A 121,896-nucleotide genomic window follows, 5' to 3' on the forward strand; every position below is an offset into this window, starting at 1 on the left:
ATGTTGATACATTGCAGCTCTAGAGCCGGGTGCACTGCAGCTACTGAGAGAAGGTGGACACAAGGCACAAGAGAAAACACCCACGGTCTCCTGTTTGCAGAATCTTGAGTGTGACTCTCCAAAACCCTCACTTCTGATTTCCCCGTTCCTCTTACAAACGTAATAGGTAGGCTTTAGGAATCAAACAGGGGGAACTCTGACTTAATGTGAGCCCACATGAGTCAGCCACTGGGGCTTTATTTGAGTTCATGGAGGCATCAGGATGGTAGTAGGGCTTCTGGTCCTTTGGTTGGTCTTCTTTAGATTATAAATCCACATAATAGGCAGGGAGAGGAAGTACAAGAAGTCACAAATGTGCAGTTTGAGAACTTCCCAATAAAATGGCCCCTCATTCACTAGGAGTCTGAGAGGATGGTGACATGTCACAGGTAACTGTGACTGTATTTCCATAGCTAGACCATATTTAGTAAGAGCTGATTTATGACTATTTTCCTCACACTGTTGTGGACCATCCTACTCTTTACCTTTTGAAGAAAGGTGGGGTTTAGATGTCCTGTTGACGCAGCAGGGCCTAGTGTGCCCTCTGTGCTGGACAGGATTCTGGAAATATAGGTGAAGCAACGATATTATGCTTCGTCCTGCTCCTGGAGAACATTTTATAGCAAGAAAGAACATACTGTTCAGATTAACCATGGGTGGAAGTTACACTTTCTGCTGAACTCCTGGAGATGGCAAAGGTTTCAGTGTCCTGTATGTCATTTAGTTTAAGTTAGTCAACTTTCACAAACACTGGAGACTTCAATGTCAAACCATTGTCCAGGCCCTCTCTGCCTACAACCTTTTCGCTCTCCTGAAATTTCAAGCACCACAATCCCATTGGCACCCTTGAATGCTATTTTCTTTCTAACAATCTCCCATGCTTGTTTCTGTTGATTAACTACTTCATACTGAAGACTGCTTTTACAAACAGAAAGCTGTTCCCCTCCATAGGACTTTAAAATGTGCCAACATTTGGTGATCTACAATCTCTGCCCAAACAAGAGGAATGTATCACTAGTGAGGAGGGTATTCTACAGCTGATGATCAAATGTCAGAATGAAGACTTTCCTTTGCCCAGTTACCATATATTGAATTAACATCAAGGAACAAGTCGTAAGCTAAGCGTTCCATCCAATAAAAAAGAAACCACTGAAGTGTTTATACTGCTGGAAAAAGACAGAATCATGGCCTATTGCAGAAGTTGACACACAGCTGATATTTGATTTTATGATATGAATAGAAAGTCAGTGTTATATGTCTTAAAGTGGGTTTTTATCTCCTGGCTCTGGGGTGAAAGCCAATGCTAAATCCAATCCTGTCTTCCTCTGATTTCAGACATGGTTTGTCCATCGGAGAGCAGAAGAGAGGAAGAGTGAGAAGAGTGTAGTATTACAGAGCATCCCTTCTCGTATTGAAAAGGTCCTTATCCTTAGGGATAGGGACTCCTATCCCTAGAGTGCAATCTTTGTTGAGGAGCAAGAGCGAAATCTGGCGACGTATGTACTCAATGTACAGCTTCACTAAAATTCAGCACTCATGTTAACAATAAAATCATGAATTTCCAAGTTATTTAATTTCATATGCTTTCTGGGGTTTTGTAGTATATAGTTGTACACTCTTCAGGAAAGGCCATTTAAACAAAATGTCAACTTCTGTTTTTTGGGGGTGACATTTCGAAGTCATTAGTATTGCTTGCATAGATGACTATTCCCTACACATGTTAGTTGTGAAACAGTGGGTCTCTTAAGCCTTCTTGATTCAGGCTCACTTGATCTTTGAACAAGGGATTCAATAGCAACCCTGCAAATAAGGAATCTAAGGAGAAGGTGGGCACAGAAACTATTGATGGTGATGATTATTTTTTATTTGGGGAAGGGTCACAGCAATTCTTTCTTTTTTCTTTTAATGAAAATTGATGTTGAATAGGCGGGAGAGACAGAGGAGTGAAGTGGGCTTTTGTGTTTGCTTGGATGGTTGGTTAGTTGGGTGGTTGGTTTAGTTTGGTTTTTTTATTTTATTATTGGGGAGAGATGATGCAAGGGTGAAGGGAGGATAAGGAGGACTGGGAAATGAAAAGATTTAGGGTGCATGATGTGAAATTCACAAAGAATAAAGATTGTGTGTGTGTGTGTATGTGTGTGTGTGTGTTGAAAACATACAGGCATTTAAGGAATAATAATAAAATAAACAATAGCCAAGCTGTTATGGTACATGCCTTTAATCCCAGCCCTCAAGAGGCAGAAGCGGGCAGATCTCTATGAGTTCGAGGCCAGCCTGGTCTACAGTGTAAGTTCCAAGACCACCAGGACTACACATGAAACCCTGTCTTGAAAAACTCAAAATAAATAAATACATACATGCTTATATACATACATACATACATACATACATACATACATACATACATACATACATACATACATACATAGTGTCCCTGCATAGGCCCCAGGTTCCAAACAGCCAGCTCATGCACTGAGGACAGGTCCCAGTCCCACTGCCTGGGGACCTCCCAAATAGTTCAAGCTAAACAACTAACTATCTCACTTTTCTAGAGGGCCTGATCCAGTTGGGGGATCCTCAGCTATTGGTTCATAGTTCATGTGTTTCCACTAATTTGGCTCTTTGTCCCTGTGCTTTTTCCAATCTTGGTCTCAACAATTCTCACTCATACAATCCCTCCTCTTTCTCTCTGATTGGATTCCTGGACCTCCACCTGGGGCATGGCCATGGATCTCTGAATCTGCTTCCATCAGTCATTGGATGAGATTTTTAGCACAACACTTAGGGTGTTTGGCCATCCTATCACCAGAGTAGTTCCGTTCGTGCTTTCTCTCAACCATTGCCGGTAGTCTATTGTGAAGATATCTTTGTGGATTTCTGGGGACCGCTCTAGCACTTTACTTCTTCCTATTCCCATGGGGTTTTCATTTATCATGGTCCCTTTTTCCTTGTTCTCCCCTCTCTGTACTTGATACAGCTGGGATCTCCCGCTCCATAAGCTCTCTTTCCCTTGAACTTTGCCCTTCATTACACCCCCACGTTCAGTTTGCTCATGTAGATCTCATCCATTTCTCTGTCATTGGGTGACCCATGTATCTTTCTTGGGGTCCTGTTTTTGAGGGAGCCTCCCTTGAGTTGTGAGTAGCACTCTAGTCGTCCTTTGTTTTACATGTAGTATCCTCCTATGAGTTAGTACATACAATGTTTGTATTTCTGAGTCTGGGTTACCTCACTCAGGATGATTTTTTTCTAGATCCATCCATTTGCCTGCAAACCTCATGATGTCATTGATTTTCTCTGCTGAGTAGTACTCCATTGTGTATATGTACCACATTTTATTTATCCATTCTTTAGTTGAAGGGCATCTAGGTTGTTTCCACATTCTGTCTATTACAAACAATGCTGCTATAAACATAGCTGAGCATGTGCCGTTGTGGTATGATTGAGCATTCCTTGGGTATATGCCCAAGAGTGGTATAGCTGGGTCTTGGGGGAGATTGATTCCCAATTTTCTAAGAAAGCGCCATATTGTTTTCCAAAGTGGCTGTACAAGCTTGCATTCCCACCAATGGTGGAGGACAGTTCCCCTTGATCCATATCTTGTCCAGCATAAGCTGTCTTCCGTGTTTTTGATCTTAACCATTCTGACAGCTGATAGGTGGTATCTCAGAGTCATTTTAATTTGCATTTCCCTCATGATTAGGGATTTGAGAAATTCCTTATATGTCTCTCAGCTATTTGAGCTTCCTATGTTGAGAGTTCTATTTTTAGCTCTAGCGCATTTCTTAATTGGAATGTTGGGCATTTTGATGTCTAATTTCTTGAGTTCTTTATATATTCTGGATATCAGCCCTCTGTCAGATGTGGGATTGGAGAAGATGTTTTCCCACTCTCTAGGCTGTCGCTTTGTCTTGTTGACCATGTCTTTTGCTCTACAAAAACTTCTCAGTTTCAAGAGGTCCCGTTGATTGATTCTTTTTCTCAGTGTCTATGTTACTGGTGTTATTTAAGAAGTGATCTCCATGCCAATGTGTTCAAGAATACTTCCTACTTTCACTTCTATCAGGTTGAGAGTAACTGTATTTATTTTGAGGTCTTTGATCCACTTGGACTTAAGTTTTGTGCACAGTGACAGATATGGATCACATGGATCTATTTGTAGCCTTCTACATGTTGACATCCAGTCATGCCACCACCATTTGTTAAAGATGCTTTCGTTTTTCCATAGTACAGTTGTGGCGTCTTTGTCAAAAAAGTGTATGTTCATAGGTGTTCAGATAAATGTCAGGGTATTCAATTCGATTCCATTGTTCCACATGTCTGTTTTTATGCCAGGACTAAGCTGTTTTTATTACTGTAGCTCTATATTAGAGCTTGAGATCAGTGATCATGATGCCTCCAGAGTTATTTTATTGTACAGGATTCTTTTGGCTATCCTGGGGTTTTTGCTTTTCCCTCTGAAGTTGAGTATTATTGTTTCCAGGTCTGTGAAGATTTGTGTTGGTATTTTTAAGGGATTGTATTGAATCTGTAGATTGCTTTTGGTAAAATTGCCATATTTACTATGTTAATTCTGCCTATCCATGAACATAGGATATCTTTCCATTTTCTGACATCTTCAATTACTTTTTTCATGGACTTAAAGTTCTTGTAATATAGGTCCTTTACTTGCTTAGTTAGAATTACCGAAGGCATTTTATAATATTTGTAGCTATTGTAAAGGGGAATGTATCTCTGATTTCCTTCTCAGCCTTTTTGTCAATTGTATATAGGAGGGCTACTGATTATTTTAGTTGATCTTGTGTCCTGCTGTGTAACTGAAGGTGTTTATAAGTTCTATCAGTTCTTGGTTGAATTTTTGGGGTCACTCATGTATACTCTCATGTCGTTTGCAAATAGCAAAAGCTTGACTTCTTCCTTTCCAATTTGTATCCCCTTAATCTCCTTATGTTGTCTTATTGCTCTGGCTAGAACTTCAAGTACAATATTGAATAAGTATGGGGAGCACGGACAGCCTTGCCTCATTCCTGATTTTAGTGGAATCACTTTGAGTTTATCTCCATTTAATTTGATTTTGGCTGTTGGCTTGCTGTAAATTGACTTTATTATGTTTAGGTATGTTCCCTGTATTCCTGATCTCTCCAATACATTTATCATGAAGGGGTGTTGGATTTTGTCAAATGCCTTTTCCGCATCTAGTGAGAAGATCATGTGTTTTTTTCTTTCAGTTTGTTTATATGGTGTATTACATTGACAGACTGTTGTATATTGAACCAACCTTACATCCCTGGGATGAAGCCTACTTGATCATAGTGGGTAATTGTTTTAATGTATTTTTGGAGTCTGTTTACCAGTATTTTATTGAGTATTTTTGCATCAATGTTCATGAGGGAGATCAGTCTGTCGTTGTCTTTTTTTGTTGTTGGTGTATCTTTGTTTGGTTTAGGAATCAGGGTAATTGTAGCCTCATAGAAGGAGTTTGGTAATGTTCCTTCTGTTTCTATTGTGTGGAACCATTTAAAGAGTATTAGTATTAACTCTTCTTTGAAGATCTGGTAGAATTCTGTGTTGAAACCATGTGGTCCTGGACTTTTTTAGGTTGGCAGACTTTTAATTACTGATACTATTTCCTTAAGGATTACTGGATTATTTAAATAGTTTATCTGGTCTTGATTTAACATAGGTATATGGTACCAATCCAGAAAATTATCCATTTCTTTTAGATTTTCCAGTTTTAAAGAGTAGAGGTTTTGGAAGTATGACCTGATGATTCTCTGGATTTCCTCGTTGTCTGTTGTTATGTCCCCCTTTTCATTTCTGATTTTGTTTTCTTTTTTTTTGTTTTGTTTTTTGTTTTGTTTTTCATTTTTTTATTTTACAATACTATTCAGTTCTACATAACAACCACAGATTCCCTTGTTCTCCCCCTTCATGCCCCCCTCCCTTTCCCCCCAGCCCACCCCTCATTCCCACCACCTCCAGATCAAGGCCTCTGTCTGTCTTTGGGTTAATTTGGATTAGGTCTTGTCTATCTTGTTGACTTTCTCAAAAAAACAACTCTTTGTTTCATTAATTTTTTGTATACTTCTCTTTGTTTCTATTTTATAGTTTTCAGCTCTCAATTTGATTATTTCCTGGCATCTATTCTCCCTGGGTGACTTTGCTTCTTCTTGTTCTAGAGCTTTCAAGTGTGCTGTTAAGTCACTAGTGTGAGATTTATCCAACTTCTTTATGTGGGCATTTAGTGCTATGAATTTCCCTCTTAGCACTGCTTTCATGGTGTCCCATAAGTTTGGTTATGTGGTATATTCATTTTCATTGAACTCTAGGAAGTTTTTAATTTCTTTCTTTATTTCTTCTTTAACCGATTGGTGATTCAGTTGAATATTATTCAGTGTCCATGAGATTGTAGGTTTTCTATAGTTTTTGTTGTTGTGGAAATCTAACTTTAAACCATAGTGGTCTGATAGAACACAGGAGGTTATTCCAATTGTTTTGAATCTGTTGAGATTTGCTTTGTGGCCAAGTATGTGGTCGATTTTAGAGAAGGTTCCATGGGGTGCTGAGAAGAAGTTATATTCTTTTTTGTTAGGATAGAATGTTCTGTAGATATGGATTAAGTCCATTTGAGTCATAACATCAGTTAAGTCCTTTATTTCTCTGTTAAGTTTTGATTTGGCAGATCTGTCCAGTGGTAAAAGTGGGGTGTTGAAGACTCCCACTATTAATGTGTGGGGTTTTATATGTGATTTAAGCTTTAGTAATGTTTCTTTTACATATGTGGGTGCCCTTGTGTTTGGGGCATAAATGTTCAGAATTGAAACTTCATCTTGCTGGATCTTTCCTGTGATGAGTATGTAATGCCCTTCTTGATCTCTTTTGATTGATTTTAGTTTGAAGTCTATTTTGCTGGATATTAGGATGGCTACACCCTCTTGCTTCTTAAGACCATTTGATTGGAAGGTTTTTTCCCAGACTTTGATTCTTAGGTAGTGTCTGTCTTTGAATTTGAGATGTTTTTCTTGTATGCAGCAGAGAGATGGGATATATTAGTCTGCTTTCGTATCCATTCTGTTAGTCTGTGTCTTTTTGTAGTTGAATTAATTCCATTGATATTAAGGGATATTAATGACCAGTGATTGTTCATTCCTGTTATTGGTTTTTGTTTGTTGTTGTTGTTGTTGTTGTTGTTGTTGTTTTGGTGGTAGTGTGTGTACTTCTCTGCTTTGGTGTTTACTGCTGTGGGGTTATCTGTTGTCTGTGTTTTTGAGGGTGTATCTGACTTCCTTAGGTTGGAATTTTCCTTCTAGTGCTTTCTGTAGGGCTGGGTTTGTGAATAAGTAGTTTTAAACCTGGCTTTGTCTTAGAATGTCTTGTTCACTCTGTCTATGATGATGGAAAGTTTTGCTGAGTATATTACTCTAGGCTGGCATCCATGGACTCTTAGTGTCTTCATTACATCTGTCCAGGTCCTTCTGGCTTTCAAAGTCTCCATTGGGAAATCGGGTGTTATTCTGATGGGTTTGCCTTTATAAGTCACTTGGCCTTTTTCTTTGCTGCTCTTTATATTCTATCTTTATTCTGTGTGTTTAGTTGTTTAATGTGGCGAGGGGACTTTTTTGGGGGAGTCTAGTCTGGTGTTCTATAGGCTTCTTGTATCTTCATATGCATTTCCCTCGTTAAGTTGGGAAAGTTTTCTTCTATGATCTTGTTGAATATATTTTCTGTGCCTTTAAGTTGGTATTCTTCTCCTTCCTATATCCCTGTTATTCATAGGTTTGGTCTTTTCAAGGTGTCCCAAATTTCCTGGACAATTTGGGTCATGACTTTGTTCGCTTTAGTGTTTTCTTTGACTGATGAATCTATTTCTTCTACGCTGTCTTCAACGCCAGCGATTCTCTCTTCCATCTCTTACCTTCTGCTGATTATACTTGCATCTGTAGTTCCTGTTCATTTACTCAGATTTTCTATTTCCACATTCCCTCTGTTTACGTCTTCTTCATTTTTTCTATTTCCCTTTTCAGGTCTTGGACTGTTTCCTTTATTTGTTTCATTGCTTTTTCATGGTTTTCTGTCAGGAATTTATTGTTTTCCTCTGATTTATTTGTCTTTTCCCCTAGTTTTATATCGTTCTTCCCATTTTTTGTTTGTCTTTTCCTCAGTTTCATTTTTGATTTCTTCTTTAAAGGCCTCTAGCATCTTCATGATGTTATTCTTAAGGTTGCGTTCTTCTGTTTCTTCCATTTTGTGATGCTCAGGTCTTGCTGTTGGAGGAGGGCTAGGTTCTGGTGATGCTGTATTGCTCTTTATTTTGTTGTATGTTCTTCTGCCTGGATTTCTGCCCATCTCCTTGTAGATTCGTTCTTGGTCTTATCATCACTCTTGGTCCAGACAGAGCTCTCTGGCCTGGTTGGGAGCTCCAGGACAGATGGCAGCTGGGGGACTGGTCACCTAGTTTTACAAACTATTAAGGTGAAGGTATTATTAACGTATTATTGAGATAAAGTTGATATTTTTGCAAAAGTCTTAGAGAGTTCAATGAAACCAGTAGTCTATTTTTTTTGTCTGTTTTGCTTTGCCCTCTTTCCCCTGTCATAAAATCTGGTAGCTTCTCTGACTCAGGACAGAGAGGAAAGGTTGTTTGGTTTTAGACACATGCTTGGATTTGGGAAATGAGAGCCATAATCCAACTCCAGAGCCAGCTTTTTAATAAAGCATAACAGCATAAAACAATATTTCAGTATTATCCATATCTAAAAGATACCCAAATTCCTGTAAAACAGAATCCTTTAACAGGGAGATTCCTGGTTATCAAAGCAGCCAGGGCAGGCAAATGAGGCAGCAGCCACTGAGACAGTAGCCTCAATGATGGTCCTCCCTTGCTGGATCTGACAAAATGAATAAAACAGAAAACTCTTTAGAAAAAATATTCATGAATGAGTTAAGTGCTACAAAATATACTATTCAAACAGCTGTTTTCTTTATTAAATGCATTATGCATAGATGTTATTGTAGTTGAACAACTTTAACAAAGTGAAAACTTGAAATTTCTTTTAAATATTACCATTTTAGAACAGTCATTCATGTATGTATAAACTGCTCTATTTATCTTTGACTGATTATCTGAAATAAAAATGGTCATTGTAATTTAAATTGAGAAAGCTACTTTGTGCTGACATTAGAATTGCCAAGCTAATTCTCAAAAGTGTATGTTATCTGGATTGATATTCATATTTTCTGTCCATTTTACACTACACCAAATTTTTAATGCCTAGCGGCATTATGTTGATATGTAAATTCAATGTTTTCAAGGACATCAAAAGAAAAACAGGAAATTCAGATAAGAGAGGCAAAGGTATACCAGAGGTAAGATATATGCTAGTATTCAGATAAACACAGTGAGGTATAAAATTAGACAAGAAGTCAATTTATCCCAGATTGTAGGAAAGGAATGGGTTTCCTGGAGACAGATACATTTAAAATTGAAAGTAGTGACATAAATTGGGGCTAAACAACGGAAAGAATTGTGAAGTATTCAGAAATTCTAAGGAGAAAGCATGTGCCAAATCACTAAGGCAATGGCAGAGGGAGATAATTTGAGGACAGGAAAGTGCCCCAGTGCTTCTGAATGATGCAAGCCTGAGTGTCTGTGGAGGCAATGGGAAACAGAAGGCCTTCAGAAAAACAAATACAGCACTGGAATAAATAAACAAAAGCCTTTCATCCAGCAACAACAAAAACTGCTCAAAGGAAAACTGGTAAAAGGTGCAACAAGCAAACCAAGTTTCTCCTACAGTAAGATAACATCTTCATCTATATCCTTAAATTTACACTCTCTGAGTATGTCAGCAGCCATATAAACATGACCTTTCCAAGAATCAACTTGACTAAGGGTTTCAAAAAAATCATTCTGTTCAACTCTGCCACAACTGTGTCATTGGAATAAAAGTGAATGGCACATGGAGAGCTTCTAATATGAACCATTGGCCATATTGTTCCTTCAGGGGAAGTGTATGACCTACCAAAAGCAACCCAAATATGTAAATGTTATAGGACCCAACATATAAACCATGACAGACTGAGCAATTGTTTAAGGCCACAGGGGCTGCTGCATTCAGGAGTGCAACTGTGTGTGTGTGTGTGTGTGTGTTCTGAATCTGTGAACTTAAGCAAAAGCAGATAAGACTATTGGAAAAATAAATTGCATTTTACTGAAAGGAGATTATTTTTCTTGTCCTTCTTGTCTAACTATACACATACACACCTATGTGTATAATATATATATATATATATATATATATATATATATATATATATAATAGGTACTTCCATAATAATAACATTACAGTATTTTTAAGCAATCTAGATTTGTATTTCAGCCTACAGGAAGACGTTCACAGAAGTTGTCATATATTTATCTAAAAAATCCCAGGACAGGCCATGTGTAAAATGAAGAATACCATTTGTAATATCAATCTCAGGCATCCTATGTTCTATTCAAACGCTATTATTTGATATTTTTCTAGCACAATAAGCAGAGATTGGCTGGCCAGGACAGTCTCTGAGGAGGGAGGGTCAGGTCTGGAAAACCCTATCTCTGAGGATATCTTTCTGTATGCTGTGAATGTATTGCTCTGATTGATTGTTAATAAAATGCTGATTGGCCAGTAGCCAGGCAGGAAGTGAGAATTATGGGAAGTGGAAGGCTAAGTCAGGAGATGCCTGTAGCTGCTGCTGCCACTGCCATGAGAAGTAAAATGTAAAGATACCAGTAAGCCATGAGACATGTGGCAAAGTATAGATTTATAGAAATCAGTTAATTTAAAATATAAGAACTAGATAGCAAAAAGCCTGCCACAACCATACTATAGTGGTATTTTATTTGTTCTGAAATGTGATTTTCATTGTATGTTAATAAATAAAGTTGCCCAGGGGTCAGAGCTATTAGTGCCATAGCAAGAGCATGATGGTGGTAGTGCACACCTTTAATCCCAGCACTTGGTAGAATAGCTAGGTAGATCTCTGTGTGTTCAGGGATACAGCTAGCATTGGAGACATACGCCTTAAAGACTTGGAGGGCAGTACTTACAGGCAGTGACGAGGCATTCGTGTGTTTGGGTTTGCAACCAATGAGAAGGCAGAACAGAAAGACTATTTAAAGACAGACACACAGAAAGTAGCTCTCTTTCGGGGAAGCTAGGAGCACTGCAGGAGGTAAGATTTTAGCTCTGAGCTCTGACCTCTCGGCTTTCTCTTTTACATTGGTTCTGTGTTTCTTATTTTAATAAGATGGTTGGTTACATCTACACCATACAGTTTATAAGTAATATAAATGTCTGTGTGTTTACAAGGGTCTGAGCAGCTGCAGACCCTAGCAGAACTGGAGAAAACACCAACTACACACTTTCTCATTCAGTTAGGAGGTTTGAGCAGACCTCACTGCAACATTGATGGCCTCCTGACAGTGTGTACCATCCTAATGCAAGAAGAACCTGAGAGTACAGATTCCCAAGCACCCCTTGCCTTTCCCAATCATGGTGCCCCTTCAACAGTCCTTGTTACTAAGGGAGAGGAGAGGATACTCAGTGTCCCTCCTCATTCAGAAAACTTGGATGTTTGCCCTGCTAATGCATGCAGTGAGGCATCTTGGGACTGTCCAGTAGAGGCCCAAGGACAGCCATTCCAAGGGAACCTCTGGAGCATTGCTGGATTCCTGAGACTGTCACTAAGATTCTGTGTGCTTCTTCTGGACATGCCCGCAGATCTTGGGAAAGGAGAGCCTTTCTCAGAGGATACTACTTACATGCCGCTTGCCATGAGTCACCATTGGCAAGTACATTCACTGCCCCTTGAGAGGGGTAATTTCCCATTTCCCTTTTCCTTGTTCAACTACCTTATTGGCTAAATGGCCAGATATGTGGAGGGAGGCCAGCGAGCCTCAGCATGGACGTTACCCTCTGATCATAGACCACAGTTTTCCCAGCCTCCCCAACCTGACACCCCCTTAATTGTCCTCCAAAGGGATAAGGACACCTCACGTAAATGGGGAAGCACTTGACCAGCATCAAAGACCCAAGAGACATTAGATATCCAAGGGTGATTCGACTGACTGGGCCCAAGTTCAGGTGCGAGAATCCCTCTGAGGACAAAACAATCAAACTCCCTCACTCATGTACTACAGATAGACAACAGTCTTAGGGCTTCTATAAAGAGAAAATCCAATAAGAAGACCCTGGACCCTATAAAGAGGAACAAGGGAGGAAAAGTTACACTTTTGCAGGAGGTTGCTGAGTGCAGGAGTTACCTATTGAGCAGGGAACCCAGATCATCTGCCTTACAGTCTGTCACCAGGACCATACCTGAGAAGGTGAAAAGAAGGCTGGCAATGTCTACTGTGTTTGAAGAACCTATGGACATTGACCAATTGGACACCAGAGTAAGTGTAACATCTTCAGGACACTGTGCTGGAGATGCTAATGAAAAATTCAAAGATAACACAGTGCCTGGGCCATTTTCTGCTGACTCTCCCAGTGACCAACATGGACCAGTAATATCCCCACATATTCACTGAAGAGGCCCACAGAAATCCACAAAGCTACCCCCACAAAAGACTGCTGGCAATGGCCGAGAGACAGGGTGGTTTGGGGCGAGGGGAGGGGGGCAGGAAGTGGGAGAACAAGGGAATCTGTGGCTGTTATGTAGAACTGAATAGTATTGTAAAATAAAAGAAAAAATTGTAAGTAAAAAAAAATCCCCACATATTCAAGGGGCCCTGCAACCCTCCCCACCTACCCATGGAGCTCTGGAATCTTCCCCTTCTTCCCAAGATGCACAGGAACTATCTCTATCCACCCAAGAGTTTCTGGGAGGACCCCAATGTGACCAAGGGGCTATGGGCAATTCCTGTTTTGCCCAGGCATTTCAGAGACCTGCCACTCGTGTTGAAAAGAAAATCAAACATGTCTCCTCTTCCAGAAGGGGTTACAGAAGTTCATCTTCTACCCAAGGTTCACCAATTGTTAGAGGTCTCCCCCAAAGTGTTTTAGACAAGGCTCTTCTGATCAAAGGAGTCTCCAAAAAACCTCATCAGACAAAGGGGGTTTCAAACTTTCACCAAAGGGGTGACTCTCAGATTTCTCATTTTCCTGAAATGGATTGAGTCCCACCAGCTCTCCTCAGGGGACTTTAACACCTTTGACAGCCTCTCAACGTGGCTGTAGTGCTACTCCCTCTAATGAAGACAGTTGAGGACATCCCCCTCTCCTCACCAGGACCCTAAGCAATCTATTTCTGCTGAAGCGCCCTTGAGTCGTGCCTGCTCTGATTAAGGCAATTTCATTGCTTGCCCATTAAACCAAGAGGGATTTAAATGTCCTCCACTATTAAAAATGGGCTCAGATCTTCCCTTGTTGCCCAAAGTGAGCATCATACCACTTATACATGCCCAAGCAGAAACAAAACTATCCACATTTACACCGGGGACTCAAGGACATGTTCTCACTTCAGAAGGTGCCCTAGAGAATTCCACATATACATAAGAGGTGGTAGGAACTCCCAAGTCTGCCAAGTGGACGCTTGGGCCTTCTCAACACACACCAAGGGCTCTAGCACCTTCACCATCTTCCCCAGGGATTCTGAATGCTTCCATATCTGTCATGGGGACTCCAGGATTGTCCACATCTAGAGCAGAGGTCAAAGACCTATTCTCTCTCACAAAAAGAGCTTCAAACACTCTCCTGCTATGAAAAGGGACCCTGCATATTCCCACTGTGGCAAAAGGAGAGGGAGAGATCCTCCCTCTGCCCAAGGGGATTTCAAGGTGTCCCTATCAGACCAAGCGAGCTTCATACATCCACTGCTGGGCAAAAAGTCCCTCCTGTCTCATGACTGGTCTTTGGGCTTCAAATAGGCCCTGCTGGCCAAAATGGCCCTCCTGTCTTCTCATGGGGCCCAAAATAAACAAATATATTCCAAGACACTCCAAGTGTGACACACAAGTTCCCCATCTGCCCAAGGTGCTGACACAACACATCCTTCCCTACTTTCCCAGGGGTCTCTAAGACTTTCAACATCTGTAGGAGAGGCTCTTGGCGTTTTGCCATATACACCAGGGATATCAGGACATTCCCCACTTGCCCAGCTTTCTCAGGGTTCTACCTTATCTGATCAAGGTACTTTGGGAAGGGATACATCTACAAAAGGGGCTCCAGCCACATCCCCACCTTAAGAAATGGTTCTCTGATTCAACACATCTACAAAAGATGTTCCAGGACATAGTCCACCTGTACACAGAGTTCTGGATCCAACCACTATGTGATCAAGGGGCCATGGCATATGACAGGTGTACACAAGAGTCTGTAGCAACTTTCACATCTAGAGAAGGGGATTCCTTTGATTCCACCTGTACATGAGCACCCACAGGACCTCCACACACTTTACAGGAGGTTGTGAGATTGTTCCAATCCCTTCAAGAGTATCAGAAATCTGCCACAACTATGTAAGAGGCTATAGACCCTTCCTTCCCCATCTCACAAAGGGCCCTAGGATCTACCATATCCAACCAAGGTGCTTTACGATCTTCTGCATCCACACAAGAGGGTTTCAAGTATATCCCTTCTAAGGATGTTAATATTAGATAGTCTCCCTCTAACAAAGTGGACCAAGTGCATCTCATGTCTACCAAAAAGAGGTTGAGAGTTGATCCTTCCCATCAAGGGGGCGTCAGTATTATCTCCTCTGGGGAAGACAGTTTCAACCTTCTCCCTAATGCAAAAGGGGGACCTTGTATCATCTCCTGCTCCCAAAGAAACATCAATAGCTACAAGTACTCCTCAGGTGAGTCTCACTTCTTTATCTGACCAAAAGGCCCTGGAGTGTTCCGCATGTGACCACAAGCCTGTGGGAATTGACTTCCACATGTGACCACAAGACTGTGGGACTTGGCTTCCACATGTGACCACAAGACTGTGGGACTTGGCTAATCTGCTCAAGGGTTTCTTGCACATTCCACATCTTCTCAAGCAAATCAAAGGCCTTCTCTGTCTGTCCCAAAATGTCTATGGAAATTACATCTGTGACTGTTATGTAGAACTGAATAGTAATGTAAAATAAAATAAAATAAGATAAAATAAAATAAAAAAATACCAAAAAAAAGTAATTGGAGGATTAGATAGAGGGAATTCCTGTCAATTTTTTTGTCTTACATTTTGTACAAGGGCTAAAGAAATGGTGTGATGAATGAAATGCTCTACACAAGCATGAGGATCGAAGTTCAGATCCCTACCTATGTAAAATCTAGGGAATGTGACATACACGTCTGTGTTCTCAGGGCTGGGACAAGAGATGTGCAGACAGTCAGATACTGGAGCTCCCTGGCCAGGCAGCCAGCCAGCCTAAGTGAAACAGTGAGTTCCAGTGAGAGATTCTGTCTCACAAATGAGGAGGAGTGCAATCGAGATAGACATCCTAGGTCAACCTCTGGCCCCTACTTCTGCCTCTACAGTTACACATGTGCATATGCACATGCACACACATACACACGTGCACACACTACACATAAAACAATGTTTAATTCTCTGACAAGTAGCTGGGGTTTAACATTCTGTGTGAATGATCATTTAGAGTGCAGTAAACCTAGAAGCATGGAGAATGGAAATATTTTGTGGTAATGGAGACGATGAGTAACTTCAGAGTGAATTATGAACACCATAATAACATGGAAAAAGTAGATGAATTCACCCAGTATTTAGAAGGTAGGCTACATACACATTTGTGCTTGGGGTTGTAAGAGACCAGAGAGTCATCAATAACACCTAACTTTCCTGAACATAAAATAACCATTTAAAATTGGAGGTCCCCTAAGCAGTAACCAAAAGCAAATGAATTAGATTTTCTTTTTTTCTTTTTTCTTCATTAACAAATTTTCTACTCACTCTACATACCACCCACAAATGCCATCTCCTTCCTCCTCCTGACTGTGGATCCCTGCATCTGCTTCCATTGGTCACTGGATAAAGTCTCTATGATGACAGCTAGGCTATTCACTAGACTGGTCCCCAGAGTAGACCCGTCCAGGAACCCTCTTGACCACTGCCAGCAGTCCAAGGTGGGGTTATCCCTGTGGATTCCTGAGAGCTTCCTGGTACCCTGCCTCTTCCTATTCCCATGATGTCTTTATCTATCATGGTATATCCTTCCCTGCTCTCCCACTCTAGCCCCTCTCCAGCCCGACCCTCCCATTTCCCTATGTTCTCACCCTCCATTCCTTGCACTCTGCCAACTCCCCCACCCCCAGCCTGCTAATGCAGATCCCTTCCACTACTACTTCACTGGATGATTGCTGTGTCCAGGGTCCCTCCCTGTCAGCTAGCCTCTCTGGAGCCATGAGCTGCAGTCTGGCTATCCCTTGCCCTACATCCAGTATCCACTTATGAGGGAGTATATACCATCTTTGTCCTTCTGACTCTGGGTCACCTCACTCAGGATGATATTTTCTACTTCCATCCATTTGCCTGCAAATTTCATGATATCACTGCTTTTTTTTTTACTGCTGAGTAGTAATCCATTGTGTAAATGTGCCACATTTTTTTTATCCATTCTTCAGTTGAAGGGCATCCAGGGAGTTTCCAGGTTCTTGCTATTATGAGTAATGCTGATATGAACATAGTTGAGCCTGTGTCCTTGTGGTTAGATTGAGCATACCTTAGGTATATGCCCAAGAGTGGTATAGCTGGGTCTTGAGGAAGATTGATTCCAAATTTTCTGATAAACCACCATTCTGATTTCCAGAGTGGCTGTGCACGTTTGCATTCCCACTAACAGTGAAGTAGTGTTCTGCTTGCTCCACATCCTCTCCAATATAAGCTGTCTTGAGTGTTTTTAATCTTAGCCATTCGGACAGGTATAAGATGGTATTTCAGAGTCATTTTGATTTTCATTTGCCTGATGACTAAGGTTGTTGATCTATTCCTTAATGTCTTTCAGCCATTTGAGATTCTTCTGTTGAGAATTCCCTGTTAAACTCTGTAGCCCATTTTTTAATTGGATTGTTGAGTATTTTGAAGTCTAGATTTCTGAGTTTTTTACATATTTTGGAGTTCAGCCCTCGGTCAGATGTGGGGCTGGTGAAGACATTTTCCCATTCTGTAAGCTGTTGTTTTGTATTATTGACCATATCCTTTGCTCTAGAAAAGCTTTTAAGTTTCAGGAGGTCCTATTTATTAATTGTTGCTATCAATGTCTGTGCTACTGGTATTATATTTAGGAAGTGGTCTCCTCTGCCAATGCGTTCAAGACTACTTCCTACTTTCTCTTCTATCAAGTTCAGTGTAAGTGGATTTATGTTGAGGTCTTTGATCCACTTGGACTTGGGTTTGTGCATGGTGACAGATATAGATCTATTTGCAATCTTCTGCATGTTGGCATCCAGTTATGGCAGCTCTCTTTGTTGAAGATGCTTTCTTTTTTCCATGGTACAGTTTTGGCTTCTTTGTGAAAAATCATATGTTCATCGGAGAGCGGATTGGTGTCAGGTCTACAATCGATTCCATTGGTCCACATGTCAGTTTTTATGCCAGTACCAAGCTGTTTGTATTACTGTAGCTTTATAGTAGTCCTTGAAGTCAGGGATGGTGATGCTTCCAGAGGTTGCTTTATTGTACAGGATTCCTTTAGCTATCCTGGGTTTTTTTGTTTTTCCATTTGAAGTTGAGCATTTTTCTTTCCAGGTCTGTGAAGAATTGTGATCAGATTTGTTGGGGATTGCATTGAATCTGTAGATTGCTTTTGGTAAGATTGCCATTTTTACTGTTAATTCTACCATTCATGAGCATGGGAGATCTTTCAGTTTTCTGATATCTTCTTCAATTCCTTTCTTCCAAGATTTAAAGTTCTTACCACACAGGTCTTTCACTTGCTTAGTTAGAGTTACCCCAAGGTATTTTATATCATCTGAGGCTATTGTAAAAGGTGATGTTTCTCTGATTTCTTTCTCAGCCCATTTATCATTTGTATACAGGAGGGCTACTGATTTTTTGAATTAATCTTCTATCCTACCACATTACTGAAGGACTTTATCAGCTGTAGGAGTCTCTGGTTGAATTTTTGAGGTCATGTATCATGACTCTACATGAGCTAACTTTTAAGAGAGGGAGGTCCTCACACCTCATACTTTTATTGTCTTTCCACTCCATACATTGCTCATCCACATGTCTCTGTGTAGGGAAGACTTGCATGACACATAATTGTCTGAGTGTACAGTGGGAAGGGGCTGTAATCTGAACTGCAGACAATTCCTCTAGCCCATCAAATCTTGCTGACCTTTTTAATTTTATTATGTTTTGAATATCTTGTTCCTGTGTAAGTACAGGGACAGATGTTTCAAGAATGTCTCATAGCCTCATGAAGAGACCTCTGGCAGACTGCTATTATCTGGTAGCCAGCAAAATGCCCACCCCCTCAGGCTTGTGGAGAGGCCCAGGTAAACTGGAGTTGGCCCAGGTACATTGGTGGGCTGCATTCCCTCCTACATGGGAGCAGGCTACATGCTTAATTGCTTGTTTGTTCCCAGCATAAGTTTCTGATCACAGGAACACAGCCAACACTAGACAGGCCAATCCCCAGAGTCCCGCAGGGATGCCAACTCAGTAATAGGAGGTACTAGTGGCAGTACAGAACTGCTCACACACGTGTGAAGGCCAGGAAATGTGCACACGACAGGGCCTCGGAGTTAAATTAGATATAAAAACAGAAGGCACAAAGGTGGACCAAGGAACACTGATGGTGACAACTTCAAATGGAACATGAGGTCAGAGAAGGGCAGTGTTGGGCTCTGGCAAAGTCAGAAGGGCAGAGGTCAGCTGTGGGCAGTGTCTGAGCAGAGAAGCAGCAGAGTCAGGTTGGTGTTTTGGAAAGATCACCCTGACTGCACTTGTGAGAGCATGATGTTCATGCTCTGTAAAATCATGTATCCTCATGTAAGACTTTTGCTTCTGGAGTAAATTCTCCAATGAAGGATATCAAGGCCCTTCCCAGCGTTTTGTTTAGACATAATTCTGCAGTGAGTATCACAGCCAAATCAACACACACTAAGTCATTATAACCAATGTCTACTAGTAAGTGTTCTTCATTCTACATGGGTGTCACTGAAGAAGTTGAATGTTCTTACCACCCCACGAGAGGACTATCTGAGAGCTTGTCATTCCAGCCTAAACTTGCATCCAGGAAGAACAGGCCCCTCTCAGAGAGCACCAGGGGAGTTTATGTGGTCAACTATCTACACAGCAGAACCATTTTTACTGGTCTTTGAGCCCCACAAAGGCACATTTAGGGTCCTGGAGATTTTACAAAGGCCCAGGTTTCCTTCTGTACACTGGATCCTGGTTGACCAGGCTGACTTACATGAGAAATCCCCAGCACTGTCCTGTAGCCTGCCTCACTTCTGTACTGATGCACAGTCAGTCATGCTCACATCATCTCTCTTCCTGCTTCACAGTCTTCTGACTTCTCAGTGGCCTCTCTCCTTGGCACTGCTGGATAACCCCAGCTCCAACCTCCTTCTTGGGGTTCATAATTTTTTGGGGGGTGGGGGGGTTGAGACAGGGTTGCTCTGTGTAGTTTTGGTGCCTGTCATGGATCTCGATCTGTAGACCAGAATGGCCTCATACTCACAGAGATGTGCCTTGCTCTGCTTCTTGAGTGCTGGGATTAAAAGCATGTGCTACCACTGCCAGGCGAGGCTCATAATTGGTACATCTTTATGCCCAACCTTGACTCCTTTCCACTGGAAAATTTGCCCAGCCCAGCTTGTCTCCAGACCATCTCCTGGCCATACCTCTACCTTCTATATCAGAGCTACACTTCTCTGGAGATCACTTCAGCCACAGCACCCTCTCCTTCCTCAGGATACGATTCTTCTAAATGTCTTCCCAGGCTTCTCCCAGTCCTTGCCTCCCTCTATATCAACCCTTGTCTCTCTCAACCATGTTCCTCTTACAAACAGCAGGAAGAGACCTTATTGAGTCCATGTAGGATGAGACCTATGACCAGGGATAGGACCTATGGCCTGGATACAGCAAGAATGCTCCAGGGACTGTTGCTGGGATACAGCAAGAACACTCCAAAGTCATGTGGCTGGTTGAAAGACTGAAGGGAGGATCCCTGAACTGTCCACTCATTTCCTGGTTCAGTGAGGGGCTCACTCTTCATTATTTCTACACAAGACACCAGTATACACACAAAAAGAGAGAGGGAGAGGGGAAAGATAGAGAGAGGGAGAGACAGACAGAGAGAGCAGTTGTTGTTCAGATGAGCTAAGTGGCAGCCTCTGACTTTCCTGACAAAGACATGATTATCACTTGATGGCTTGAAAACTCAGGCCATGGAGCCCTGAACAGAGAAAAGACATAGTGAGCTGTGACTAAGTGGGCAGTGCAGGGGTCAGTGTATCCTGTCCTGTGAGCCACAAAGACCTCGTGGGAGAGCCAACCTGGGTACAGCTGGCTCACCGATTGTCAGGTGTCCCTAACAATGCTGACCATGGGTGTGTGGAGATGTCTCACCGATTGTCAGGTGTCCCTAACAATGCTGACCACGGGTGTGTGGAAGATGACTCAAATCTAAGAAAGCTTCCCCATTTATTATTCTTTCTGTATGTGATGTCATACACAGATAAAAGCTCACCAAAAATTCATTCTGTCAATTATGTTTCTTCTTTTTTCTTTAAGAAATTTTTTATTCATTTTACACACCAACCACAGATCCATGTCTCATCTCTCCTCACGCTTCCCCCAGCATTCCCCCCGCAAACCTACCTCCCTATCCCCACCTCCAAAAAGGTAAGGCTCCCATGGAGAGTCAGCAGAGCCTGGTACATTCAGTTGAGGAAGGTCCAAGACCCTCCCCTCTGTACCAAGGCTGTGCAAGGTGTCCCATCATAGGTAATGAGCTCCAAAAAGCCGCACAGGCACCAGGTATAGATACTGATCCCACAATTGTGTTTCTTCTTACAGCTGATAAATTGCTTCTAAAATTGCTCATTTGAATTATCTCAACACTCTTCAAGGTAAACTTAATATTGTCTTGGATTTCAGTTAAGAAGTGATCCATGGTTTTTTTTAAACTTGTGCCATCAAAAAAACAGACTTAGAATTCATTTGTGTTTCCTTTCCAGGCAGTAACTAGCTTTATGAAACGTTTTGGACTATTTTCCTTTTATGCTTTCCATATTTCTTAAACTACTCTTACATTCTGCATATTAGCCTCTCTCTAGGGGATGGGACAATGGGATGAGAGGGCTTTGGCTACAGATGTTTCTGCATGTGAATGTTGTGACTGTGAATGCACCTGTGTGTGGACGTGTGCATGCTGACCAAGAAATCCCTCAGGAAAATCTGTGTGCAGGTAGGTTTCCCATCTAATAACTATGATGAGCAGAGTCCCAGGGGAAAATGGTGTAGAAACTCCACAATCACATACCTTAACTTAAAGCAGTGGTTCTCTACTTGGGGGTTGCAGCCCCTTTAAGTTTGGGGTCTGCAGACCTATACTAAGACCATTGGGAAAAAAGATATTATATTATGACTCATAACAGTCGCAAAATTACAATTAGGAAGCAACAACAAAATGGTTGGGGTCACCACAGCATGGGCAACTACATTAAAGAGCCACAGCATTAGGAAGGTTGAGAAACATTGGCCTAAAGCATTGAGCATGTAACTAAACAAGAAGGAGGCACAAGATTTTATTAATGCATTTCAATCCTGGAGAGTCCCTCACAGAAGATAACTTATAAGAAATTCACCCAGAGCAGTAATTGGGCTCATGAAGCACTGCTGTTCTATAACAAAACCTCCTTAGGGTACATATTTCCTGTCATATCAAGGATATGTAAGATTGTGCTACTAGATAGCAGCTGGCTAGCAGCAGACATCCTAAGGAGTCAGCAGAGAGGAGTCCCTTCCCCAGGTCCAAGACGGGGACAGGAGATTCAAGAGGATCAAGGGTAAAGGCAGAGATGGGTGCTGGTTTCCAGACTCACATAGATAACAGATTGGAGCATTGCTGTTTACCTGTGTTATCTACTCCCTTAGTGAGCCCCACAGCTCCTCTGGGTTACACAGCAAGCATCCATCGTTTGGGGTGCTGAGTCACCCATCAGAGAGGGATATCACTCTGCATCAGTCTTTGCTAAGCCCTGGGAGCAAACTACCAGAAATAAAAGAATACACCCAGTGTCCTGTGAGCTCTGTAGAAAGGGGAGGAAATGAACAGTCTCTGAGGCACCCTGAATGCATGATTGCTTACCTGCTTCAAACCAACCGTGTGAACAGCATCTTGGGAAATTTATCTCAGAATCCGGGGTTGGTATGGATGCAGAAGCTAGGTATTTGTCCTTAGTGAGGAAAAAGCACTCACGTTCAAATTTCTAAGTTGCTCACATATGTTGCAGGGATGCTAGGGCTAAAAGGAGGGTTGGTTTGAAACAGCCAAGCCAGGAACACTGAAGATGAGACACAAAGAGTTTCTGCGATCAGTAGGACAGTCAAGCTGTCTCACACTGATAAAGACAGGGCTCCCAGCTAGTGTGGGCAGTCCAACCAGGCCACCAAGTCCTTCAGGAAAGCACACATGGCACTATTGTCTCCTTATATAGCCTGGCTTCTACAGCAGCTAATTGTGAGAGTGAGTAAAGTCTGTGTCTAAGAAAGCCTCCCATTTCAGTGTTTCAGGGAAGCCTTTCACAACGACCCAGGAGAAAAGGAGAAGAGGAAGGACAGTTGCAGCTGCTTCTTGGTGACTGAGAAGAAAGAGAGCTGAGGATAATTAAAAGCACCTGGGACAGCTGAAATGTCAGAGGACACATGACCACCCAGTGTCTAATGGTGACCAGACAGTCAAGGCTCACAACTCACAAAGACCTGGTCAGTTATGGACAAAGGGGCCTGTGGTGGGAGGGGGTTGAGCCACCCCTGACTAGGTGGGCAATAGGTGAACAGAGCATGATCATCTCCTTGGTGTGGGCTAGACCATGTGGACCGTGGGACCTCCAGTATCTCAGCCTATGCTAACACAGAGAACTAACCATCTTCTAACAATTACCTCAGCCATTGTCCAGACTCTGCCATGATCCTATTAAAAACAAAAACCACGAAATGACAGATCTCAGAGGTCTTTTAAATTTTGGGAATGTCACCTACTCTGGGGAGTCTCTCTAACTTTTCCTCAGTTCTGTCCTTTCCTGCAATGATTCTTTGTAGAGCTGAATCCAGAATTGCTTACTCCTCCTGTCTTTCACCTTCACAGCTGTGATACAGGTTTGGAGCAGTACCCAGGGTCAATCTTTGATGTCCTCAGGTATCTGGGTCACCCTAGGACCTTGGGCAAGCACAGCTATGTAGAGCAAGGTCTCCACCATCAGAATGAGCTTGTGAATACCAGTGGAATTCAGCTCTGTTGGGAGTACAGTCTCTCAGGGGGATCTTGCCCTGGCTTACCCACATATTTGTCATCATACAGGGCTCTTCAAGACAGCACATCCAAGATTTGGGCATTTTGTTTGAAGGACATTTGCATAATTTAATAAAATGATTTACCTGGGCTCAAGGGCCTGCTGAGTTTGAGAAGGTCTTTGTGTTACTCCCTGTGACTGAATTTGAACAGTCCATCCTTATCCAAAACTAGGGGTGTCAGCTAAGGAGCAACCCAGAGCCACAGGTTCCGCACCCCCACGACCACACTCACTGTGTTTTTTAAAGTACTCCCTGCTCTTTCAGCCCTAACGTGCTTCAGGCTAGGACCTCAGAGGACAAGCCGAAAGCCACTGAGTCTGTGCAGGCCAGAATGTGATTGGACACATTGTAATTACGTTGAGTGTCCAGAAGACAAGCCTTCCGGGTCAAGAGTCACAGCTGTACCTGTGGCTCCAGACAGTGAGGACGTGGCTATAAAGCTTCGGAATTCGGGTCTGATTGAAAGATTCCCCACAAGAGACTCGCCAGCGCTGCAGCCAGTGTTTCAACAGGATGCTGAGTCTAGGAGCTGATGAGCAACAGGAACAACAGCATGGTCAGTAAAATGGTTCTGATTGGACTAGGGCAAAATCCGGGGAGCAAATCTGTTGGAAAGGCCAGTGACCATGCACTTCGATTACCCAGCTCTGCCCGTGGCCCCTCTCCAGGCTTTCCAATGATCCATGGCCAAGATGCTCAGATCTTTATCTTTGTGTTTTTCTCTCTAGCAGGTGAGAATGCAGTGGTCCTGAAGGCTGGAGAGAAAGGAGGCAAGAGAGGGCTTGTACAGAGCGAGCTTGATCAGGGTGAGCTTGATCAGGGCGAACTTGCTCCAAGCACGCCTGCTCAAGAAGAGCTTGCTCAGTCCGGTCTTGTTCAGGAAGCCACAGGAGTGGTAGAGGAGGGAGAAAACAAAGAAGAAATGGAAGGAGCACATGCTGGCGATGGTAGTTCTGGCCCCATGGACAAGGGGATCCAGGCAGAAGGTGGCCATGGCAGCAGTGTTCAACAGCAGCCTCAGCAAGAGGCGGCAATGCCTGAGGGCACCAAGAGTCTCCAGGCTGGGGAGAGGCTGTCTTTCCAGAGCCACACCAGATTCACCAAGTCTCAGCTGCAGGTACCGGACCGTCTTTTCAAAGAGACTTGCTACCCCAGCTTTCAAGTAAGGTAAGCAGAATGCCCTGCTAGGCACCTGGTTTTCAGGCAGTGCATCCAGGCTGTCCTTTAGTGCTCCCTGAACCCCTGATTTTCTCTAGAAACAAAGCAAGCATGTCTGGACCCTCCAGCAGAAATTGGATTCTGGAGTAAGGCATGTGCCATAGTCCAACTGAAAAGATTGTGTTTTGTTGCCTGTTAAAGTGGCGTATGAGTTGTAAATTAAGACAGTGCTTGTTCTAAATGAGTCTCTGTAAGAATGAGTGAGGACTGTCAGCTGCCACCATGATAAGAAGCATGTGAAGACACCAGTAAGCCACGAGCCACATGGCAAGGTTTTTAGATTACAGGAGTTGTCTTTGAAGAAAGAATGGCTCCTTTTTTTCCCTGGCTCCTGTAAAGCCTTCAGGGAAAGCACCAGAGCTGGCTCTGCACCATGGGACTCACAACCATCAGAGAAGTTGTTTCTCATGATCCGCCGCCACAAGACCACCATCTTCACAGAAGCCAAGGAGTCAAGTACCGTGTTCCAGCTAAAGCATGTTGTCCAAGGCATCCTCCAGCGGCCTCCAGAAGAGCAGTGGCTGTACAAGGATGACCAGCTCCTTGATGACAGAAAAACTCTGGGCGACTGTGGGTTCACTAGCCAGACAGCTTGGATACAGGCCCCAGCCACAGTGGGCCTGGCCTTCCGAGCAGATGATGCCTTTGAAGCCCTGCACATTGAGCCCTTCTCCAGCTCTGTGGAGCTTCCAGATGTGATGAAGCCATAGGATTCTGGAGGCAGAGCCAATGAACAAGCTGTGCAGTGAGGGCCCCAGGCCTAGAGACCGATTCCCTCAATGAAGACGATTTGGCTGTCAAAAAAAAAAAAGGTTACTTAAATTACAAAATATTTAATAGATGGCTACATCGTTAGATTAGCAACATTCAATAACACACTATAACATTAAAAAAAATAACAAATTGTATCCTGTCTTTATTACTAAAACTTCAATTTTTAATTTTTATTTTTGTACAACATAACAAACTTAAAATAACAATGTAAACAGAATTAGGATGGATTAAAAATATAAAAATAAATTAAATTGAAAAGATTTTTAAAATATTTCTACTAAATGATACTAAGGCACAAAAATACAAATTTAATTATATACTTCTCAAATTACCTTAAATGCCATAGGAAATTAAAATATTTTAAAAAAAGAATGAGTGAGAAGCCTTAGGTGTGGCTGGAAAAATGCAGGAGGGATTCCAGCTCAGATTAAAATTTGGCTAACACTTTTCATCATGGAGGCTCTCTTAATGAAGGTTTACATGTTAAGTACATAGACGACATACTTGTGTTTGGAGGATTACCCTTAATTTTGGTCCCTAAAAGAAACCTGTTACTAAAGTAAGTCTCAAAGTATGTGTGAAGAATAGTGTGTGTGTGTGTGTGTGTGTGTGTGTGTGTGTGTGTGTGTGTACACCTGTGCGCACACACAAGTGTGGACACAAACATTTAAGCAAACAGGACATGTCCTTATACAGTTTATTTCCACCAAAAAGCCTAAATGTTGGAATCTTTTTACTTCAGGAAGGATCTTGCAAGATGGATGGATGTGTCAGAGGCAGATGTGCTGGTCAGTATTCTAAAAATAATATTATTTGGTGAGGGCTCCACGTCTTGTGACGTTGTCTAGAGGATAATTATAGCAGAAGAGTGGGACCCTGAAGTTGTATCCCAAGGACGCCAGATAAGTCCACAGCCGGGCTAGGCTCAAGATGATGAAAGACCTCCATTTTCTCAGGTAGGAAATGCAAACCTGGATACCTGAAAACATAAGTTGCCAAGGTGCTTTGTCTGACCCTCGGTGAACATAGTGTGTTCTCCATGACCTTCTGAAGGCTGTGCAGCTGCATGCCTCACTTAAGTGAAGAGACCATGTTCTTGCCCACCTTCAACTATTTCACTCTGCGTGTCTCAGAAAAACTTTTCTCAGACTTCTTTTGTTCTAGTCTGTAAATGTCACATGCCTGTCTTAGTTCTCAATCAATACTGGGACCAGGAACCTCAAACGTCCCAGTGCCCTTTTACCAGTCTTTTGTTGGTTATGAATGTGAACTGTGTTCACCATTACAATCAGCCCTGGCTTTTCCAGACCACGTGCCCATAAGGGAAAAGGCCTATAGACTGTATGCTTGGAGGCTAGGGAGGAAACATAGAGCAGGAAGAAGTGCCCTTTGACTCATAAAATGTGCATTCTGGGTACTCACAAAAGGCTATCACCATGGAGCATTTCACAGACAGCTTTGAGCCTTGAATAGTTCTCCGGGGTTTTTGATACTTTTCAACACACAGCAGGGACCAGGAACAACCCACCAGCTAGATCTGCATTCTCTCCTGAACAAATGCATTAAAAATATCAATTGATGCAGAGAAGGGGCAATATTCTACGTCTGTCCCATAGCTGAAGGACTGTGTGTGGTGGTACATGTCATAAGGTGCTTCATGAGGGTGTTTTGAATGTTTCAATGAGAATGAAACCTGTTGATTCCAACATTCTGAACAATCAGTACACACTTGAGGTAAGTCTTCAGTCTTTCTTGGGGTTAGATAGATAAACAGTTTCTGGGCAATCAGAAATGTGGTGCTTTTCTAGGGGAGTAGCTCTGTCTTGGAGCACATACCTAGCACACACTGGCCCAGGGATGGAATCCATATATGTTTTAAAATGTTAGTAAAATTGAGCCAGTATACATGGTTACAGCATGTGTTCTTCAGTGGTGGTACAGTTCAGTGTACTAAAGCAACCCTTTCTTCTGCTTGTAGGATTGGTTTGGGACTAGGAGAGGCAGTTTCAGAAGAAGCAATAGAATGGTGATGCTGATCAATGCACCACCTGGTCCCCAGAACAACGATCCCTGAAGATTTTAGAGCAGCACTTGACTGCCAAATCTGTCCAAGAACCAGATGTCATGGAACCTGGCCCTGCCCCCAATATCTGGACCACCCATGCTGGCCATGACATCCTTTTCTTCCCTGCAATTATCTCAGCAATCAAGAGGTGGATTCTCAGTATGTTGGTTCCATTGTTTTCAGGTTACACAAATGTGGGTATAAGTATTTGAACCATAGTAGCCTATTCCAGAAATGGAATTTATGGCAGGAGGAGACACTGGCAAGCTGTGGTCACTGTGCCATGACAAGTGAGGAAGATTTCCAGGTGCTATGCTACTTCTTGCTGACCCCACATGATTCTCCGCCCCCTCATCACGGCCTTGTCAAATCACCCAATCTATGTGGAACAATTATTTGTAATGTCAGGTGGAGCAAGTCCCCAGCACAGGACACTGTGTTTCTAGTCATGGCTGTTCACATCCACACTCCAGTAAGTCCCACCGTAGATCCAGGAGGAAACTTTGACAGTGGGAGGAAGGGGTACATGATGTGTGGTTTGCACCCTCTCTGTGGACATCCAGGGCACTAAGAGCCGCACTGGCCAGAGTCCTGATGCTTGAGGGAGAGAGAAGAATCCATCCATTCAGATCACATGGAGGTTTCTGACTCATTTCTTCCATTCCAGCTCAGGGAGCATATGGTCTCACCCTCACCTGCTCAGAGATCTTGAATAATATGCCTTCTCCCTGCATTTTGTCACCTGCCTTGGAGAACCCTCAGTAATCAAGATTTCAGAGACCTTTGCTTCATAGCAGCTCTAATTTGTAAACAAGGTTGAGCCTCTAGCAATGTTCTGGAACAGTCAGTCAGTGCATAGAAAAGTTGTACTTCTTCTTTGCATATGTGAAGCTGCAGGTCCAAATAAACAAAGTCCGTCTTAGTGAGATGGAGAGCTATGGCCTAGGTGTACGGCCTCAAACTTACTGCATGGTGTTGTCCCAATACCGGGTTCTCCTGCCATTGTAATCCATAGTCTATTTTCAGTCTCTGAGAATGTGAGTGCTCCAGGGACCTTGCCTGCTGCAGGTACTTGCGAGTTTGCATTTGAGTCTTTATGATATCTCCCAGCATGCTGATTTGAGAGCCCTTGCTGTAGTAACAGGTATCAGAATTTCACTAGGGCAGCATTTATGGCCCTGAACCTGAGGTCTCCCCTTTTCAGGTCTAGCAAAGAATATTTCAGTACAGATAACCAGTTCCCCTGGCTTTAAGAATCTTTCCCAGTCATCCTCATGGTCCCTATGCCTGTGAGCAAGGGGTCTGACAGAGATGTCCCATTAGACCTGAGTGCTCCACCTTCTCTTGTGTGCTGCTGCACATGGACCATCTGTGGGTCTCTGTACTAACCATCACCTACTGCAAAGAAAATCCACCCTGAGCTCTCCAGGAGATATGATGTACATGGTGATGTGCAAGCTGACAGGCCCAGCAGCCATGGATCCCCTGTTTGTCTTTGGTCAGGAAGAGGATGAAGGGACTCTAGAAGGAGGAATGAAGTCTGAGCACAGCCCCTGGCCCCAGGCTGTGTAGGCTGCATTGAGCTCAGTGCTTATTCTACAGTCCCATGGGTTTTGGAATAGTCTGAAAACTGTTCTCGGTCTTGTAAAGGTGGAGTGAAAGCAGTGGTTTCCAGGGGTCTCAGATTGCCTCCAGGGAGCCTGAGTCCCTGGCTGCTTCTGGCTTCCACTGTTTCTCTGTAGGAAGAAGAGTTCTGACACCAGTGAGGCCCCCTCCTCCTCCCTAATACCCCCATAGTCCTTCACATGTACACATGGCTGCAGCTGCCACTCCCACCACGGCCTCTGCTCCTAATTGACTTCTGGATGATATTTTGCAATCAGCTTTATCTAAGGATAATCACAAAGGGCTCATGGTTTGGACAAAACTTAGAGAAGCAGAGAGAAGGTGGGGGAGCAGGGAGAGAGAGAGAGAGATGGGTTCACTGGGGCACTGGAGGCATCAGGAGGAAGGGTCTGAGGCTCCACATTGGATGTTCCAGCAAGAGATGTGTTTCTTGAGTTCCATTCGGGCCCTTGCCACCAATCTTCCAGGTACAGAATGTTATCTGCTCACCTGCTCCAGTACCTGGCTGCCACATCTAGTGGCTTCAATCTTCTCATTGGTGCTGATGCTCCAAAAACTGAGATGTACTGTTGACCCTCTTCCTGGGGAGACAGGAGAAACTGGGAACAAACATCTACTAAGCCCAGTTGGAGCTATTCAGCCTTTTACTTCCTGTGTCTTAACCATCTCTCCCTTTTATGAAATGTTTCACCTCCATTTGGAATGTCTTGTGTCTTCAGAAGCTTTCCTCCAAATGGAATGTCTTATCTTGGAGGAAACTGCTACACAAAATGTGTATCCAGCTGCAGGGCCAGACCCTTTTGAGGCATCCTCTAGGTGACCACATGTCTGGCTCAGGTTCTGACTGGCCTTCCTATCAATTAGATGAGGCTCCACTTTTCTGAGTCTTACATCGCTGTGCAAGGGACCAGTTGTGTGTCTGTGAGAGGGCACCTTCATAAAACATGGACAGAGACTGTGGGGAGACCAGGTAAATATGTGTGAAAAGGCATCTGTGTTTCTGACAGCCGACTACACATGACTGGCTGGGATCTGTCTAAGAGAAAGAGCTTTCATCGACACTTTAGAAGTGAAGAGTTTCTACTGTTAATTGAGGGCATTTTGTAAACATCCCTTCCCTCAGAAATCCCAAATCCATACACAGCTTCTTCCTGAAATCATGAGGCTCAGTTTCTATGACTTCCCTTGTAACTTTGCCAAGGGTTGCACTGGCTTTTTTGCAGTGGTTCACAACACACTGTAAACATAGGACCAAAATGTCACTGCTGAAGGTGGAGGTCAGAGACTGGCCTGTGCTTTCAGAGTCCTTGACGACTCTTGAACAGACACGCACAGAGCTGAACCTGTCCACTCAATGTTCATCTCATGTGTCATAGAGACTAGGAAATGTGGGGTCTGGGATGTTGAGAAATTATCCAGTCTTCACTCACGCCTCATGTGGTCATTGTGAGTCCCCCCTTCCCCACTCTCCATGCTAAAATCAGCCTGCAATCTCCCATAGCAACATTCCCAAGGTGTTCTGTGAGGTCCAAGAGCATGGGCCAGGGCAGGCAGCCAGTTCTGAGCAAGTCTTCTAAAAATAAGATTCACTGTCCTTCCCCCATCCCATGCTTGGGCCATGCCCCAGCCAATCCTCACTTCAGAGACATACCCACTAATGTAGGAAGCACTCAGAAAGCCAATAGCAATCTTGAAAGAGGAGGGCCTGAACCTTTGTGACAGCAACCTACTGAAAGCCCCCAGGGTAAGGCTCCTTCCAAACACCTCAGGGAGAGTGCTGATGACTAGGCGTCTGAGGAGCAGCAGCCATGGAGAACCTCCACAATTACAACGACAACTTCTGCCATCATCTGGAGGAGTATGAGGACGACATTGGGCCCCACCCTGAACATGAGGGAGCATCTGAATCAGGTGGCAGGGACTATGAAGGAGCTCTAAGCCTGGACAACAGTGAGAACCAACAGGGCAACCTCAACCAGGGAGGCCACATGAGCCTGGGCCCTGAAGGTGACCACAGCAACCAAGTTGCCATGGAGGCAGACCCAGAGGAGCCAGCCATCTTCCTGGCTGAGGTTCCAAGGCGCCAGTCCAGCAGGCATCAAATCCAGTTCCACTTCACACAGTGGCAGGTGCAGGAAATGGAGACCATTTTCCAAGAAACCCAGTACCCGGATGTGCTCACAAGGTATGTGGCTGGCATTAGGAGGCACCCTGGCCTCCAGAGGCTAGTGTTCATATTGACCTGGCCTTTACCCCTTCTGGGGAGGCCCATCCTCCCCATTCATTTCCAAACCACAGGTAGCTTCTACCCCATGATGGGTGTGGGGATTTGCTTTGTGGCATCGAGCTCATGTTTGAATCAAGGTTAGTGTTTTCATGCAGTGGTGGCATGAGACAGGTGTGCTTACTGCTCATGTCCTTCTTTATCTCGGTTCTCAACCATGGTGCAACATGGATGAATGAAAATCGTGTAGGAACTCAAACTATTCTGATGCTTTAGAATTCTGCAATGTTATGATTTGTCTGACAGAGCTCTAGAAGTCCATTCCTCTTGACCAACTGTATCAAAATTCCCTTCTTCTTCCACCCCAGAACCTGATGTCTTTTCTCTTCCTGGTGTAAACAGTAGTGCTCTACAGGCCGCCTGTGATAGAGGTCAAAGTCATTTTTTTGAGTGGTTTGTCATAATTCTGGCGCTCCTCAGCTGTAGTTTCTGCTGCTGTTCAGATCTTTTTGGGTCTGAATCTCACACTACTGTATCAAAATATTCTGTCTTTGTTCAGAATCCCTCCTCTGAGGAGTTCAGGGTTGTTTTTGCCTTGTGGCTATGGGGGTGGGGTTTCTGTTACCTGGGATGACAAAACTCTCTTCAGCTCCAGGCTTCTGGTCTTGTCTATGTAAACTCTGAAATGGAGTACTGGATTGAATCTTTTCCTAAGCAATGCTTTTCCTCATGTAGTGCATGAGTAGATATTTCCATCCACAGTCTAGAAGCTCCTGTTTTCTCTGCATCCTCACCTCTTGATTGTGTTAGCTACCCCACTGGGTAAGAGATTGTTACAGTGTTCTTTCCAAACATTTTCCTACGCTGTGGTTGTCTTTGTCACTTTTGTGTGTCTGTGGTGAGGGTTGAAGGCAGGGAATGTGTACACTCCACAGGCAGTTCACTAAATCTATGGCCATAGCCACCATTTCTTGGTTGATACTAAAGGGGTGTTTGCTTTCTTTAAAAATGGACTTCCTTCGGAGTCCTTGCTGAAATGGACCTCCCAGTGTAAACCAAGCTAATCTTGTTCTTGAGGCTATCCTCTCTCTGGTGTTCAAGTACTGGGAATACAAATCTGAGACTACCTGCCTGGGCTACGAGCCTCCTCTTACTGATTGAGATAGGGTCTTTACCTTCCTTAGGGTGACCTTGAACTCAAACTAGAGCCCACTCAGGCCTTATATTGTGACCGTTCTGCCTTAGATTCCCAAGTAGCTGGACTTACAGGTCTCCACTATCAGTTCTGGCTACACACTATAGGTTGTGTCCTATGATACACTGAAGATTATATTTTTGATGTGCTCTATTTTATCTCATTTTCTCCCCACCCACCCCTCTACCCACCACCTGACTCCTTCCTGGTCTTCGCATTAGATTCTAAACAAAATTTACAGGAAATTGAATCAGGAGAATAAGATCCTGTCATCATGCAGCCTTTCACATGTTTCCTACCTATTCCTATGCTTAAATTTTACAAAATATCTCTATCATAGACTTCTGCCTTTGTACTCATTTATAAAATACTGCGTTGAAATTATTTGTGTAAGCTAATTAGAGTCATCCTGACCTTCAATCTACAACACAACACTTTAAATGTTGTGATGATATGAAACCTTTGAAAACTATGCTGCTTTGTCAATGACAAGTCCTTGAGGAGTTTAGCACGAAGACAAAGATTTTCACAAGTACACACTGTTTCCAGCCTGTGATGCTTCTCATAACCTTGACTACTGACCTCTGTGGCTTTCTCTACACAGACGGGTGCTTGCCAGAAGCATGAATGTGCCTGAAGCCAAAGTGCAGGTCAGTAAATCTGAGAAAGCATGGGGCGGGGCAGGCCATCTGGAGCACTTCAGGTCTTGGACCAGTTGTCCTGGGTCTTTTTCAGTAGGTGTATGATTCCTGTTTTCCTATGATGGCAGTCACTGGCTTCTTCATTGGAAGGTGGAAGAACTAAACTTCAGCTAGTGCTTCTTGCCTATTCCTGGAAGTAAAGTGACTTCCTGGTGGAAACAGAAACCCAAAGCAACCACTTGCTGCCCATGTTCTGTGTGCAAAGCTAAGGTCTTTAAACAGCAAGGGCTCTATAATTATATACATGTAGAACACATACCTGTGAGTGCATGGTTATTTACTCAGTACTCATGTTTAATTCCTTCACCACCATTGTCCTTTACAGGAAAATAATGTGTAGTCATTCGGGGCTGAGGATGCTGCTGTAGATACTCAAGTTGATGCAGGATCAAACAGGGCTATCAAAGGATTCAGTTGCATTAAATTACTCAAAATTAGTTGTGCACACTTAGCTAAAGGATAATCTAGTAGCTATCGGGGCAAGTTACCAATCTGCCCATGGAATCCACATGGACCAACTCATGAATAGTATGATGAGACTGATGTGGGAAGAGAGCTTCATAGTCCAAGTTGTTGCTCCTCCTCCTCTATGAATTTGCATAAGATAGCAGCACTAAATTTTAATCTGGGGGATTGTTTTCAATTCAGATGTTGCCTCCACTCTAACACATTTTCCAAACTGTCCCAAGGGTGGTGGAAGGGGGGGTGAGGATTAATGCTCTTGAAACCTTGTCTGGAGATGGGCTGTTGAAAATTATGTGTCTCTATATCGTTGGCATTGGAATAACAGTACCAATAAAGACAGATTTTCACAATATTTTCTTCTGCTTTGTAGAATGTAGATGCAAAAAGGTCTCTGTACACAAGATTCAAACAGATTGACAAAGAGGTCTTCTTTCATGAGGTGACATGCCTGTGTCACCTTCAGTAGCCCCTGAGCTTCACAGTTGTTTCTCTGGTCTCTCTGGATTTGCACAGAAAGTGGCTTGTTCTCTGTCTCTCACTCCTGACCCCCATTCTGAATGCGTAGGAGCAGAAACATGTCCAAGGATCCTCATTGTCCCCAGTAGGTGGTCAGTGCGTTTTCAGACAGCACAGCCTCCTGCCCACACTCATGAGTTCAGTACACACCTGAATCTTCCAAAGGCCAGTCACAGGACTCACTGGATCAGGCAGCACTCATCTTCACTGTGGGAATACAGGTCTCTGCTCACCTGACCCGTCTTCTGTGCAGCAAGCATGGCCCTAGGAGCCACAGTAGACAGAGGTCCTGCTGCTTCAAAAGAAACAAGAGACTCCAAACATTCCAGGTTGGAGGGAGGCTTAGGCTTCTCTCCTACCACCCAGCCCAGAGCATGCAAGATATTGCCCACCTTCCCCAGCTCAGAAGCTCACTTTAGATTTTTCTTTAAGTATATGTTTCTAGTAGTTTCAGAAACAGATGTAGGTATTTTATTTAATTAACTTTTGTAGCCTCATAAATAATTTCTTCCATATTTGGTCAGGACCCTAAAAGTGTTGAAAATGAGGACGGTCTGGCGTCTGATGAAGGAGAAAAGAGAGAACCACACATTTGGAGTATGAGTCTTAACAGGAGCTTCATTCAAAGAGCTCTGTTGTTTACTGGCAGTCTAGCAGAAGGAATAGTGAGGTGGTTCTCTGGCAGGGTATGTATAGTGTAACGGTTCTGGACATGCTGTGTTTCCTGGATGGGCCCTCAGCAACAGCATCTGGAAAGAGTGAATAGTAGAAAGAGGTAGAAGGTGGAAGGGCAATGACACAACACCAATTTAACAGTAGAAATGTAGAGTACCAGGCACCAAAGAAGCAAAATGCATATAACAGTGAAGGCATGGGGAGAAGTTATGAAGTTACATTGCTAAGGATGAAAAGATCTCCAACTGAATTTGAGCAGCAGAAATGGTTTGTGTGTTTGAACAGAAGAATGGTGACATATTTCATCATCCCAGCAAAATGTTAGCGATCTGGGAAATTTTAAGATTTTTGATGAAAAACATGGAAGATTTTTTAAAGATTTATTTATTATCTTTATTTTATGTGCATGTGTGTTTTGCCTACATGTATGTCTGTGTACCATGTGCATGCATTGCCCATGGAAGGCAGAAGAGGAGATCAGATCCTCTGGAATGGGAGTTATAGACCACTGTCAGTCACCATGTGGATTTTGGGAATCAAGCCCCAGTCCTCTGGAAGAGCAGCCAGTTCTCTTAAGCACTGAGCCATCTCTCAGGCCCTGATAGTGTGAAGTTTAAGCCTCCACTCCATCCAATTCTCTCTTGTGTTCCGAAGATAACAGCTATTATACAGATTTATTTGTGCTGATATTTCATGAATTCAATTCAAACAAAGAAAATGAAAGCACCCCAGGGCAGGCACCATGCCTCAGTCAGTGGGAGAAGGTACTTGTGCCAAAGCTGAGGATCTGAGTTTCATCCCCAGGAACCATATGGTGAAAGGACAGAACCTTCTGCAAGTTGCCCTCCACATGAGTGAGCTCACATGCACACACACACACACACACACACACACACACACACACACACACAAACATACACACACACACACACACTCACAAATTAAAATGTGGAACAAAACTATGTAATGCTGAAGTATGAAAGTGAGAATAAAATTGAAGTACTTGTACTCAATAAGAGGTGGCAGGTGCTGCTGGTGCATTTAACCATACCTAAACCTCCTCAGAAATGTGTGCTGACTGCTGGTGCCAAAGAAATGTTAGACTCCCACCTCGAAAGGGGGAGAGACAAACTTTTCTTAATTTTTTAAAAGATAAGAATTGCAGTGGGAACAATCAATTGCTTCAGATACACTCCTGGCCAGTCTCTCCCTTCATAAGAATCCATCCCTGGTAGCTGGGCAATGGTAGTGCATGTCTTTAATACCAGGCAGGTGGATCTCTGTGAGTTCGAGGCCAGCAAAGTCTACAAAGTGAGTTGCAGGATAGCCAAGGCTGTTACTGAGAAACCATGACTGGAAAAAAATCTGTTCATGGATACAATGCCAAAGAAAGAAAAGCAATGTGTAGAGTTTGTAAATATTTTCCTGCCCACACTGAAGCCTTATGTGAAAGAAGCGGGCACACCTCCTGATCGCCCAGGCAAACTGCTGAATCAAGGCTTCAAATAGAAGTTAAAAAAGACAATGAAACTGCTAATAAATTAGGAAGGGAATCTTGTAAGAAAGCCACCCCTATTGGGCTTGTGTCTTCCAACTGCAGAAAACCAGGGCCCACAGAAAGCCAGAGTATGGCTCTGCCTTATGGTGGAGCTTAGCTACCTTTCTCTTAATACAAAGGGTGCCACCTTGTGGAGTATGCAAATATACTCACTGTATACTGCCTGGCCTTCCCATGTCTTTAACCAACTATTCAAATTTTGTAGTGATTCTAACCTGGAAAATGTCTTAAGTGATCAACCGGTCTGCTTTCTGATGCTGTGATAAAACACAAATCAAAAGCAACTTGGAGAAGGAAAGGGTTGACTTATTTGGCTTACGGGTTACAGTCCATCCGTCCACTGGGGAATCTAAGGCAGGAAGCTGGAGGCAGGAGTTGATGCAGAGGCCGTGGGTGAGTGCTGCTTACTGCCTTGTTCCCCATGGTTTTCTCATTCTACTTTTCTTTCAAGACACGGTTTCTCTGGGAACATTTGGCTGGACACCCCCACTGACATACAATTGGGCTGGGCCCTCCCACAGCAATCATTGATGAGAAAATGCCCCATTGACATGTCCATGGGCCAATCTGATGGAGGCAATTCCTCTTTCCAGGTGACTTTTGGGGGGGGTTGGGGGTGCTGAGACAGAGTTACTCTGTGTACCCCCTGCTTTCCTGGATATCGTTCTGGAGAGGAGCCTGGCCTTGAACTCACAGGGATCCATCTGCCTATGACTCCAGAGCGCTGGGATTAAAGGTGTGTACCACCACCAGCTGCCTTTTTGTTGTTGTTTGTTTGTTTGTTTGTTTGTTTTGTTGTTTTCTTTTGTTTCCAAGACATGGTTTCTCTGTATAACAGCCTTGGCTGTCCTGAAACTAGCTCTGTAGACCAAGCTGCCCTCACACTCACAGAGTTCTGCCTATCACTGCCTCCCGAGTGCTATCAGCCAGTACCATGAAGATCCTGTACAGAACTTCAGTGAATGGTGGGATTTATAAATGAAATATGTTTGCTGCATTGGATCTGGGTTTTTAACGTTAAGTGAACACATAAAGAGAAAATTGAAGTCCTTAAATTCTATATATTTTCCTTTGTATGTTGACATGGAGTTACATTTTTCCCTGTGTTGTGAAAAATAAATTTGCCTTGAAAATATATACTATTACAGGATCTTTCATTGTATACAGCACCTAGATTACTCTATTAATCTTTGTGTTCATATATATATATATATGAATATATATGAGATTTTTATTGGCTCAAGTATATAAAATAAGTAATTGTGAAATTTAAAATAAAATTGCAATACTTTTGTTAGAAAGGAAATCAAGTGGGATTAGCCATACACCATGTCTATCAGAGGTCCAAGCCATACTTCTTACACAATTCAGAGAAGTATTTTTATTAACTATGATATAAATTTTTATTATCTTTTGAAATATTTTTAAAAAGAAGGAATCCCATCTCATTTTTAAAGTGTAAAGGATTTTTTTAAGAGGTGCAACCAGAAAGCCAGAGAAATAGCTCATTGGTTAAGACCACTGGTTGATCTTAGGGGTTAAGACTCAGGTTTGATTCCCAGCACTGCCAGTTGGGGGCAGTGCCTGTTCTCCAACTGCCTTGGCCTCAGGGCTATTTCACTCACCCACCAGGGATGACAAGGGGTGAGAGCAGGAGGAAGTCATCTCTGTCTTGCCCACTCCACCACATGGCAGATGAGGGGTGGGGCCTAATCTCCCCCTGCATTCACATGGCCTGATCACTTGCACCCCATCATGGGGGTCAGCTCTACTGTGCTGCCTGGGAGGGCCCACACTCCTGAGTGCTGCAGTCTGTGAGGGGCAGGATCAGGTCTTCCACTCTTGTAAAGCTGGGACCTGCTTTTCTTGTCTGAAGTAGGTACAGGAGGGCTGTGGGCAAGGGACGAGTGTTGAGGGGAAAGGGGGCATCTCTCCCTTGCTCATGCTACCATGTGACAGACCATGGGGCTAGCTCTCCCACTCTCACTCTTCAGGGCCGGCTCATCCCACCTCCACCAGCAGGGAAAACTCTACTGTACCGCCCAGACAAAGTGCAGGGCCCTTTCTTCTGAGTGCTGCAGTTGGTGGGGGGCAGGGCCAGTTGTCCCTAGTGCTGCAGACAGTGAGGGGCAGGACCAACTCTGTGCAGGCCTATCCTCACTGTTTTCAGGGGTAACAGGAACCAGGGACATCATCACAGACTACAGCTGCAGCAGGGTCACAGACCCAGACATGGCCCCTGGCAACAGCCCAGGCTCCGATGAAACCCTTGCCCTTGGTGGAGGCACAGGCTACTCAGATCTGCATGGCCCCGACAGAGGGTCAACCCTTGGACACTAATATGGCCCTAAGTGGTGGCCCAGACCCCTGACATCTGAGTGGCCTTTAGTGGCAATATGGGCCACGGATATCAATACCGACCCTAGCTGTGGTTGGACCATGGACCCAGGCACGGTCCTTCGCAGAAGGTTATGCCTGATGTCACCATGGCCCTAGTTGGCAATGCAGGTCCCTCTGATTAGCATGGAGCCATTGGTAGCATGGCCCTTGAATACCCACACGGGCTGAGGTGTAAGCCCAGATCCTGGGCATTCACACAGGAGTCACAGACATCAGTGCAGACCCTGGCTGTGGCAGAGCCACTAACCCAGACATGGCCTCTCCTGCAGCTTGGCCTGTATGATGCCCTGACCCTGGGTGGCAGCACATGTCACTCAGGTCTGTATGGGCCTGGCAGCAGCACAGACCTCAGGCACCATGGAGGCCACCGGTGGAAGCCCAGACCCTGGGCATCAGTGTGCTGTTTGGTGACAAACATGGGCCATGGACATCTGCACAGACTCAGATATGGATAGCTTGCCTGGATGGTGAAATTGAGGGAAAGCTGGCAGGCTGAACCAACCCAGCTACCACCCAGACCCAGAACCAGGATAACAAGGTAGTCCACCGCCACATCTACCTCATCTATGAACTGCTGGAGCATGTGAGGGGGCCTGTCCTGCAGACCCAAAGCTGCAGGATCTCCATGACACAAGACAACATCAGGATATCCAAGAGGAGCTCCAGTGAGGGCCCAGCATCGAGAGTGCAGCAGAAGCCAAGGGACTCAACCAGACCAATGACTACTTGCAATAAACACTTGCAAGTAAAGATGGATGGACTAAAGGGTATACTGTGATACACTGTAGCTTCCACATGGAGATTTGGGGAGCTGGGGTTGTTGTTTGATTTTTTTTTGTGTGTGTGTGTGTGTTTTTTGGGTTTTTTTTTGTTTTACTTTTAAATATTGTTTTGGGGGGCAGGTTGCAAGGGCACAGGGCAGAATTGAGGACACAGGGAGATGAGTGAGATAAGGATGCTTGATGTGAAATTCACAAAGAATCAAGAAAAAGTTAAAAAATAAAACCCAGTAGTAATTAAAAAAACTAGAGATGACATTAAAAATTCAAGAAACACTCGGTGTTTTCCAGTATTGTATCTACCCTTTTAGCTCTTTGTGGCATTCATGAGACTGCCTGGGACCTTCCAGGATCACACATGGTACAGAGGGACACTGAGTAGAAGCTGCATTTCCATACTTCCAAAGGTCTTAGACCCCCGTGCTTTCTATAGATATAGAAGTGGCCATGTTCTCCTCCATAGGGCTGGAATTCCTCAGGAGGTTACTGATCGGAAAGGCTCCCCAAGCCCTCTGAACTACTGCTATGTTCTGACCCCTCACATGGAACAGGAGACATGCAAGAGGGGCACCAGCAGCTCAGGGGAGCAGAGGGGGAGCTGGAGTGGAGTTCTCCCCTAAGGACCTAAAACACAATGCCACTAGAGACGGGATGCAAACACCTGGATCCCAAGGAGGCTTTTAGGACAAAACTGTACATTCACACAGTTCTTTTAAACAAACATGAGTAAATTTTAAAAACCAAATTTGGGCCCATTGCTCACTGCTCCATAGGAAAATGAGGAGTGAGAGATGAAACTGATAAGATGAAATATGAAATGGATATATATAGATATAGATATATGTATATATATATATATATATATATATATATATATATTTCCTTCCTTCCTTCCTTTCTTTCTTTGTTTTATATATTTATTTTTTTGAGACAAAATGCCCTAGGCAGTGCTAAAACTCACTCTCAAAACAAGAATGACTTTGAAGTTATGAGCTTTCTGTGTCACAAGTATTTTAGACTGGGACACCCTGCCACTTTATGGAATTTGGGGGACTCTAATCCAGGTTTTCATGCATGTTTCACAAAGACTTGGCACAATGAGTACAACCTCATCCCAGAAATTAGTGTCTTTATACTCACACCCAGAAACAGAAAAAATAATTCTAAGGGCCCTGGACACCTCACCAACAGCAGATTCAGATTATATACAGCAAAGACAAAGAACAGGAAACATGCATGTACAGACAGTGGTGAGGTGGTTTTTAGAACTGTGAGGTAAGTCTTTTCTGGGAGAAGAAATCCAGCACCAGGACTCCAGAATATTTCCACCCCAAACAGGAACTTCCTGGACACATGCTAGTACTCCAGGACCCCTTCTATTCTAAGAGTGACCAGAACATGTTGGGAATAGTTGGCTGCCTTGGAACCAGTCTGACCACATGCCAGGGAAGGGGCTGCTTGACTGACAGTTCTGGGATGGAGACCAGGGTGTAAAGGCCTGCTCTTGACACTTTGACCATTCAGAGAAGACACTAGAAGTGTGTGTGGGGGGGGGGGGGAACAAGAGGAAGGTGAGGAACCTGAGCACAGGTATGACAATTCTCACAGCTTTTGCCAGCACTCATGAAGGCTGAACAGTACTACTAAACTCCTCCCCAGTATCCCTGGTGAAGATGAGCCCTCTGATCTGCCTGCTGAAGGACCAGCAGGCCCTGCAACCCTGACCAAGCTCCTGGAAAGGCCGAGCATGGAAGCATTTTTCTTACTCGCAGCTTTGGAGACTTGGTGTTTCAGACACAGGCAGGGAAACTCTTCCAGCCTTTGAGACATGCCCGACATGGGAGATCTTCCACTTGTGCTCCTCAGTGGCCTGCTCACTGCAGACTTCCTCTGCAAGGGACTCTTCCCAGTTGGCATACTGAGACCCCTGCTAATGAGACACTGGTTGAAGGTGCTTGGCTAGGCACCCTGAAGCCTGCTGAAAACTTAGTGCTGAAACACTAACAACATCTCTCCATCACTTACCTTCCTCTTTCTTCTTCCCTAGTCAAGTGTCCACTCTTGGGTCTTGCTTTGTTTTTATTCTTCACTGACTGTCCACTTTATTCCTGGAGGGAGGTATAAATAAGAAATAAAGGTAAGAATAGACCACCTCATGGAAATGGAGTGGTGAAACATCATGATCCAGCTGACCGATGTTGGGGGAGGCCACAGCAAGGACTGGTGGAACCCACTGCTGCTTCAGGACAGACAAATGGGAACAGGAAGGGAGTCAACAGCCTGTAGAGCTGTGGACACATGAGGGTTCCTCCAGTATTGCAAGCTGTGGGAGGAGAGCATAGATCCTTAGTGCACTGACCTCCTTGAAGCTTGGTGAGAAGGTTGTGCTAGGGTTCATGTGGGTACCTGTGCTTTTTTTCATGCCAGAAACCCTAAGTCCAACCCCTCAGTCATTCACTCACTTAGCAAAATATTGGCACACTGCTGTTATCCTATAGCCAGCAGAGTGCCCACTCTCTCAGCCTTGTGGAGAGGCCCAGGTACACTGGAGTTAGCACAGGGACATTGGTGGGCTGCACTACCTCCTATATGGGAATAGGCTATCTGCCGAATTGCTTCCTTTTTCCCAGCATGAGACTACGGGCCACAGGAACACATTCAGTACTAGACAGGCCAATCCCCAGAGGCCCTCAGGGATCCCAACTCAGTAATAGGAGGTACTAGTGGCAGTACAGACCTGTTCACACAGGTGTGAAGGGCATGAAGTGTGCACAGGACACGGCCTCAGAGTTAAATTAGAAAGTAGGACAAGTCAGAAATAAAACCAAAAGGAAGAAAGGTGGACCAAGGAACACTGATGGTGACAAATTCAAATGGAACATGAGGTCAGAGAAGGGCAGTGTTGGGCTCTGGCAAAGTCAGAAGGGCAGAGGTCAGCTGTGGGCAGTGTCTGAGCAGAGAAGCAGCAGAGTCAGGTTGGCGTTTTGGAAAGATCACCCTGACTGCACTTGTGAGAGCATGATGTTCATGGTCTGTAAAATCATCTATCCTCAGGTAAGACTTTGCCTATGGAGTAAGTTCTCCAATGAAGGATATCAAGGCCCTTCCCAGCTTTTTATTTAGACATATGAGTATCACAGCCAAATCAACACACACTAAGTCATTATAAACAATTTCTACTAGTAAGTGTTCTTCATTCTCCATGGGCGTCACTGAAGAAGTAGAACGTTCTTACCACCCCACCAGGGGATATCTGAGAGCTGGTTATGTCAGCCTAGTCTTGAGTGCAGGAAGAACAGGACCCTCTCAGAGTAACCAGGGTAGTTTATGTGGTCAACTGTCCATACATCAGAACCATTTTTACTGGACTTTGAGCCCCACAAAGGCACATTTAGGGTCCTGGAGATTTTACAAAGGCCCAGGTTTCCTTCTGTACACTGGATCCTGGTTGGCCAGGATGATTTACATGAGAAATCCCCAGCACTGTCCTGCAGCCTGCCTCACTTCTGTACTGATGCACAGTCAGTCATGCTCACAGCATGTCATCTTCCTGCTGCACAGTCTTCTGACTTCTCAGTGGCCTCTCTCCTGGGCACTGCTGTGGACCGCCAGCTCCCTTATTTTTCTTTTGGGTTTTTACAAAGTTTCTGTGTGTAGTTTTGGAGCCTGTCATGGATCTCATTCTGTAGACCAGGATGGCCTCAAACTCACAGAGATCTGTATCTCTCTGCTTCAAGAGTGCTGGGATTGAAGGCTGTGCCACCACTGCCTGGCGAGGCTCATAATTGGTACTGGAAAAGTGGCCCAGCTTGTCCCTAGACCATCTCGTGGCCATGCCTCTACCATCTCTTTCACAGCTACCCTTCCCTGGAGCTCACTTTAGCCTCCCACCCTCTCCTTCATCAGGATACAATCCTTCTAGATGTCTTCCCACCCAGCTTTCAGTCCTGGCCTCCCTCTATATCAACCCTTGTCTCTCTCGACCATGTGTCTCATACAAACAGCAGAAAGAGTCCTTACTGAGTCCCTGTAGGAAGAAACCTGCAACCAGAAACAGGACCTAAGGCCTGGATATAGCAAGAATGCTCCAGGTCCTGTTGCTGGGATACAGCATACCAGAGGGGTTAAGGTAGAACACTCCAAAGTCATGTGGCTGGTTGAAAGACTGAAGGGAGGATCCCTGAACTGTCCACTCATTTCCTGGTTCAGTGAGGGGCTCACTCTTCATTATTTCTACACAAGACACCAGTATACACACAAAAAGAGAGAGGGAGAGGGGAAAGATAGAGAGAGGGAGAGACAGACAGAGAGAGCAGTTGTGGCTCAGATGAGTTAGGTGGCAGCCTCTGACTTTCCTGCCAAAGTCATGATTATCACTTGATGGCTTGAAAACTCAGGCCATGGAGCCCTGAACAGAGAAAAGACATAGTGAGCTGTGACTAAGTGGACAGTGCAGGGGTCAGTGTATCCTGTCCTGTGAGCCACAAAGGCCCCATGGGGGAGCCAGCCTGGGCACGGCTGGCTCACCGATTTTCAGGTGTCCCTAACAATGCTGACCACGGGTGTGTGGAAGATGACTCAAATCTAGGAAATCTTCCCCATTTATTATTCTTTCTGTATGTTACATGATGTCATGTGCAGATATAAGGTCATCAAAGAATTCATTCTGTCAATTAGGTTTCTTCTTTTTTTCTTTAAGAAATTTTGTTCATTTTACACACCAACCACAGATCCCAGTCTCATCTCTCCTCATGCTTCCCCCAGCATTCCTGCCCGGACCTACCTCCATATACCCACCCCCAAAAAGTTAAGGCTCCCATGGGGAGTCAGCAGAACCTGGTACATTCAGTTGAGGAAGGTCCAAGATCCTCCCCTCTCTACCAAGGCTGTGCAAGGTGTCCCAACATAGGTAATGAGCTCCAAAAAGCCGCACAGGCACCAGGTATAGATCCTGATCCCACAATTATGTTTCTTCTTAGAGCTGATAAATTGCTTCTAAAATTGCTCATTTGAATTATCTCAACACTCTTCAAGGTAAACTTAATATTGTCCTGGGTTTCAGTTAAGCAGTGATACAGGCTTTTTTTTTTTTTAAATTGTGCTCATCAATAAAACAGACTTAGAATTCATTTGTGTTTTTTCCCCAGCAGTAACTAGCTTTATGAAACATTTTGGACCACTTTCCTTTTATGTTTTCCATATTTCTACAACTACACTTACATTCTGCATATTAGACTCTCTCTAGGCGATCAGCCAATGGGATGGGAGGGCTTTGGCTACAGACGTTTCTGTCTGTGAATGTTGTGACTGTGAATGCACCTGTGTGTGGATATGTTCATGCTGAACAAGAAATCCCTCAGGATAATCTGTGTGCAGGTAGGTTTCCCAACTAATAACTATGATGAGCAAAGTCCCATGGAAAAATTGTGTAGAAACTCCACAATCACATTCTTTAACCTGAAGCAGTGGTTCTCAACTTGTGGGTTGCTGCCCCTTTTAATTTTGGGGTTCACAGAACTTTAAAAGACCATTGTTAAACAAAGATATTATATTATGATTCATACCAGTAGCAAAAGTACAATTAGGAAGCAACGACAAAAATGGTTGGGGTCACCACACCATGAGCAACTATATTAAAGGGCCACAGCATTAGGAAGGTTGAGAATCACTGACCTAAAGCATTGAGCATGTAACTAAACAAGAAAGAGCCACAAGATTTCATTAATGCATTTCAATCATGGAGAGTCCCTCACAGATTATAACTTATAAGAAAATCACACAGAGCTGCAATTGGGCTCATGAATCACTGCTGTTCCACAGCAAACGCTACATATGGGTACAGGTTCACTGTCATTGCCCAGATATGTAGGAATGGGCAACTAGATATCAGCAGGCAAGCAGTAGACATCCTAAGGAGTCAACAGAGTGGAGTCCCTTCCCCAGGTCCAAGATGGGGACAGCAGAGTCAAGAGGACCAAGGGTAAAGGCAGAGACAGGTGCTGGTTTCCAGACTCACATAGATAACAGATTGGAGCATTGCAGGCCTTGGTGTTTACCTGTGTTAGCTACTCCCATAGTGCACCCCACAGCTCCTCTGGGTTACACAGCAAGCATCCATCTTTTAGGGTGCTGAGTCACCCATCAGAGAGGAATATCCCTCTGCATCACTCTTTGCGAAGCCCTGGGAGCAAACTTCCAGAAATAAAATAACACACCGAGTGTCCTGTGAGCTCTGTAGAAAGGGGAGGAAATGAACAGTCTCTGGGGCACCCTGAATGCATGATTGCTTCCTGCTTCAAACCAACCCTGTGAACAGCACATTGGGAAATTTATCTCAGAATCCGGGGTTGGTATGGATGCAGGAGCTAGGTATTTGTCCTTAGTGAGGAAAAAGCACTCACGTTCAAATTTGTAAGTTGCTCGCATATGTTGCAGGGATGGGAGGGCTAAAAGGAGTGTTGGTTTGAAACAGCCAAGCCAGGAACACTGAAGATGAGACACAAAGAGTTTCTGCGATCAGTAGGACAGTCAAGCTGTCTCACACTGATAAAGACAGGGCTCCCAGCTAGTGTGGGCAGTCCAACCAGGCCACCAAGTTCCTCAGGAAAGCACACATGGCACTATTGGCTCCATATATAGCCTAGCTTCTCCAGCAGCTAATTGTGAGAGGGAGTAAAGTCTGTGTCAAAGAAAGCCTCCCATTTCAGTGTTTCAGGGAAGCCTTTCACAACGACCCAGGAGATAAGGAGAAGAGGAAGGACAGTTGCAGCTGCTTCTTGGTGACTGAGACGAAAGAGAGCTGAGGATAATTAAAAGCACCTGGGACAGCTGAGATGTCAGAGGACACATGACCACCCAGTGTCTAATGGTGACCAGACAGTCAAGGCCCACAACTCACAAAGCCCTAGTCAGGGATGGACAAAGGGGCCTGTGGTGGTGGTGGGGTGGTTGAGCCACCCCTGACTAGGTGGGAAATAGGTGAACAGAGCATGATCATCTCCTTGGTGTGGGCTAGACCATGTGGACCGTGGGACCTCCAGTGTCTCAACCTATGCTATCCCAGAGAAATAAACCATCTCCTAACAATTATCTCAGCCATTGTCAAGACTCTGCCATGATCCTATTAAAAACAAAAACCATGAAATGACAGAGCTCAGTGGCTCTTTTAAATTTTGGGAATGTCACCTACTCTGGGGAGTCTAACTTTTCCTCAGTTCTGTCCTTTCCTGCAATTATTCTTTGTAGAGCTGAATCCAGAATTGCTTACTCCTCCTGTCTTTCACCTTCACAGCTGTGGGACAGGTTTTGAGCCAGTACCTAGGGTCGATCTTTGATGTCCTCAGGTATCTGAGTCACCCTAGGAACTTGGTCAAGCACAGCTAGGCAGAGCAAAGTGTCCACCATCAGAATGAGCTTGTGAATACCAGTGGAATTCAGCCCTGTTGGGAGCACAGTCTCTCAGGAGGATCTTGCCCTGGCCTACCCACATATTTGCCATCATACAAGGCTCTTCAAGACAGCACATCCAAGATTGGGGCGTTTTGTTTGAAGGACTTTTCCATAATTTAAAAAAGTGATTTATCTGGTCTCAAGGGCCTGCTGAGTTTGAGAAGGTCTTTGTGTTACTCCCTGTGACTGAATTTGAACAGTCCAGCCTTATCCAAAACTAGGGCTGTCAGCTAAGGAGAAAACCAGAGCCACAGGTTCCGCACCCCCACCACACACACTCACTGCATTTTTAAAAATACTCCCTGCTCTTTCAGCCCTAATGTGCTTCAGGCTAGACACCTCAGAGGACAAGCCGACAGCTACTGAGCCTGTGCAGGCCAGAATGTGATTGGACACATTGTAATTACGTTGAGTGTCCAGAAGACAAGTTTTCTGGGTCAAGAATCAGAGCTGTACCTGTGACTCCAGACAGTGAGGACGTGGCTATAAAGCTTCGGAACTCGGGTCTGATTGAAAGATTCCCTGCACAGAGACTCGCCAGGGCTGCAGCCAGTGTTTCAACAGGATGCTGAGTACAGGAGCTGATGAGCAACAGGAAAAACAGCATGGTCAGTAAAATGGTTCTGACTGGACTTGGGCAAAATCCGGGAAGCAAATCTGTTGGAAAGGCCAGTGGCCATGTACTTCGATTACCCGGCGCTGCCCGTGGCCCCTCTCTAGGCTTTCCAAATATCCATGGCCAAGATGCTCAGATCTTTATCTTTGTGTTTTTCTCACACAATGCAGTGGTCCTGAAGCCTGGAGAGAAAGGAGGCAATAGAGGGCTTGTACAGAGCAAGCTTGCTCAGGGTGAGCTTGATCAGGGCGAACTTGCTCCAAGCAAGCCTGCTCAAGAAGAGCTTGCTCAGTCCGGTCTTGCTCAGGAAGCCACAGGAGTGGTAGAGGAGGGAGAAAACAAAGAAGAAATGGAAGGAGCACATGCTGGTGATTGTAGTTCTGGCCCCATGGACAAGGGGATCCAGGCAGAAGGTGGCCATGGCAGCAGTGTTCAACAGCAGCCTCAGCAAGAGGTGGCAATGTCTGAGGGCACCAAGAGTCTCCAGGCTGGGGATTTCCAGAGCCACACCAGATTCACCCAGTCTCAGCTGCAGGACCTGGAGCATCTTTTCGAAGAGAATCACTTCCCCAGCTTTCAAGTAAGGTAAGCAGAATGCCCTGCTAGGCGCCTGGTTTTCAGGTAGTGCATCCAGGCTGTCCTTTGGTGCTCCCTGAACCCCTCATTTCCTCTAGAAACAAATACACCATGTCTGGACCCTCCAGTAGAAATTGGATTCTGTAGTAAGGGGATGTGCCCTTGTCCAACTGGAAAGACTGTGTTCTGTTGCCTGTTTAAGTGGCACTTGAATGGGAAATTTAGACAGTGCTTTTTCTAAATAAGTCTCTGTAAGAATGAGTGAGAAGCCTGAGGTGTGGCTGGGAAAATGCAGGAGGGATTCCAGCTCAGATTAAAATTTGACTAACAGTTTACATCGTGGAGGCTCTCTTAATGAAGCTTTACATGTTAAGTACATGGGCAACATACCTGTGTTTGGGGGGGTACACTTAATTTTGATCCCTGAAAGAAACATGTTACAAAATAAGTTGCAAAATAGTTGTGAGGATTACTGTATGTGGGGCAGTTGGAGTATGTGTTTGTGTGTGTGTGTATGTATGTGTGTGTCTGTGTGTGTGAGCACGCACACATTTAAAAGGAATCAGAATATGTCCTTATATAGTTTGTTTCCACCACAAGGCCTAAATATTGGAATCTTTTCACTTCAGGAAGGCTCTTGCAAGATCTATGGGTGTGACAGAAGAAGATGTGCAGGTCAGTATTTAAAAAAAAATGTTTTGGAAGGGCTCCACATCTTGTGATGTAGTAGTTTTCTAGAGGATAATTATAGCAGAAGAGTGGGACCCTGAAGTTGTATCCCAAGGACGCCAGACAAGTCCACAGCCGGGCTAGGCTCAAGATGATGAAAGACCTCCATTTTCTCAGGCAGGAAATGCCAACCTGGACACCTGAAACCTCAGATGCCAAGGTGGTTTGTCTGTCCCTTGGAGGACATAGTGTGTTCTCCATGACCTTCTGAAGGCTGTGCAGCCTGCATGCCTCACTTAAGTGAAGAGACCATGTTCTTGCCCACTTTCAATACTTTCACTCTGTGTGTGTCAGAAAAACTTTTCTCAGACTTGTTTTGTTCTAGTCTGCAAATGTCACATGCCTGGCTTAGTTCTCAATCAATACTGGGACCAGGAAGCTCAAATGTCCCATAGACCTTTTACCTGTCTTTTGTTGGTTACGTATGTGAACTGTGCTCACCATTACAATCAGCCCTGGCTTTTCCAGACCACATGCCCACAAGGGAAAAGGCCTATAGATAGTAAGCTTGGAGGCTAGGGAGGAAGCATAGAACAGGAAGAAGTGCTCTTTGTCTCATAAAATGTGCATTCTGGGTACTCACAAAAGGCTATCACCATGGAGCCTTTCACAGACAGCTTTGAGCCTTGAGATAGTTCGCCGGGGTTTTTGATACTTTTCAGCACACAGCAGGGACCAGGAACAACCCACGCACTAGATCTGCATTCTATTCTGAACAAATGCATTAAAAATATCAATTGATGCAGAGAAGGGGCAATATTCTACGTCTGTCCCATAGCTGAAGGACTGTGTGTGGTGGTACATGTCATAAGGTGCTTCATGAGGGTGTTTTGACTGTTTCCATGAGAACAAAAACCTGTTGCTTCCAGCATTCTGAACAATCAGTACACACTTGAGGTAAGTCTTCAATCTTTCTTGGGGTTAGATAGATAAACAGTTCCTGGGCAATCAGAAATGTGGTGCTTTTCTAGGGGAGTAGCTCTGTCCTGGAGCACATACCTAGCACACTCTGGCCCAGGGATGGAATCCATATATGTTTTAAAATGTTAGTAAAATTGAGCAAGTATACATGGTTACAGGATGTGTTCTTCAGTGGTGGTACAGTTCAGTGTACTAAAGCAACCCTTTCTTCTGCTTGAAGGATTGGTTTAGGACCAGGAGAGCTATTTTCAGAAGAAGCAATAGAATGGTGGTGCTGATCGATGCACCACCTGGTCCCCAAAGCAACGATCCTTGAAGATTTTGGAGCAGCGCATGAGTGCCACCACTGTTGTGAGCCAGATGACCTGGAACCTGGCCTTGCACCCAGTGTCTCGGCCACACATGCTGGCCATGACATCCTTTTCTTCCCTGCAATTATCTCAGCAATAAAGAGGTGGATTCTCAGTATGTTGGTTCTATTTTTTTCAGGATACTAAAATATGGGTATAAGTATTTGAACCATAGTTGCGTATTACAGAAATGGCATTTATGGCAGAAGGAGTCACTGGCAAACTGTGGTCACTATGCCTTGCTGAGTGAGAAAGATTTACAGGTGCTATGCTGCTTCATGCTGACTCCACATGGTTCTCTGTCCCCTTATCATGGTCTTGTCAACTCACTCCACCTCTGTGGAACAATTATTTCTAATGTCAGGTGGGGCAAGTCCCTGGTACAGGACACTGTGTTTCTTCTATTCATGCTGTTCCCACCCACAGTCAGGGTGCCAGTCCCAATAGCCAGAAGAACGAGCATCCACCTCAGAAGCCATTTCCTGAGAGCATAGGGAGCACCAAGGCTGTGCAGCTTTGTGATCTGTGTACAGCATATGTCACATCTGGTGCCCCGAGTACAGTGTGTGTCAGTAACAGTGCCTGGTGTACAGCCTGTGCCAGGTCCAGTGCCCCAGGTACAGCCTATGCCGGTTCCTGTGCCCCAGGTACAGCCTGTGCCTGTTACTGTGCCCCAGGTACAGCCTGTGCCTGTTCCTGTGCCCCAGGTACAGCCTGTGCCTGTTACTGTGAGCATGTACAGCCTGTGCCATTACAGGACCGCATGTCCAGCCTGTGTCAGTTCTGACACCCAGTGCACAGTCCATTCCAGTTACCGTGCCCAAAATGCAGCCTGGGGGTCCTGCCGCTGCCTCTGTGACAGGGCTACAGCTGCAGGAGTTGGAACACCTTTTCCAGAGAAATCACGATCCAGTGCTGAAGAAGGGTAAGCACCTTGTGTGGCTTCAAGTCCTTTCATAGGGAACAAGCTGGTACAGAGAGGCCTCTGTCTCCTGGCAGCTGTCCTTCTTGTCTTCATTCACTGAAAAGTTCAGATCACATTTTGAAGTTTTGTTTTGTCTTGCATGAGTGTGTGGGGGGATGAGAAGAGCCTTGTCTCACATTGGGAGGTCAGAGGACAGCTGGAAGGACTTGGTTCTCTCCTTCCAGGAAGTGGGTCCTGGTCTCAAAATCATCTCCTCAGGTTGGCAGGCAGGCATGTTCATCTGCTGGCCATTTTGTCTGCCTCCATTTTGCCCTCCAGAACTAAAGCCACCCACACATTCCAGCCTGCAAGACCCCTGCCTTGCTGTCCTATGGTTCCACACAGGAGTGCGAGCCATGTAAACTGGGAGTGGAGTTGTTCTCATGTAGTTTTTAGGTGGAACAAGTAGAAATGTTTTGCTGGAGAAGCCTGAGTTGTGGTTGGGATAATTCAGGGTACCACAATGCCTTTGTTTATAATGTTGATACATTTGTATCCTTCCCCTCCCTCCTCCTCTCCTCACATGGATCAGTCTCGTCTCATCCACTCTGGACTCTGCCAGATGTCCCTGCCTCTGGTTAGGCTCTCCCACAAATCTATTATAGACTTTTCTTTCACTACACTAGGTGCAAGTCATGTTCCTACTTCTTTATGTCCTTTTTACATTCAGTATTTAAATAAATATATATGTATGAGTACATTCAAGTCCTTTAATGCTGGTATCCTTTAGATTTTCTATGGAGCAGTCCTAGGGTTATGGCCATTAAAGGATTCAAATTAGTGTAACTGCGGGTTCCATGATCCTAAAATGTTTGAAATACTGAAAAGTAAGCATGGATTCTATCCATACAGGAGTAATTTGGGTGTGTGGATAGTGGACAGGCAGAACCCGGCACTGATAATGTTGATGTAAGCTTGGTTAAACAGAGACTGATGGGAATGGGAAAGCATAGAGTCCAAATGCCTGGTCCCTCTGCTGTTTGAAGCATCTGGAGAGGCCACATATATAAGGACACCCAGCTTTGTAATTATTTGAAGCACGCTGGTGCATCTGCCTGAAAATCCTGCTCACTTCCCTCAGGATAAATAACTGTAGGAAGGGGGGAAGGGCATGCAATGTTTGGACATTTGTGCAGGGATTGTTCTGCAGTACTGGGGTGGAAACCAGAGCCTCCCACATTCTAGGCAAGCAGTGGACTCTGTCCCAGCCCCTCAGCCTCACACAGCACTAGAGTAGGGAGACAGCAGGTTCTTCTGTGCAATCTAAATTATAGAGAGCAGCTAATGTCACAGGATGTCTTTTCTGATTATATCCTGATTACCCTACTGAACAAATCCCTCTCCCTCTCATTGCAGAGATGGTTCAGGAAGAGGAGAGAACAGATCTGGTGAGGGAAGAATCTGCCAGGACTTAGCATTGCTCCTCCTGGGACACGCTCCACCTCAATCTAAAGATTGTGCAGGTGCCCCACTGTGTCAGCCTTGACCAGGATCCACTTGCAGATGCATTTGTGTCTTCCACCCACATGTTGTTACATCTTTCTTCCCTAAGAAACTGTATTTGAAATAAATGGTCTTTCTTCATGTGTCTTCTGCATTAGTATGGTATGTATGACAGTTATCAAGGAAATGCCATTTAAAGAAAATGACAAGGTCTCCTTCTGTGGGGGGGGCATCACAGAGTAAGCATCAGTAGACATTTATGTCAAGGGAGTTTGTCAAGGGGTGTGTACATTGACCCATGACTTCTCCTGTCCTCCATCATAGTTTTTTTCATGCTCACCCTGACCATGTTGTACCACACATGGGCAAGAGGGACATTGAAAATCTCTAGGGAGGTGGTGTTTATCCAGACAGAGATGGTTCTGGCCATAACTGGGATTTCATACCAACCATAGAATCTGAGAGAACCATTTTTGTCTGTTTCTCTTTATATTGTTTTGGTTTTTCTTTTCTTTTTCCAGTGGACAAAGTGTCTGTTGTGGTGACAAGTTTTTTTGTCAAGTAGCCAGAAGCTAGACTCATCTAGAAAGAGGGATTCTCCATTGGAAATAGGCTCCATTCAGTAAGCAATTCTGAGGAGCATTTTCTGGATTAATGATTGACATGGAAGGTTCCCTCCCACTGTGGGTGGAGCCACCCCAGTTCAGGACATCCTGGAGTGTATTGGAAAGCAGGCTGAAGAAGCCAAGAGGAGCAAGCCAGTAAGCAACATCTCTACACAGCTTCTGCCTCAGTTCCTGCCTCCAGTTCCTACCCTGACTTCTCTCAGTGATAGACTGTAAGCTCTGAGAGGAAATAAACCCTTTCCTCCACGGTTTGCTTTAGTTCCTATGTTTTTTTACAGAAGCAGAAAGCCAACTAAAGCCAACTAAATAAAAGAAATGGACTGATAGAATCTCTCCTCCCTCAATTTCTCCCAAGTCCCCTCCTTCCAACTCCTTCCATGCCTTCCCCCACTACTCTCACATTAATTGCCTCTTTTCACTTACTCTTCTACATATAGACATATATGTATGAACAACTGTGTGAATATGGCCTGCTAAATCGGCTTTAGTTGTTTGTGTGTATATGATTTCAGGGCTGCTCCTTTGCCTTGACTAACCACTTAGAGGGCTCATCCCTGGGAGAGGTCAATTCCCCCTCTTTCTGTAGTCACTACTTGCCCACAGTTCTCTGTCTAGGAACAAAATAAAGCTCAGACTGAAAATCCCAGTACATAGTGTCTCTCCTTCCATGGACACTTTACCATCTCTCCATTATCTTGTCTGGTGATATGGGCAAATGTTCAGATCTCATTTATGCAGCCAGTTCTGTGAGTGACTGTTTCACAGCAGACATCCTGGTATTGAGGCTATTAAAATCTTTCAGCCCCTCTCTTCCCCTGCATTTCCTGAGTCATAGATGCAGGAACTGTGATGTAGATGTAGGCACTTGGGCTGTGCTCCCCATGAGCCAATGTTCTCTGCATCCTGCCCAAGTGTGGCTTCTCTGATGGTCTCCCTTTGCTGTAGACAGAGGGTTCTCTGACTAGGGGTGGTAGTCACACTTATATAAGGATAAGATTAATAATGCGGTTTGAATTATTCCAGTCTATCATCGTGGCAATTGTAAATTCTCTTCTAAGATACATAACCTCACTAGCCAGCCATGGGACGTTGTCTAGGTTTCTAGGATGAGGGATGATTTTCCTCCTGTGGAGTAGGTCTTAAAAGTCCAAATAGACACCTGTTGGTTACCACCAACCTGGGAGTGTCTCTTCTGACACCTCTCTGGATATTTGGTCGTTGTTGTACTAACCGGAGCTGTTGTTGGGTATTACTGGCACTGGAGGGGAGGGCAGGAAATCCACTGGAATGAACCAGCTCACTATTAATAAAAAGTGTGTTATATCATGCTGCTTCCATTCTAAAATGGCAGAAAAAATACAACCTTAAATCAGCAATAAATAGTTAAGGATCAGAAGCAAAGAACAAGAAGGAAAAGACATGCAGAATAAAGTTAATCACAAACTGCTTTCTGGGAAAATGTAAACATGGTTGAGAAATTAAATACAGTTAAGTTGTTGGAACAATCAAAACAAGACAAAGAATGCATCAGTGGGAATCCAAGACACTCAACACCCTGAGAGATCCATGACAACAGCATAGAAGGAGAAGAATCAAGTTAAAGGTGTAAAATTTTTTTTAAATTAAATGAATTTTATTCCATAAAGTCCAATAATATTTTTTACAAAAGCTCATCAAACACTTTCAATTTTCTTATAATAAATTTTTAAAAGGCAAAATCATGGGAGGAGACATTGTAGGGATCTTGCAAAGCAGCAGAGTTAGTACATTAAAAGTTAGTATATGAAGTTACTTAGTCAGAATATTTTACTAGTAAGCAATGGTAGCTGAATTGTCTAGTTTCTCTCTCTTTTGTAATTCCCTTAATAAAATTATATTTTATTAATGACAGCAGCCTGGAAATATGTGATTTTCTTTTTTTTTTTATGGGTGTGGAAGTCAGAGGTTGATGTCCTATGTTTTCTTTTCTTTTTTTTTTCAATTCCTTTTTTTATTATTATTTTACAACACCATTCAGTTCAACATAATAGCCACAGATTCCCCTGTTCTCCCCCTCTCGCCCCCCCTCCCCCCAGCCCACCCCCCATTCCCACCTCCTCCAGATCAAGGTCTCCCCCGAGTACCGGGGTCCACCTGGTAGACTCAGTCCAGGCAGGTCCATTCCCCGCCTCCCAGACCGAGCCAAGTGTCCCTGCATAAGTCCCAGGATTCAAACAGCCAACTCATGCAATGAGCCCAGGATCCGGCACCAATGCACACCTGCCTCCCAAACAGATCAAGCCAAATGACTGTCTCACGCATTCAGGGGGCCTGATCCAGTTGGGGGCCCCTCAGCCTTTGGTTCATAGATCCTGTGCTTCCATTCATTTGGTTATTTGTCCCAGTGCTTTATCCAACCTTGGCTTCAACAATTCTCGCTCATATAAACCCTCTTCTTTCTCACTAATTAGACTCCCAGTGCTCCACCAGGGGCCCAGCTGTGGATGTCTGCATTCAGATTCCTCAGTCCTTGGATGGGGTTTATGGCACAACTATCAGGGTGTCTGGCCATTCCATCACCAGAGTAGGTCAGTTCCTGCCGTCTCGCGACCATTGCCAGCAGTCTTTTGCGGGGGTATCTTTGTGGATCTCCGTGAGCCTCCCTAGCTCTCTGCTTCCTCCCCTTCTCACCTTCTCATGTGGTCTTCATTTACCATGGTCTCCTATTCCTTGTTCTCCCTCTCTTTTCTTGATACAGCTAGGATCTCCCACTCTCTTTCCCTTGACCGTAGCCCTTCATTGTTCCCACTCATGACCAGGCTGTTCATGTAGATCTCTTCCATTTCTCCTTGTCTTTTTTGGGGGTCCCGTTTTCCAGGTAGCCTCACTGGTGATGTGAGTAGCAGTCCAGTCATCCTTGTTCCACATCTAGCATCTTCCTATGAGTGAGTACATACCATATTTGTCTTTCTGAGTCTGGGTTACCTCACTCAGGATGATTTTTTCTAGATCCATCCATTTGCCTGCAAACTGTATGATGTCATTGTTTTTCTCTGCTGAGTAGTATTCCATTGTGTATATGTGCCACAATTTATTTATCCATTCTTCAGTTGAAGGGCATCTAGGTTGTTTCCAGGTTTTGGCTATTACAAACTTAAGTCCAAGTGGATCAAAGACCTCAACATAAATCCAGCTACTCTGAACCTGCTAGAAGAGAAAGTAGGAAATAGTCTTGAATGCATTGGCATAGGAGATCACTTCCTAAATATAACACCAGTAGCGCAGACACTGAGACAAACAATCAATCAATGGGACCTCTTGAAACTGAGAAGCTTTTGTAGAGCAAAGGATACGGTCGAAAAGGCAAAGCGACAGCCTACAGAAGGGAAAAGATCTTCACCAACCCCACATGTGACAGAGGGCTGATATCCAGAATATATAAGGAACTCAAGAAATTAGACATCAAAACGACCAACAGTCCAGTTGAGAAATGGGCTTTAGAATTAAACAGAGAATTCTCAACAGAGGAAACCCAAATGACTGAAAGACATTTAAGGAATTGCTCAACATCCCTAATCATCAGGGAAATGCAAATCAAAACAACTCTGAGATACCACCTTACGCCTGTCAGAGTGGCTAAGATCAAAAACACTGAAGACACTTTATGCTGGAGAGGATGTGGAACTAGGGGAACTCTCCTCCACTGCTGGTGGGAATGCAAGCTTGTACAACCACTTGGGAAATCAATATGGCACTTTCTTAGAAAATTGGGAATCAATCTCCCCCAAGATCCAGCTATACCACTCCTGGGCATATACCCAAGAAATGCTCAATCATACCACAAGAGCACTTGTTCAGCTATGTTCATATCAGCATTGTTTGTAACAGCCAAAACCTGGAAGCAAAATATGTTTTTAAAACAACTCATAACAGAAAATTTCTCAGAACTGGAAAAAGAGAGGTAAATCCAGATGTGAAGTGCTTAGAACACCAGGAGACAGACCAGGAAAGAACTGGTCCTCCTCACAATTAGAACACTAAAGACACAGAACAAAGACAGCATCTCAGCAGCAGCCAGACACGCCATGTCCCATAGGGCAGAATGGCAGCCGATTATTCAGCTGCAACTTTACAGGCAGGAGGCCCGAGCAGATGCATTTCAATTCTGACTCAGTTGCCAACCCAGATGACTATAGCTAGCAATACGGTCTGTTGTAACTGAAAGGAAAATAAACACACTCCATGGTTTAAAAAAAAAATAGGCTAAAGGAATGCATGAGCACTAAGCTAGCTCCATAGAAAATACTTACAGGAATCTTTTGGACTGAAGAGGAAAACAAATTTCTCTACAAATCCACAGCAAAGAATAAACCACACTATGATCATAGTTCAGCAAGAGGGGAAAAGAAAAAAAACCTACAAAATTAACAAATCACAGGAATTAACACCTACTTTTCAACAATAACTGAGTACTAATGGTCTCAATTCCACAACCAAACTACAGGGGCTCCCACACCCCTGGGCTCTTTGAACACCTGCAATCACATGCACAGACCTACATATAGGCATGGGCGCACACAATTGAAAATAAAAATAAATCATCAGGAAAACGAGCACAGACTAGTAGATTGCATCAAGTGACAGGAAACATCTACTTGCTGCCTCCAAGAAGCAGAGGTCACAATAAGAGGCAGATGTCACCCTAGGGTGAAAGAATGGAAAAAGATCCGAGTAAATGGGCCTAGGAAACAAGCAGGTAACACTGTTCCAATAGCTAAAGAAAGAGACTTCCAACCAAAACTAGTGAGAAAATATAAAGAGAGTCACTACATATGGACTAACGGAATGTAAGAGGACTTTATGATTCTAAAAGTATGCCTCAAGCAGGTGCACCTGATTTCCTAACAAATAATATTAGATTCAAGCCAGATTAACTCTAGGCCAATACTGGTGGGTGACTTTAATACCTAATTCTCACCAATTGATATGTCTCCCTAACAAAAAATAAACAGAAATATGCAAATTAAAAGATATTATAAATCAAATGGCCTTAACAGACATCTACAGACTATTCCATCCAAACTCTGCAGAATACACATTTTTCCCATGGAACTTTCTCCAAAATAGATCACATATTCTGAGACAAAGCAAGTCTCAACAACTACAGGAAAGCAATTCCTTGTAGTTTACCTGATCACAATGGAATGAAACTACGGAGGTGGTGGCGCACCCTTTCAATCCCAACGCCCAGGAGGCAGAGGCAGAGCGATCTCTGTGAGTTTGTGGTCGGCCAGGTCTACAAAGTGACTTCCCAGACAGCCAGGACTGTTACACAGAGAAACCCTGTTCCAAAACACAACAACAAAAAAGCCAGAGAGTGCAAATAAATGATACATAGGAGAGCCCTGGAAAATGAAGCATAAGCCAAACCCCAAATCAGGAGATGAAAAGAAATCAAGATCAACACAGGAATTATTTAAATGGAAACAAAAATAACAATAAAGAATCAATGTAACTAGAACTTGGTTCTTTGAAAAGTATGAGTAGGCAGACTAATCAAAAGACAAAGATAAGGATATTAGAGACTCAGATTAAGGGACTGCATCAACATCCTCAGTGATAAGAACTGAGGCAAATATTACATGGGGAATTTAACAGATATTATGAAGCTATTATAATCGGATGTAATTATTTCTTAAGCAGATCATTTGTCTTTTGAGGGGACAAAGTGTCTTTTGTTTGGTTTTCGGCAGTGCCATTAACTAGAATTATATTCAAACCCAGTTCCAAGATCTTGATGTTGAGCATGAAGAAGAATGTCTAGCAAGCATTCAGTGTACTAACAGGCACTCTTGAACTATTAGCCACTAATCTGATCATGTCCACTTAGTTCTAAGCCCATTCTCTGAACAGCAGTGGTAGGTGGAGGGTGAGGTCCACAGAAATTTTCTACATGTTCACGCAAGGGTCCTGTGGTCTGTGTGTGTTCCCACCTTTCTCCCATACTCTATTCCCCAATTATCTTGCAATGCTACACAATTCATCCTTCAGTGTCATCTTTACAACCTAGGAGGCACAGGCAGTGTGCATTGCAGGCTAAAACTCATTCTACATGCATGCCCTGGAAGCAAGGTTTAACTTCACACAACCTTTCACAAGCCTGTTCACAGTGGCTCCCTCAGTTCCTCATCTTTGGGCCAAACCCACCATTTGTGCACCAAAGCAAATACCACCTACCTCCGCAAGAGGTCATAAAGCCCAGAGCAGTCAGTCAGGGAGGGAAAAGCCTATGGCTCCCATCTGCAGAGGAGCGTGTTGAGGTCAACCTGGAGGAATGTGGAGATGTGTGGAGCATGCGCAGAAGGACGCATTGACGTCACCCTTTCCTCAGGCATTCCCTTAATGACCCATCAGTAGTAGAGACTGACCGAACAATAGGCCTTGAGTGTGGGCATTCCTGGGGCCCCACTTCTCTCTGTGGCTTCGGCCCACTACTAGTCATGGCTAGCAAGAATGAGAATGGTGAGGAGATAGCTGAGGTCTCCACCTTAGAGGCTACCATGGCGATGGTGGGTGGCAACCCTAGTGGAGGTGACGGCTGCTGCGAAGTTGAACTAAATAACGGGGGCCGCCAGGTCCGTGAGGGCCAAAACAACTCTGAGGAGGGCAGTATGGACCCGAAATCCTCTTCGTCAGAGCATCACCAGGAGGAGCCAAGGCCCTCAACCGAGCCAGTGATTAGGATTCCCAGGCGCCGTTCCTCACAAAGGCGGCGGCGAACAACATTCAAATTCACACTGTGGCAGGTGGAGGAAATGGAAAAATTGTTCAAAGAAACCAAGTACCCACATGCGCTGGCCAGGTATGTGTCTGGCACCAGGAGCTATCCCCAACCTCCCTGTTGTCTCAGGTTGAGATGTCCTTTTGTTCTTCTAGGCCCTGGTTTCCTATCATCCCTCCCTAAGCCACTGCTGTCTTCTCCATCTGTGTTGGGTACAGGAGGGTGCCTTGTGTAGGTGTAAAAGTCAGTATTAGCGTGTAGTGTTGACTCGAAACAAGTGTACATAGTCAGCACCACGAGTTTCCTGTCATATTTTAATTTCTGTAAAATATAGAAACATGACTACAGTGTGCCAAAATACTCACTAGTGTAAAGTTCACCAGTGTTAAGGATTTACACTTTGTTGGGTGACCTCCTCACCAGTAGCCTGGTCATCTTTTCAGGGACTGTGTCCCTATCCATCAACTCCTTTCGGTTTCCCTTTCCCTTCCCCTGGTGCTGTTTTTTAATTTAGTACAATTTGCTCACTGCATACTTTGGCATTTATAATTAAATTTTTTTTTTTTTTTTTTTTTTTGGTTTTTCGAAACAGGGTTTCTCTGTATAGCTTTGCGCCTTTCCTGGAACTCACTTGGTAGCCCAGGCTGGCCTCGAACTCACAGAGATCCGCCTGCCTCTGCCTCCCGAGTGCTGGGATTAAAGGCGTGCGCCACCACCGCCCGGCTCTTATAATTAAATTTTAATAGTGTGTTAAAATTAAAATCTTTATTGTTTAGAAACTTTTATAAGAGGTGAAATCATTGGACAAGCAAGACTAGTTCTGAGAAAGAAAGTTAAATGGGGGTGTGAGGGAGGAAAGCAATATTTTAAAAGCATAGAAATCATTTATGACTTTGCAGTTCATGCAAACCATGGCATGCTAAACATTTGTGGTTTTGTTTCCATAGGAAAGAACTTGCACAAGTTTTGAATATTCCTGAAGTCAAAGTGAAGGTCAGTAAATCCAAGCAAAGACATTGAACAGTCAATCTACAGCCTTCCTCATGTCTTCAGAAGCCTTGTCCTAGGCATTTTTTTATTTAAGATTTTTTTCATTTTACATACCAAACACATTTCCCCCTCCTTCCCCATCACGTGCTCTCATCCCCATTTCCTCCCCAAACTCCCACATCCACTCCTCATAGGGGGTAAGGTCTCCATTGTGAGTCAACAAACCTGGCACATTCATTTGGGGCAGGACCAAGTCCCTCCTCAATGCATCAAGGCTGAACAAGGCATTGGGTTTTTGGGGATTTCCCTAGCACCAGGTTTCTCCCTAAACCCATAATGTCTCTCTCAAGATATCTCTTTCATTGTGCTCCCTTTCCATTCCTACTCCAGCTTGGACATCCAGATCCCTCATGCTCTTATCTCTCATCCCCTCCATTCTAACCCCTACCCAGTTTACAGAGATCATATTTATTTTCTCTTCCTGGGGTCATCCATGCATGTCCCTCTTTGGGACCTCCTCTTTACCTGACTTCTCTTGGGTTGTCGATTGTAGCCTCATTACTTTTTGCAAGAGAGGTTGATGCACTGCATCTCTAGAGATGTTGATACATTGCAGCTCTAGAGCCGGGTGCACTGCAGCTACTGAGAGAAGGTGGACACAAGGCACAAGAGAAAACACCCACGGTCTCCTGTTTGCAGAATCTTGAGTGTGACTCTCCAAAACCCTCACTTCTGATTTCCCCGTTCCTCTTACAAACGTAATAGGTAGGCTTTAGGAATCAAACAGGGGGAACTCTGACTTAATGTGAGCCCACATGAGTCAGCCACTGGGGCTTTATTTGAGTTCATGGAGGCATCAGGATGGTAGTAGGGCTTCTGGTCCTTTGGTTGGTCTTCTTTAGATTATAAATCCACATAATAGGCAGGGAGAGGAAGTACAAGAAGTCACAAATGTGCAGTTTGAGAACTTCCCAATAAAATGGCCCCTCATTCACTAGGAGTCTGAGAGGATGGTGACATGTCACAGGTAACTGTGACTGTATTTCCATAGCTAGACCATATTTAGTAAGAGCTGATTTATGACTATTTTCCTCACACTGTTGTGGACCATCCTACTCTTTACCTTTTGAAGAAAGGTGGGGTTTAGATGTCCTGTTGACGCAGCAGGGCCTAGTGTGCCCTCTGTGCTGGACAGGATTCTGGAAATATAGGTGAAGCAACGATATTATGCTTCGTCCTGCTCCTGGAGAACATTTTATAGCAAGAAAGAACATACTGTTCAGATTAACCATGGGTGGAAGTTACACTTTCTGCTGAACTCCTGGAGATGGCAAAGGTTTCAGTGTCCTGTATGTCATTTAGTTTAAGTTAGTCAACTTTCACAAACACTGGAGACTTCAATTTCAAACCATTGTCCAGGCCCTCTCTGCCTACAACCTTTTCGCTCTCCTGAAATTTCAAGCACCACAATCCCATTGGCACCCTTGAATGCTATTTTCTTTCTAACAATCTCCCATGCTTGTTTCTGTTGATTAACTACTTCATACTGAAGACTGCTTTTACAAACAGAAAGCTGTTCCCCTCCATAGGACTTTAAAATGTGCCAACATTTGGTGATCTACAATCTCTGCCCAAACAAGAGGAATGTATCACTAGTGAGGAGGGTATTCTACAGCTGATGATCAAATGTCAGAATGAAGACTTTCCTTTGCCCAGTTACCATATATTGAATTAACATCAAGGAACAAGTCGTAAGCTAAGCGTTCCATCCAATAAAAAAGAAACCACTGAAGTGTTTATACTGCTGGAAAAAGACAGAATCATGGCCTATTGCAGAAGTTGACACACAGCTGATATTTGATTTTATGATATGAATAGAAAGTCAGTGTTATATGTCTTAAAGTGGGTTTTTATCTCCTGGCTCTGGGGTGAAAGCCAATGCTAAATCCAATCCTGTCTTCCTCTGATTTCAGACATGGTTTGTCCATCGGAGAGCAGAAGAGAGGAAGAGTGAGAAGAGTGTAGTATTACAGAGCATCCCTTCTCGTATTGAAAAGGTCCTTATCCTTAGGGATAGGGACTCCTATCCCTAGAGTGCAATCTTTGTTGAGGAGCAAGAGCGAAATCTGGCGACGTATGTACTCAATGTACAGCTTCACTAAAATTCAGCACTCATGTTAACAATAAAATCATGAATTTCCAAGTTATTTAATTTCATATGCTTTCTGGGGTTTTGTAGTATATAGTTGTACACTCTTCAGGAAAAGCCATTTAAACAAAATGTCAACTTCTGTTTTTTGGGGGTGACATTTCGAAGTCATTAGTATTGCTTGCATAGATGACTATTCCCTACACATGTTAGTTGTGAAACAGTGGGTCTCTTAAGCCTTCTTGATTCAGGCTCACTTGATCTTTGAACAAGGGATTCAATAGCAACCCTGCAAATAAGGAATCTAAGGAGAAGGTGGGCACAGAAACTATTGATGGTGATGATTATTTTTTATTTGGGGAAGGGTCACAGCAATTCTTTCTTTTTTCTTTTAATGAAAATTGATGTTGAATAGGCGGGAGAGACAGAGGAGTGAAGTGGGCTTTTGTGTTTGCTTGGATGGTTGGTTAGTTGGGTGGTTGGTTTAGTTTGGTTTTTTTATTTTATTATTGGGGAGAGATGATGCAAGGGTGAAGGGAGGATAAGGAGGACTGGGAAATGAAAAGATTTAGGGTGCATGATGTGAAATTCACAAAGAATAAAGATTGTGTGTGTGTGTGTATGTGTGTGTGTGTGTTGAAAACATACAGGCATTTAAGGAATAATAATAAAATAAACAATAGCCAAGCTGTTATGGTACATGCCTTTAATCCCAGCCCTCAAGAGGCAGAAGCGGGCAGATCTCTATGAGTTCGAGGCCAGCCTGGTCTACAGTGTAAGTTCCAAGACCACCAGGACTACACATGAAACCCTGTCTTGAAAAACTCAAAATAAATAAATACATACATGCTTATATACATACATACATACATACATACATACATACATACATACATACATACATAGTGTCCCTGCATAGGCCCCAGGTTCCAAACAGCCAGCTCATGCACTGAGGACAGGTCCCAGTCCCACTGCCTGGGGACCTCCCAAATAGTTCAAGCTAAACAACTAACTATCTCACTTTTCTAGAGGGCCTGATCCAGTTGGGGGATCCTCAGCTATTGGTTCATAGTTCATGTGTTTCCACTAATTTGGCTCTTTGTCCCTGTGCTTTTTCCAATCTTGGTCTCAACAATTCTCACTCATACAATCCCTCCTCTTTCTCTCTGATTGGATTCCTGGACCTCCACCTGGGGCATGGCCATGGATCTCTGAATCTGCTTCCATCAGTCATTGGATGAGATTTTTAGCACAACACTTAGGGTGTTTGGCCATCCTATCACCAGAGTAGGTCCGTTCGTGCTTTCTCTCAACCATTGCCGGTAGTCTATTGTGAAGATATCTTTGTGGATTTCTGGGGACCGCTCTAGCACTTTACTTCTTCCTATTCCCATGGGGTTTTCATTTATCATGGTCCCTTTTTCCTTGTTCTCCCCTCTCTGTACTTGATACAGCTGGGATCTCCCGCTCCATAAGCTCTCTTTCCCTTGAACTTTGCCCTTCATTACACCCCCACGTTCAGTTTGCTCATGTAGATCTCATCCATTTCTCTGTCATTGGGTGACCCATGTATCTTTCTTGGGGTCCTGTTTTTGAGGGAGCCTCCCTTGAGTTGTGAGTAGCACTCTAGTCGTCCTTTGTTTTACATGTAGTATCCTCCTATGAGTTAGTACATACAATGTTTGTATTTCTGAGTCTGGGTTACCTCACTCAGGATGATTTTTTTCTAGATCCATCCATTTGCCTGCAAACCTCATGATGTCATTGATTTTCTCTGCTGAGTAGTACTCCATTGTGTATATGTACCACATTTTATTTATCCATTCTTTAGTTGAAGGGCATCTAGGTTGTTTCCACATTCTGGCTATTACAAACAATGCTGCTATAAACATAGCTGAGCATGTGCCGTTGTGGTATGATTGAGCATTCCTTGGGTATATGCCCAAGAGTGGTATAGCTGGGTCTTGGGGGAGATTGATTCCCAATTTTCTAAGAAAGCGCCATATTGTTTTCCAAAGTGGCTGTACAAGCTTGCATTCCCACCAATGGTGGAGGACAGTTCCCCTTGATCCATATCTTGTCCAGCATAAGCTGTCTTCCGTGTTTTTGATCTTAACCATTCTGACAGCTGATAGGTGGTATCTCAGAGTCATTTTAATTTGCATTTCCCTCATGATTAGGGATTTGAGAAATTCCTTATATGTCTCTCAGCTATTTGAGCTTCCTATGTTGAGAGTTCTATTTTTAGCTCTAGCGCATTTCTTAATTGGAATGTTGGGCATTTTGATGTCTAATTTCTTGAGTTCTTTATATATTCTGGATATCAGCCCTCTGTCAGATGTGGGATTGGAGAAGATGTTTTCCCACTCTCTAGGCTGTCGCTTTGTCTTGTTGACCATGTCTTTTGCTCTACAAAAACTTCTCAGTTTCAAGAGGTCCCGTTGATTGATTCTTTTTCTCAGTGTCTATGTTACTGGTGTTATTTAAGAAGTGATCTCCATGCCAATGTGTTCAAGAATACTTCCTACTTTCACTTCTATCAGGTTGAGAGTAACTGTATTTATTTTGAGGTCTTTGATCCACTTGGACTTAAGTTTTGTGCACGGTGACAGATATGGATCACATGGATCTATTTGTAGCCTTCTACATGTTGACATCCAGTCATGCCACCACCATTTGTTAAAGATGCTTTCGTTTTTCCATAGTACAGTTGTGGCTTCTTTGTCAAAAAAGTGTATGTTCATAGGTGTTCAGATAAATGTCAGGGTATTCAATTCGATTCCATTGTTCCACATGTCTGTTTTTATGCCAGGACTAAGCTGTTTTTATTACTGTAGCTCTATATTAGAGCTTGAGATCAGTGATCATGATGCCTCCAGAGTTATTTTATTGTACAGGATTCTTTTGGCTATCCTGGGGTTTTTGCTTTTCCCTCTGAAGTTGAGTATTATTGTTTCCAGGTCTGTGAAGAATTGTGTTGGTATTTTTAAGGGATTGTATTGAATCTGTAGATTGCTTTTGGTAAAATTGCCATATTTACTATGTTAATTCTGCCTATCCATGAACATAGGATATCTTTCCATTTTCTGACATCTTCAATTTCTTTTTTCATGGACTTAAAGTTCTTGTAATATAGGTCCTTTACTTGCTTAGTTAGAATTACCGAAGGCATTTTATAATATTTGTAGCTATTGTAAAGGGGAATGTATCTCTGATTTCCTTCTCAGCCTGTTTGTCAATTGTATATAGGAGGGCTACTGATTATTTTAGTTGATCTTGTGTCCTGCTGTGTAACTGAAGGTGTTTATAAGTTCTATCAGTTCTTGGTTGAATTTTTGGGGTCACTCATGTATACTCTCATGTCGTTTGCAAATAGCAAAAGCTTGACTTCTTCCTTTCCAATTTGTATCCCCTTAATCTCCTTATGTTGTCTTATTGCTCTGGCTAGAACTTCAAGTACAATATTGAATAAGTATGGGGAGCACGGACAGCCTTGCCTCATTCCTGATTTTAGTGGAATCACTTTGAGTTTATCTCCATTTAATTTGATTTTGGCTGTTGGCTTGCTGTAAATTGACTTTATTATGTTTAGGTATGTTCCCTGTATTCCTGATCTCTCCAATACATTTATCATGAAGGGGTGTTGGATTTTGTCAAATGCCTTTTCCGCATCTAGTGAGAAGATCATGTGTTTTTTTCTTTCAGTTTGTTTATATGGTGTATTACATTGACAGACTGTTGTATATTGAACCAACCTTACATCCCTGGGATGAAGCCTACTTGATCATAGTGGGTAATTGTTTTAATGTATTTTTGGAGTCTGTTTACCAGTATTTTATTGAGTATTTTTGCATCAATGTTCATGAGGGAGATCAGTCTGTCGTTGTCTTTTTTTGTTGTTGGTGTATCTTTGTTTGGTTTAGGAATCAGGGTAATTGTAGCCTCATAGAAGGAGTTTGGTAATGTTCCTTCTGTTTCTATTGTGTGGAACCATTTAAAGAGTATTAGTATTAACTCTTCTTTGAAGATCTGGTAGAATTCTGTGTTGAAACCATGTGGTCCTGGACTTTTTTAGGTTGGCAGACTTTTAATTACTGATACTATTTCCTTAAGGATTACTGGATTATTTAAATAGTTTATCTGGTCTTGATTTAACATAGGTATATGGTACCAATCCAGAAAATTATCCATTTCTTTTAGATTTTCCAGTTTTAAAGAGTAGAGGTTTTGGAAGTATGACCTGATGATTCTCTGGATTTCCTCGTTGTCTGTTGTTATGTCCCCCTTTTCATTTCTGATTTTGTTTTCTTTTTTTTTTGTTTTGTTTTTTGTTTTGTTTTTCATTTTTTTATTTTACAATACTATTCAGTTCTACATAACAACCACAGATTCCCTTGTTCTCCCCCTTCATGCCCCCCTCCCTTTCCCCCCAGCCCACCCCTCATTCCCACCACCTCCAGATCAAGGCCTCTGTCTGTCTTTGGGTTAATTTGGATTAGGTCTTGTCTATCTTGTTGACTTTCTCAAAAAAACAACTCTTTGTTTCATTAAATTTTGTATACTTCTCTTTGTTTCTATTTTATAGTTGGATGTAAGCAACTTTTGGGAATCTTGCAAAAGTAGACCAAAACAGCTGGCAGCCTGGACAGTCACCTAATGTTTTTTAGCATTGTTGGTGCATTCAAATTGGCTACAGGCCTAGAGTATCTGACAGACCATTTTCAGAAGCAGGATTTCTGAAAGACCATCTTACCCTGTCTTGGCAGAGTACAGTGGTCGCTTTCCTTGTGTCCCGCTTGTCCAGAAAGGACAGCATTGCATTTGTACTGTCAGCCATCAAGGCAAGGGCAGTTCTTTGCCCAGTAGGCCATTTTGTGCCAAAAAGACAAACTTCCAAATGGAAATGTCTTAGAAGCCCAACATTCTCTCAGGATCAATTGGTGCAGCCAGGAGCAATTGTGTCTCACGTCAACAGAATTTTAAGTTATTTAAATGCCATATTTTCTAGGTCTATGAAGTGTTTGAAGATTACCTGTCTATCTGAAATATATCTATGTATACCTAGAAGACTTAACTAACATGGCTACAAATATGATTATCATAGATGACTAATTATTAATCTATTTTTAATTATCCATTACAATTTTAAATGAGCTACATAAACATAATACCTCAAACAAGAATATATATATATATATATATATACAGTATAACAAAATTAACTTTAAGTTTGTATCAATAAACTAAAATTTATACCAATGTAAAACATTTTAAACAAGTTGTTCTTTAAAAGTAGGTTCATTAATCTACCCTTTTATCTTATCATCTCTATATCCTCCTATATATCTATATCATATCCTCCCCTTTTTTTTTAGAAAGAGATCACATTTATAATCAACCTGTTTTAAATAAAAATATTGTTGTTGTTTTTTTTTTCTGTCCCACACCAGAGGGCTCTTCTGATTTGGGACACAAGAATCTCTTAAACATTTTTTTTTAAGCAATATGTCTGGGTTTAGAGGGGGAGTGAGCCAATTCCACCTCTAAAGCCAGCTTGGTATACTTGGGAATTTGGGCGTAGCATCTCTTACTACTTCCTGCTGGAGGGGGACGCTGTATCTTATGGGGATGCAAAGAAAATTTTAGGCCTATGGGGTAGTCCTTGAGGCTGTAATGTGTGAGCCAGTTGCCTTGAAACGTTCTGGATGTTGGATCATCTGGGCCATGGTGTCATCGGAGACCTTTCAGGGGGTCTTGGCTGGTGAAACCTGATGTATCTTAATCTGGAACAAATCCACAGCCTCTGGCTTTCTGTGGAAACAAAAGCAGAATCTCTTTTCCAAAGCAATATATCCTTAAATCCAAATTTTGAAGTATATTTTAAAGGTACCTTCACATCCATCTACTATTTTTCAGGTATCATTATGTTCTTTCTCAGGTCTTTGATGTGGTTGAAAACTAGATAGTTGTAATTTCCTCAGTTATGATAAAAGATAATTTAGATATAAAACCTTAAACTCACAAGGCTTCTTGCTAACTGTTCTTTTATCTTAAATTAACCATTTCCATAAATATAAGATAGATAGGACATCTTCTTTAGTATTGTAACTGTAATTCTTGCTCGATAATTGTTTTGTTATATGTAATTTTACCATGTTAAAGTTAAAACCTTACTTTTTAAAAAAAGAAGAAAAGGGGAAGTGCTGTGGATGTCATTCTATATAAATAAAACACTGATGGCCAGTGACCAGGCAAGAAATAGGTTGCCAGGCAGGAAGTAGGTGGGACAAGGAGAGAGGAGAGAGACACTGCTGGAAAAAGACAGAATCATGGCCTATTGCAGAAGTTGACACACAGCTGATATTTGCTTTTATGATATGAATAGAAAGTCAGTGTTATATGTCTTAAAGTGGGTTTTTATCTCCTGGCTCTGGGGTGAAAGCCAATGCTAAATCCAATCCTGTCTTCCTCTGATTTCAGACATGGTTTGTCCATCGGAGAGCAGAAGAGAGGAAGAGTGAGAGGTCTGTAGTATTACAGAGCATACCTCCTCGTACTGAAAAGGTCCTTATCCTTAGGGATAGGGACTCCTATCCCTAGAGTGTAATTTTTGTTCATGAGCTAAAGGGAAATCTGGTGACACATGTACTCAATATACACCTTAACTAAAATTCAGCACTCATGTTAACAATAAAATCATGAATTTCCAAGTTATTTAATTTCATATGCTTTCTGGGGTTTTGTAGTATAAATATGTACACTCTTCAGGAAATGCCTTTTAAACAAAATGTCAACTTCTGTTTTTTGGGGGTGACATTTCTAATTCATGAGTATTACTTGCACAGATGACTATTCCCTACACATGTTAGTTGTGAAACAGTGGATCACTTAAGCCTTCTTGACTCAGGCTCAATTGATCCTTTGAACAAGGGATTCAATAGTAACCCTGCAAATAAGGAATCTAAGGAGAAGGTGGGCACAGATAGTATTGATGGTGGTGATTACTTTTTATTTTGGGAGGGGTCACAGCAATTCTTTCTTTCTTCTTTTAATGAAAATAGATGTTGAAGAGGCGGGAGAGACAGAGGAGTGAAGTGGGATTTTGTGTTTGTTTGGTTGGTTGGTTAGTTGGGTGGTTGGTTTAGTTTGGTTTTTTTATTTTATTATGGGGGAGGAATGATGCAAGGGTGAAGGGAGGATATGGAGGACTGGGAAATGAACTGATTTGGGGTGCATGATGTGAAATTCACAAGGAATAAAGATTTATGTGTGTGTGTGTGTGTGTGTGTGTGTGTGTGTGTGTGTTGAAAACATACAGGATTTTAAGGAATAATAATAAAATAAACAATAGCCAAGCTGTTATGGTACATGCCTTTAATCCCAGCCCTCAAGAGGCAGAAGCAGGCAGATCTCTATGAGTTCAAGGCCAGCCTGGTCTACAGTGTGAGTTCCAAGACCACCAGGACTACACAAAGAAACACTGTCTTGAAAAACTCAAAATAAATAAATACATACATGCATATATACATATACACATACATAAAACAAAAAAACTAACATGTTTGAATAGAACAAAATGTTGTAGGTCTGGAGTCACTCAGAGATTCACTGTGACCATGAATAAATTTAAATTAGCACAGGCTGTATTAAATAAGAACTTATGCCAGATGCTCATGACACCAAGACTACAACTGAGATCACTCCCAAGTTGCAGCCCCTGGTCATATTAATCCAAGGCATATAAAGTCAAAACCACAAGATTACATGTATTCTGTCTACACATAAGCATGATCTAATTTTAACATATATGTCTTGCAGTTGTCCCAGTCATTGAGCAGAGTAAGCACGTTGGATTACAAAAACAGAAATAGTAGTTAGTCCTATGAGCTATTGTCTTGCTAGAACAGCAGATTTTACAGGATCAGTCAGTTTAAGAACAGTCTTCAATGTCTTGGACAAACGGGGGAAGAAGGAGCTGCTTGGACACAGCTTGTACAAGCTAGGGGCTCCATGTTGGAAGCATTTTTGTTTTGGGTCTCTCAAGCATAGTAAGTCTAAACTTTCAATGTATTGATAACCATTACATTCCCCCCTTGAGTAGTTTCATGAGTCAAATATCTGACTCTGTGATGGATACCTGTTATTTTTCTTATTTTACAATACTATTCAGTTCTACATAATAGCCACAGATTCCTTTGTTCTCTCCCTTCCTGCCCCCTTTTCCTTCCCCCCATCCCACCCCCCATTCCCACCGCCTCCAGATCAAGGTCACCCCCAAGGACTGGGATCGACCTGATAGACTCAGTCCAGGCAGGTCCAGTCCCCTCCTCCCAGATTGAGCCAAGCGTCCCTGCATGACTGGACTGCTACTCACATCACCAGTGAGCTACCTGGAAAAAGGGACCCCAAGAAAGACACAGAGAAATGGATGAGATCTACATGAACAGCCTGGACATGAGTGGGAGCAATGAAGGGTGAGGGTCGAGGGAAAGAGAGCGGGAGATTCTAGCTGGATCAAGAAAAGAGAGGGAGAACAAGGAATAGGAGACCATGGTAAATGAAGACCACATGAGAAAAGGAAGAAACAAAGAGCTAAAGAGGCCCACAGAAATCCACAAAGATACCCCCACAAAAGACTGCTGGCAATGGTCGAGAGACAGCCGGCACTGACCTACTCTGGTGATGGGATGGCCAAACACCCTAATAGTTGTGCCAGAAACCCCATCCAAGGACTGAGGAATCTGGATACAGACATCCATGGCTAGGCCCCAGGTGGAGCGCTGGGAGTCTAATTAGTGAGAAAGAGGAGGGTTTATATGAGCGAGAATTGTTGAAACCAAGGTTGGATAAAGCATAAGGACAAATAACCAAATGAATGGAAACACATGAACTATGAACCAAAGGCTGAGGGGCCCCCAGCTGGATCAGGCCCTCTGAATAGATGAGACAGTCGATTGGCTTGATCTGTTTGGGAGGCATCTAGGCAGTGGTACCAGGTCCTGGGCTAGTTGGATACCTGTTATTTTTAAAGCTTTTTGATAGAGGGAAACCAGTTTCCTTTAGACCAGTATTCCAGCCTTTGGTTGAGGATAAAAGTGAGGAACTAAACTCTCTTCTGTAACTGCTTCTCAGCTGAGATTAGGATGCTCTTGTCAGGACCAGTAAAGGCTGGAATGCAAATCAAAGGCCAATGTTAGGCGTTCAGGAAGTGGACAGCATTCATCAGAAGCATCTGGTTTGCTGTGGAGACAGGGAGAAATCACATTGGCTGGACTGGTCCACATAAGCTTTCAGCAAGTCCAGGGCTCATGGCCTTTGAAGCAGTTTGTTGTCTGCAGCTGACAACTGATGTCTGTCGGCTTAGTGGAAATCTGGTGGTACAGATGTAGACTGGGGACAGAAGTTAAAGTTTAGGAACTTAAAGGAGAATCTTAGATGTGAACTTCCCCCTCAGTAATAAACAGCAGGTAGGGAAGCTTAGGCTATTGATTGACAGGGGTACCTATCTGGAGTCCATTTGATGTGTGACATGTGGATCCAAGTTGTGTCTTTTTATAGCTTATATGGATTTTTAAAATTTACAACAGATAAAATTTTAGATACATTACTATTAATGTTGTTTCTAATATGTACAGAAATCCGAACTGTAAAAAATGTAGTAGACTCATGCCTTTGACTCATACTAAAAACTTGAGGACTCAAAAGATACAAAATCAAACATATGAACACCTTTTCCCAGAGGGCTGAAATTTTGTATATATAAAAGAAAGAATTGTTTTTAGCACAATAAAATGCATCTTTAAGTCTATTGTTAGAAAACATCGTGACCAAGATGATGGTGAAATTACATGGCTGTTATCTTTTTTTAATCCTTTTTTTCTAACTAGTGTTGAATATATTGTACTAAATTAAGGATACTCACACACATATATTTAATTATTAAGCCTTTTTGTAATAAATTTTTAAGTTAACCATTTTCTTGTAGATTTTATAGATCTTTAACCACACACAATAAACTTTAAAATCTTAAAATACAGAAAATGTACTGAATAGTTTTACAAACTGTTTTTTTAAAAATTGACATGTTTATTTATTTTTTAATTTTATAATTTGATTAAATTTTACATATCAGCCACGGATTCCCCTGTCCTCCCTTCTACCCCACCCCCATTGTACGCCTAGCCCATACCCCATTCCCATCTCCTCCAGGGCAAGGACACCTCTCTGAATTCAGCTCCACCTGGTAGATTCAGTCCAGGCAGGTCTAGTTCCCTCCTACCAGACTGAGCATAGTGTTCCTGCATAGGCCCCAGGTTCCAAACAGCCAGCTTATGCACTGAGGACAGGCCCCAGTCCCACTGCCTGGGGGCCTCCCAATCAGTTCAAGCTAAACAACTGTCTCAATTTTCCAGAGGGCCTGATCCAGTTGAGGGATCCTCAGCTATTGGTTCATAGTTCCTGTGTTTCCACTAGTTTGGCTCTTTGTCCCTGTGCTTTTTCTAATCTTGGTCTCAACAATTCTCACTCATACAATCCCTCCTCTTTCTCTCTGATTGGATTCCCAGACCTCCACCTGGGGTATGGGCGTGGATCTCTGAATCTGCTTCCATCAGTCATTGGATGAGATTTCTAGCACAACACTTAGGGTATTTGGCCATCCTATCACCAGAGTAGGTCTGTTCGGGCTTTCTCTCAACCATTACCGGTAGTCTATTGTGAAGATATCTTTGTGGATTTCTGGGGACCACTCTAGCACTTTGCTTCCTCCTATTCCCATGGGGTTTTCATTTATCATGGTCTCTATTTCTTGTTCTCCCCACTCTGTACTTGATACAGCTGGGATCTCCCGCTCCCCTAAGCTCTCTTTCCCTTGAACTTTGCCCTTCATTACACCTCCATGTTCAATTTGCTCATGTAGATCTCATCCATTTCTCTGTCATTGGGCGACCCATGTATCTTTTTTGGGGTCCTGTTTTCGAGGGAGCCTCCCATGAGTTGTGAGTAGCAGTCTACTCATCCTTTGTTTTACATCTAGTATCCTCCTATGAGTTAGTACATACAATGTTAGTCTTTCTGAGTCTGGGTTACCTCACCCAGGATGATTTTTTTCTAGATCCATCCATTTGCCTGCAAACCTCATGACGTCATTGTTTTTCTCTGCTGAGTAGTACTCCATTGTGTATATGTACCACATATTATTTATCCATTCTTCAGTTGAAGGGCATCTAGGTTGTTTCCACATTCTGGCTATTACAAACAATGCTGCTATAAACATAGCTGAGCATGTGCCGTTGTGGTATGATTGAGCATTCCTTGGGTATATGCCCAAGAGTGGTATAGCTGGGTCTTGGGGGAGATTGATTCCCAATATTCTAAGAAAGCGCCATATTGTTTTCCAAAGTGGCTGTACAAGGTTGCATTCCCACCAACAGTGGAGGACAGTTCCCCTTGATCCATATCTTGTCCAGCATAAGATGTCTTCCGTGTTTTTGATCTGAACCATTCTGACACCTGATAAGTGGTATCTCAGAGTCATTTTGATTTGTATTTTCCTCATGATTAGGGATTTGAGCAATTCCTTATATGTCTATCAGCCCTTTGAGCTTCCTATATTGAGAGTTCTATTTTTAGCTCTAGCCTGTTTCTTAATTGGAATGTTGGGCATTTTGATGTCTAATTTCTTGAGTTCTTTATATATTCTGCATATCAGCCCTCTGTCAGATGTGGGATTGGAGAAGATGTTTTCCCACTCTCTAGGCTGTCGCTTTGTCTTGTTGACCATGTCCTTTGCTCTACAAAAACTTCTCAGTTTCAAGAGGTGCCATTGATTGATACTTTTTCTCAGTGTCTATGTTACTGGTGTTATTTAAGAAGTGATCTCCCATGCCAATGTGTTCAGGACTACTTCCTACTTTCTCTTCTATCAGGTTGAGAGTAACTGTATTTATTTTGAGGTCTTTGATCCACTTGGACAGATATGGATCATATGGATCTATATGTAGCCTTCTACATGTTGACATCCAGTTATGCCAGCATCATTTGTTGAAGATGCTTTCATTTTTCCATAGTACAGTTTTGGCTTCTTTGTCAAAAAGTATATGTTCATAGGTGTGCAGATTAATGTCAGGGTATTCAATTCAATTCCATTGTTCCACATGTCGGTTTTTATGCCAGGACCAAGCTGTTTTTATTACTGTAGCTCTATAGTAGAGCTTGAGGTCAGTGATCGTGATGCCTCCAGAGTTATTTTATTGTACAGGATTCTTTTAGCTATCCTGGGGTTTTTGCTTTTCCATATGAAGTTGAGTATTATTCTTTCCAGGTCTGTGAAGAATTGTGTTGGTATTTTTAAGGGATTGTATTGAATCTGTAGATTGCTTTTGGTAAGATTGCCATATTTACTATGTTAATTCTGCCTATCCATGAACATAGGATATCTTTCCATTTTCTGACATCTTCAATTTCTTTTTTCATGGACTTAAAGTTCTTGTAATATAGGTCCTTTACTTGCTTAGTTAGAATTACGGAAGGTATTTTATAATATTTGTGGCTATTGTAAAGGGTAATGTATCTCTGATTTCCTTCTCAGCCTGTTTGTCAATTGTATATAGGAGGGCTACTGATTTTTTTAGTTGATCTTGTGTCCTGCTATGTTACTGAAGGTGTTTATAAGCTCTATCAGTTCTTGGTTGAATTTTTGGGGTCACTCATGTATACTCTCATGTCGTCTGCAAAAAGCAAAAGCTTGACTACTTCCTTTCCAATTTGTATCCCCTTAATCTCCTTATGTTGTCTTATTGCTCTGGCTAGAACTTCAAGTACTATATTGAATAAGTATGGGGAGCACGGACAGCCTTGCCTCATTCCTGATTTTAGTGGAATCACTTTGAGTTTCTCTCCATTTAATTTGATGTTGGCTGTTGGCTTGCTGTAATTGCCTTTATTATGTTTAGGTGTGTTCCCTGTATTCCTGATCTCTCCAATACAGTTATCATGAAGGGGTGTTGGATTTTGTCAAATGATTTTTCCGCATCTAGTGAGAAGATTATGTGGTTTCTTTTCTTTCAGTTTGTTTATATGGTGTATTACATTGACAGACTGTTGTATATTGAACCAAACTTGCATCCCTGGGATGAAGCCTACTTGATCATAGTGGATAATTGTTTTGATGTATTTTTGGAGTCTGTTTACCAGTATTTTATTGAGTATTTTTGCATCAATGTTCATGAGGGAGATTGGTCTGTAGTTGTCTTTGTTGTATCTTTGTTTGGATTAGGAATTAGGGTAATTGTAGCCTCATTGTCTGTTGTTATGTCCCCCTTTTCATTTCTGATTTTGTTTTTTGTTTGTTTGTTTTTTTTCATTTTTTTTTATTTTACAATACTATTCAGTTCTACATAACAGCCACAGAGTCCCTTGTTCTCCCCCTTCCTGCCCCCCTCCCCTTCCCCCCAGCCTACCCCTCATTCTCACCACCTCCAGATCAAGGCCTCTGTCTGTCTTTTGGTTAATTTGGATTAGGTCTTGTCTAGCTTGTTGACTTTCTCAAAAAAACAACTCTTTGTTTCATTAATTTTTTGTATAATTCTCTTTGTTTCTATTTTATAGATTTCATCTCTCAATTTTATTATTTCCTGGCATCTATTTTTCCTGGGTGACTTTGCTTCTTCTTGTTCTAGAGCTTTCAAGTGTGCTGTTAAGTCGCTAGTGTGAGATTTCTCCAACTTCTTTATGTGGGCATTTAGTGCTATGAATTTCCCTCTTAGCACTGCTTTCATAGTGTCCCATAAGTTTGGTTATGTGGTATATTCATTTTCATTGAACTCTAGGAAGTTTTTAATTTCTTTATTTCTTCTTTAACCGATTGGTGATTCAGTTGAATATTATTCAGTTTCCATGAGATTGTAGGTTTTCTGTAGTTTTTGTTGTTGTTGAAATCTAACTTTAAACCATGGTGGTCTGATAGAACACAGGAGGTTATTCCAATTGTTTTGTATCTATTGAGATTTGCTTTGTGGCCAAGTATGTGGTCGATTTTAGAGAAGGTTCCATGGGGTGCTGAGAAGAAGTTATATTCCTTTTTGTTAGGATAGAATGTTCTGTAGTTATGGATTAAGTCCATTTGAGTCATAACATCAGTTAAGTCCTTTATTTCTCTGTTAAGTTTTGATTTGGCAGATCTGTCCAGTGGTAAAAGTGGGGTGTTGAAGTCTCCCACTATTAATGTGTGGGGTTTTATATGTGATTTAAGCTTTAGTAATGTTTCTTTTACATATGTGGGTGCCCTTGTGTTTGGGGCATAAATGTTCAGAATTGAAACTTCATCTTGGTGGATCGTTCCTGTGATGAGTATGTAATGCCCTTCTTGATCTCTTTTGATTGATTTTAGTTTGAAGTCTATTTTGCTGGATATTAGGATGGCTATGCCCTCTTGCTTCTTAAGACCATTTGACTGGAAAGTCTTTTCCCAGACTTTGATTCTTAGGTAATGTCTGTCTTTGAATTTGAGATGTGTTTCTTGTATGCAGCAGAGAGATGGGATATATTAGTCTGATTTCGTATCCATTCTGTTAGTCTGTGTCTTTTATAGTTGAACTAATTCCATTGATATTAAGGGATATTAATGACTAGTGATTGTTCATTCCTGTTATTGGTTTTTGTTTGTTGTTGTTGTTGTTTTGGTGGTAGTGTGTGTGTAATTCTCTGCTTTGGTGTTTACTGCTGTGGTGTTATCTGTTGCCGTGTTTTCGAGGGTGTATCTGACTTCCTTAGGTTGGAATTTTCCTTCTAGTGCTTTCTGTAGGGCTGGGTTTGTGAATAAGTAGTATTTAAACCTGTCTTTGTCTTGGAATGTCTTGTTCACTCCGTCTATGATGATAGAAAGTTTTGCTGAGTATATTACTCTAGGCTGGCATCCATGGTCTCTTAGTGTCTGCATTACATCTGTCCAGGTCCTTCTGGCTTTCAAAGTCTCCATTGGGAAATCGGGTGTTATTCTGATGGGTTTGCCTTTATAAGTCACTTGGCCTTTTTCATTGCTGCTCTTTATATTCTATCTTTATTCTGTGTGTTTAGTTGTTTAATGTGGCGAGGGGACTTTTTGGGGGAGTCTAGTCTGGTGTTCTATAGGCTTCTTGTATCTTCATATGCATTTCCTTCTTTAAGTTGGGAAAGTTTTCTTCTATGATCTTGTTGAATATATTTTCTGTGCCTTTGAGTTGGTATTCTTCTCCTTCCTATATCCCTGTTATTCATAGGTTTGGTCTTTTCAAGGTGTCCCAAATTTCCTGGACAATTTGGGTCATGACTTTGTTGGCTTTAGTGTTTTCTTTGACTGATGAATCTATTTCTTCTACGCTGTCTTCAACGCCAGCGATTCTCTCTTCTATCTCTTACATTCTGCTGATTATACTTGCATCTGTAGTTCCTGTTCATTTACTCAGATTTTCTATTTCCACATTCCCTCTGTTTACATCTTCTTCATATTTTCTATTTCCCTTTTCAGGTCTTGGACTGTTTCCTTTATTTGTTTCATTGCTTTTTCATGGTTTTCTTTCAGGAATTTATTGTTTTCCTCTGATTTATTTGTCTTTTCCCCTAGTTTTTTATCGCATTCTTCCCATTATTTGTTTGTCTTTTCCTCAGTTTCATTTTTGATTTCTTCTTTAAAGGCCTCTAGCATCTTCATGATGTTATTCTTAAGGGTGCATTCTTCTGTTTCTTCCATTTTGTGATGCTCAGGTCTTGCTGTTGTAGGAGGGCTAGGTTCTGGTGATGCTGTATTGCTCTTTATTTTGTTGTATGTACTTCTGACTGGATATCTGCCTATCTCCTTGTAGATTCATTCTTGGTCTTATCATCACTCTTGGTCCAGACAGAGCTCTCTGGTCTGGATGGGAGCTCCAGGACAGATGGCAGCTGGGGGACTGCTCACCTAGTTTTACAAACTATTAAGGTGAAGGTATTATTAAGGTATTATTGAGATAAAGTTTATATTTTTGCAAAAGTCTTAGAGAGTTCAATGAAACCAGTAGTCTATTTTTTTGTCTGTTTTTCTTTGCCCTCTTTCCCCTGTCATAAAAATGTGGCATGTGAATGTTGTGACTGTGAATGCACCTGTGTGTGGACGTGTGCATGGTGATCATGTCATTCCTCAGGAAAATCTCTGTGCAGGTCGGTTTCCCATCTAATAACTATGATGAGCAGAGTCCCATGGGAAAATGGTGTAGAAACTCCACAATCACATGCCTTAACCTAAACTCGTGGGTCTCAACTTGTGGGTTGTAGCCCTTTTTACTTTTGGGGTCTACAAAAATTTACTAAGACCATTGGAAAACAAAGATATTGTATTATGACTCATAACAGTAGCAAAATTACAATTAGGAAGTAACAATGAAAATGGTTGGTGTCACCACAGCATGAGCAACTATATTAAAGGGCCACAGCATTAGGAAGGTTGAGAATCACTGACCTAAAGCATTGAGCATGTAACTAAACATGAAGTAGGCACAAGATTTCATTAATGCATTTCAATCCTGGAGAGTCGCTCACAAAAGATAACTTATAGGAAAATCACACAGAGCAGTAATTGGGCTCATGAAGCACTGCTGTTCTATAACAAAACCTCCTTAGGGTACATATTTCCTGTCATATCAAGGATATGTAAGATTATGCTACTAGATAGCAGCTGGCTAGCAGCAGACATCCTAAGGAGTCAGCAGAGAGGAGTCCCTTCCCCAGGTCCAAGACGAGGACAGGAGAGTCAAGAGGATCAAGGAAAAAGGCAGAGACGGGTGCTGGTTTCCAGACTCACAAGATAACAGATTGGAGCACTCCTGTTTACCTGTGTTATCGACTCCCATAGTGCACCCCACAGCTCCTCTGGGTTACACAGCAAGCATCCATCTTTAAGGATGCTGAGTCACCCACCAGTGAGAGATATCCCTCTGCAACACTGTCTGCTAATCTCTGGGAGCAAATTGCCAGAAATAAAAGAATACACCCAGTGTCCTGTGAGCTCTGTAGAAAGGGGAGGAAATGAAGAGTCTCTGGGGCACCCTGAATGCATGATTGCTTACCTGCTTCAAACCATCCCTGTGAACAGCATCTTGGGAAATTTATCTCAGAATCTGGGGTTGGTATGGATGCAGGAGCTAGGTCTCTGTCCTTAGTGAGGAAAAAGCACTCACGTTCAAATTTCTAAGTTGCTCACATATGTTGCAGGGATGCTAGGGCTAAAAGGAGGGTTGGTTTGAAACAGCCAAGCCAGGAACACTGAAGATGAGACACAAAGAGTTTCTGCGATCAGTAGGACAGTCAAGCTGTCTCACACTGATAAAGACAGGGCTCCCAGCTAGTGTGGGCAGTCCACCCAGGCCACCAAGTCCTTCAGGAAAACACACATGGCACTATGTTCTCCTTATATAGCCTGGCTTCTCCAGCAGCTAATTGTGAGAGGGAGTAAAGTCTGTGTCTAAGAAAGCCTCCCATTTCAGTGTTTCAGGGAAGCCTTTCATAACCACACAGGAAATAAGGAGAAGAGGAAGGACAGTTGTAGCTGCGTCTTGGTGACTGAGAAGAAAGAGAGCTGAGTATAGATAAAATCACCTGGGACAGCTGAAATGTCAGAGGATGCAAGAGCACCCAGTGTGTAATTGCGACCAGACAGTTAAAGCTCACAACTCACAAAGCCCTAGTCAGGGATGGATAAATGGTCCTGTGGTGGGAGGGGGTTGAGCCACCCCTGACTAGGTGGGCAATACGTGAACAGAGCATGATCATCTCCTTGGTGTGAGCTAGACCATGTGGACCGTGGGCCTCCAGAGTCTCAGCCTATGCTATCCCAGAGAACTAACCATCTCCTAACAATTACCTCAGCCAGTGTCCAGACTCTGCCATGATCCTATTAAAAACAAAAACCACGAAATGACAGAGCTCATTGGCTCTTTTAAATTTTGGGAATTTCACCTACTGTGGGGAGTCTCTCTAACTTTTCCTCAGTTCTGCCCCTTCCTGCAATGATTGTTTGTAGAACTTGAATCCAGAATTGCTTACTCCTCCTGTCTTTCACCTTCACAGATGTGAGACAGGTTTGGAGCCAGTACCTATGGTCGATCTTTGATGGCCTCAGGTATCTGGATCAACCTAGGACCTTGGTCAAGCACAGCTAGGTAGAGCAAGTTCTCCATCAGAATGAGCTTGTGAATACCAGTGGAATTCAGCTCTGTTGGGCGCACAGTCTCTCAGCAGGATCTTGCCCAGTCCTACCCACATATTTGTCATCATATAGGGCTCTTCAAGACAGCACATCCAAGATTTGGGCATTTTGTTTGAAGGACATTTGCATAATTTAATAAAATGATTTATCTGAGCTCAAGGGCCTGCTGAGTTTAAGAAGGTCATTGTGTTACTCCCTGTGACTGAATTTGAACAGTCTAGCCTAAGCCAAAACTAGAGGTGTCAGCTAAGGAGAAAACCAGAGCCACAGGTTGGGCACCCCCACCACACACAATCACTGCGTTTTTTAAAGTACTCCCTGCTCTTTCAGCCCTAATGTGCTTCAGGCTAGGCACCTCAGAGGACAAGCTGACAGCTACTGAGTCTGTGCAGGCCAGAATGTGATTGGACACATTGTAATTACTTTGAGTGTCCAGAAGATAAGCCTTCTGGGTCAAGAGTCACAGCTGTACCTCTGGCTCCAGACAGTGAGGACGTGGCTATAAAGATTCGGAACTCAGGTCTGATTGAAAGATTCCCAGCAAGAGACACGCCAGGGCTGCAGCCAGTCTTTCAACAGGATGCTGAGTCCAGGAGCTGATGAGCAACAGGAACAACAGCATGGTCAGTAAAATGGTTCTGATTGGACTTGGGCAAAATCCGGGAAGCAAATCTGTTGGAAAGGCCAGTGGCCAGGCGCTTTGATTACCCCTCTCTGCCCGTGGCCCCTCTCCAGGCTTTCCAATGATCCATGGCCAAGATGCTCAGATCTTTATCTTTGTGTTTTTCTCTCTAGCAGGTGAGAATGCAGTGGTCCTGAAGGCTGGAGAGAAAGGAGGCAAGAAAGGGCTTGTACAGAGTGAGATTGCTCAGGGTGAGCTTGATCAGGGCAAACTTGATCTGAGTAAACTTCCCCAAGAAACCCAGCTCAAGAATCTCTTGCTCAGTCTGGTCTTGCTCAGGAAGCCACAGGAGTGGTAGAGGAGGGAGAAAACAAAGAAGAAGAAATGGAAGGAGCACATGCTGGTGATGGTAGTTCTGGCCCCATGGACAAGGGGATCCAGGCAGAAGGTGGCCATGGCAGCAGTGTTCAACAGCAACCTCAGCAAGAGGTGGCAATGCCTGCGGGCACCAAGAGTCTCCAGGCTGATGAGAGGCTGTCTTTCCAGAGCCACACCAGATTCACCCAGTCTCAGCTGCAGGAACCGGAGCATCTTTTCAAAGAGACTCGCTACCCCAGCTTTCAAGTAAGGGAAGCAAATCGCCCTGCTAGGCGCCTGGTTTTCAGGCAGTGCACCCAGGCTGTCCTTTGGTGCTCCCTGAACCCCTGATTTTCTCTAGAAACAAAGCATGCATGTCTGGACCCTCCAGCAGAAATTGGATTCTGGAGTAAGGCATGTGCCATAGTCCAACTGGAAAGATTGTGTTTTGTTGCCTGTTAAAGTGGCGTATGAGTTGTAAATTAAGACAGTGCTTGTTCTAAATGAGTCTCTGTAAGAATGAGTGAGGACTGTCAGCTGCCACCATGATAAGAAGCATGTGAAGATACCAGTAAGCCACGAGCCACATGGCAAGGTTTTTAGATTACAGGAGTTGTCTTTGAAGAAAGAATGGCTCCTTTTTCCCCCTGGCTCTTGTAAAGCCTTCAGGGAAAGCACCAGAGCTGGCTCTGCACCATGGGACTCACAACCATCAGAGAAGGTGTTTCTCATGATCCGCCGCAACAAGACCACCATCTTCACAGAAGCCAAGGAGTCGAGTACCGTGTTCCAGCTAAAGCATGTTGTCCAAGGCATCCTCCAGCGGCCTCCAGAAGAGCAGCGGCTGTACAAGGATGACCAGCTCCTTGATGACAGAAAAACTCTGGGCGACTGTGGGTTCACTAGCCAGACAGCTTGGATACAGGCCCCAGCCACAGTGGGCCTGGCCTTCCGAGCAGATGATGCCTTTGAAGCCCTGCACACTGAGCCCTTCTCCAGCTCTCTGGAGCTTCCAGATGTGATGAAGCCATAGGAAGAGCCAATGAACAAGCTGTGCAGTGAGGTTCCCAGGCCTAGAGACCTATTTCCTCAATGAAGACGATTTTGCTGTCAAAAAAAAAAGGTTACTTAAATTACAAAATATTTAATAGATGGCTACATCGTTAAATTAGCACCCATTCAATAACACACTATAACATTACCAAAATAACAAATTGTATCCTGTCTTTATTACTAAAACTTCAATTTTTAATTTTTATTTTTGTACAACATAACAAACTTAAAATAACAATGTAAACAGAATTAGGATGGATTAAAAATATAAAAATAAATTAAATTGAAAAGACTTTTAAACTATTTCTACTAAATAATACTAAGGCACAAAAATACAAATATAATTATATACTTCTCAAATTACCTTAAATGCCATAGGAAATTAAAATATTTTTAAAAAAAGAATGAGTGAGAAGCCTTACATGTGGCTGGAAAAATGCAGGAGGGATTCCACCTCAGATTAAAATTTGGCTAACACTTTTCATCGTGGAGGCTCTCTTAATGAAGGTTTGCATGTTAAGTACATAGACGACATACTTGTGTTTGGAGGATTACCCTTAATTTTGGTCCCTAAAAGAAACCTGTTACTAAAGTAAGTCTCAAGGTAGGTGTGAAGAATACTGTGTGTGTGTGTGTGTGTGTGTATACCTGTGCACACACACAAGTGTGGACACAAACATTTAAAAGCAAACAGGACATGTCCTTATACAGTTTATTTCAACCAAAAAGCCTAAATGTTGGAATCTTTTTACTTCAGGAAGGATCTTGCAAGATGGATGGGTGTGTCAGAGGCAGATGTGCTGGTCAGTATTCTAAAAATAATAATGTTTTGGAAGGGCTCCACGTCTTGTGACGTTGTCTAGAGGATAATTATAGCAAAAGAGTGGGACCCTGAAGTTGTATCCCAAGGATGCCAGACAAGTCCATAGCCGGGCTAGGCTCAAGATGATGAAAGACCTCCATTTTCTCAGGCAGGAAATGCCAACCTGGACACCTGAAAACATAAGTTGCCTCGGTGCATTGTCTGTCCCTTGGTGGACATAGTGAGTTCTCCATGACATTCTGAAGGCTGTGCAGCTCGCAAGCCTCACTTAAGTGAAGAGACCATGTTCTTGTCCACCTTCAACTCTTTCACTCTGCGTGTCACAGAAAACCTTTTCTCAGACTTCTTTTGTTCTAGTCTGTAAATGACACATGCCTGTCTTGTTCTCAATCAATACTGGGACCAGGAACCTCAAACGTCCCATAGACCTTTTACCAGTCTTTGTTGGTTATGAATGTGAACTGTGCTCATCATTACAATCAGTCCTGACTTTTCCAGACCTCATGCCCTCAAGGGAAAAGGCCTATAGACTGTATGCTTGGAGGCTAGGGAGGAAGCATAGAGCAGGAAGAAGTGCCCTTTGACTCATAAAATGTGCATTCTGGGTACTCACAAAAGGCTATCACCATGGAGCCTTTCACAGACAGCTTTGGGCCTTGACATAGTTCTCCGGGGTTTTTGATACTTTTCAACACACAGCAGGGTCCAGGAACAACCCACGCACTAGATCTGCATTCTCTTCTGAACAAATGCATTAAAAATATCAATTGATGGAGAGAAGAGGCAATATTCTACGTCTGTCCCATAGCTGAAGGACTGGGTGTGGTGATGCATGTCCTCAGCGGCTTCATGGGGGTGTTTTGACTGTTTCCATGAGAATGAAACCTGTTGCTTCCAGCATTCTGAACAATCAGTACACACTTGAGGTAAGTCTTCAGTCTTTCTTGGGGTTAGATAGATAAACAGTTCCTGGGCAATCAGAAATGTGGTGCTTTTCTAGGGGAGTAGCTCTGTCCTGGAGCACATACCTAGCACACACTGGCCCAGAGATGGAATCCATATATGTTTTAAAATGTTGGTAAAATTGAGCCAGTATACAAGGTTACAGCATGTGTTCTTCAGTGGTGGTACCGTTCAGTGTACTAAAGCAACCCTTTCTTCTGCTTGAAGGATTGGTTTAGGACCAGGAGAGCCATTTTCAGGAGAAGCAATAGAATGGTGGTGCTGATTGATGCACCACCTGGTCCCCAGAACAATGATCCCTGAAGATTTTAGAGCAGCACTTGACTGCCAAATCTGTCCAAGAACCAGATGTCATGGAACCTGGCCCTGCCCCCAATGTATCAGCCACCCATGCTGGCCATGACATCCTTTTCTTCCCTGCAATTATCTCAGCAATCAAGAGGTGGATTCTCAGTATGTTGGTTCCCTTGTTTTCGGGTTACGAAAATGTGGGTATAAGTATTTGAACCATAGTAGCCTATTCAAGAAATGACATTTATGGCAGGAGGAGACATTGGCAAGCTGTGGTCACTGTGCCATGACAAGTGAGGAAGATTTCCAGGTGCTATGCTACTTCTTGCTGACCCCACATGATTCTCTGCCCCCTCATCATGGCCTTGTCAAATCACCTCATCTATGTGGAACAATTATTTGTAATGTCAGGTGGAGCAAGTCCCCAGCACTGGACACTGTGTTTCTAGTCATGGCTGTTCACATCCACACTCCAGTAAGTCCCACCTTAGACCAAGGTAGAAATTTCCCAGAGACTTGTCCCAGGTTTGACAGTGGGAGGAATGGGTACATGATGTGTGGTTTGCACCCTCTCTGTGGATGTCCAGGGCACTAGGGGCCACACTGGCCAGAGTCCTGATGCTTGAGAGGGAGAGGAGAATCCATCAATCCAGATCACATGGAGGTTTCTGCCTCATTTCTTCCATTCCGGGTCAGGGAGCATATGGTCTCACCCTCGCCTGCTCAGAGATCTTGAATAATATGCCTTCTCCCTGCATTTTGTCACCTGCCTTGGAGAACCCTCAGTAATCAAGATTTCGGAGACCTTTGTTTCATAGCAGCTCTAATTTGTAAACAAGGTTGAGACTCTAGCAATGTTCTGGAACAGTCAGTCAGTGCATAGAAAAGTTGGACTTCTTCTTTGCGTATGTGAAGCTGCAGGTCCAAATAAACAAAGTCCATCTTAGTGAGATGGAGAGCTATGGCCTAGGTGTACAGACCCAAACTTACTGCATGGTGTTGTCTCAATACCGTGTTCTCCTGCCATTGCAATCCTTAGTCTATTTTCAGTCTCTGAGAATGTGAGTGCTCCAGGGACCTTGCCTGCTGCAGGTACTTGCTAGTTTGCTTTTGAGTCTTTATGATGTCTCCCAGCATGCTGATTTGAGAGCCCTTGCTGTAGTAGCAGGTATCAGAATTTCACTAGGCCTGCATCTATGGCCCTGAACCTGAGGTCTCCCCTTTTCAGGTCTAGCAAAGAATATTTCAGAACAGATAACCAGTTCCCCTGGCTTTAAGAATCTTCCACCAGTCATCCTCATTGTCCCTATGCCTGTGAGCAAGGGGTCTGACAGAGATGTCCCATTAGACCTGAGTGCTCCACCTTCTCTTGTGTGCTGCTGCACATGGACCAACTGTGGGTCTCTGTACTAACCATCACCTACTGCAAAGAAAATCCACCCTGAGCTCTCCAGGAGATATGATGTACATGGTGATGTGCAAGCTGACAGGCCCAGCAGCCATGGATTCCCTGTTTGTCTTTGATCAGGAGGAGCAGGAAGGGACTCTAGAAGGAGGAATGAAGTCTGAGCACAGCCCCTGGCCCAAGGCTGTGTAGGCTGCATTGAGCTCAGTGCTTATTCTACAGTCCCATGGGTTTTGGAATAGTCTGAAAATTGTTCTCGGTCTTGTAAAGGTGGAGTGAAAGCAGTGTGTTCCAGGAGGGTCAGATTGTCTCCAGGGAGCCTGAGTCCCTGGCTGCTTCTGGCTTCCACTGTTTCTCTGTAGGAAGAAGAGTTCCTACACCAGTGAGGCCCCCTCCTCCTCTCTAATACCCCCACAGTCCTTCACATGTACACATGGCTGCAGCTGCCACTCCCACCACGGCCTCTGCTCCTAATTGACTTCTGGATGGTATTTTGCAATCAGCTTTATCTAAGGATAATCACAAAGGGCTCATGGTGGGGACAAAACTTAGAGAAGCAGAGAGAAGGTGGGGGAGCAGGGAGAGAGAGAGAGAGATGGGTTCACTGGGGCCCTGGAGGCATCAGGAGGAAGGGTCCTGAGGCTCCACATTGGATGTTCCAGCAAGAGATGTCTTTCTTGAGTTCCATTCGGGCCCTTGCCACCAATCTTCCAGGTATAGAATGTTATCTGCTTACGTGCTTCAGTACCTGGCTGCCACATCTAGTGGCTTCAATCTTCTCACTGGTGCTGATGCTCCAAAAACTGAGATGTACTGTTGACCCTCTTCCTGGGGAGACAGGAGAAACTGGGAACAAACATCTACTAAGGCAGGTTGGAGCTATTGAGCCTTTTACTTTCTGTGTCTTAACCATCTCTCCCATATTATGAAATGTTTCACCTCCATTTGGAATGTCTTGTGTCTTCAGGAGCTTTCCTTCAAATGGAATGTCTTCTCTTGGAGGAAACTGCTACACAAAATGTGTATCCAGCTGTAGGGCCAGACCCTTTTGAGGCATCCTCTAGGTGACCACATGTCTGGCTCAGGTTCTGACTGGCCTTCCTATCAATTAGATGAGGCTCCACTTTTCTGAGGCTTACATCGCTGTGCAAGGGACCAGTTGTGTGTCTGTGAGAGGGCACCTTCATAAAACATGTACAGAGACTGTGGGGAGACCAGGTAAATATGTGTGAAAAGGCATCGGTGTTTCTGACAGCCAACTACATATGACTGCCTGGGATCTGTCCAAGAGAAAGAGCTTTAATTGACACTTTAGAAGTGAAGACATTCTGCTGTTCATTGAGGACATTTTGTAAACATCCCTTCCCTCAGAAATCCCAAATCCATACACAGCTTCTTCCTGAAATCATGAGGCTCAGTTTCTATGACTTCCCTTGTAACTTTGCCAAGGGTTGCACTGGCTTTTTTGCAGTGCTGCACAACACACTGTAAACATAGGACCAAAATGTCACTGCTGAAGGTGAAGGTCAGAGACTGGTCTGTGCTTTAATAGTTCTTGAAGACTCTTGAACAGACACACAGAGCTGACCCTGTCCACTCAATGTTCATCTCATGTGTCATAGAGACTAGGAAATGTGGGGTCTGGGATGTTGAGAAATTATCCAGTCTTTACCCATGCCTCATGTGGTCATTGTGAGTCCCCCCCCCTTCCCCACTCTCCATGCTAAAATCAGCCTGCAATCTCCCATAGCCCCATTCCCAAGGTGTTCTGTGAGGTCCAAGACCACGGGCCAGGGTAGGCAGCCAGTTCTGAGCAGGTCTTCTAAAAGTAAGATTCACTGTCCTTCCCCCATCCCATGCTTGGGCCACGCCCCAGCCAATTCTCACTTCAGAGACACACCCACTAATGTAGGAAGCACTCAGAAAGCCAATAGCAATCTTGAAAGAGGAGGGCCTGAACCTTTGTGTCAGCAACCTACTGAAAGCCCCCAGGGTAAGGCTCCTTCCAAACACCTCAGGGAGTGTGCTGATGACTAGGCGTCTGAGGAGCAGCAGCCATGGACAACCTCCACAATTACAACGACAACTTCTGCCATCATCTGGAGGAGTATGAGGACGACATTGGGCCCCACCCTGAACATGAGGGAGCACCTGAATCAGGTGGCAGGGTCTATGAATGAGCTCTAAGCCTGGACAACAGTGAGAACCAACAGGGCAACCTCAACCAGGGAGGCCACATGAGCCTGGGTCCTGAAGGTGACCACAGCAACCAGGTTGCCATGGAGGCAGACCCAGAGGAGCCAGCCATCTTCCTGGCTGAGGTTCCAAGGCACCAGCCCAGCAGGCACCAAATCCGGTTCCACTTCACACAGTGGCAGGTGCAGGAAATGGAGACCATTTTCCAAGAAACCCAGTACCCAGATGTGCTCACAAGGTATGTGGCTGGCATTAGGAGGCACCCTGGCCTCCAGAGACTAGTGTTCATATTGACCTGGCCTTTACCCCTTCTGGGGAGGCCCATCCTCCCCATTCATTTCCAAACCACAGGTAGCTTCTACCCCATGATGGGTGTGTGGAATTTGCTTTGTGGCATCGAGCTCATGTTTGAATCAAGGTTAGTGTTTTCATGCAGTGGTGGCATGAGACAGGTGTGCTTACTGCTCATGTCCTTCTTTATCTTGGTTCTCAACCGTGGTGCAACATGGGTGAATGAAAATCGTGTAGGAACTCAAACTATTCTGATGCTTTAAAATTCTGCAATGTTATGATTTGTCTGACAGAGCTCTAGAAGTCCATTCTTCTTGAACAACTGTATCAAAATTCCCTTCTTCTTCCACCCCAGAACCTGATGTCTTCTTCCTTCCTGGTGTAAACAGTAGTGCTCTACAGGCTGCCTCTGATAGAGGTCAAAGTCATTTTTTGACTCATTTGTCATAGTTCTTGGGCTTCTCAGCTGTAGTTTCTGCTGCTGTTCATATATTTTTGGGTCTGAATCTCACACTACTGTATCAACATACCCTGTCTTTGTTCAGAATCCCTCCTCTGAGGAGTTCAGGGTTGTTTTTCCCTTGTGGCTATGGGGGTGTGGTTGATGTTACCTGGGATGACAAAACTCTCTTCAGCTCCAGGCTTCTGGTCTTGTCTATGTAAACTCTGAAATGGATTTACTGGATTGAGTCTTTTCCTAAGCAATGCTTTTCCTCATGTAGTGCATGAGTAGATATTTCCACCCGCAGTCTAGAAGCTCCTGTTTTCTCTGCATCCTCACCTCTTGATTATGTTAGCTACCCCACTGGGTAAGAGATTGTGACAGTGTTCTTTCCAAACATTTTCCTACACTGTGGTTGTCTTTGTCACTTTTTTGTGTCTGTGGTGAGGGTTGAAGGCAGGGAATGTGTACACTCCACAGGCAGTCCACTAAATCTATGGCCACAGCCACCATTGCTTGGTTGATACTAAGGGGGTGTTTGGTTTCTTTAAAAATGGACTTCCTTTGGAATCCTTGCTGAAATGGACCTCCCAGTGTAAACCAAGCTAATCTTGTTCTTGAGGCTATCCTCTCTCTGGTGTTCAAGTACTAGGAATAAAAATCTGAGACTCCCTGCCTGGGCTACGAGCCTCCTCTTACTGATTGAGATAGGGTCTTTCTACCTTCCTTAGGGTGACCTTGAACTTAAACTAGAGCCCACACAGGCCTTATATTGTGACCCTTCTGCCTTAGATTCCCAAGTAGCTGGACTTACAGGTCTCCACTATCAGTTCTGGCTACACGTTCTTGGTGGTGTCCTATGATACACGGAAGATTATATTTTTGATGTGCTCTATTTTATCTCATTTTCTCCCCACCCACCCCTCTACCCCTCACCTGACTCCTTCCTGGTCTTCGCATTAGATACTAAACAAAATTTACAGGAAATTGAATCAGGAGAATAAGATCCTGTCATCATGCAGCCTTTCACATGTTTCCTACCTATTCCTATGCTTAAATTTTACAAAATATCTGTATCATAGACTTCTGCCTTTGTATTCATTTATAAAATACTGCATTGAAATTATTTATGTAAGCTAATTAGAGTCATCTTGACCATCAATCTACAACACAACACTTTAAATGTTGTGATGATATGAAACCTTTGAAAAACATGTCGCTTTATCAATGACAAGTCCTTGAGGAATTTAGCAGGAAGACAAAGATTTTCACAAGTACACACTGTTTCCAGCCTGTGATGCTTCTCATAACCTTGACTACTGACCTCTGTGCCTTTCTCTACACAGACGGGTGCTTGCCAGAAGCATGAATGTGCCCGAAGCCAAAGTGCAGGTCAGTAAATCTGAGAAAGCATGGGGCGGGGCAGGCCATCTGGAGCACTGCAGGTCTTGGACCAGTGTCCTGGGTCTTTTTAAATAGGTGTATGATTCCTGTTTTCCTATGATGGCAGTCACTGGCTTCTTCATTGGAAGGTGGAAGAACTATACTTCTGCTAGTGCTTCTTGCCTATTCCTGGAAGTAAAGTGACTTCCTGGTGGAAACAGAAACCCAAAGCAACCACTTGCTGCCTATGTTCTGTGTGCAAAGCCAAGGTCTTTACACAGCAAGGGCTCTATAATTATATACATGTAGAACACATACCTGTGAGTGCATGGTTATTTACCCAGTACTCATGTTTAATTCCTTCACCACCATTGTCCTTTACAGGAAACTAATGTGGAGTCATTCGGGGCTGAGGCTGCTGCTATAGAGACTCAAGTTGATGCAGGATCAAACAGGGCTATCAAAGGATTCAGTTGCATTAAATTACTCAAAATTAGTTGTGCACACTTAGCTAAAGGATAATCTAGTAGCTATCGGGGCAAGTTACCAATCTGCCCATGGAATCCACATGGACCAACTCATGAATAGTATGATGAGACTGATGTGGGAAGAGAGCTTCATAGTCCAAGTGGTTGCTCCTCATCCTCTATGAGTGTGCATAAGATAGCAGCACTAAATTTTAATCTGGGGGATTGTTTTCAATTCAGATGTTGCCTCCACTCTAACACAATTTCCAAACTGTCCCAAGGGCAGAGGAAGCTGGGCGTGGGGGGGATTAATGCTATTGAAACCTTGTCTAAGGGATGAAACAGTCAAAACCAGTTAATTCATTAGAGATGACCCAGCATTGGTGAATAAGACACCCATAAAAGTGCACCTTGGAAATCACATTAAATGCGCACTTGTCTTGCACCGAGTCTCTTCCAGAACTTAGCACAGGGCTGCTGCTCTCCCTGTGTGATCTGAAGGAGCAGGCATACTATGACTTTTCAGAAATAGTGATTGCTGGTACTGTTTTCAGATTTCTGTGAAGAAGGCAGGGTTAACTAGAGTCTAGCCATGGCCTCCAACACTGAACACACCCTGCCGGCTCCTGCCCTGGGTGGCTGAGCATTTGGAAGACAGCTGCTGAAGGGCAGTTCAGAATGCCAGTGTCCCGATGATGTGCCTCTTTGCATCAAAGTGCCCAGCATGCTGAGACATTTCCTGTTCTCCTCTGCTTTCAGACTTGGTTTAACAACAGGAGAGCCAAACAGAGGGCCAGTGAGAAGAAAGCGATGCTCAGGAGTGCACCACCTGGGATCCAAGACCACATTTCCATGAAGGACGTGGAGGAGCCCTAGGATGCCATCCTTGTCCAGGAGCCACATGGAGATGGGCTGTTGAAAATTTTGTGTCTCTATATCGTTGGCATTGGAATAAAAGTACCAATAAAGAAAGATTTTCACTATATTTTCTTTCTGCTTTGTAGAATGTAGATGCAAAATGTTCTCTGTACACAAGATTCAAACAGATTGACAAAGAGGTCTTCTTTCATGAGGTGACATGCCTGTGTCACCCTCAGTAGCCCCTGTACTTCACAGTTGTTTCTTTGGTCTCTCTGGATTTGCACAGAAAGTGGCTTGTTCTCTGTCTCTCACTCCTGACCCCCATTCTGAATGCGTAGGAGCAGAAACATGTCCAAGGATCCTCACTGTCCCCAGTAGGTGGTCAGTGCGTTTTCAGACAGCACAGCCTCCTGCCCACACACATGAGTTCAGTACACACCTGAATCTTCCAAAGGCCAGTTACAGGACTCACTGGATCAGGCAGCACTCGTCTTCACTGTGGGAATATAGGTCTCTGCTCACCTGACCCTTCTTCTGTGCAGCAAGCATGGCCCTAGGAGCCACAGTAGACAGAGGTCCGGCTGCTTCAAAAGAAACAGGAGACTCCAAACATTCCAGATTGGAGGGAGGCTTAGGCTTCTCTCCTGCCACCCAGCCCAGAGCATGCAAGATATTGCCCACCTTCCCCGGCTCAGAGGCTCACTTTAGATTTTTATTTAAGTATATGTTTCTAGTAGCTTCAGAAACAGATGTAGGTATTTTATTTAATTAACTTTTTTTTTATTTTACAACACCATTCAGTTCAACATAATAGCCACAGATTCCCCTGTTCTACCCCTCTCGCCCCCCTCCCCCTCCCCCAAGCCCACCTCCCATTCCCACCTCCTCCAGATCAAGGTCTCCCCCGAGGACCGGGATTGACCTGGTAGACGCAGCCCAGGCAGGTCCAGTACCCCCCTCCCAGACCGAGCCGAGCATCCCTGCATAAGTCCCAGGATTCAAACAGCCAACTCATGCAACGAGCCCAGGACCCGGCACCAACTCACAGCTGCCTCCCAAACAGATCAAGCCAAATGACTGTCTCACCCATTCAGGGGGCCTGATCCAGTTGGGGGCCCCTCAGCTTTTGGTTCAGCTATGTTCATATTAGCATTGTTTGTAATAGCCAAAACCTGGAAGCAACCTAGATGCCCTTCAACTGAAGAATGGATAAATAAATTGTGGCACATATACACAATGGAATACTACTCAGCAGATAAAAACAATGACATCATACGGTTTGCAGGCAAATGGATGGATCTAGAAAAAATCATCCTGAGTGAGGTAACCCAGACTCAGAAAGACAAATATGGTATGTACTCACTCATAGGAAGATGCTAGATGTGGAACAAGGATGACTGGACTGCTACTCACATCACCAGTGAGGCTACCTGGAAAACGGGACCCCCCAAAAAAGACACGGAGAAATGGATGAGATCTACATGAACAGCCTGGTCATGAGTGGGAACAATTAATTAACTTTTGTAGCCTCATAAATAATGTCTTCCATAATTGATCAGGACCCTAAAAGTGTTGAAAATGAGGACGATCTGACCTCTGATGAAGGAGAAATGAGAGAGCCACACATCTGAAGTGTGAGTCTTAACAGGAGCTTCATTCAAAGAGCTCTGTTGTTTACTGGCAGTCTAGCAGAAGGAATAGTGAGGTGGTTCTCTGGCAGGGTATGTATAGTGTATTGGTTCTGGACATGCTGTGTTTCCAGGATGGGCCCTCAGCAACAGCATCTGGAAAGAGTGAATAGTAGAAAGAGGTAGAAGGTGGAAGGGCAATGACACAACACCAATTTAACAGTGGAAAGGTAGAGTACCAAGTACTAAAGACGCAAAGTGCATTTAACAGCGCAGGCATGGGGTGAAGTTATGAAGTTACATTGCTAAGGATGAAAAGATCTCCAACTGAATTTGAGCAGCAGAAATGGTTTGTGTGTTTGAACAGAAGAATGGTGACATAAAACATCTTCCCAGCAAAATGTTAGTGATCTGGGAAATTTTAAGATTTTTGATGAAAAACATGGAAGATTTTAAAAGATTTATTTATTATCTTTATTTTATGTGCATGTGTGTTTTGCCTACATGTATGTCTGTGTACCATGTGCATGCATTGCCCATGGAAGGCAGAAGAGGAGATCAGATCCTCTGGAATGGGAGTTATAGACCACTGTCAGTCACCATGTGGATTTTGGGAATCAAGCCCCAGTCCTCTGGAAGAGCAGCCAGTTCTCTTAAGCACTGAGCCATCTCTCAGGCCCTGATAGTGTGAAGTTTAAGCCTCCACTCCATCCAACTCTCTCTTGTGTTCCGAAGATAACAGCTATTATACAGATTTATTTGTGCTGATGTTTCATGAATTCAATTCAAACAAAGAAAATGAAAGCACCCCAGGGCAGGCACCATGCCTCAGTAAGTGGGAGAAGGTACTTGTGCCAAAGCTGAGGATCTGAGTTTCATCCCCAGGAACCATATGGTGAAAGGACAGAACCTTCTGCAAGTTGCCCTCCACATGAGTGAGCTCACACGCACACACACAACACACACACACACACACACACACACACACACACACACACACTCACAAATTAAAATGTGGAACAAAACTATGTCATGCTGAAGTATGGAAGTGAGAATAAAATTGAATAACTTGTACTCAATAAGAGGTGGGAGGTGCTGCTGATGCATTTAATCATACCTAAACCTCCTCAGAAATGTGTGCTGACTGCTGGTGCCAAAGACATGTTAGACTCCCACCTCAGAAAGGGGGAGAGACAAACTTTTCTTAATTATTGCAGTGGGAACAATCAATTGCTTCAGATACACTCCTGGCCAGTATCTCCCTTCATAAGAATCCATCCCTGATAGTTGGGCAATGGTAGTGCATGCCTTTAATCCCAGGCAGGTGGATCTCTGTGAGTTCGAGGCCAGCAAAGTCTACAAAGTGAGTTCCAGGATAGCCAAGGCTGTTACTGAGACAAACCCTGTCTTGAAAAAAAATCTGTTCATGGATACAATGCCAAAGAAAGTAAAGCAATGTGTGGAGTTTGTAGATATTTTCCTGCCCACACTGAAGCCTTATGTGAAAGAAGTGGGCACACCTCCTGATCGCCCAGGCAAACTGCTGAATCAAGGCTTCAAATAGAAGTTAAAGAAGACAATGAAACTGCTAATAAATTGGGAAGGGAATCTTGTAAGAAACCCAACCCTATTGGGCTTGTGTCTTCCAACTGCAGAAAACCAGGGCCCACAGCAAGCCAGAGTATGGCTCTGCCTTATGGTGGAGCTTAGCTACCTTTCTCTTAATACAAAGGGTGCCACCTTGTGGAGCATGCAGATATACTCACTGTATACTGCCTGGCCTTTCCATGTCTTTAACCAAATATTTAAATTTTGTAGTGATTCTAACCTGTAGAATGTCTTAAGTGATCAACCGGGTCTGCTTTCTGATGCTGTGATAAAACACAAATCAAAAGCAACTTGGAGAAGGAAAGGGTTGACTTACTTGGCTTAAGGGTTACAGTCCATCCATCCTTTGGGGAAGCTAAGGCAGGAAGCTGGAGGCAGGAGTTGATGCAGAGGCCGTGGGTGAGTGCTGCTTACTGCCTTGTTCCTCAGGGTTTTCTCAGTCTACTTTTTCTTTCATGACACAGTTTCTCTGGGAACATTTGGCTGGGCACCCCCAGTGACACACAATTGGGCTGGGCCCTCCCACAGCAATCATTGATGAGAAAATGCCCCATTGACATGTCCACGGGCCAATCTGAAGGAGGCAATTCCTCTTTCCAGGTGACTTTTTGGGGGGGGATTGGGGATGTTGAGACAGAGTTACTCTGTGTACCACCTGCTTTCCTGGATATCGTTCTGGAGAGCAGCCTGGCCTTGAACTCACAGGGATCCATCTGCCTATGACTCCAGAGTGCCGGGATTAAAGGTGTGTACCACCACCAGCTGCCTTTTTGTTGTTGTTGTTGTTGTTGTTGTTGTTTGTTTTGTCGTTTTCTTTTGTTTCCAAGACATGGTTTCTCTGTATAACAGCCTTGGCTGTCCTGAAACTAGCTCTGTAGACCAAGCTGCCCTCACACTCACAGAGTTCTGCCTATCATTGCCTCCCGAGTGCTATCAGCCAGTACCATGAAGATCCTGCACAGAACTTCTGTGAATGGTGGGATTTATAAATGAAATATATTTGCTGCATTGGATCTGGATTTTTAATGTTAAGTGAACACAAAGAGAAAATTGAAGTCCTTAAATACTATATATTTTCCTTTGTATGTTGACATGGAGTTACATTTTTCCCTGTGTTGTGAAAAATAAATTTGCCTTGAAAATATATACTATTACAGGATCTTTCATTGTATACAGACATGGCCTCTGCTTCAGCTTGGCCTGTGTGATGCCCTGACCCTGGGTGGCAGCACATGTCACTCAGGTCTGTATGGGCCTGGCAGCAGCACAGACCTCAGGCACCAAGAAGGCCACCGGTGGAAGCCCAGACCCTGGGCATCAGTGTGCTGTTTGGTGACAACATGGGCCATGGATATCAGCCCACACTCAGGGTGCAGTAGGGCCACAGACCCAGACATGGAGAGCTTTGCCTGGATGGTGAAATTGAGGGAAAGCTGGCAGGCTGAACCAACCCAGCTACCACCCAGTCCCAGAACCAGGATAACAAGGTAGTCTACCTCATCTATGAACTGCTGGAGCATGTGAGGGGGCCTGTCCTGCAGACCCAAAGCTGCAGGATCTCCATGACACAAGGCAACATCAGAATATCCAAGAGGAGGTCCAGTGATTTTTGTGTGTGTGTGTTTTTGGTTTGGGTGTTTTAGTTTTACTTTTAAATTTTGTTTTGGGGGGCATGTGGCAAGGGCACAGGGCAGAATTGAGGACACAGGGAGATGAGTGAGATTAGAATGCATGATGTGAAATTCACAAAGAATCAAGGAAAACGTTAAAAAATAAAACACAATAGTAATAAAAAAAACTAGAGATGACATTAAAAATTCAAGAAACACTCGGTGTTTTCCAGTATTGTATCTACCCTTTTAGCTCTTTGTGGCATTCATGAGACTGCCTGGGACCTTCCAGGATCACACATGGTACAGAGGGACACTGAATAGAAGCTGGATTTCCATACATCCAAAGGTCTTAGACCCCCGTGCTTTCTATAGATATAGAAGTGGCCATGTTCTCTTCCATAGGGCTGGAATTCCTTAGGAGGTTACTGATTGGAAGGGCTCCCCAAGCCCTCTGAACTACTGCTTTGTTCTGACCCCTCACATGGAACAGGAGACATGCAAGAGGGGCACCAGCAGCTCAGGGGAGCAGAGGGGGAGCTGGAGTGGAGTTCTCCCCTAAGGACCTAAAACACCAGGCCACTATAGACGGGATGCAAACACCTGGATCCCAAGGAGGCTTTTAGGACAAAGCTGTACATTCACACAGGTTTTTTTAAACAAACATGAGTAAATTTTAAAAACCAAATTCGGGCCCATTGCTCACTGCTCCACAGGAAAATGAGGAGTGGGAGATGAAACTGATAAGATGAAATATGAAATGGATATATATATATATATATATATATATATATATATATATATATATATATTTCCTTCCTTCATTTCTTTCTTTCTTTTATATATTTATTTTTTTGGGGCAAAATGCCCTAGGCAGAGCTAAAACTCACTCTCAAACCAAGAATGACTTTGAAGTTATGAGCTTTCTGTGTCACAAGTATTTCAGACTGGGACACCCTGGCACTTTATGGAATTTGAGGGGCTCTAATCCAGGTTTTTATGCATGTTGCACAAAGACTTGGCACAATGAGCTACGACCTCATCCCAGAAATTAATGTCTTTATACTCACAGCCAGAAACAGAAAAAATAATTCTAAGGGCCCTGGACACTTCATCTGACCCGTCCAGCAGGCCAGGTTATTCGAGGGTCTCGAGGAGGGACCACCTGTGAATCAATGGGGGGCGAGAGGGAAAGGAGACCAAGCGCGTGAAGAAAGACAAAGCAGTCTGAGTTGCGTCAAGGCCTCGTTTATTGACTGGGTGTTAGAGCTTATAAACAGGGCTTCAGGTAGGGAGGGGGAGCAGGAGTGAGGAGAGGACAAAGAAAATTCCTAAGGAGGGTCAGCAGGAGGTCGCTTTGGTCCCAGGCCCCTGCAGCTAGCTGATTTAAAGAGGTTTATTTAATCCTACATTCCTAGGTTAGACTAAAAGCCTCCTATTTACACGAGGCTTGATAAATCGTGGCAGGTAACACAGGTTCAAGACACTGCTGTCCAGAGTCGGTCTCCAACAGTTCCCCCTCTTTTCTCAAAAATGGACCAAGTCCATGTGATCGGGGTTGCGGAGGTCCGAGAGAGCCTCTGTCTTAGGCTATACAGGGGGACTCCCACGCATGGCAGGTGCCATGTTGAGCTGGTCTCAACGACCTCTGTACGCTGTTGTCTCCTGCGTGGGCCCTGTACTATTCCCGTCATTGAGTACTCTCTAGCAAGACCATGGGGACGTTAGGGCTTTAGGACACTGAATCTGAGTCCTTGATGGGGCTCCTGGCTGGCCTCCTAGGAATCTACTCTGTGATAATGAATCGAGACATGTTGTGGTAAGGCCAAATCAATCTGATTTTTGATAAACCGAGTCTCGCTGAAAGGCCCAGGGACCAAAGGAAATGAGAAGGAGAAGGAAAATAATCAGGGGGGCCAGGAGGGTGGGGATCAGGGTAGAAAGCCAAGGGGATTCTTTAAAGCTTTTATATAGAAGGGCAAACCCTGCTCCTAAGAGCAAGAGCCGCATCTTACTGCAGCCCCATAAAGGCTAATAAAGGAAAAACCCACAAGATTACAATTCCCATACAATTTCATTTCACAAGATCATGGTCTGGGTACAGAGTGATCACAGACGGGTAATTTGTGTCAACAGGTACATTTTTCCTGAAACCTCAAGGGGGGGGGGTATCAAGGCAGGAGTGGAGTTTACACAAAGGTCACAGTGGTCCTTCCTGGAACACCTGCAACTATCCCAGTCACAGTTGAGCACATCTCTTAACAGAAATCCCTTTACATTGTTATATGGTTGCAGGGGAGATTGAACAACGGCTAAGTCAGGTTGTTCTTGGAACTAGATTTTTAGTTTCTCATTTCCTGGTGCTTGAAGTTTTCTCTATTACTGAGGCTTGGGGGTGTAAGCCTGAAGGGCTAGGGTCTTTCACTCCCCCGTTTTCTTTTTGGCAAATTTTAATCTTAAAATTATGGCATTACATTTGGTACCTCATGGCCTATTTTAGTAACTCATGGCCTGTAATGGCCATGCATGGTTCATGTACAATTAGCCATCTGGTCTCTATGCCAGGGAGTTTTCTTTTGACCCAGCATTTCAGCCTTTTTTGAACAAGGAAAATGGGACGATGTATTCTCTTTCTGGAACTGCTTCAAGCTGGCATTGGGGCGTCGTTATCAGGGCCCCTCCCCCAAAAGGCTGAAAAGCTGGTCAAAAACTGGGCAGGGGGCATTTGTCAGTAGCATGTAGCTGCCTGACCCCATAGGGACAGAGAAGAATCATGTTAGCTGGGCTGGTCCACGTTAGCCTATAGCACGTCTGGAGTCCACAGTTGTCTGGAGTGGTGGAGTCAGCAACTGAAACTTGGAGGTATCTGCCAGCCAAGTAGAAATCTGTTGAGACAGATTTGAACTAGGAACAGAGGTTAAAATTTATGAATTTATTTGGAACCCTTAGGTTTATACCCTTAGTAATAGGAAAAGCACTAATCCCAAGACCATGAGAGAGGAAAAATACCATCTTTAGGAATACTTATCTGGGTTCTTTCGACTTCTGTGGAGTGGGTCTATGTTTTTATGACTCTTTTGATCCTTTGAGGCCTTTTTGCAGAATGACATAAAAGTTTTAGATACATTAGTATTACCAATCTGTACTGAAATCCATATTGTAGACAAAGCAGATAAAGGGTATCTGTAAAACAGCAGAAGTAGACTTATACCTTTGAGTCCCAACAAGAACTACAGATTTGGGCATTTTACTTCTGTCCAGAAAGCCAGGTGTAAGTTGGACAGAGATTTTAAGCCTGGTGAAAAGCACTTTTAGGCTTACATTAGACATATCTATATGACATCTAAAACAAATCCAAAATGTTGAGCTTGTGACTGAACAGTAAGTGGTCATTGCTCTACCAGCTCATCAGGACTCCTAAATGTTAAGCTCTGAACCATAGAACAGGAGAGTAATCTGAAACATATCTTATTTTAGACTCATATCCGAACCTTTATGATTTATTTAAATTTTTACATCTTAGAACATTTTTTTAAGTGAGCTTACAAGCTAGCTATGGCCTTGCAGAAAGATCTGGTTGATGCTGCCATGCTGACAAAGTTAGAGCTAGCCTAGCCATCAGTACTATCAGAAATCTGAGAAGGATAAACTATATCTGAGTGCAGACCAAGAAGCTTCCAATCCTATAAATTACAGTGATCAATCCCTACCCAGGTCTCTATAGCATTGGAGGTACCAGTCAGAACAACATCAATCTTCTATCACCATCAAGCCCATAAGGCAGAGTACCTTTTCTGTGGAATAGGGACATGGAAGACTGACAGTGTCCTACTACTTGTCCACAGTCTGGGCTGGGTCCTGGAGGCAGGCGTTGCATTGGGGCATCTTGCCCTGTGGTCAGTGTCGTTCGCAATTCAGGTGGCATCTTCTTGTCATTCCATATCTTCTTTGGAGACCTTGGGAGTCATTGCTAGGAGCTGGGGAGCTGGGAGTCTCTGTTTCCGATAGTAAGTTTTTAATCAAATAATTTAAATGTCATATTCATCAGATCATTGACAGGTTTGAGGACCATTATCTATTAAATGTATCTGAGCCAAACAAATCTAGGCCTAATCTTGAAAATATCTCTAAGTTTGGTAATAATGACCAGGCTAATTTGTTCTCCTATAGATATATTAGTCAAATATACCTCTCAGTTTGTTTTTATTTAAATAGAACCGTTTTATGCTTTAAACTAGTATCTGGATAGCCAGATAACTAGTATTAATTTGTATTCCTTAACACAGAAGGACATGCATGCAAACTCAGACATTCAAAACCAAACATACATGTGGCCACATTTTCATTCATACCTGCAGAATAGACAGACATTTTTAAAACTATGACCCTTTGGAGTCTCCATGTAACAGCAGAAAAGCAAGAGAAAAAAAATCTGAAACATGTTTACTTAAACTTTAAAGTTAGACCTTAAAGTTTTATTATATTTTTTAAACCCTCATGACATGCTTAAGCCTTTAAATTTTTACATCTTAAACTGTTTCCTCAAGTCAAAAAATCATTTATTTAAACTTTTATTTTAACCAACAATAATTTGAAACCAATTTTCTTAAATGATGGCAAGTATTTGTAACACATTGAACTCAAATGACCAAAACCCATGTAAATTTTTACTTTTCCTGTGGAAACAAAAGCATAATTTTCCTAGTATCTTGAACTGGTAATTTAACATTTCTTTATCAAGCAATATCAGTGTTATGTCCAGATCGCATCCCCAAAGAAGCCACTGGAGACCTCAGGTACAGAATGCAAAAGCAAGGTTTATACAAATGAAGTTTACAAGCCTCGGCAGGGGGGCTAGTTCCAAACCTCTCACACACAGCAGGGAGGTTGGAAGGAGCACATGCCTTTCTTTGTGAGGCTAATACAGACCACATAATTCATCTCCCACCACCGCATCCCTCTTTAGGTTCATATCAGTAGTTTTTTATGTTATCTTTATTTCTCATTTGTCCACCAACCGTGTTTAGGAGTTTTATGAGCTGTCTCCCGGGTTTGGGGAGTTTGGGGAGTTTGGGATGTTTTATGACCACTTAGTCTCTGTCAGATGGTCATATATCCTAACTCTGTGTTTTCTTAAGTTTCTGTAGTTGATAAAGCCACCTGGAAAAAGGCGTCTAAGTTCTTATCTACATTTAAGAATCCTGGTTTTAGCTTCTCTTTGTCTGTAGGGGATGAAGTTGCGGGGGTGGTTACTGAGGTTTCACAATCAGGACAGAGAAGGGTTAACAAGAGAAATTCCTGGCTGGCAGAAGAGACTTTGAAGTTATCACAGTAAAGGAAGGGAGGGAGAGCAGTGGTCATAAAGTATGTCCTTGGCTGCCAGTGTTCCTGAAAAAAAAGTTTTTGTTAACTCCTCTGACTAAAGTCAGATTCTCTGTTCAGTGTTCACACAGTTTTGTCAGTTGCAGGCAGCCATTGCCCTGTTCAGAGCAGGACATGAGAATCTTAGCCCGCCTGTACCCAGAGCACGCACCCCCACCTTCGTGAGAGCAGCCAGCTGCCTGCAGTCCTGATAGCAAGAGAGCTAGGGAGGGAGGGAGGTGGCCCTCGCTGTGCCTCTCTCTCCTCCCCCCAGGAAAATAAGGGAGATGAGTAGCAGAAACAGATGACATTTACACAGACAATCCAAGTACCAGCACATCAGCACTGAGACGATGATGGCCTCACTCACAGCAAGCAAGCCCCTCGACTGTGGCTCGCACATTCTTCTGGTGGGCTAGGCAAAGGTCTAGTGGAGAAGAAGGGGACTGTCCCATAGCGTCCGTCACAGTCAAGTCAACAATGAGAACAGTTAACACACTACACACAAGACCAAGGGCACACGAAAGAAAAACTTTGCCCCAACGAGACAACCAACAAAGCTCCAAGAACAATGACAGCCTGATGTAGTCTGTGGAGAGTTTACCCTCCAGGCTCAATCACACCAAAAACAATCGAGACTCGAGGATCTCTGTCCTTGATCAAACAGACATCAGGGGGCTTTCACATCCCTGTCAGTCAGACTTGTACCTTATTTCTTGGAAGAGAAACAGAGTGTAAAGTAACAATGACCACAATAAAACATACAAAAAACCCCACAAAATGTCTCTAACAATTTCCCGGGACAAAATACAAAGTGGCACTTCCTCCCACCATGGGGAAAGGTACCCAAAGATGCTCCTCTCCTGAGCACTCCCTGGAGGAGACTCCTAAAATCGAATGATCACCTCTGAGGTGGCCCCAAATGGCTCGGGACTAGGGGGTCCCTTGCCCAAATCAGGGAATGAGACGTCTCTCTTTCCCTCCCAGGATCACTGTCCGGACATGTCTGTCCCAGTGAGCCTGCAAAGCACAAATCAGTCGACTGGCACAAAACGTAGCGAGACAAGACAGAGACAGAGACAAGACAGAGAGCGCTCTTACAGGTAGATGTCAATAAACCTCTGGACCCTTGAGGGTCCCGGTGGGGTCTTTTGGTCTTTTGTTCAATGTGATTTGTGGCAACGTCACTCTTACCATCTTCTGGGACAGACACATCGTTTAATAGGTCCTCAGCAAGTGCCAGAAGATATGACACCCTACTATTTTTTTTTGAATCCTTTAAAACATCTCTGATTACTCCATAGAAACTAAAGAATGCATCGAGGACGTTCTCTCAGTCCTTAAGTAAGTTACTGATATCCTTTCCAACTTTATTCCACGTCAAAGGGTGGATGCCTGGGCCATTAATAACCAGCCAGGGATATTTTTCTTCCACAAAATAGAAAAACTTAATTAAATCTTTTTTTCTTTCTTTCTTTTTGACTCTTATTCCCCTCTCCCTGAAATCTTCATTTCCTTAATGAAGACAGCCTCTTTAGAGAGTACTTTACCCATTGATTAGTGAACGGCACTTACCTCAAGGCTGCCCGCGGCGAATGAGTGATGCTGTTGGAGCACCTCTACCCTAGTGAGTCTGGCCAGACCACGTTTTCTCTTTGCCGTCCAGTAGTGAGCCGCCATGCCTCGAGCCCCACGTTCGGGCGCCACTTGACCCGTCCAGCAGGCCAGGTTATTCGAGGGTCTCGAGGAGGGACCACCTGTGAATCAATGGGGGGCGAGAGGGAAAGGAGACCAAGCGCGTGAAGAAAGACAAAGCAGTCTGAGTTGCGTCAAGGCCTCGTTTATTGACTGGGTGTTAGAGCTTATAAACAGGGCTTCAGGTAGGGAGGGGGAGCAGGAGTGAGGAGAGGACAAAGAAAATTCCTAAGGAGGGTCAGCAGGAGGTCGCTTTGGTCCCAGGCCCCGGCAGCTAGCTGATTTAAAGAGGTTTATTTAATCCTACATTCCTAGGTTAGACTAAAAGCCTCTTATTTACACGAGGCTTGATAAATCGTGGCAGGTAACACAGGTTCAAGACACTGCTGTCCAGAGTCAGTCTCCAACATTCATCAACAGCAGATTCAGATTATATACAGCAAAGATAAAGAACAGGAAACATACAAGTACAGACAGTGGTGAGGTGGTAATTAGAACTGTGAAGTAAGTCTTTTCTGGGAGAAGAAATCCAGCACCAGGACTCCAGAATATTTCCACCCCAAAACAGGAACTTCCTGGACACATGCTAGTACTCCAGGGCCCCTTCTATTCTAAGAGTGACCAGAACATGTTGGGAATAGTTGGCTGCCTTAGAACCAGTCTGACCACATGCCAGCGAAGGGGCTGCTTGACTGACAGTTCTGGGATGGAGACCAGGGTGTAAAGGCCTGCTCTTGACACTTTGACCATTCAGAGAAGACACTAGAAGTGTGTGTGTGGGGGGGGTAACAAGAGGAAGGTGAGGAACCTGAGCACAGGTATGAACATTCTCACAGCTTTTGCCAGCACTCATGAAGGCTGAACAGTACTACTAATCTCCTCCCCAGTAGCCCTGGTGAAGATGAGCCCTCTGATCTGCCTGCTGAAGGACCAGCAGGCCCTGCAACCCTGACCAAGCTCCTGGAAAGGCAGAGCATGGAAGCATTTTTCTTACTTGCAGCAAATTGGTTCCTATAGTTGACCCCACAACTTTCCTAGGAAGATCATTCACCAAGGCCAGGGTCTCAGCTGAGACGCAACTTGGAAGGCTCCTTCTACACTCTACTTTCCCAAGGGCCACACCTTCCCTGTAAACACAACCTGCTCACTGAAGCTCCAAACTGCTGTTGGTTTTGGACCTCAGGGACTCAGTCCATAGCAACTGTCAATCATACCAGGAAGCCTGGAAGGAAGGCCCTGACAGGGGTCTTGGCTCCTAGAAGTTCATTAGAGAAGATTGCTCCCCAGGCCTGCTAGGCCTGTTGGAGACAGACTCACTGGAGATCATCCTCAGATAAGGGGAGTTTTACCAGTTCCCAATACTGCTCCCAGAGTCATTGCTTTTGCTTTGATCCAGTTTGGGCCATAGCTTTGGAGACTTGGTGTTTCAGACACAGGCAGGGAAACTCCCCCGGCCTTTGAGACATGCCTGACATGGGAGATCTTCCACTTGTGCTCCTCAGTGACCTGCTCTCTGCAGACTTGCTCTGCAAGGGCCTCTTCCCAGTTGGCATACCGAGATCCCTGCTACTGGGACACTGGTTGATGGTGCTTGGCTAGGCACCCTGAAGCCTGCTGAAAACTTAGTGCTGAAACACTACCAACATCTCTCCATCACTTAGCATCCTTTCTTCTTCCCTAGTCAAGTGTCCACTCTTGGGTCTTGCTTTGTTTTTATTCTTCACTGACTGCCCACTTTATTCCTGGAGGGAGGTATAAACAAGAAATAAAGGTAAGAATAGACCACCTCATGGAAATGGAGTGGTGAAGCATCATGATCCAGCTGACCGATGTTGGGGATGGTCACAGCAAGGACTGGTGGATCCCACTGCTGCTTCAGGACAGACAAATGGGAACAGGAAGGGAGTCAAGCAGGCTGTAGAGCTATGGACACCAGAGGGTTCCTCCAGTAGTGCAAGCTGTGGGAGGAGAGCGTAGATCCTTAGTGCACTGACCTCCTTGAAGCTTGGTGAGAAGGTTGTGCTAGGGTTCATGTGGGTACCTGTGCTTTTTTCCTGCCAGAAACCCTAAGTCCAACCCCTAAGTCATTCACTCACTTAGCAAAATATTGGCACACTGCTGTTATCCGGTAGCCAGCAGAGTGCCCACCCTCTCAGCCTTGTGGAGAGGCCCAGGTACACTGGAGTTGGCACAGGGACATTGGTGGGCTGCATTCCCTCCTATATGGGAATAGGCTACCTGCCTAATTGCTTCCTTGTTCCCAGCATGAGTCCAGGGCCCACAGGAACACATTCAGTACTAGACAGGCCAATCCCCAGAGCCCTCAGGGATCCCAACTCAGCAATAGGAGGTACTAGTGGCAGTACAGACCTGCTCACACAGGTGTGAAGGGCAGGAAGTGAGCACAGGACACGGCCTCGCAGTTGAATTAGAAAGTAGGACAAGTCAGAAATAAAACCAGAAGGCACAAAGGTGGACCAAGGAACACTGATGGTGACAAATTCAAATGGAACATGAGGTCAGAGAAGGACAATGTTGGGCTCTGGCAAAGTCAGAAGGGCAGAGGTCAGCTGTGGGCAGTGTCTGAGCAGAGAAGCAGCAGAGTCAGGTTGGCGTTTTGGAAAGATCACCCTGACTGCACTTGTGAGAGCATGATGTTCATGGTCTGTAAAATCATCTATCCTTAGGTAAGACTTTTGCCTATGGAGTAAATTCTCCAATGAAGGATATCAAGGCCCTTCCTAGCTTTTTATTTAGACATATGAGTATCACAGCCAAATCAACATATACTAAGTCATTATAAACAATTTCTACTAGTATGTTTCTTCATTCTCCATGGGGGTCACTGAAGAAGTTGAACATTCTTACCACCCCACCAGGGGACTATCTGAGAGCTTGTTATGCCAGCCTAAGCTTGCATCCAGGAAGAACAGGACCCTCTCAGAGTCACCAGGGTAATTTATGTGGTCAACTGTCCATACAGCAGAACCATTTTTACTGGAATTTGAGCCCCACAAAGGCACATATAGGGTCATGGAGATTTTACAAAGGCCCAGAGTTCTTTCTGTACACTGGACCCTGGTTGGCCAGGCTGACTTACATGAGAAATACCCACCACGTTCCTGCAGCCTGCCTCACTTCTGTACTGATGCACAGTCAGTCATGCTCACAGCATGTCATCTTCCTGCTGCACAGTCTTCTCACTTCTCAGTGGCCTCTCTCCTGGGCACTGCTGGGTACCCCAGCTCCAACCTCCTTCTTTGGGATCATATTTTTCTTTTGGGTTTTTTACAAAGTTTCTCTGTGTAGTTTTGGAGCCTGTCATGGATCTTGTTCTATAGACCAGGATGGCCTCAAACTCACAGAGATCTGCCTCTCTTTGCTTCTCTAGTGCTGGTATTGAAGTCATGTGCCACCACTGCCTGGCGAGGCTCATAATTGGTATTGGAAAACTAGCCCAGCTTGTCCCTAGACCATCTCCTGGCCATGCCTCTACCATCTCTTTCAGAGCTACCCTTCCCTGGAGCTCACTTCAGCCTCCCACCCTCTCCTTCCTCAGGATACAATTCTTCTAGATGTCTTCCAACACAGCTTTCAGTCCTGGCCTCCCTCTAAATCAACACTTGTCTCTCTCGACCATGTGTCTCTAACAAACAGCAGAAAGAGTCCTTACTGAGTCCCTGTAGGAAGAGACCTGCAACCAGAAACAGGACCTAAGGCCTGGATACAACAAGAATGCTCCAGCGCCTGTTGCTGGGATACAGCATACCAGAGGGGTTCAGCAAGAACCCTCCAAAGTCATGTGGCTGGTTGAAAGACTGAAGGGAGGATCCCTGACCTGTCCACTCCTTTCCTGGTTCAGAGAGGGGCTCACTCTTCATTATTTCTACACAAGACACCAGTATACACACAATAAAAGAGAGGAAGAGGGGAAAGATAGAGAGAGGGAGAGACAGACAGAGAGAGCAGTTGTGGTTCAGATGAACTAGGTGGCAGCCTCTGATTTTCCTGCCAAAGTCATGATTATCACTTGATGGCTTGAAAGCTCAGGCCATGGAGTGCTGAGCAGAGAAAGGACATAGTGAGCTCTGACTAAGTGGGCAGTGCAAGGGTCAGTGTATCCTGTCCAGTGAGCAACAGAGGCCCCATGGGAGAGCCAACCTGGGCACAGCTGGCTCACCGATTTTCAGGTGTCCCTAACAATGCTGACCACGGGTTTGTTGAAGATGACTCAAATCTAGGAAATCTTCCCCATTTATTATTCTTTCTGTATGTTACATGATGTCATGTGCAGATATAAGCTCATCAAAGAATTCATTCTGTTTATTGTGTTTCTTCATTTTCTTTAAGAAATTTTTTATTCATTTTACACACCAACAACAGATCCCTGTCTCATCTCTCCTCATGCTTCAGTCACTATTCCCCCAACCCCCGCACCTACCGCCCTATGCCCACCCCCAAAAAGGTAAGGCTCCCATGAGGAGTGGGTGGAGCATAGTACATTCAGTTGAGGAAGGTCCAAGACCCTCCCCTCTGTACCAAGGCTGTGCAAGGTGTCCCATCATAGGTAATGAGCTCCAAAAAGCCGCACAGGCACCAGGTATAGATACTGATCCCACAATTGTGTTTCTTCTTACAGCTGATAAATTGCTTCTAAAATTGCTCATTTGAATTATCTCAACACTCTTCAAGGTAAACTTAATATTGTCCTGGGTTTCAGTTAAGCAGTGAAACAGGTTTTTTTAATTGTGCTCATCAATAAAACAGACTTAGAATTCATTTGTGTTTTTTCCCCAGCAGTAACTAGCTTTATGAAACGTTTTGGACCACTTTTCTTTTATGGTGTCCATATTTCTACAACTACTCTTACATTCTGCATATTAGACTCTCTCTAGGGGATCAGCCAATGGGATGGGAGGGCTTTGGCTACAGATGTTTCTGCCTGTGAATGTTGTGACTGTGAATGCACCTGTGTGTGGATATGTACATGCTGACCAAGAAATCCCTCAGGAAAATCTGTGTGCAAGTAGGTTTCCCCTCTAACAACTATGATGAGCAGAGTCCCATGGGAAAATTGTGTAGAAATCCCAAAATCACATGCCTTAACCTGAAGCAGTGGTTCTCTACTTGGGGGATGCAGCCCCTTTTAATTTTGGGGTTCACAGACCTTTAAAAGACCATCGTTAAACAAAGATATTATATTATGATTCATACCAGTAGCAAAAGTACAATTAGGAAGCAACAACAAAAATGGTTGGGGTCACCACAGCATAACTATATTAAAGGGCCACAGCATTAGGAAGGTTGAGAATCAATGACCTAAAGCATTGAGCATGTAAGTAAACAAGAAGGAGCCACAAGATTTCATTAATGCATATCAATCATGGAGAGTCCCTCACGGATTATAACTTATAAGAAAATCACACAGAGCTGCAATTGGGCTCATGAATCACAGCTGTTACACAGCAAAAGCTGCTTATGGATACAGGTTCCCTGTCATTGCCCGGATATGTAGGAATGGGCAACTAGATAGCAGCAAGCTAGCAGCAGACATCCTAAGGAATCAGCAGAGTGGAGTCCCTTCCCCAGGTTCAAGACGGGGACAGGAGAGTCAAGAGGACCAAGGGTAAAGGCAGAGACAGGTGCTGGTTTCCAGACTCACACAGATAACAGATTGGAGCATTGCAGGCCTTGATGTTTACCTGTGTTATCTACTCCCATAGTGCACCCCAGAGCTCCTCTGGGTTACACAGCAAGCATTCATCTTTATGGGTGCTGTGTCACCCATCAGAGAGGAATATCCCTCTGCATCACTCTTTGCGAAGCCCTGGGAGCAAACTGCCAGAAATAAAAGAATACACCAAGTGTCCTGTGAGCTCTGTAGAAAGGGGAGGAAATGAAGAGTCTCTGGGGCACCCTGAATGCATGATTGCTTACCTGCTTCAAACCATCCCTGTGAACAGCACATTGGGAAATTTATCTCAGAATCCGGGGTTGGTATGGATGCAGAAGTCAGGTGTCTGTCCTTAGTAAGAAAAATCACTCACGTTCAAATTTCTAAGTTGCTTGCATATGTTACAGGGATGGGAGGGCTTAAAGGAGTGTTGGTTTGAAACAGCCAAGCCAGGAACACTGAAGATGAGACACAAAGAGTTTCTGCGATCAGTAGGACAGTCAAGCTGTCTCACACTGATAAAGGCAGGGCTCCCAGCTAGTGTGGGCAGTCCAACCAGGCCACCAAGTCCTTCAGGAAAGCACACATGGCACTATTGGCTCCTTATATAGCCTGGCTTCTCCAGCAGCTAATTGTGAGAGGGAGTAAAGTCTGTGTCTAAGAGAGCCTCCCATTTCAGTGTTTCAGGGAAGCCTTTCATAACCACACAGGAGATAAGGAGAAGAGGAAGGACAGTTGCAGCTGCTTCTTGGTGACTGAGAAGAATGAGAGCTGAGGATAAATAAAAGCACCTGGAACAGCTGAAATGTCAGAGGACACATGACCACCCAGTGTCTAATGGTGACCAGACAGTCAAGGCCCACAACTCACAAAGCCCTAGTCAGGGATGGACAAAGGGGCCTGTGGTGGGAGGGGGTTGAGCCACCCCTGACTAGGTGGGAAATAGGTGACCAGAGCATGGTCATCTCCTTGGTGTGGGCTAGACCATGTGGACCGTGGGACCTCCAGTATCTCAGCCTATGCTAACACAGAGAACTAACCCATCTTCTAACAATTACCTCAGCCATTGTCCAGACTCTGCCATGATCCTATTAAAAACAAAAACCACGAAATGACAGATCTCAGAGGTCTTTTAAATTTTAGGAATGTCACCTACTCTGGGGAGTCTCTCTAACTTTTCCTCAGTTCTGCCCCTTCCTGCAATTATTCATCGTAGAGCTTGAATCCAAAATTACTTACTCCTCCTGTCTTTCACCTTCACAGCTGTGAGACAGGTTTGGAACCAGTGCCTAGCGTCAGTCTTTCATGTCCTCAGGTATCTGGGTCACCCTAGGGCTTTGGTCAAGCACAGCTATGTAGAGCAAGGTCTCCATCAGAATGAGCTTGTGAATACCAGTGGAATTCAACCCTGTTGGGAGCACAGTCTCTCAGGAGGATCTTGCCCTGGCCTACCCACATATTTGCCATCATACTGGGCTCTTCAAGACAGCACATCCAAGATTGGGGCTTTTTGTTTAAAGGACTTTTCCTTAATTTAATAAAATGATTTACCTGGGCTCAAGGGCCTGCTGAGTTTGAGAAGGTCTTTGTGTTACTCCCTGTGACTGAATTTGAACAGTCCAGCCTTACCCAAAACTAGAGGTGTCAGCTAAGGAGCAACCCAGAGCCACAGGTTCCGCACCCCCACCCCATACACACTCACTGCATTTTTTAAAGTACTCCCTGCTCTTTCAGCCCTAACTTGCTTCAGGCTAGGCACCTCAGAGGACAAGCCTAAAGACACTGAGTCTATGCAGTCCAGAATGTGATGGGACACATTGTAATTACGTTGAGTGTCCAGAAGACAAGTTTTCTGGATCAAGAATCAGAGCTGTACCTGTGGCTCCAGACAGTGAGGACGTGGCTATAAAGCTTCGGAACTCGGGTCTGATTGAAAGATTTCCTGCACAGAGACTCGTCAGGGCTGCAGCCAGTGTTTCAACAGGATGCTGAGTACAGTAGCTGATGAGCAACAGGAAAAACAGCATGGTCAGTAAAATGGTTCTGACTGGACTTGGGCAAAATCTGGGAAGCAAACCTGTTGGAATGGCCAGTGGCCATGCACTTCGATTACCAGGCTCTGCCGGTGGCCCCTCTCCAGGCTTTCCAATGATCCATGGCCAAGATGCTCAGATTTTTATCTTTGTGTTTTTCTCTCTAGCAGGTGAGAATACAGTGGTCCTGAAGCCTGGAGAGAAAGGAGGCAAGAGAGGGCTTGTACAGAGCGAGCATGCTCAGGGTGAGCTTGATCAGGGCAAACTTGCTCCAAGCAAGCCTGCTCAAGAAGATCTTGCTCAGTCTGATCTTGCTCAGGAAGCCACAGGAGTGGTAGAGGAGGGAGAAAAGGAAGAAGAAATGGAAGGATCACATGCTGGCAATGGTAGTTCTGGCCCCATGGACAAGGGGATCCAGGCAGAAGGTGGCCATGGCAGCAGTGTTGAACAGCAGCCTCAGCAAGAGGCGGCAATGCCTGAGGGCACCAAGAGTCTCCAGGTTGGGGACAGGCTGTTTTTCCAGAGCCACACCAGATTCACCAAGTCTCAGCTGCAGGAACTGAAGCGTCTTTTCGAAGAGAATCACTTCCCCAGCTTTCAAGTAAGGTAAGCAGAACACCCTGCTAGGCGCCTGGTTTTTAGGCAGTGCATCCAGGCTGTCCTTTGGTGCTCCATGAACCCCTCATTTCCTCTAGAAACAAAGCCACCATGTCTGGACCCTCCAGCAGAAATTAGATTCTGTAGTAGGAAGATGTGCCCTAGTCCAACTGGAAAGACTGTGTTCTGTTGCCTCTTTAAGTGGCACTTGAGTGGGAAATTGAGACAGTGCTTTTTCTAAATAAGTCTCTGTAAGAATGAGTGAGAAGCCTGAGGTGTGCCTGGGAAAATGCAGGAGGGATTCCAGCTCAGATTAAAATTTGACTAACAGTTTACATCGTGGAGGCTCTCTTAATGAAGCTTTACATGTTAAGTACATGGACAACATACCTGTGTTTGGCGGGTACCCTTAATTTTGATCCCTGAAAGAAACCTGTTACTAAAATAAGTCGCAGAGTAGGTATGAGGAATACTGTATGTGTGCCAGTTGGAGTGTGTGTATGTGTGTGTGTGTGTATTTGTGTGTCTGTGTGTGTGAGCACGTACACATTTAAAAGGAATCAGAATATGTCCTTATATAGAGTGTTTCCACCACAAGGCCTAAATGTTGGAATCTTTTCACTTCAGGAAGGCTCTTACAAGATCTATGGGTGTGACGGAAGAAGATTTGCAGGACAGTATATAAAAAAAAATAATGTTTTGGAAGGACTCCACATCTTGTGATGTTGTTGTCTAGAGGATAATTATAGCAGAAGAGTGGGACCCTGAAGTTGTATCCCAAGGACGCCAGACAAGTCCAAAACCAGGCTAGGCTCAAGATGATGAAAGACCTCCATTTTCTCAGGCAGGAAATGCCAACCTGGACACCTGAAACATAAGTTGCCTCGGTTCATTGTCTGTCCCTTGGAGGACATAGTGTGTTCTCCATGACCTTCTGAAGGCTGTGCAGCCTGCATGCCTCACTTAAGTGAAGAGACCATGTTCTTGTCCACTTTCAACTCTTTAACTCTGCTTGTCTCAGAAAACCTTTTCTCAGACTTCTTGCTCTGCTTTGTAAATGTCACATGCTTGGCAGGGTTCTGAACCAATACTGGGACCAGGGACCTCAAATGGTCCATAGCCCTTTTACCTGTCTTTTGTTGATTATGAATGTGAACTCTGCTCAGCATTACAATCAGCCCTGGCTTTTCCAGACCACATGCCCACAAGGAAAAAGGCCTATAGACAGTATGCTTGGAGGCTAGGGAGGAAGCATAGAGCAGGAAGAAGTGCCCTTTGTCTCATAAAATGTGCATTCTGGATACTCACAAAAGGCTATTACCATGGAGCCTTTGACAGACAACTATGGGCCTTGAGATAGTTCTCCCAGGTTCCAAAAGAACTCTTTTTGATACTTTTCAGCACACAGCAGGGACCAGGAACAACCCACTAGCTAGATCTGCATCCTCTTCTGAACAAATGCATTAAAAATATCAAATAATAGAGTGAAGAGTCAATATTCTAGGTCTGTCCCACAGCTGAAGGACTGGGTATGGTGGTCCATGTCCGCAGGGGGTTCATGGGGGTGTTTTGACTGGTTCCATGAGAACAAAAACCTGTTGCTTCCAGCATTCTGAACAGTCAGTAAACACTTGCGGTACGTCTTTAACCATTCTTGGGGTTAGATAGATAAACAGTTCCTGGGCAATCAGAAATGTGGTGCTTTTCTAGGGGAGTAGCTCTGTCCTGGAGCACATACCTAGCACACACTGGCCCAGGGATGGAATCCATATATGTTCTAAAATGTTAGTAAAATTGAGCCAGTGTACATGGTTACAGGATGTGTTCTTCAGTGGTGGTACAGTTCAGTGTACTAAAGCAACCCTTTCTTCTGTTTGTAGGAATGGTTTAGGACCAGGAGAGCCATTTTCAGGAGAAGCAATAGAATGGTGGTGCTGATCGATGTTCTGGTCCCCAGAACAACGATCCCTGAAGATTTTGGAGCAGCACATGAGTGCCACCTCTGTTGTGAGCCAGATGACCTGGAACCTGGCCCTGCCCACAGTGTGTCGGCCACACATGCTGGCCATGACATCCTTTTCTTCCCTGCAATTATCTCAGCAATAAAGAGGTGGATTCTCAGTATGTTGGTTCTATTTTTTTCAGGATACTAAACTATGGGTATAAGTATTTGAACCATAGTAGCGTATTACAGAAATGGCATTTATGGCAGGAGGAGACACTGGTAATCTGTGGTCACTATGCCTTGCTGAGTGAGAAAGATTTTCAGGTGCTATGCTGCTTCATGCTGATTCCACATGGTTCTCTGTCCACTCATCATGGCCTTGTCAACGGACTCCACCTCTGTGGAACAATTATTTCTAATGTCAGGTGGGGCAAGTCCCCGGTACAGGACACTGTGTTTCTTCTATTCATGGCTGTTCCCACCGACAGTCAGGGTGCCAGTCCCAATAGCCAGAAGAACGAGCATCCACCTCAGAAGTCAGTTCCTGAGGGCAAAGGGGGCACCAAGGCTGTGCAGCTTTGTGATCTGTGTACAGCATATGTCACATCGGGTGCCCCGAGTACAGTGTGTGTCAGTAACAGTGCCTGGTGTACAGCCTGTGCCAGGTCCAGTGCCCCAGGTACAGCCTATGCCGGTTCCTGTGCCCCAGGTACAGCCTGTGCCTGTTCCTGTGCCCCAGGTACAGCCTGTGCATGTTACTGTGAGCATGTACAGCCTGTGCCATTACAGGACCGCATGTCCAGCCTGTGTCAGTTCTGACGCCCAGTGCACAGTCCATTCCAGTTACAGTGCCCAAAATGCAGCCTGTGCCAGCATGGGGGTCCTGCCGCTGCCTCTGTGACAGGGCTACAGCTGAAGGAGTTGGAACACCTTTTCCAGAGAAATCACGATCTAGTGCTGAAGAGGGTAAGCACCTTGTGTGGCTTCAAGTCCTTTCATAGGGAACAAGCTGGTACAGAGAGGCCTCTGGCTCCTGGCAGCTGTCCTTCTTGTCTTCATTTACTGAAAAGTTCAGATTACATTTTAAAGTTTTATTTTGCATTAACAGACATCTATAGACTATTCCATCCAAACTCTGCAGAATACACATTTTTCCCATGGAACTTTCTCCAAAATAGATCACATATTCTGAGACAAAGCACGTCTGAACAAATACAGAAAAACAGTTCTTTACTGATCACAATGGAATGAAACTACGGAGGTGGTGGCGCACCCTTTCAATCCCAACACCCAGGAGGCAGAGGCAGAGCGATCTCTGTGAGTTTGTGGTCAGCCAGGTCTACAAAGTGATTTCCCAGACAGCCAGGACTGTTACACAGAGAAACCCTGTTCCAAAACACAACAACAAAAAAGCCAGAGAGTGCAAATAAATGATACATAGGAGAGCCCTGGAAAATGAAGCATAAACCAAACCCCAAATCAGGAGATGAAAAGAAATCAAGATCAACGCAGGAATTATTTAAATGGAAACAAAAATAACAATAAAGAATCAATGTAACTAGAAGTTGGTTCTTTGAAAAGTATGAGTAGGCAGACTAATCAAAAGACAAATATAAGGATATTAGAGACTCAGATTAAGGGACTGCATCGACATCCTCAGTGATAAGAACTGAGGCAAATATTACAAGGGGAATTTAACAGATATTATGAAGCTATTATAATCGGAGGTAATTATTTCTTAAGCAGATCATTTGTCTTTTGAGAGGACAAATTGTCTTTTGTTTGGTTTTCAACAGTGCCATTAACTAGAATTATATTCAAACCCAGTTCCAAGATCTTGATGTTGAGCATGAAGAAGAATGGCTAGCTAGCATTCAGTGTACTAACAGACACTCTTGAACTATTAGCCACTAATCTGATCATGTCCACTTAGTTCTAAGCCCATTCTCTGAACAGCATTGGTAGGTGGAGGGTGAGGTCCACAGAAATTTTCTACATGTTCACGCAAGGGTCCTGTGGTCAGTGTGTGTTCCCACCTTTCTCCCATACTCTATTCCCCAATTATCTTGCAATGCTACACAATTCATCCTTCAGTGTCATCTTTACAACCTAGGAGGCATAGGCAGTGTGCATGCAGGCTAAAACTCATTCTACATGCACGCCCTGGAAGCAAGGTTTAACTTCTCAGGACCTTTCACAAGCCTGTTCACAGTGGCTCCCTCAGTTCCTCATCTTTGTGCCAAACCCACCATTTGTGCACCAAAGCAAATACCACCTACCTCAGCAAGAGGTCATAAAGCCCAGAGCAGTCAGTCAGGGAGGGAAAAGCCTATGGCGCCCATCTGCCAAGGAGCGTGTTGACGTCAACCTGGAGGAATGTGGAGAAGTGTGGAGCATGCGCAGAAGGACACATTGACTTCACCCTTTCCTCAGGCATTCCCTTGATGACCCATCAGTTGTAGAGACTGACCGAACAATAGGCCTTGAGTGTGGGCATTCCTGGGGCCCCACTTCTCTCTGTGGCTTCGGCCCACTACTAGTCATGGCCAGCAAGAATGATACTGGTGAGGAGATAGCTGAGGTCCCCACCTTAGAGGCTGCCTTGGCGATGGTGGGTGGCAACCCTAGTGGAGGTGACGCCTGCTGCGTATTTGAACTAAATAACGGGGGCAGCCAGGTCTGTGAGGGCCAAAACAACTCTGAGGAGAACAGTAGGGACCCGAACTCCTCTTCGTCAGAGCATCACCAGGAGGAGCCAAGGCCCACAACCGAGCCTGTGATTAGGATTCCAAGGCGCCGTTCCTCACGAAGGCATCGGCGAACCACATTGCAGTTCACACTGGGGCAGGTGGAGGAAATGGAAAAAATGTTCAAAGAAACCCAGTACCCACATGTGCTTGCCAGGTATGTGTCTGCCACCAGGAGCTATCCCCAACCTCCCTGTTGTCTCAGGTTGAGATGTCCTTTTGTTCTTCCAGGCCATGGTTTCCTATCATCCCACCCAAAGCCACTGCTGTCTTCTCCCTCGGTGGTGGGTACAGGAGGGTGCCTTGTGTAGGTGTAAAAGTTAGTATTAGCTCGTAGTGTTGAGCCGAAACAAGTGTACATAGTCAACACCACGAGTTTCCTGTCATATTTTAATTTCTGTAAATTATAGAAACATGAGTACAGTGTGCCAAAATACTCACTAGTGTAAAGTTCACCAGTGTTAAGGATTTACACTTTGTTGGGTGATCTCCTCACCAGTAGCCTGGTCATCTTTTCAGGGACTGTGTCCCTATCCATCAACTCCTTTCGGTTTCCCTTTCCCTTCCCCTGGTGCTGTTTTTTAATTTAGTACAATTTGCTCACTGTACACTTTGGCATTTATATTTGAATTTTAATAGTTTGTTAAAATTAAAATCTTTATTGTTTAGAAACTTTTATAAGAGGTGAAATCATTGGAAAAGCAAGACTAGTTCTGAGAAAGAAAGTTAAATGGGGGTGTGAGGGAGCACAGCAATATTAAAAAAGCATAGATATCATTTATGACTTTGCAGTTCATGCAAACCATGGCATGCTAAACATTTGTGGTTTTCTTTCCACAGGAAGGAACTTGCACAAGCTTTGAATATTCCTGAAGTCAAAGTGAAGGTCAGTAAATCCAAGAAAAGACAATGAACAGTCAATCTACAGCCTTCCTCAGGTCTTCAGAAACCTTGTCCTAGGCATTTCTTTTATTTAAGAATTTTTTCATTTTACATACCAACCACAGTCTCCCCCTCCTTCCCCATCTCCTGCTCTCATCCCCCCTTCCTCCCCAAACTCCCACATCCACTCCTCATAGGGGGTAAGGTCTCCATTGTGAGTCAACAAACCTGGAACATTCAGTTGGGTCAGGACCAAGTCCCTCCTCAATGCATCAAGGCTGAACAAGGCATTGGGTTTTGGGGGATTTCCCTAGCACCAGGTTTCTCCCTAAACCCATAATGGCTCTCTCAAGATATCTCTTTCATTGTGCTCCCTTTGCATTCCTACTCCAGCTTGGACATCCAGATCCCTCATGCTCTTATCTCCCATCCCCTCCATTCTAACCCCTACCCATTTTACAGAGATCATATTTGTTTTCTCTTTTTGAGGTGATCCATGCATGTCCCTCTTTGGGACCTCCTCTTTACCTGACTTCTCTTGGGTTGTCGATTGTAGCCTCATTATTTTTTGCAAGAGAGGTTGATGCACTGCATCTCCAGAGAGGTTGATACATTGCAGCTCTAGAGAAGATGGTGCACTGCAGCTCTAGAGAAGTTGTTGCACTGCAGCTCTTGAGAGGATGAGGCACTGCAGCTCTACAGACTGGTGCACTGCAGCTGTAGAGAGGAAGATGCACTGCAGCTCTTGAGATGGTGCACTGCAGCTCGAGAGAGGATGGTGCACTGCAGCTCTAGAGGGGATGATGCAGTGCAGCTCTAGAGAGGATGATGCAGTGCAGCTCTAGAGAGGATGATGCACTGCCGCTCTAGAGAGGATGATGCACTTCAGCTCTAGAGACAGGTGCACTGCAGCTCTAGAGACGATGTTACACTGCAGCTCTTGAGATGATGCACTGCAGCTCTAGAGGGGATGATGCAGTGCAGCTCTAGAGAGGATGATCCACTTCAGCTCTAGAGACTGGTGCACTGCGGCTCTAGAGAGGATGTTACACTGCAGCTCTAGAGATGGTGAACTGCAGCTCTAGAGACTGGTGCACTGCAGCTACTGAGAGAAGGTGGACACAAGGCACAAGAGAAAACACCCACGGTCTCCTGTTTGCAGAATCTTGAGTGTGACTCTCCAGAACCCTTATTTCTGATTTCCCCGTTCCTCTTACAAACGTAATAGGTAGGCTTTAGGAATCAAACAGGGGGAACTCTGACTTAATGTGAGCCCACATGAGTCAGCCACTGGGGCTTTATTTGAGTTCATGGAGGCATCAGGATGGTAGTAGGGCTTCTGGTCCTTTGGTTGGTCTTCTTTAGATTATAAATCCACATAATAGGCAGGGAGAGGAAGTACATGGAGTCACAAATGTGCAGTTTGAGAACTTCCCAATACAATGGCCCCTCATTCACTAGGAGCCTGAGAGGATGGTGAAATCTAACAGGTAACTGTGACTGTATTTCCAGAGCTAGCCATATTCAGTAAGAGCTGATTTATGACTACTTTCCCCACACTGTTGTGGACCATCTTACTCTTTACCTTTTGAAGAAAGATGGGCTTTACATGTCCTGCTGACACAGCAGGACCTAGTGTGCCCTCTGTGCTGGACAGGATTCTGGAAATATAGCTGAAGCAGAGATATTATGCTTCGTCCTGCTCGTGGAGAACATTTTATAGCAAGAAAGAACATACTGTTCAGATTAACCATGGGTGGAAGTTACCTTTTCTGCTGAACTCCTGGAGATGGCAAAGGTTTCATTGTCCTGTATGTCATTTAGGTTAAGTTAGTCAACTTTCACAAACACTGGAGACTGCAATGTCAAACCATTGTCCAGGCCCTCTCTGCCTACAACCTTTTCGCTATCCTGAAATTTCAAGAACCAACAATCCCATTGGCACCTTTGAATGCTATTTTCTTTCTAAAAATCTCCCATGCTTGTTTCTGTTGATTATCTACTTCATACTGAAGACTGCTTTTACAAACAGAAAGCTGTTCCCCTCCATATGCCTTTAAAATGTGCTGACATTTGGTGATCTACAATCTACACCCAAACAAGAGGAATGTATCACTAGTGAGGAGGGTATTCTACAGCTGATGGTCAAATGTCAGAATGAAGACTTTCCTTTACCCAGTTACCATACATTGAATTAACATCAAGGAACAAGTCGTAAGCTAAGCTTTCCATACAATAAAAAAGAAACCACTGAAGTGTTTATACTGCTGGAAAAAGACAGAATCATGGCCTATTGCAGAAGTTGACACACAGCTGATATTTGCTTTTATGATATGAATAGAAAGTCAGTGTTATATGTCTTAAAGTGGGTTTTTATCTCCTGGCTCTGGGGTGAAAGCCAATGCTAAATCCAATCCTGTCTTCCTCTGATTTCAGACATGGTTTGTCCATCGGAGAGCAGAAGAGAGGAAGAGTGAGAGGTCTGTAGTATTACAGAGCATACCTCCTCGTACTGAAAAGGTCCTTATCCTTAGGGATAGGGACTCCTATCCCTAGAGTGCAATTTTTGTTCATGAGCTAAAGGGAAATCTGGTGACACATGTACTCAATATACAGCTTAACTAAAATTCAGCACTCATGTTAACAATAAAATCATGAATTTCCAAGTTATTAAATTTCATATGCTTTCTGGGGTTTTGTAGTATATAGATGTACACTCTTCAGGAAATGCCTTTTAAACAAAATGTCAACTTCTGTTTTTTGGGGGTGACATTTCTAAGTCATGAGTATTACTTGCACAGATGACTATTCCCTACACATGTTAGTTGTGAAACAGTGGATCACTTAAGCCTTCTTGACTCAGGCTCACTTGATCCTTTGAACAAGGGATTCAATAGTAACCCTACAAATAAGGAATCTAAGGAGAAGGTGGGCACAGATAGTATTGATGGTGGTGATTTCTTTTTATTTGGGGAGGGGTCACAGCAATTCTTTCTTTTTTCTTTTAATGAAAATAGATGTTGAAGAGGCGGGAGAGACAGAGGAGTGAAGTGGGATTTTGTGTTTGGTTGGTTGGTTGGTTAGTTGGGTGGTTGGTTTAGTTTGGTTTTTTTATTTTATTATGGGGGAGGAATGATGCAAGGGTGAAGGGAGGATATGGAGGACTGGGAAATGAACAGATTTGGGGTGCATGATGTGAAATTCACAAGGAATAAAGATTGTGTGTGTGTGTGTGTGTGTGTGTGTGTGTGTGTGTGTGTGTTGAAAACATACAGGCTTTTAAGGAATAATAATAAAATAAACAATAGCCAAGCTGTTGTGGTACATGCCTTTAATCCCAGCCCTGGAGAGGCAGAAGCAGGCAGATCTCTATGAGTTCAAGGCCAGCCTGGTCTACAGTGTGAGTTCCAAGAGCACCAGGACTACACAA

The 121,896-nt window shown here is 43.9% G+C and overlaps 8 protein-coding genes and 2 pseudogenes across 11 annotated transcripts in view; all 10 read left to right on the top strand.

Annotated features, from left to right (window-relative positions):
• The window catches only part of LOC121825699 (uncharacterized), a 3,666-nt gene extending 2,058 nt beyond the window's left edge, over nt 1-1,608 (top strand). The window contains exon 3 of the mRNA XM_076561519.1: nt 1,375-1,608. Coding sequence (XP_076417634.1) covers nt 1,375-1,494 — 120 coding nt within the window. The 3' untranslated portion in view covers nt 1,495-1,608. The remainder of the gene's footprint in view (nt 1-1,374) is intronic.
• A 22,338-nt stretch (nt 1,609-23,946) lies between these two features.
• LOC143270746 (uncharacterized) lies at nt 23,947-28,236 on the top strand. 2 transcript variants are annotated; one of them, XM_076561774.1, is made up of 4 exons: nt 23,947-24,102; nt 24,275-24,713; nt 26,281-26,326; nt 27,517-28,236. In XM_076561774.1, the coding sequence occupies exons 1-4, from the start codon at nt 24,060-24,062 to the stop codon at nt 27,610-27,612; spliced, it is 624 nt and encodes a 207-aa protein (XP_076417889.1). In that variant the 5' UTR covers nt 23,947-24,059; the 3' UTR covers nt 27,613-28,236. The 2 variants fall into 2 exon arrangements, with proteins under 2 accessions (XP_076417889.1, XP_076417890.1); XM_076561775.1 differs by having other exon boundaries at nt 24,278-24,713.
• Nucleotides 24,723-25,655, top strand: LOC143270749 (elongin-B pseudogene; annotated as a pseudogene).
• Nucleotides 28,237-29,529: 1,293 nt separating the features above from the next.
• LOC143270747 (rhox homeobox family member 1-like) lies at nt 29,530-34,166 on the top strand. The gene is made up of 2 exons (XM_076561776.1): nt 29,530-31,414; nt 33,253-34,166. Exons 1-2 carry the CDS (start codon nt 31,038-31,040, stop codon nt 33,392-33,394), a joined length of 519 nt encoding a protein of 172 aa, XP_076417891.1. The 5' UTR covers nt 29,530-31,037; the 3' UTR covers nt 33,395-34,166.
• Nucleotides 34,167-47,625: 13,459 nt separating this feature from the next.
• On the top strand, nt 47,626-85,724 carry LOC143270811 (uncharacterized). Of its 3 annotated transcripts, XM_076561934.1 has the most exons (4): nt 47,629-47,799; nt 47,978-48,392; nt 49,013-49,058; nt 50,254-50,501. In XM_076561934.1, the coding sequence occupies exons 1-4, from the start codon at nt 47,757-47,759 to the stop codon at nt 50,347-50,349; spliced, it is 600 nt and encodes a 199-aa protein (XP_076418049.1). In that variant the 5' UTR covers nt 47,629-47,756; the 3' UTR covers nt 50,350-50,501. The 3 variants fall into 3 exon arrangements, with proteins under 3 accessions (XP_076418048.1, XP_076418047.1, XP_076418049.1); XM_076561933.1 differs by lacking the exon at nt 50,254-50,501 and adding an exon at nt 85,558-85,724 and having other exon boundaries at nt 47,626-48,392; XM_076561932.1 differs by having other exon boundaries at nt 47,627-48,392.
• Nucleotides 59,770-63,373, top strand: LOC143270851 (uncharacterized). Its single transcript, XM_076562022.1, has 3 exons — nt 59,770-60,257; nt 61,124-61,169; nt 63,140-63,373. The coding sequence occupies exons 1-3, from the start codon at nt 59,896-59,898 to the stop codon at nt 63,257-63,259; spliced, it is 528 nt and encodes a 175-aa protein (XP_076418137.1). The 5' UTR covers nt 59,770-59,895; the 3' UTR covers nt 63,260-63,373.
• Nucleotides 82,963-83,707, top strand: LOC143270812 (elongin-B pseudogene; annotated as a pseudogene).
• Nucleotides 85,725-88,385: 2,661 nt separating the features above from the next.
• Nucleotides 88,386-92,810, top strand: LOC143270748 (homeobox protein Rhox13-like). Its single transcript, XM_076561777.1, has 3 exons — nt 88,386-89,480; nt 91,322-91,367; nt 92,585-92,810. The coding sequence occupies exons 1-3, from the start codon at nt 89,284-89,286 to the stop codon at nt 92,699-92,701; spliced, it is 360 nt and encodes a 119-aa protein (XP_076417892.1). The 5' UTR covers nt 88,386-89,283; the 3' UTR covers nt 92,702-92,810.
• Nucleotides 92,811-112,136: 19,326 nt separating this feature from the next.
• Nucleotides 112,137-113,577, top strand: LOC143271055 (uncharacterized). Its single transcript, XM_076562928.1, has 3 exons — nt 112,137-112,290; nt 112,466-112,901; nt 113,520-113,577. The coding sequence occupies exons 1-3, from the start codon at nt 112,248-112,250 to the stop codon at nt 113,575-113,577; spliced, it is 537 nt and encodes a 178-aa protein (XP_076419043.1). The 5' UTR covers nt 112,137-112,247.
• Nucleotides 113,578-117,187: 3,610 nt separating this feature from the next.
• Nucleotides 117,188-121,141, top strand: LOC143270727 (homeobox protein Rhox13-like). The gene is made up of 3 exons (XM_076561721.1): nt 117,188-117,741; nt 118,425-118,470; nt 120,903-121,141. The coding sequence occupies exons 1-3, from the start codon at nt 117,380-117,382 to the stop codon at nt 121,020-121,022; spliced, it is 528 nt and encodes a 175-aa protein (XP_076417836.1). The 5' UTR covers nt 117,188-117,379; the 3' UTR covers nt 121,023-121,141.
• The last annotated feature ends 755 nt before the right edge of the window (nt 121,142-121,896 follow it).

The sequence above is a fragment of the Peromyscus maniculatus genome, chromosome X (genome assembly GCF_049852395.1).
Source record: "Peromyscus maniculatus bairdii isolate BWxNUB_F1_BW_parent chromosome X, HU_Pman_BW_mat_3.1, whole genome shotgun sequence".
Taxonomy (NCBI): domain Eukaryota; kingdom Metazoa; phylum Chordata; class Mammalia; order Rodentia; family Cricetidae; genus Peromyscus; species Peromyscus maniculatus.

Bases quoted from the DNA above. Each gene is read 5' to 3' on its own strand.
- LOC143270727 (XM_076561721.1), top strand. From the start codon at position 117,380: ATGGCCAGCAAGAATGATACTGGTGAGGAGATAGCTGAGGTCCCCACC. The intron at 117,742-118,424 runs GTATGTGTCTGC...TTCTTTCCACAG, and splicing joins TACCCACATGTGCTTGCCAG to GAAGGAACTTGCACAAGCTT. The intron at 118,471-120,902 runs GTCAGTAAATCC...CTCTGATTTCAG, and splicing joins TTCCTGAAGTCAAAGTGAAG to ACATGGTTTGTCCATCGGAG.
- LOC143270811 (XM_076561933.1), top strand. From the start codon at position 47,776: ATGAGCAACAGGAAAAACAGCATGGTCAGTAAAATGGTTCTGACTGGA. The intron at 48,393-49,012 runs GTAAGCAGAATG...TTTTCACTTCAG, and splicing joins TTCCCCAGCTTTCAAGTAAG to GAAGGCTCTTGCAAGATCTA. The intron at 49,059-85,557 runs GTCAGTATTTAA...TTCTGCTTGAAG, and splicing joins TGACAGAAGAAGATGTGCAG to GATTGGTTTAGGACCAGGAG.
- LOC143270851 (XM_076562022.1), top strand. From the start codon at position 59,896: ATGGCTAGCAAGAATGAGAATGGTGAGGAGATAGCTGAGGTCTCCACC. The intron at 60,258-61,123 runs GTATGTGTCTGG...TTGTTTCCATAG, and splicing joins TACCCACATGCGCTGGCCAG to GAAAGAACTTGCACAAGTTT. The intron at 61,170-63,139 runs GTCAGTAAATCC...CTCTGATTTCAG, and splicing joins TTCCTGAAGTCAAAGTGAAG to ACATGGTTTGTCCATCGGAG.
- LOC143270748 (XM_076561777.1), top strand. From the start codon at position 89,284: ATGAGCCTGGGTCCTGAAGGTGACCACAGCAACCAGGTTGCCATGGAG. The intron at 89,481-91,321 runs GTATGTGGCTGG...TTCTCTACACAG, and splicing joins TACCCAGATGTGCTCACAAG to ACGGGTGCTTGCCAGAAGCA. The intron at 91,368-92,584 runs GTCAGTAAATCT...CTCTGCTTTCAG, and splicing joins TGCCCGAAGCCAAAGTGCAG to ACTTGGTTTAACAACAGGAG.
- LOC143271055 (XM_076562928.1), top strand. From the start codon at position 112,248: ATGCTGAGTACAGTAGCTGATGAGCAACAGGAAAAACAGCATG. The intron at 112,291-112,465 runs GTCAGTAAAATG...TCTCTCTAGCAG, and splicing joins GCAACAGGAAAAACAGCATG to GTGAGAATACAGTGGTCCTG. The intron at 112,902-113,519 runs GTAAGCAGAACA...TTTTCACTTCAG, and splicing joins TTCCCCAGCTTTCAAGTAAG to GAAGGCTCTTACAAGATCTA.
- LOC143270747 (XM_076561776.1), top strand. From the start codon at position 31,038: ATGGAGAACCTCCACAATTACAACGACAACTTCTGCCATCATCTGGAG. The intron at 31,415-33,252 runs GTATGTGGCTGG...TTCTCTACACAG, and splicing joins TACCCGGATGTGCTCACAAG to ACGGGTGCTTGCCAGAAGCA.
- LOC143270746 (XM_076561774.1), top strand. From the start codon at position 24,060: ATGCTGAGTCTAGGAGCTGATGAGCAACAGGAACAACAGCATG. The intron at 24,714-26,280 runs GTAAGCAGAATG...TTTTTACTTCAG, and splicing joins TACCCCAGCTTTCAAGTAAG to GAAGGATCTTGCAAGATGGA. The intron at 26,327-27,516 runs GTCAGTATTCTA...TTCTGCTTGTAG, and splicing joins TGTCAGAGGCAGATGTGCTG to GATTGGTTTGGGACTAGGAG.